Here is a 120316-nt window from a genome sequence, read left to right as displayed (position 1 = left end):
TCCCACAGCCCCTGTCACCGGGCCCTGTGGGCAGATGAACTGTCAGGCTGCTTCTTGTCTTTTAGGCGGTGAGATTCGTCTGCAGAGCCAGAGTCTGACCTGAAAGAATCACTGGAACCTGTCCATCTGATGGGGTGGGGCGGGGCTGTGGCCTGACCCCAAGATCTGGAGGCCTTGTCTGCTCCCAGCAGCTGGAGTGAGGACCCATGGTGGGGAAGGAGGCCATGGGCCGTGCCTCACTCCCCACTCCCCTGCCCCTCGCTGTCTCTGCACACGTTGGCTTGGCCCTGCGTGCCCCAGCTGAGAGAGATGGGGAGGAAGCCCTGCAGGGCCCCTCAGTAGAAGGGGCTGCTTCACCAAGGTCCTGTGGCCTGATCTGCTGCTGGGACCGGTCCTTAGCTGGTCTTGTGGGGACCAGATGGAGAAGGCCAGGCTTGACCCGGCCAGGGAGGGTGGGGCAACTGCACAGAAAATTGGGCTGGCCCCTGTCAGCCCTCCCCACCACACCACCCCATCCCAAGGGCTGGGCCCTTGCCCTGGCAGTCACTGGCAGATGGCTGGGCTATCGGACAGAAGGTGACTTTGCAGCCTCACCATGGACATACTACGGGACTTGGCTGGCCCTGGGGTCTTGTGCCTGGAAATAGCCTGAGGTGGCTCAGGAGCAGAGTAGAGGTGCCAGTTGTTTCTCTGGTGTGGAACCAGGGCCCCGAGGCCCTCCAGGAGTTGGAGGAGACCATGGAGAGATGTGGGGGGCAGCTACCCTGGAGGAGCCGGTGCTTTCTCTGAGACCCCCAGCTCTTCCCCCTGCACCGTTCTGTTGTTTTCCCATGGCTGCCATCCCAGCTACCAGTTCCTGCTTCTTCCAGAGAAATAAAGTTAGTTTCTATTTTACGCTACCGCCCTGTGCCCGCCTGTTTCTTTGCCTGTTGGTCAGCAGCTTGAGCGCCCAGGTTCTGTGAGGTCAGCCGGCCATGCAGCGCTCCCTGTGGGCAGAGGGAGGGAGTGCAGGCCGTGGGGCCAGAGGACTTGGTGCTCCTTTGTCTAGAAAATGGTGTCCTGGACTGCCCTGGGGTTGCTGCCTGGATTGCTATAAGGGAGAAACGGGCAGGAGGGAGCTGAGTCAGGAACTTCAGGGACAAGGAGGGCACCTGGGTGATATGGTCATGTGGTCCAGAATGCAGAAGGTGCTGCAGGGTGCGCGGCCAGGCGTGCTGTCAGCCGCCCCGTCCCGTCGTAGTTATCAGTGTCTCTTGCACATTCCCCGTTCGTTTTGTTTGGCGGGGTCCTCTCACTGGTCCTCAGTAACCAGTGAGTTAACCGTGGTGTGTCTAGCCAGGCTCCCTCTGGGGAAGGGATATTCTGATGGTTTCTAAGTCTTTGCAGTTGCTGAGATAAATCACGAATGTCAAATTTTAGCTCGACAGCAGCACTTCAGGGTCAGTGTGTAGGCCACTTCGCCCAGGAAGTGGCCCCTACTGTCACAGCAGCCGCGTGTCGGAGGCTTTCTCACTGTCATCAGGCTGTGGTGGGAAAGGCCGCTTCTGCAGTTTTAATCAGCAACTATTTCTCTGATGAATGGATATTCTCTGTTAAGATTTACTTTATTACTATTTGAAAGGCAGAGATGTCTTCCATCCATTGAGCTCCACAAAAGGGTCCTGATGGCCAAGGCTAGGCCAGGCCAAAGCCAGAAGCATGGAATTCCATCCAGGTTCCCTATGTGGGTAGCAGGGACCCAAACACTTGGGCCATCCTCTGCTGCTCTCCCAGGTGCAGTAGCAGGGAGCTGGCAGTGGCTTATCCTGCTTGGCCATAACACTGGCTACTTGATTTACTTAAAAAATTAAAGCCATTTGTATTTTCTTTTCTCTGCATTGCCTGTGAATCTGTTTGGCCAATGAAACAATCTTTAATTGCTTTCTTACTGGGATTACTAGGGCCAAGGACCGGTGCCAGCAGCAGGTCAGCCCTCAGATGTTTTTGGATAGCCCAGCGGCTTCCGGCTCTCCTCAGGCCCAGAGGACAGGTGAAGATGCTCTCTGCCCTGCACACCTCCAGGGATGGAGTCTGTTTCAGCACACACAGCCTGAGCCAGCAGCTCTGGGATTTTTCACTGATTAAGGACTCAGGGAATCAAACCTCGTGCTGCAATGCTGCACTTTGTCAGTAGGTGGTGCTACCAACGAGTCCAGCAGCAGCCCTGGTGGTCTGTGAGCACAGTTCTCCCTGCCAAGGGCTGCAGGATCAGCCAGGGGTTCCAACGCCCTCCCCACAACCCCCAAAGTGTCATGGGAGCCACCTCCAGCCCACTCCTTAAACCGCAAAGGACTGGGCTCCTTGAACCACAACCCGCTGCACCATGGGGCACCAGCCCAGCAGACGCCCCCCACCTGCCACTCACCACTCACCTTCCCCCTCCCAGCAGTGGGCTGTTCTTCCCAGATCAGTGCAGCCATGCCTCCCCTGCTTTCAGGGCGCCTGGGCCATTACCTGGAGAGCTCTTGCTTTCTTCTTGTGACTTCACAGCCCATCCATCCCCCAAAGCCCGCCTTGCCCTCACCCCAGGGGATACCCGTGGGCTGTCTTTTCAGCTTGTGTCCCCTCATCAGGAGACACAATAGAGAGGAGTCGGGAGCTCTGGCTGGGCGCAGGCCCATCAGCGTCTCCACCATTCTACCTTCAGGTCTGTCAAGAAACCAGGACAAAACGCTGGCAGGCTGTTCAGAAGCAAACAGCAGGGCCCAGCGCCATGGCATAGCATGTGGGACACCAGTTCCAGTCCCAGAGGCCCCATTTCCCATCCACAAAAGGGTGAGGATGACCCAAAGCCTTAGGACCCTGCAAGCACTGGGAGACCCGGAGGAAGCTCCTGGCTTTAGATGACCCCAGCTCCAGCTGTTGTAGCCATTTAGGGAGTAAACCAACAGATGGAAGCTCTCTTTGTCTCTCCTTCTCTCCGTAAATCTGCCTTTCAGATGAAGAGAAAATGGGTCAGGACTTTGGGCTTTTGGTACTTGGAATAGGAGCTGATGAGAGCCAGGTTTGTTAACACGAGCTGCTCCGTGTCCGTATGCTGGGCCTGTGAGGTTTGAAGCTACAGATCCTACCCTGCCCTGCGCACACACACTGTTTGCTGGAGCCTCAGTTAAAGTATTTTTAGCTACAATTTTATAAATTGATTTTACACACAGAGAGGTCTTCCACTGGTTCACCCCCCAAACAGCCACAATGACCAGAGCTGAGCCCATCAGAAGCTAGGAGCCAAGAGCCTAATCTGTGTCTCCACATGTGTGCAGGATCCCAAGAACTTGAGCCATTCTCTGCTGCTTTTCCCAGGTCACAAGCAGGGAGCTCAGAAGTGGAGCAGCTGGGACAGGATCCAGCACTTCCATGGGGTGCCAGAGCTACAGGACAGAAGATGTTTTGCAACCATCGTGGCTCCTTTTTGCTGCATTTTTTTTCTTAAGTTCACATTTAGTAACAGTAAACATCACTGTTAAGCCTAGAGTCCCTTCCTAGCCCCTTGTGTCTTGGAGAAGCTTCTTGGCCTTGCAAGTCCGCTGAGGGATGGGTTTGGGAAGGAGCAGCTCCTTCCCTCGGGGAGGCCCTTGAGCACTGAGACCGGGCTGAAGGGCTGAGGGCTACCCAGCGAGAGCCAGCGCTGTGGCTTCCTGCCCCTGCCCAGCAGCCGGGAGCTTCCATCACACCTCAGACACGCTTCGGGCATGAAACCGGGTTCCCTTTTCCCCTTAATGCCTTTTCTGATTCAGTTTGTTCTCTGGCTGCACACAGGCATCTATTTATAGATGGTCGGCATTTTGGACTTGGTTTGAAAAAACACGTCATTTTTGCATAAACATCGCAGTCTTGTGTGCCTTACCAGCAGCATGTAAGAATCTGCCACCCAGTTCAGGCGAGTTCAGTAAGATGTTTTGCCAGGCCTTGTGATGAGGAGACACTGAGGCGGTTAGCAATTTCCTGAAATCAGGACACTAAGTCCTCTGACCCTAGAGTTTCCTGCATTTTTTAAAGGTTTGTTTTACAGATTTACGGAGAGAAGAAGAGACAAAGAGAGCTTCCATCTGTTGGTTTACTCCCTAAATGGCTACAACAGCTGGAGCTGGGGTCATCTAAAGCCAGGAGCTTCCTCCGGGTCTCCCACGTGCTTGCAGGGTCCTAAGGCTTTGGGTCATCCTCACTCTTTTGTGGATGGGAAATGGGGCCTCTGGGACTGGAACTGGTGTCCCACATGCTATGCCATGGCGCTGGGCCCTGCTGTTTGCTTCTGAACAGCCTGCCAGCGTTTTGTCCTGGTTTCTTGACTAGACCTGAAGGTAGAATGGTGGAGACGCTGATGGGCCTGCGCCCAGCCAGAGCTCCCGACTCCTCTCCATTCTGTCTATTGTGTCTCCTGATGAGGGGACTCAAGCTGAAAAGACAGCCCACGGGTATCCCCTGGGGTGAGGGCAAGGCGGGCTTTGGGGGATAGATGGGCTGTGAAGTCACAAGAAGAAAGCAAGAGCTCTCCAGGTAATGGCCCAGGCGCCCTGAAAGCAGGGGAAGCATGGCTGCACTGATCTGGGAAGAACAGCCCACTGCTGGGAGGGGGAAGGTGAGTGGTGAGTGGCAGGTGGGGGGCGTCTGCTGGGCTGGTGCCCCATGGTGCAGCGGGTTGTGGTTCAAGGAGCCCAGTCCTTTGCGGTTTAAGGAGTGGGCTGGAGGTGGCTCCCACGACACTTTGGGGGTTGTGGGGAGGGCGTTGGAACCCCTGGCTGATCCTGCAGCCCTTGGCAGGGAGAACTGCTCACAGACCACCAGGGCTGCTGCTGGACTCGTTGGTAGCACCACCTACTGACAAAGTGCAGCATTGCAGCACGAGGTTTGATTCCCTGAGTCCTTAATCAGTGAAAAATCCCAGAGCTGCTGGCTCAGGCTGTGTGTGCTGAAACAGACTCCATCCCTGGAGGTGTGCAGGGCAGAGAGCATCTTCACCTGTCCTCTGGGCCTGAGGAGAGCCGGAAGCCGCTGGGCTATCCAAAAACATCTGAGGGCTGACCTGCCCATAGTCCTCCCTGCTGGCAAGACCAGTCCATTTAGTGTCTCCCTGCCAGAATGAAAGACTGGATTCTCTTCTTTAAAGATGTCTGTTTGAAAGAGTTACAGAGGGAGGAGGGAGTAGAGAGGGAGGTCCTCTGTGCACTGGTTCACAGCCCAAATGGCCACAGCAGCCAGAGGAGGGCCAGGCCTAAGGCAGGGGCTTCATCCTGGCGTCCAAAACCTAGGCCCTCTTTCACTGCCTTCCCAGACCATTAACAGGGAGCTGGATTGGAAATGGAGCAGCCGAAACTCGAACCCATAACCCTTTGGGATAATACAGGTGTCACAGATGGCAGATGAAGTCACTATCCCATAATTCTAGCCCCTGTCCTCAGGGATATTTCTTTTAGAAAAGAATATTATTATAGCAACTCTCGCATACAGAAAAATAGAATCTTTAGTTTATTCGTAGTTGTTAGGAATATTTGTTTATTCGGAAGGCAGCGTAACAGGATAGTTAGAGATTTCTCCACCCCCTGCCCTGCTTCCTAAATTATCACAATGATGAGGACTGCACCAGGCTGAAGCCAGGAGCCTGAAACTTCAGGTTCTCCCACGGGCAGGGGCCTGGGAGCTGGATTGGAGGTGGGAAAGCCTCATCTGGGACTGCTTCCCATGTCGGATGCCGGTGTGATGCAACAGCCACTGCACTGCTTCACCTGCACGTCACTCATACTTCCAGCTCTTGAATGCAGCCACTGTTGAACATCGCGGCAGTCCTATCCTTTTGTGCTTTTATCTGAAAAGCAGGCAGAGATCTTAGATCTACTGGTTCACACTCCAGATGCCTGGAACAGCTGCATCCTGACCAGCAGAAACCAGGAACCTAGGGCTCCATCTGGGTCTCTCTCGTGGATTGGCAGAGATCCGAGTCCTTGGGCCAGCACCTGCTGCCTCCTAGGGGGTGCATGAGTCAAAACTGAGACGGGAAACAGAGCCAGGGCTTGAACCCAGGCATTCCAACACAGGGTGCTGGCATTCAGACACACCTGCCCCTCGTGCCCCTCCTCTCCGCCTTGTTACAGGTGCAGAGGCATTGGGTGCAGATGCCACAGCATGCTTGGTCATCCCCTGTGACTAAACTCCCATTTGTCTTTTCTTGGAAAAATATATTTTTATTTGAAAGGCAGATTTTACAGAGAAGCAGAGGCAGAGAGAGGGATCTTTCCTCTGTTGGTTCACTTCTTAAATGGCTGCAATGGCCAGTGCTGAGCCGATCTGAAGCTAAGAGCCAAGAGCTTCTTTTTCTGGGTCTCCCATGTGGGTGCAGGGTCCCAAGGTTTTGGGCTGTCCTCTCAGGCCACAAGGAAGGAGCGAGCTAGAAGGGAAGTGGAACAGTGGGACCCTGCCATTGCCTGTAACTACAATGTCAGGGTACACTTAAATAGCAGAATGAAGGGCTTGTAACTGTTGAAGGACTTACAATAGAAAGCAATGGGGGATGGCCCAAAGCCTTGGGACCTTACACCCATGTTGGAGACCTGGAAGAAGTTCCTGGATCCTGACTTCAGGTTGGCACAACTCCAGCTGTTGCGGCCACTTGGGGAATGAACCAGTGAATGGTAGATCTTCCTCTCTTATCTCTCCTCCTCTCTGTATTTCTGACTTTGCAATAAAAATAAATAAATCTTTTAAAAATGGCTTAAATATGGAAAGATTAGGAAAACATGCATTTCTGCCGCTGGTTGTTTGACCTTAAACAAATCCCTTCCTGGGGCCTGGGGTTTTACCGACTGGGGACAAGGGTGAGTTTGGTCCAGCCCTACCAACCTTGTTATTTTGCGCCCCATGGAAGAGCAAAGTCTGATGGAGATGGTGATGTTGAGCTCTGCACGTCTCTCTCCTCTCTCCTGTCTGGTGGCCTTGGGCTCTAGGCACAGCATTTGGCTTGCATCCCAACTCTGTGTGGTCTCCAGCCAAGTGTTGACATCTCGTCGGAGAGTCAGTTTCCTCAACTTCAGTATTACGAGGGTGACAGCGTGCTTGCGTTGGTGCAGGTCAAGATCTCATGCCCTCTTCGTCCTGGCTTCATCCCTACTAGCCCAGGTAGAGGTGAGGCTGTGCCTTTTGCAGTGTGCAGAGTCCTAGGAAGAGAAAAGGAGAAAGACTGTCTCCCCTTCCTGCGGCTTACACCTGGATCGAGGCGCTCCCTAGCAGAGCCGTTAGAAAATGCACAGAGGTGGCAGCAGGGCTGAGTTAGCCAGACCTGGGCAGAGTGGGCATGTGTGGGCCCGGCATCACAGCATCAGGGCTTCTGAGACCCAGGTCTCATTCTGGAGTTTGTGCCCTTGCAGGAGCTTGCAGGGCTCTTTGTAGCCTATTCTGATCCTGTGCCCATCTGGGGAGGTTTTTTATTTTGCTTATTTTTTTTCCCAGTTCTACTATCTCCATTAGTTTGTTTTTCATATTTGGTTCCTCTGCGGAGATGGCCTTATTCACTTGGACAGAGTTTGTTCTTTGCTCGCAGTGCATGGCTGTCTTGCTCCCGATCCAGGCTCTGGTCTTAGGTACAGAAAGTTTCATGGAAATGTTTAGGTTTGTCTTAGCAGGTCAGTGTCTCAGGTTCAGGCGGTGGTTTCAAAGTCAGTTTAGTTTCCACCTTGGCATTGCTAAAATGAATCTTCAGAAAGTAGGTGGGAAATGTATATTATGTTAACAAAAATGATTGGGGGGCCCAGTGCAGTAGCTTAGTGGTTAAAGTCCTTGCCTTGCATTCACTGGGATCCCATATGGGTGCTGGTTCATGTCCTAGCTGCTCCACTTCCCATCCAGCTCCCTGCCTGTAATCTGGAAAAGCAGTCAAGGACTGCCCAAAGCCTTGGGACCTGCACCCACATGGGAGACCCAGAAGAAGCTCCAGGCTCCTGGCTTTGAATTGCGCTGGTCATTATGGTCATTTGGAAGATGGCCCAGGTTGATGGAAAATCTGTCTCTTTCTGTCTGCAAATCTGCCTTTCCAATAAAAATAAATAAATCTTTGAAAAATTTGTGCATGTACTTAAGAAATCAGCATCAAAATAATCCTTTGTTTACGTCTTTACAGATGCTTTTAAGGGGGAGGTGAAATAGTTTTATTTCACAGTTGTCTTTGGGACTGTAAATGCACATTAGTATAGGAATCTACCCTGTCTACAAAATGATTATATAGACCCTCTTAAACAAAAATGCACCCGTTATGGCTTCCTTGAGGTTGTTTGGAAAAAACTCACACGTGGGTTGATTCTAAAACGTAGCATCCTACCACTTTCATCTTTCTGTTCAGAGTATAGATTGCTGTCGTCAGCTCCCGTTCACGTTTCCTTAGAGATCTGACAACACAAACTGCCTTTTCACCCAGTGTCCCATTGGCTCATCAGCCTTTTCTGCAGGTTCATCAGGCTGAGCAGGCTGTGCCTTTCTCTGTGGTCTTTCTTCAAGACCTTCCGGGAATGGAGACACATCATCATCATCAATTGTGAACTCCAAGTCTTTGCCAACATTTCCGATGGAAACTTTCTTTGTAGTTAGGTCCTGCTCTGCAGGGAGTGTCTCTCTCAATGTGTGCAGGCCATATATAACCAGTTCATTTAAATTGCATTCCATAAACTCAGACTTATGTCTTTCCAAGTAAGTGCGAGCTGACTGAGAATGGGCTCCGGTGGACATAACTCTGCAGTCAAAGTAGTTAGCAGATGGACAGGTCTGGAAAACATGCGGTCCCGTATCATCATATCCAGCAATACGCAGCCCTGTGCCTTAGGGTCTCCAAATAACAAATCTGGAATCCAGACATTCCTGGCGCATAAAATTACGTAACAGTCGAGCATCAGCAGTAAGTCCCCCAGTTGAGATACCAACGTGGTTGTCAACACGCAGAATTCTTTTGTGATGAGCTGCAAGCTCTGTGCCCTCTTCAGTGCAACCAACACTGCATGGCTGTTTGATTTCGGACCAACTGTGGCTGAACCTTGTTTAACAGCTTCCATTGCATATTCAGTTTGATGAGTCTTGCCCTGAGGGCTCCGGACACTGACATCATTGTCACACTGGTTGCAAACACGGCTCCAAGCCCGCCTGGCTGCGGGACTCGGGTGAAGAAGGTGCGAACAAGGGAACAAGCACTGAAACTCTACAGACCTTTTTGGAGTATAGGTCTATTTGGGTCTCTCCCATGCGTGTGCCGCCTGGTGGCCAGCTTGAGAGCCAGGCAGTAGTAGTCTTTCCCTGGGTGGGTTATCACAACCTTTGGTGTGCGGGTGAGGGTGGGATTCGCGCATGTGCAGGTCACGGATGAGTATAGGAGTTTATGCAACACTTCGTAAGATTGAGGTCACGGGCCACCCTCTCCTCTTCAATCTCTTTGACCCACCGGTGCCCCTGCTCCACCTGCCCTTCCCTGTTTTGTGGAACACATCTTTCCCCTTGGCTGCTACTGGCTCTGGAGCCAAACGAAGAGAAATGCATAGAGAAAAAGGACCACCTTTGTACAGCAGGAGCCCCAGTTCCCTCAGCAGGAAGGAGGTCCCTCCTGTCCTCCGCTGGGGGGCAGTATTTGCTGTGAGATCCCCGTTGGCCTGGGGTGCATGCAAGCCGTGTGGAGGGGACAGGGGGCAAGTCTGAGCAGACAGCTGTGGTCACACTCTGGGACCCTGCCGCCTGCTGGGACGTTACCTCCACCGCGGGTGGGGGAGTGGATTTAGTCATCGATGTATCTGCCAGGTGCCTCGGACAGTGCCTGGTGCAAGGTGTGGCATTTGAGGAGTTTGGTGAACAAGTCTCCACTTTGTAAAATGTTCAGAGTTCTCAGTCTATCAAACTCAGTGCTCTCTTCCTGTGCCAAAACATTTTGAAATAATTCTCCTAGACTGAAATTATATAACAATCTGCACACACCTTAAAATGTTTTTTTGTTGTTGTTATTTTTGGGCCCGGCCCGATAGCGTAGTGGTTAAAGTCCTTGCCTTGAACTCACCAGGATCCCATATGGGTGCTGGTTCTAAATCTGGCGGCCCTGCTTCCCTTCCAGCTCCCTGCCTGTGGCCCGGGACAGCAGTGGAGGACGGCCCAAAGCCTTGGGACCCTGCACCCGCGTGGGAGACCTGGAGAGGCTGCTGGCTTTGGATCGGCTCAGCTCCAGCCGTTGCGGCTGCTTGGGGAGTGAATCATCAGACGAGGATCTTCCTCTCTGTCTCTCCTCCTCTCTCTATATCTGCCTTTCCAATAAAAATAAGTAAATCTTTTTAAAAATGATGTGCTACTAATAAAACTGTTAGCTGTATCTTGACGATAGGATACTGGACACTGCCATTGTCCATGCCCGCAGCGTGAACATGTGACTGCTTATGAAGATCTATGAGTAATAAATAGGCGAATTCGGTGGGTGGAGGGGATTTGAGGAGGAGGTAAGGGAAATCCCAGAGCCTATGGAACTGTATCATAGAATGATGATAATAATTTAAAAAGAAGTAAAATTATAATTTAAAAAACTGGCACCTATATGGCATCCTGGCGCATGCAAGGTGAGGACTTTAGCCACTAGGCTACCATGCCTTGCCCACTTTTTAAAAAGTTTTGTTTATTTAAAAGAGTGACAGGGAAGGAGAGAAAGAGAGACCTTCCAGCTGCTCATTCACTCCCCAAATGGTCATAATACCGTAATAGCCAGGATAGGGCCATGTCGAGCCAAAACTAGGGCCTGAGAACTGCACGCAGGTCTCCCACCTGGGTGCCAACATTTAGTACCTTTCCAACTGGAATAGCAGGAAACCGGATCAGAAGTGGAGCAACTGGGACATAGGTAACTCTGATATGGGATTCCCGCATTGCAGGCTATGGCTTAGCGTGCTGTGCCACAACACTCCCACCCCAATTGTCAAAACCAGAGTACTGCCTGGAGTGGATATTGGTGTGTAACAAATCCTTCCAGCCAGCACTGAACACTCCTTCTCCAGCTGCACAGCTCACAGCTGAGGCCAGAACTGAACCTGTATGCCTAGTGGCACTGCCATGCTTATCCAGTGACTTGTCACTGGCATGCCTCACTGCTTCAATCGGAGACATCTCAGAACAGCGGGTGCTGTGGCATAGTAAGCAAAGCAACAGCCTGTGATGTTGGCATTCCCATATAGGCACCTGTTGGATTCTTGGCTGCTTTAGTTTCAATGCAACTCCCTGCTATTGTGCCTGTCAAGCAGTGGAGGACGGCTCAAGTCCCTGGACTGCTGCACCCATGTGGGACACCTGGAAGAAGCTCCAGACTCTGGGCTTTGGCCTGGCACAGCCCCAGCCATGGAGGCCATCTGGAGGGTGAACCCTTAAACAGAAGACTGTCACAGCGCTTCACCTGCCTCTGCCCACGCTCACATCATCAGCTCACGGTGTGTCTAAGAGCAGGCCTCTCTCTCGTCCACCCCTTCTGGGGCGCTCCATCCAGCACCATGTCCTGTCCTGAGCGTCGCCTGCTCTCCAGGCCACTGGGTAGGGGGCCACTGTGCCTGAACCTCACACCTCCTGGGTGAGAAGCCACACTTGACAAGGTCTCTGGGGACCCAAGTACAAACCAAAGGGCAAGGAGCTGTCCCAGGTGGCAGATGCTCCACCCCAGGGGCTGACAGTCCCCTGGCCGCCGGAGCTCAGCAATGCTGTCCGTAATGACATTTTCCAAATCTGTGAGCAAGCCTTTGGGGAAGAGCCCAACAAGGCAGGCCGAAATGCCCATGATGTACACACTAGCTGAATTGCTGGAAAATTCCAGGCATCTTGAAATTGTGCAGGAGGCTGGCTCTTGGGCCTTACCGCTCAGTGGGTTTGCAGGAGGTCCTTGGGTCAGCTGCCTCCCGCCAAGATCCCAGAAGTTCCTACCTTGTCCGCTAGAGGTCAGCACCGCCCTTGCTAAGAGGAGCAAATGGCAGACTTCAAAAGTGAGTGCTCTCAGGGCCTCTTTATCTCAGAAAATCAGATTAGGAGATGTGAAGCAACCTGTCCAAGGTTACACAGCAAGCTTTGGGCCCAAGTGGCACCTCCTTCCTGTCGTTGCAACCCACGTTTGCCCTGGTGTGCTGCTGACAGGTGTCTGTGGTCTCTTGGAAGCTCCTGGTCAAGAACCGATAGCCGGTTTTGTTACTAACAGGAAAGGCTAAACTGTCTAGAACACAACACCCTGTTGAACTCAGGGCAACTATGGCAACTCGGGGCCTCCCTTGGAAGCCCCTGACTTAACTGTCCTGTGCCCTCAGAGCCTGGGTTAGCAGACAGAACCAGAGCCCCAGGCCACCCTTTCTCAAGAGGCACCCCCAAGTGACTGTCCACCCCCCCCCCCCAGAGACCCACAGTGAGGCCAGCAGACCCAGGCCTGGAGACGTGGGAGGGGACATGTCCCACGCACGAGGCTGGAATTGAGCTCCTGGCATCTGGCCAAGCCCTAGCTGTTGTGGACATATGAGAAGTTCATAGAAAATTCTGCCTTGTTGTCTTTCAAATACATATACACATAAATACTATTAAATCCCGAGACACAGAGTCCCTTTGCTGTGTGAGCCCCTAGGGCACAGAGGATGGGTCTAATGCCTCAGCACCCATCCATACCCACACCTTCAGTGCCACCCCCAGGTGTGATGCCCAGTGACCCCAGGACCGTGAGCCGAGATCTGCTCTGCAATGGACCTCAGTCAGCTCGCACCACCCACCGCAGGCTGAGGTCATTGCTGCATCTTTGAACGATGCTGAAGAGGCACTGCAATAGGCCCATTTGAAAGATGGGAAGCTGAGGTTGGGAGAATTGATGGTGACTTCCTAAGGCAGGCTTAGCAGTCGAGATCGGGCTCAGCTGAGTGGACCTGGGCTGCTTTCCCTGGTCCCAGTAGTTCCCAACCCTGGCGCCTGCTGCCTGGAACCACCTTTGGAGGTTCAAACAGCTCTCACACCTGGACCTCCCAGGTTCTGATTTAATTAGTCTGGGGCAAACATTTTATTAAAACAAACAAAAAACCCCTCTCCGTGTAGAGCGAAGGATGGAGGGAGGAAGAGAGTGTTATTATTATATTCGTAGAATTGTAACTACTAGTGTCAGTATTGTGGCCTAACAGGTTCAACTGCAGGTTGCAGTGCCCTTGTTGGTTCCGGTTCGAATCCTGATTCCTCCACTTCCAATCCACCTTCCTGATAATGCACCTGGAAAAGCCACAAAAGAGAGTTCAGGGTCCTGGGTTCTTGCACATGGGTGGGAATGCTGGAGAAGGTCCTTTGGTCTGGCCCAGCTCTGACCGTGTGGCCATTTGGGGAGTGAACCAGTGGGAGGAAGATCGCTCTCTTTCTCACTCTCTGCCTGCCCCTATAATTCTATCTTTCAAATAAATAAAATAAACTTAAAAAAAAGACTGTATCTATGGATTATATTGATTCTGCTAAAAGATAATTACAAATTTAAAGATATATTTAGGGAAAATTTTCTACTTACTATATACAGTCACATAAATTCATATATATCCATTGGTCTCCTTCCCTTTTAGACACCGCACACACCATACCTATTCTTTTTTCAATATTTATTTTTTTATTGGAAAGTCAGATTTACAGAGAGGAGATCTACAAATTTGCAGATTTACAGAGAGAAGGAGAGACAGAGAGGAGGAGAGACACAGAAAAGGATCTTACAGCTGCTGGTTCACTCCCCAAGTGGCCACAACAGCTGCAGCTGAGCTAATCTGAAGCCAGGAACTTCTTCCGGGTCTCCCACGTGGGTGCAGGGTCCCAAGGCTTTGGGCCGTCCTCGACTGCTTTCCCAGGCCACAAGCAGGGAGTTGGATGGGAAGTGGAGCTGCCGGGATTAGAACCAGCACCCATATGTGATCCCAGTGCATGCAAGGACTTTAGCCGCTAGGCCTCTGCATCAGGCCCCATACCTAGTCTTACAACAACTTTGTTTCTATAATACAGGAATATATCTATATTTGCATCTATCATCACTACTTCTTATTTATGATTCTCTCCAGTATTTTTGTAATTCTCCGAAGTTATTCTTTATTATCAAATCTGTTTTTGCTGTGCTAGGTCCTTTGCATTTCCATATAGATTTGAGTCAGTTTATCAGTGTCCACGCACACACACACACACACACACACACACACACACACAGCCAAACGCCTCACAGGTTTTTTTTTCATTGTAACTGCACTGAGCTTATAGATTAGTTTTGAGGACACTTGACCCATTTTCTTTTCCAAGCCATGAAACTATTTTGTCTTCACTTTTAATCTTTTAGTTCTTTCAGTAAGTTTTATAGTGCTAAGTGTACAGCTTTGCATTCATTTTATCATGTGTAGCCTTAATTCACATGCTGTTATTGTAAATAGTCTTGCTTTTTAGAATTCAGTGTGTGGGGGGCCCGGCGCGGTGGCGCAGTGGTTAAAGGTCCTCGCCTTGCACGCCCGGGATCCCATATGGGCACCGGTTCTGATCCCGGCAGCCCTGCTTCCCTTCCAGCTCCCTGCCTGTGGCCCGGGAAGGCAGTCAAGGATGGCCCAAAGCTTTGGGACCCTGCACCCGCGTGGGAGACCCGGAAGAGGCTCCTGGCTTCGGATGGGCTCAGCTCCAGCCGTTGCGGCCGCCTAGGGGGTGAATCATCAGACGGAAGATCTTTCTCTCTGTCTCTCCTCTCTGTATATCCGCCTTTCCAATAAAAATAAAATAAATCGTAAAAAAAAAAAAAAGAAGTCAGTGTATGACTACTCACTCATCCTGTATAGAAGCAGCTCATTTTGACCAAGTTTTCTGTAACGTTCATTGGCTTATTAGGTCTAGCAGTGTGATGAGATTTTTATAATATTATACATAGACAATTATCATGTCTAAAAGGTAGCTAACATTTTTCCTGTTTAATTTGTTGAAATGACTTTTGAAGTCGATTTTCAAAAATAATATTTCACTAGCAATCCAGCCTTGCATTTCCAAGATATGCCGGATTGGTCACGCTGTGTTGTCCTTTTCACAGAATTTCAGAATTTCATTCCCTTTGCTACACGTTTAAGGATATTTATATTTGTAATGCACATTGGTCTGTGGTTTTCTTCTGATTCCTTTGGTTTTGGCATTCGTGGTCTCAATGAAATGAGTCAGAAAATATTCCTTCCTCTTCAATATTCTCTATTTTTTTCAACAGTAAATGTTTTGTAAAGTTTATCAGTGAAACAAAAACACCCACACCCTTCCACGCTGTTTTAATGAGCAGCCAGGCTTGGGCACAATGCACTTGACTTTGTGTTAACTTGACATTGAGCAAGGCTTTGAAGGATAGCTCTGTGTGGCAGGTGTGGGAAGAGGAGTCAAGAGTCGGGGAGATAAGAGCCGAGGTGGGAGGCAGGTGAAGGTCTCTGCAAACCAAACCTGGCAGAGGTGGGCTCCGTGGGGCCAACTCCTGTGGGGTGGTAGTAGTGGATATGAGGGGAGCAGAGCCACGCAGTCCCGGGCTCCCAGGGGGCGGGCCAATGCCTCAATGCTTTTTTTAGGGGAGAGGCTTCCCCTTGCAAAGCCTGAGGGAAGGCAGCACCAGAATGCTGGGCCTGCCTGGGCACACCCGGGAGGCCTTAGATGCTCATGGCTAGGGGCCTCGAGTCCCTGCTGGTGGGCCTTGAACCACATCCACTGCATGTTCTCAGGGCTGCCAGCCCAGTGCTTATGAGGCCTGGGGTTTCCCCCGTGTGGGTTCCCTGCTGCAGGGACAGTGTCGACCTCGAGGCACTGGGGTGCTGAAAAGTGCAGAGGCGTTCCTAGCTACAGCTGTCTTGTGTGGAACAGTGGATAGATGACATAGTTGTGGACACCCAAGGGTCCACTGCAGAGGCCCACGCTACCTCACGGTTGGGGGCCAGGGAAAGAGGGTCCCTCTGCTCAAACGCTCCACTCCCTGCCCTCCCTTCTCCCTGTGGGGGCTTCAGGCTCTCCCACTTCTCTCACCCTAACCCATGGGACTTGGCTGTGTCCCAGTTGCCCCATTCCGAGAGCTGGGGAGACTCCTGGGGCAGTGGGAAGAGGGGCAGGCTCTGAAAGGAGCCACCACACATGCAGCTGCCTTCCTTTCTGGTGTCCCTGACAGCCACACTGCCTAAGGGGTGGGGGGAATACCGCATTATGCTAAGCATGTCTGCATTTCCTCCTGCTCCTCTGTTTACCTACAGTGGAGAATTTGGTGGAGTGAGTCCCCGTTGGTGGGGGATCAGTAGCAGAAATATCTGGGAGTGACCAATCTGGCAAGGTGTAGGCTGCAGGCAGCTTTAGGAGGCCGAAGGCGAGGAGTGGATGCTCCTTGTGCATACACAGGCGGCTCTGGAAGGCTGGGTTAGTGAGTGCTGTCTCTAGCTTGTTTGTATTGTCTCCTGCTACCTGCCTCCCAGGATGCATGCTGGCAGGAGTGGAACTGGCTCAAACCCAAGCCACTCTGGGCATCCTAGTGTCCCAACTCCTGCACCGAATGGCCACCCTCTACCTCCTCCCCTATATCTGCCACTCTGGCCTAGAGGCTGTGTCTTGTCCCCTGGGAAGCAACCCCATTTTCATTATGCTATGTGTGGCACCTGTCCTTGAGTTCTACATCCAAGTGTCTGCCTGTCACAATGGTTCTATGAGGGCTTGCTCTGAGCCTGTTCCCTGGTCCCACGGGCATCACATAACCTTGCTTCCACCCCCACGAAGCTTCCGGTCAATGACAAGCGCGTCCCCAGCCCCCCTGCACCCTCTCGCTCAGCCCACTCCCCTCCTGACCCTTGCTCCTCCCCCTTCCAGGACTTCACATCTGCGTCTCTGGCCACCTGCACTGTAGGACTGACGGATGGCTGCTCAGGTTCTCAACTATACCCCCTTGGGTCTCGGTTTCCGTTTTAGAGTTTGGCCCAGTTTCTGCTCACATGCGCGTGCACACACACACCCTGCCACCACTGCCCCAAATAGTATCTGGCTTGCATGTTGTCAGTTTCTACTACAAGGTTAGGCACAGAACCTACCCTTTCAAAATAATGATTATCAATCAAGCAATCATTTGGAAAAACAGGCGGGTGGTCCTTTGAGAAGTCAGAACAGGGTGAAGGGCAGGGTGTGTTCTTCAGGAGGGTTCCTGGGCTTGGGGTGCGCCACCAATGTCCCCCCTCTCCCCAGGGAGCATCCAGTGGGGAAAGGCAGCAGAGCCTATGGAACAAGTGTTCCTGGTTGCGTACTCCGCAGTCCTTTCTGGCCACGGGCCTCCTATTTGCAGCCATCCCAGGGGCCCCTGCAGTGTGATGGCTGGGAGCCACGAGTGGCTGTTGACACTTGAAATTTGTGCAGTAAGAAGACCGGCATTGTGGTGCAGTCACATCACCACCTGTGCCACCAGCAACCCGTGTGGCACTGGTAAGAGTCCTGTTTGCTCCATTTCTGATCCAAGTCCCTGCTAATGCTCCTGAGAAAGCAACAGAAGATGAGCCAGGTGCTGGGATCTCTGCCATCCTTGTTGGAGACCCTGATGGAATCCCAGGCTCCAGGCTTCATCTTGGCCTGGCCCTGGCGATCTTCTGGGGTGTGAACTCGCAGATGGAAAATTTCTCATTGTTTCTCTCCACCTCCCTCTCTAACTCTACCTTTCAACTAAATAAATCTTAAGATATATGTACAGTAAGTACAAAACACTCCTGCAGTTTAAAGCTTTGGACGAGAAAAGATGTGAAATATCTTACTCAGTTTTTTGGACTGATATGTCAAAAATGAAATGTGTTAAATGTATTGGGTTAAATAAACTTAGCAAAACCAATTTAATTCCACCTGTATCTTTTAGATTTTAGTTTTACCGTGGTTGATAGGGCATTTAAAGTTACACGCATGGTTTATACTTTATTTCTGCTAGAAAGAACAGCCCTGCCCTGTGCAGTTATGCACTTGCTATTTTTTTAAACTTAAAGTGGCCATGTTCCCCGTCAGTATGTGTGGCACTGTCTCACTCTCTTCAGTGGCTACATGGGATACAATTGCACAAAGATGCTGAGGTTCCAACCCAGTGCACTTGCTGTCATTCCAGAATCCAGTGTTGGGAGCAGGAAGACTTCTGGCTGGGACTCTAAGGGACCAGAAGCAATGTAAGCAGGTCCTTCCAGGCTGCAGGTCCTCGGGGACCTAGGGGCCAAGGTGTGGCTGGGTGAGCTGTGGCACAGGCCAGGCAGCTGTTGGCAGGAGTACATGTTAAATGCAGAGGGAACAAGCAAGGGAACGTTCCACAGTTGGGAGGGGGAGGAGGAAACAGGAAATCGACAAAGGGCTGGTCAGAAGTGATCGAAGAATCAGGAGAACGCAGGGCTGGAGGTCAAAAGATGAGGTTTACTGATGGAGGAGGAAGTCAAGGCCAGGCGGGCATCCATGGGATGGAGGCCTGTGACGTCAGCAGAGGCTCTTCAGATTTGTGAATTAAAAAAAAAAAAAATCAGGGTTGGTGCTGTGGCATTGCAAGTTAAGCACTGCACTGGTATCCCATCTGGACACCATCTAGTCCCAGCTGTTGCACCTGGGACTAGAGCAGAGGATGGCGCTTGTGCTTGGGCCCTGTCTCAACATGGGGAATCTGGAAGAGGCTCCCGGACAGGCTCAGCTACGCCATTGTGGCCATTTGGGTGCGGGGTGGACTGGCAAATGAAAGATCTTTCTTCTCTTTCTAACTCTGCTTTTCAAATAAATAAATATTTATGCAAAAGACTGCTCTTTTTCAAAGTTGTTAAGTAATTGGAAAATACTGTGTTTTGTTTTACACTAGATGTATGTGAGTCACTTGCCACACAGCTACTGAGTCCCTTCTATGTGCCAGCCCAGTCCTAGGGCTGGAGTGTAGAGGTCAACAGTGGGGTCCCAGATGCCACTCTTGGGGAGCTGTATTTTAGAGAAAGGAAATGGATATGAAGCACACAAATATGCCTGTAAGATTTTGGTGAGCTACAGATGCCAAAAATGAAATGTGGTGCAGTGGCGAGGGCAGGAAGTGATTTGGCATCAAGGGCAGCCTCTCTGTGCAGGTGACATTATGATGTTTGTGTGTGCAGACTTGGACAAGGAGCAAAGGGTAACCATGTCATTCCCACCCCCCAAGAGAGCATGCCACTACGTGTTTTAAGGAGCAGGGCATTCCTGGGGGCTCCAGGCCAGTCTGGACAGAGTTCAGTTCTCTGGAAGAGACCAAGAACTTCAGAGGGAAAACAGACCTGGTGGTGCGTACTGGGATGTGAGCTGGTTTGTCAATGAGAAGGGTCAGAGGCTGGTGTGTCCAGGGGGCTGCAGTGTGGAATGTAAGATGAGGGCTGGGATCCCAGACGATATGTGTCCTGTGGGGACTGATAAGCCCAGATGAGAATGGAAAACTCTGTCCCCCAGGAGACAGGCAGAACTCAGAGTTCTAAGGTGGATAGAGTGATGGGGGGGCAGGTCACTCTAACCACTACCCCAAAATGAGCTGCTTACCCACAGAGCCAACAGAGTGGCCCCTGCTCCCCGCTGTCCACTCCATTCAGGAGTCCTGCTGGCAGCATAAGATCTGTGCCCTGGCACCCCCTTCCCCACCCCGCCTGGCTCCCCAGGAAGAGAGCTGGGGAGAGCCAAGGCAAGCCCGGTGGTCATTCTTGCACAGCAGATTGACTATTTTCATGGGATGAGTGAGGGAGAAGCCGAGATGGAAGCGCCCCTCACTGACCGGTTTATAGCAACACAAAAAGCTAACAAAGGAGACCTGGTCCAGACTGCACAGCTTCCGGCCTGAGGGCAGTAAGGCCTGGGAAGTTTGGGATTTTTATTTTTCTTATTTTCATATTTAAACAATTAAAAAAAATTTATGGGAAAAACAAAACCAAACAAAAAAATTTTTGTGGGAAAGGCAGAGTTTCAAAGAGAAGGAAAGACAGAGACAAAAATCTTTGCTGGCTCACTCCACAAGTGGCTGCGACGGCCAGAGCTGAGCAACTGAGCCGAGCGATCTGCAGCCAGAAGCCAGGAGCCTCTTCTGGGTCTCCCAAGTGGATACAGGATCCCAAGGCTTTGGGCTGTCTTCCACTGCTCTCCCAGGCCACAAGCAGGGAGCTGGCTGGGAATTGGAGCAACCAGGACTTGAACAGGCACATATATGGGATCCTCGTGCATGCAAAGCAGAGGATTGTCCAATCCAGCCATTGCGCTGGGCCCAGGGAAGTCACTTGGCCTGGCTATGCCAAGGCAACTGTGGGCATAACTTGAAACTCAGCATATCCATAGCAGGCTTCCATTTCTGAGTTGATATTTTTGGATGGCGCCCAAAGGTGTTCTGTTAACATAATCTTCCCAGCTGTAGGCAACTATCTAGATTGCATTGTAGCTAGGCAAGTGTTACACTGCTGGGAAAAAAGCAGCCAATATTGGCAGGTATTCTGCACCTGGTTAATGTCAAATTTGTGTTAACTATACCAGTGTGCCAGCATAGTTGTCTATTCTGTTTTTTAAATTTTTAAAAAATATATATTGGGGAGCTGGTGTGACAGCGCAGTAGTTAAAGTTCTCGCTTTGAAAGTGCCGGGATCCCATATGGGCTCCAGTTTGTACCCTGGCAGCCCCGGTTCCCATCCGGCTCCCTGCTTGTGGCCTGGGAAAGCAGTCAAGGACAGCCCAAAGTCTTGGGACCCTGCACTCGCATGGGAGACTCGGAAGAGCTCTAGGTTCCTGGCTTCGGATCGGCTCAGCTCCAGCCATTGCGATCACTTAGAGAGAGTGAATCATCAGACGGAAGGTCTTCCTCTCTGTCTCTCCTCCTCTCTGTATGTCTGACTTTGCAATAAAAATAAAATAAAGTCTTAAAAAAGAAGAAGAAGAGGGAAACTAGAAGACATATCTGTGTCGGGCCAAGGCACCTGCCCTGTTGGGGACCTGGCCTGAGCTAAACAGCATTGCTCACTGCCTGCAGGCACACACAAAAGAGTCTGTCTCTCTTTCCCACTCTGTAACTTTGCCTTTCAAGTAAAATAGGATCTTTATTGAAAAAATGGAGGCAAAGAAATTGTACTTGCTGTTGTACTGCTGCTGTTAAGGTCATTTCCCATTGGGGATGAGGCTAACAGCTCTGCTAACCGGTACAAGGTTTTAACAGTTGACAGCTAAGTCCCTGGAGAGTGGGTCAGCCACTGTTGGAATGGAAGGCTACAGGCAAGCAAGCAGAGTAGGCTGGGCTGAACCATGTGGCAAAGCAGTAGCTTTATAGATATGAGCAGTATGAACTCTTGTTTAGCTTAATGTGTGAAGTGATGACTCCATGCAAATAATTTATAGATTCATGAGCATATGTATGAGTTAATCCACATGTAGGACAACACTTCCAAAAGCTCTTGGAAATATAATTATTTTTTTTAAAAGCACTTATTTTCAGTTGCAAGACAAAGAGATGAAAGATCGAGAGACACATAGAGATTTTCCATTTATTAGTAGGTTTCCGAATGCCTGCAACAGATGGAGTTATCATAGACTGAAGCCAGAAACTGGGGCCTCAGTCCAATCTCCCGCATGAATGGTAGCCAGCCAACCACTGAGTCATCTCTTGCAGCCTCCCAGGTTGTGCATTAGCAGGAAGCTGGATCAGCAATGGGGCCAGAACTGGGTGTCTTCACCATGGAGCCTAGGACTTGTCCCTGCATAATCTTTTTTTATTTTTCAAAGACTTACTTATTTTTACTGCAAAGTCAGATATACAGAGAAGAAGAGAGACAGAGAGGAAGATCTTCTGTCCAATGATTCACTCCCCAAGAGGCCGCAGTGACTGGAGTTGTTCTGATCCAAAGCCAGGAGCCTAGAGCTTCATCCAGGTCTCCCACACAGGTGCAGGGTCCCAAGGCTTTGGGCCGTCCTCCACTGCTTTCCCAGGCCACAGGTAGAGAGCTGGATCGGAAGTGAGGCCGCTGGGATTAAGGCTGTTTGGAGAAATGGCTAGTTATAAGGCTGGGACGGGTTGGAGTATCTTGTAGCAATGCAGAGAACAAGAAAATGTCCCCCCACCCCCCGATTTCTGTCAAAGGAACTGAAAGAATTCCCACTATCCGAAGATGGGACAGTTTTGCAACAACATAGTAGTATGGGCCACGTGCAGTAGCCTAATAGCTAAAGTCCTCACCTTGTATGCACCAGGATCCCATATGGACATCGGATCATGTCCCAGATGCTCTACTTCCCATCCAGCTCCCTGCTAGTGGCTTAGGAAAGCAGTCAAGGATGGCCCAAAGTCTTGGGACCCTGCACCCACAAGGGAGACCTGGAAGAATCTCCTGGCTCCTGGCTTCAGATCAGCTCAGCTCCAGCTGTTGCAGCCACTTTGGGAATGAACCAGCAGATGGAAGATCCTTCTCTCTGTCTCTCTTTCTCTGTGCAAATTTGAATTTCCAATAAAAATAAATAAAATTTTTTGAAAAGATATTAGTGTATTACAATCTAAAATGTATGATAAAATGCAGGATTTATCCTGATTTACATAACTGATTACATAAATACAAAACATGAAGGAGGGAAGGCAAATCCAGCAAGCCAAAACCCAGTTTTGTTTTGTTTTTGTTTGTTTTGTTTTTTAAAGAAAAACTTGTTTATTTTTTTAGTTGCAAAGTCAGATATACAGACAGGAGACTCTTCCATCCGATGATTCATTCCCTAAGAGGCCTCAACAGCTGGAGCTGAGCCAATCCAAAGCCAGGACCAGGAGCTTCTTCCGGGTCTCCCACTCGGGTATAGGGTCCCAAGGCTTTGGGCCGTATTTGACTGCTTCCCAGGCCACAAGCAGGACCGTGCCTGGCCCTCCCAATCAGTTTTTGTATGACACTTGCCTCCTGGCAAGGGATGCATAGTCCCCCGCCCCTCAGTGTGACCTGCACAGAGGAGTACACAGACCCAGGAGGAAAACAGAGCATGCGTGCAGCAGGGAGCCAGCCAGGTCATGTAGACGGCCTGCCACCAAGCTTGGCCACAACCCACAACTGCTGTCAGCCGAAGCAAATGCCAGGTCCCCAGTGGAGTGAGCAAACCCGGGCAGCATTCCCAGCCAGTGTCCCCCAGTCTGTCAAGGTCACCAGAAACAAGGGAGGTCTGAGAAACTGTCACAGCCAAGAGGAGGCTGGGGAACAGGACAGGTCAGTGCTGAGGTCTCAGAGCAGAAAAAGGGACATCAACGAAGGACACCTGAAGGAAGCAAAACTGAAGTGAACAAAGAAAACACCAGGTTGAGTTAGTAGTCATACATCGATACTGGTTCCCTAACGATGAAGAGGACGTGGCTACATGGACACCTGCAGACCCTCAGGTAGCTTCTTAGCAAAGCTAAAGAGGTTCTTACAATGATTTAAAAACCAATTACTGGTCCCGGCAGCAGGCGTGGCCTAGTGGCTAAAGTCCTCGCCTTGACCCCATATGGGCGCCGGTTCTAATCCTGGCAGCTCCACTTCCCATCCAGCTCCCTGCTTGTGGCCTGGGAAAGCAGTGGAGGACGGCCCAAAGCCTTGGGACCCTGCACCTGTGTGGGATACCTGGAAGAAGTTCCTGGCTCCTGGTTTTGGATCAGCACAGCACCAGCCGTTGTGGTCACTTGGGGAGTGAATCATTGGATGGAAGATCTTCCTCTCCATTTCTCCTCCTCTCTGTATATCTGACTTTCCAATAAATAAATCTTTAAAAAGAAACCAATTACTAAGAACATAAGGCTGAAGACATTTAAATTACTAACTCCAAAATTACCTAAAGATTTATCTATCCTTATTTGAAAGGCAGAGTTACACAAATAGAAGGAGAGAGATAGAGATTCTATCCACTGGTAACTCCCCAAATGGCTTCAATGGCCAGAGCTGAGCTGATCTGGAGCTAGAGCCAGGAAGTTTCCTCTGAATCTCCCACGGGGGTTTAGGGGCCCAAGGACTTGGTCATCCACTGCCCTCCAAGGTCATTAGCAGGGAGTTGCATCAGGAGTGGAGCAGATAACACTGCAACTGGCACTCCTATGGGATTCTGGCATCCCAGGCAACGGCTTTACCTGCTGTGCTGTAATGCCAGCAAATGACAGTGATTACTTAGTCTTTTATTTGTCAAATTATAGGGTGTAATTGCAGCTATTTTGTGTTTGTAGTCATACATACTTAATGGTTAGAATATTTATTTACACAAACATAAATTATAGTGTAAGCAGATATCCTCTCACTTTTTTTAAAAAAAGATTTATTTATTTTTATTGCAAAGGCAGATATACAGAGAGGAGGAGAGACAGAGAGGAAGATCTTCCGTCCGTTGATTCACTCCCCAAGCAGCTACAACAGCTGGAGCCGAGCTGATCAGGAACCAGGAGCCTCTCCCAGGTCTCCCATGCGGGTACAGGGTCCCAAGGCTTTTCCCATTGCTCAACTGCTTTCCCAGGCCACAAGCAGGGAGCTGGGTGGGAAGTGAGACGTCCAGGATTAGAACCGGTGCCCATATGGGATCTTGGCACATGCAAGGCAAGGATTTTAGCCACTAGGCTACCACGTGGGGCCCTCCATCTAGCTTTTAATTTATGTGATTGAAATTACAAAGAGCAGAGTTTGGCAAGTGCTTTCTGTGCAGCACCATGGGTCCCTGTCACAAGTACTTAGCTCTGCCTTTGTAGCTGCAAAGCAACCACAAATGAGACACCCAGCAGCAGGCAGTGTTCCAGCAGAACTCTGTGTATAAAATAAAGCAGCAAGCTTGGTGTTGTGGTGAGGCAGGTTAAGTTCCCATCCGTCTTGAGATAGCAACATCCATAGCCAAGTGTCTGATTTGTATCCCAGCTACACTGCTCCGAATCCAGCTTCCTGCTAATGCACCCTGGCACATAGCTCAAGTCCTTAGGTTCTTGCTACTCACACAGGAGACCCAGAAAAAGTGCCTGGCTCCTGGCTTTGGCCTGGCTGTTGTGGGAATTCTGGGAGTGAAACAGCAGATGGAAGATCTCTCTCTCTCCCTACCACTCTGCCTTTCAAATAAGTACATTCATATATTTTTTTCTTTTATAAGTATGTATATCTTAAAGCAAATTAGGAAGCAGTCAAATTTGACCCACGGGCTTCTCAAGTGTTCGTTAATAAGATCACTTAGGCCAGAACTTGGTGAAATGTCTCAGTTTTTCCCGGTTTAGTATCTTGGTTTTCAAAGAGCTGTTTCTGAAGGAGCCTACTTGAATTGTTTTTTCCATTGCGGATTGAAAAAAAAATTTTTTTCTTGTTTATAGTGGATATTTTTTAATGAGTCCTTAAGACAAAAAAAAAAAGCATTTTGAATCATACCATGAAGTGAAACAACCCAGCCCCCCGCCACAGACACACTGACTAAATACATAAAAGGTATTATTTCTTGGGGGTTCACGTAGGGTTTCATGTAGTGCTAGAGTTTTGCAATTTTCAACATTCTAATGAACTTTGTTGTTATTCTGTTGTATTAGCCTATTTGCCAGTTCTTGGGCTAGAACTACACTTCAAAGCATTCGTTTTCCATTTTGATGTTTTATACAAATGCTTTCGTTGTATTTATTGAATTAATCTTTATCACTTGTCTTAGCATTAATGGTTATTTTTCCACACAAACTTGATAATCCAGTTTTGAAGTTTCAAAAATAACCCTGACCTTCTTATTCTGATCACAGAGCTTAGCAGAGGGAGGATTAACTTTATCTTTATCCCATCATAACTTGTCATCTGGAAACATGACCTGCCTTTCCACTCACTTTAGGCTTTTTTTTTTTTAATTTGTAAGATTTATTTATTTTTATTGGAAAGTCAGATTTACAGAGAGGAGAGACAAAAAGATTTTCTGTCCACTGGTTCACTCCCCAAGTGGCTGCAACAGCTAGAGCTGAGCTGATCTGAAGCCAGGAGCTTCTTCCGAGTCTCCCATGTGGATATAGGGTCCCAAGGTTTTGAACCATCCTTAACTGCCTTCCCAAGCCACAAACAGGGAGTTAGACAGGAAGTGGAGCAGCTGGGATATGAACCAGGATATGGAATCCTGCAACATGCAAAGCGAGGACTTTAGTCACTAGGCTACCATACTGGGCCCTAAGTTTTTTTCTAAGTCTGTTATTAAGGGGTCAGTGCTATGGCATAGCAAGTTGAGCTATCACCTATAGTGCTGGCATCCCATGTAGGCACCGGTTTGAGTCCTGGCTAGCTGTTCTACATCCAACCCAGTTGCCTGGGAAAGCAGTAGAATCTGGCCTGAGTACTTGGTTCCCTGTACATATGTGGGAGCTCCAAATGAATTTCCTGGCTCCTAATTTCTGCCTGGTCCACCCTTGGCTACTGCGGCCACCTGGGAAGAAAATCAGCAGATGGAAGATCTCTCTCTCTCTCTGTAACTTTTTTCAAATAAAATAAACAAATCTATTATTAAAAGCTTAGACACTCTTCATTATGACTTCCCCCCCTGATCTTTTGATGTTTCTTTCACACCCAATGTTCACTGTCAGATGCAGGAGACATACAACAGCTCCAACAGACAGTGACAGAAGCTCCCAAACACTCTCTCAGTTCCTATATGGAGTTCACAGTATACCAGCTTGGAGCTGAGGCCTCCGTTCTGGCAAGCGCCAGCTCAGACCCCTGGAACCAAGGCCAGGATGCCCCTTCCTGCAGATGTCTTATGAGCAGGGGCCAAGCCAGGGGCTCCTGGAGGAGCCCCCAGTGCAACAATACAGAGGACAGAGTAACTTCTAGGCAGGCAGGTGCCTCAGCCCTGGGCAGCAGAGACCTCTCTTCTCTGTCCTGCCTCTCTGGGCCTAGTGGCTTCTCTCAGGGCTGCCCAGGGCTCCTCCAGTGTCCCTTCCCAGTCATGGCTGGACTCTCTCATGCTCTCTGATGGGTGATGGTCACTTCTTTTCAAAGAGCTCTGCTTTCTGTGGAAGGAATGTGTGTCCATCACTGTGACCTGTGACCGGCAGATCAATGGCTGAGCTCCAGCGCTGCTTCCTGACCTGTAGCCCGTGGAGCAATGAAGCTGGAACAGATAAGCAGCTCTCTCCCCCTTGCCCTAAATGCTCCCAGGCCCCACTGCTGGACGGGCTTCTCGGAACCTGCTCGGGCTTGCAGGGCTGCCCGGCTCATGCACTGTTTTTGGATTTGTTTTGTTTATATTAGGTAAGCTCCGTTAAGTTTAATGACGTGAAGATTTTTTCCTCCTTGACAAGCCTCACTTCCCTTGCAGCAGCCATGAGCGTTGGTCAGGCTAGCCTCTTCCTTGCACTTGAGGGTTGTGTCCTCATAGTTGGCCACCCAGGCCCAGGCCAGGCAGAAAGTGGAAAGAAGCACTTCCACTGTGCTGAGATGAGATCCCAGGACCTGTTGTGATCTGCATCACCTTCCAGAGGCCCATCAACATATAAGTTTGGTGGTTAAGTTATTTTCCCTCTTTAAGATTTATTTCTTTGAAAGGTAGAGTTGCAACAGAGAAAGGAGAGACAGAATCTTCCATCTGCTGGTTCACTCTCCAAACGCCCACAGCAGCCAGGGCTGGGCCAGGCCAAAGCAAGGAACCCAGAACCCTTTCTGGGTTTCTCCTGTGGGTGGCAGAGACCCATGTACCTGAGCCATCACCTGCTGGCCCCTGCATGCCCATCAGCAGGAAGCTGGATTGGAAGCGGACCCCACACTCCAACCATGGATTCGGTTACAGGTGGTGGGCACTCAGCAGTGTCTCAGTGTTGCACCAGCTGCTCATCCTCCTGCATATTTGGACATAACGGAAGCTGCCTTGTAGATAGTCTGTGGCTTTCCATTTTATTTAGTACATTTAGCATCTTCAGTATCAATTCATGGGTTACAGTATGATATTTCTTTTTTAATTATATTTTTTATAATGATTACATGGTTGATCAGGGTGGGAAGGATCAAGAATTAGGGAAAATTGGGTGAAGTCATTGCTTCCAAATTTGCTATTTCTTGTTGTTGTTCCTGGGATAAGGGGAGAGACAAAGGGGGAAACCACTCATGACTTTCCACACGTCCCAGTACCCAGGGATGAGGAACCACCACCTCATATCAACCCAGAGTCTCAATGTGTACATATTCCGAGGGTTCTGCCCAAGTGGTTTGGATAGTTCTGAAATGCTGCCGATTTCACCAATCCGAGGATGATGTCACCCTCCCAATGTCCATTGGCTCCATTCACTGAGATTTTTTTGTTGTCATCGTTTGTTTGGGGTAGTTGTCCAGTTTGTTCTGTTCTTCTGCTACAGCACCAAATGTGCTGCCATATTCTCCTTTTACAACAGGGCCTGTGTCCACTGCTCTGCCTTTTTCATTAAGTAGGACATGTTCTTGCAGGCGAGTCCAAGGACCCTAGCCAGGTGACCCAAATCCTGCCAGACCTCCCACCCCTGGGACTCATGAACCCAACACCTACCTCACCGGCAGGCCCCAGGACCCAGGCTAGGTGACCAGGGTCCCGCCAGATCCCCCCCACACCCAGGGCTCAAGAACCTGACACCCACCTAGAAAGCAGGACCCAGGATCTGGGCCAGGCAACCCAAGCCCCAAAAGTTCCCCCATCCCTGAGGCTCAGGAACCTGGCCCCCACCACACAAGCTACCTGACTGTCAGATCCCCCATCCCTGGAACTCACGTACCCGCCTCCCCCCCTGGGTCCAGGCTGGCATGACTTACCTCACCTCAGTGTCCACAATCTTCCACGCATGCCAGTTCACGTCCCAGCTGCTCCACTTCTGATCCAGCTCTTTGCATGTGGCCTGGGAAGGCAGCAGAGGATGGCCCACATATCTGGGTTCCTGTACCCACGTGGGGATCTAGAAGAAGCTCCTGACTCCTGGCTCCTGCTGTTGTGGCCATTCCATCTGATGGAAAATCTCTCTCATTCTGTGTCTCTCCTTCTCTCTGTATTTCTGCCTTTTTAATAAAAATAAATAAATCTTTAAAGAAAAAGAAAAGAGCTGAAGCTTCCTTCCATGCTGGCATGGACTGGGCATGCCAGGACATCAGACATATATCTCCCCAGCCGAGGCAAAGGAAGCTTAGCACATACTTGTGACTACAATAAAATCACCTGTTTGTGAGTCACTTGGCCTGTCCTCTCACTCCCAGGCCTAGGCCCTGTCCCCCTGTTCCTTACAAATGCTATCTATTAAAAGACAGCTGCCTTGAAGAGTTTTTGTTCCAGAGGAGTGGGGAGCCACTTGGTATAGGGACCGCCATGGGATGCACCATCCATCGTGCTTGATACAGGTGCACAATTGAGTGACCTCCAGCTGCTGCTCTGCCATGCCCACCACCACCTTTGCCCAGAGGCCATGCCTCCTTTGGACTGCTGCCAGCCAGGACCTGGGCCCATGAGGCCACTAAGCAGGTACCTTGCAGCCAAAAATGTGGATGACTATGGCTTGGGGGCATCCTATGGGACTGACGAACCCAGCTGTAGTCTCAACAGGGTTGTGGTTGTGGCCACTGCAGAAGATTCTTGTGTAACTTATGGTGCAGCCATTTTCCTCCTGTAGCCCTTGCTTTCTTCATGTCTGTCAGGAAGGACCTAACTCACTGGGGTCCCTTTTGTGGAGGGAACAAGCAGGAGAGGGAGGTGCCACTAGCATTCGGAGCGTTAGCCTAGGATGACCGAAGCTCACACAACACCGCTGGGATCAGAGGACAAACTGGATCTAACCCCATCCACCCCATCCTGCAGGGACCCCACCCCTTGCCTATCTCACAGATACCCTCTGCCTGGTCAAGTCCTGGGGATGCCCCCTCACGTGCTTCCCTCTATCAGGAGAACCTGGCAGCTGTGTCCACTTCCTCCTGGTGACCTGGCACATCACAGCTCTCTTCCCAGAAGACAGAGGCTGAGACAACACCTTCAGGCACCATCCCCTCCACCCAAGCCCCACCCCCTCCACTCCTTACACACCATTAAGGTGATGTCCCCTCCCAGAGTTCAGAGCAGCCCAGATTGAGATTGTTTGTGAAACACCTCCCCACTTCCTTGTTCCTCCTGGTACCAGGGTCATCTCGGCGCAGCCCCAGGTGTACCTGCTACCAGTGTCCTCCTGATGCAGAGCCCAGCCTGGCCACCACAGAATTTGAAAGTGTCCTGGATGGAAGGGACGGTAGATTCTGGTGGGCAAGTTGCTCTCCCAAAGGAGAGCCCCATGCAGCACCTGCCCGAGCCTCATGCTGTGACCCAACTCCAGGGGCCAACATGTACAACCTCCTTGGCCGTCCTCTGAAGGCCTCAGCGCCACCAACATGTTTCTCCTTCACACTGCTGTTCTGTGTTGAGCCTCAATGTGTCTAGCAGGAAAAGTGAAATGCCCCAAGGTCTCTCTTTGCTCACAGAGGCGTTGTGAGGCAGAAATGAGCCCAGGGGGCGGTTGCTGTCGGTAGTGGGGAGAGCAAAGCTGTAGCGTCCACTGACAGGGAGACAGGGGCCTTTGCCACAGCAGGGACTCTGTGGCTGCCTCGCCCCATGTCCCTGGGAGCACATGCAGATCCTGGCCTCACTGGTGCTGTTGCTGAGAATCCTGTTGGAATCCTGTTGGAGAGAGCGCCTACTGTGCCATCCTCCTTTGAGGAGAAAACAGGGTCATCTAGTTTGCAATCAGACAGAGCTGCATTCAAATCCTACAAATTCTCACCAACCTGCTGTCTGGCTTTGATCTCAGTGGCTTCTGAATCTCTAAGAAAAGTCCCACACCCTCCATATAGCCGCTCAGACCTGCGCCTGTCTCCCTCGCAATAGCCTCCTCTCTCACTGGCACAGAACAGACAGCAGCTTGTCTCTGTGCAGGGGAGCGGGGCAGCACCACAACTCCTGCAGGGTCTGGAACCTGGTAGCACCTGTCCCTCCCCACCATCCAGCTTCTTCTCCCTCAGCCTCCACCTCTTGCCCATCTCACAGACGCCCTCTGCCTGCTAACCCCTCTCCTTCCTACCCCATCAAAGTGGCTGCCTTGCCTCAGGTCATTTCTCTTGTTGCTTGATTTTCTATTGAATGTCTGCTTCCAGACCAGCATTCCAACCAACTTCCCATTGGCTGCCTACTGCTTTTGGCATCCTACCTGGCACAGACAGGTGCTTCATAGACATTGTTTGAGCAAGAGCAGAAACAACAACAACAACCAACTTTGCTGCTTAATTAGCTCATCTGTAAGTTAGGGTGATATCATCCACTTTAAAAATGCAATGATTTATTTATATATGTGTGTATATATAAGTATATGCATATATATAATATACATTTCAAAAGATATTTTTAAATTATTGAAAACTTAATTATTTTTTAATTCTAAAAAATTTATTTATTTGAAAGGCAAAGTGACAGTGGGAGAGTGAGACAGAGAGGATTCTTCCATTTGCTGGTTCACTCTCCAAATGGCCAAAATGACTGGAGCTGGGCCAGTTTGAAGCTTGAAACCAGTAACTTCTTCTAGGTATCTCATGTGAGTGGTGGGGGCCCAGGGAGTTGGGCCATCCTCCACTGCTTTCCCAGGTGTGTTACTAAGGAGCTGGATGGGAAGTGGAATTGCCGGGACAAGAACCAGCACTCAAATGGGATGCTGGTACTGTGGGTGGCAGTTTTACCCCCATGCCATGGTGCCAGACTTACCCAGCATCTTGTAATGATTCCTGTTCTCCTCTGTGTCCATAAGTTCAACTTTTTTAGAAGTGCATATAAGGGGCTGGGTGCTGTGGCATAGCAGGTAAAGCTTCCACCCTGGTTCTGGCATCAGTGCTAGTCGGAATCCTAGGTGATCCACTTCCCATCCAGCTCCCTGCTAGATGTGCCTTAAAAAGCAACAGAAAATGGGCCGAGTTCTCAGGTACCTTGACCCATGGTGGGAGACCTGGAAGACCCTGTTGGCTGTTAGCTTTCACCTGGTCATCCTGTCCAGTGTGGCCATTTAGGGAGTGAACCAGTGGATGGAAGATCTCTCTCTTTCTGTCTCTCTCTGCTGTCTGTAACTCTGCCTTTCAAATAAATAGAATGAATCTTTAAATAATCAATAAAAAGGTGCACAAATAAGGTCCTGTAGTGGTCATTGTCTTCCTGGCCTAGCTGGTTGCACTCAGCGTTGTGTCCTCCAGGCCATCTGTGTTGCTGAAAGTGGCAGGCTCTCTGTTTCAAGGCTGCAGAACCTTCCCGTGGGGTGTGGTAAAGCACACCTCACCCAGCCATGCACTCACAGTCACTCAGGCTGACTTCTTCATTGGCTGTTGAGATCTCACCCATCAGCACATTTCATATCCTTTCAGTTGTATCAGCAGCAGGTTGCCAGACGTATGGTGGTGCTGTTTTTAATGTTTTAAGAGAAGCTTCCAGGCTCTTTTCTGTGGTGGCTGCACTAATTGACTTTTCCATCTGTAGAGTACAAGAATTTTCTTTACTGTACATGCTCAGCAACTCCTTTGTCCTTTTTTTTTTTTAAAAGATTAATGGATTAATTTGATAGTTGGGGAAACACTGAAACATTACCATCTGCTGTCTCTTCCCAAATTGCTGCAACAGCCGGAGCTGAGGCAGGCTAAATCCAGGAAACAGGAATACCCTCTGGGTTTCTACACAGGTGACAGAAACCCAACACTGGAGTCAGCATCATTTACTGCTCGGCAGGTGCATGAGCAAGGACCTGGGATTGGAAACAGTAACTAGGATTCAAAAGGGTGTTTGGGGATGAGATCTGGGCATTCCAAGATCAGCTCAACCAGCTGTGCCACAATGCCTGTGCCTTTGTTTTTTGATAATACTTATTTTGACAGATCTGAGGTGGCACCTTATTGAGACTTTGTTATTAAATTTAAATAAATGTAATTGCTATGTAATGATTAATAACATAGGACTTTTTCACATATATGTGGCTTTTTGTCATCTTCTGAGAAATGTTTTTTCAGGTTATTTGCCTATTTTTAAAAGATTTATTTATTTGAAAGACAGAGTTAGAGAAAGAGAGAGGGAGAGACAGTGTGAAGTCTTCCATCTGCTGGTTCACTCCCTGGATGGCTGCAATGGCCAGAGCTGGGCCAAGTTGAAGCCAAGAGCCAGGAACTTCATCTGGGTATCCCACATATGTGCAGGGGCTCAAGCACTTGGTCCATCCTCCATTGCCTTCCGAGGCACATTAGCAGGGTTCCAAAAAATGCTCAAGGATGGCCTAAAGCCTTGGAGCCTCTAGAAATTTTATCGGCACATTATCAGGGGAACTAAATAGGAATTGGAGCAGCCGGGACATAAACCAGCACCCACATGAGATGCTGATGCTAAAGGCAGCAGCTTAAACCATTATATCACAGAGATAGACCCCTTAGCCCATGTATAATCAGGCTGTTTTAGAGCTATTGAGTTGAGTTCCTTATAAAGCTTGGATATTAACCCTTATCAGATGTGTGGCTTGAAAATATTTCCTTCCATCTCTCAAATTGCCTCTGCACTGTTGATTGTTGCCTCTGAGCAGAAACAGGTGAGATAAGCAGGTGCCTGTGCTTTTGCCGTCATAGCTAAACTCATTGCCCACACCCACGCTGTGCTGCTCTCCTGCCCTTTGCTTCTTGTGGTCTTACAGTCTCAGGATGGACATTTAAGCCTCTAGTCCATTCAAGTTGATTTTCTTAAAGATTCAGTTAGTATTTATTTGAAAATAAGAATTATACAGAGAGAGCAGGAGAGACAGAGAGAGAGAGAGAGTTCTTCCATCTTCTGCTTTATTCCCCAAAGCAGCTAGGACTGGGCCAGGCTTGAAGCCAGGGAGCCAGGAGCTTCATTTGGGTCTCCTGTGTGGATGCAGGGGCCCAGGACTTGGGCTACCCTCTAATGTGTTCCTGGGTTCATTAACAGGCAGTTGGATCAGAAGTGGAGCCATCAGGACACAAACAGTGCTCATATAGGGTACTGACAGTAAAGGTGGTGACTCTACCACCTGCAGTTGATTTTTCTCACGCAGTGAGAAAAAGGGTCTAGTTCATTCTTTTGCATGAGGGTGTCATGTTTCCCAGCAGCTTTTAATAAAGATTCTCCCCTCTACATTGTATGGTCCTGGCACCTCCTTTGAAAAATCAGCTGACTATAAAGGCATAGATTCATTTCTGGATTCTGTTCCATCGATTCATGTGTCTATTTTATGCCAATATCATGTTGTTTTGATTACTAAATAGCTTATAGTAGATTTTGAGAGACATAGTATATTAAAATACACATACAGTGGATGTTCAAACAATGGTGACTTATGTTTAAGAAGTGGGAAAACCAACAGGATGGGTGAGGAAGTTGGCTGGGATGCCTGCATCCTATGTTGGAATAGCTGGATTCAGGCTCCTGCTAATACGCACCATGGGAAGCGGCAGGTGGTGGTCTAAGCACTTGGGTCTCTGCCACCCATATGGAAAGTCTTGATTATGTTCCAGACTTCTGGTTTCAGCCTGGTACAGTCTTGGCTGTTATAGGCTTTTGGGAAACAAACTAGAAAATGAGAGATTTTTTGTCTCTCTATCTTCTAAATAACTTTTAAACATTAAAAGAAAAACAAACAAACAAAAAAGTGAGCTCAACGAAGTGTCGAGCATGCCAGGACCTGGCAGAGAGTGTATTACAATCTATTAGGGCATCTCAGACTCATCCCAAGTGGGAGGCCCCCTTTCATTCCATCACCTGTGCAGGAAGCAGAAGAGGTTACTGGTCTGCTGGAAGCTGCAGCAGCCCCTGAGTGAGGGTCCAGAGGAGGGGCAGAGTCTGTGTGGCCCTGGACTGCCTGCTGGGTGGGGAGGACTCAGGTTATTTAGAGCTTGCCCAGGGGATCTGGAGGGCAGTGGGACAGCAGCTGTCTTCTCTTTGCTTCAGCCTGGGTGTCAGTCAGTCCAGTGGCCTCAGCCAGTCCTCATGGGCACCATGGCTTCATCACAGCACAGATGGCCTGGGCCAGCTCGCCTCAACCCATGCAACTGGGGACTGCCCAAGGCAGGGGACTGGGCTTTCTTATTTTAGATGCCTCCCCTGCTCCCAACATGGTGCTGGGCCTCTGGCAGGTGTTTCAAAGACAACAGACATAGAAGATGTAACCTGAGGCAGATAGTCAGGGCCCGAGAGACTCAAGCCTGATGTGCAGAGGAATATGCCCAGGGCAGAACGTCTCTGTTACTCAAAAACAGGATCAAAGAAATGGGAATCAAAACAGGCTGCAGTCACGCCGGGCCCACCCACTCCTGGCAGAGACTCCCTTGCAATTCAATGATCATTGGTGACTAACTAGCGTGCTTACAAACCCTGTGCACATTTCCTCATAGCCAGCTATCCCTTGGCAGCCCCCCTGCTTGGGAACCCTTCCTGTGAGGGAGCATTCCCTTGGTTCCTCTGCTTGCCCGTCTCTGTCCACACTTCTCATTCTTTGTGGTCATGGGACATGAACAGCCACCGCTCCTGACTCCTGCCAACACCCTGGTGACCATGCAACAAGTCCGCTCAGGAGCACAAGCCCTGAGCAAGACTGCTTTGGTCCTAGGGTTGGCATGTGGGCATGGATGGCACATTTTAACAGCACAGATGGCTACAGGCAGGGTGTCTTCGGAACAGGTGCTAGAAGCTTAGTGCTTCCACTGACCAGGCCTGGGTTTGTGCTGGGCCTTGGGAGTTGGGGGACAATTTCTCACAGGTCTCTCTCTCTTTCCCCTTTTCTGCACATCTCACAGACACTGGCTTCCTTTGGTTCTGAAGTGTCCTTTTAAGGATGCTTCTACTGGGAGAGCCTTGGATGACAGGGACAGGGTCTCCCTTTTTGGGGAGGAGATTGACACTTCCTAAGCTTGGGGTTCCTGCGAGTGACACAAATTTACTGTGTCACACAGCACCCCCAGCCTTGGGCCTGCTTCTCTGTCATCCTGGGGGGCCTGGAGGATGTAGGAGGCCAATGTGAATGTCAAGGTCATACCTCTTTCCGCCCCCAACCCACCACGCCTACAGGAAGGCTGTGCTTTGTCTGAGGCCCAGGGTGTGCTGCCAGAATCCCCGACATTGGCAGGCTGACTGGGAGGCTAGCATGGAAGGCAGATCCCAGGCTCTCTACAGCTGGTAACACTGGTGTTCTGGCTCAGTGAGTGGGCTGTGCTCAGGCGAGGCCAGAAGGATCCATCAGGAGAGGCTGGGACTGGGCACTTGCAGACAGATACCCAGGCAGGAGAGCAGCTTGAGGAGCTAGGACTTGCTGAGGGTGAAGAGAACCTCAGCAGGTTCCTGCCGACCATGAGGAACTGTGCGGCCTAGCCAGGGGGCAGAGGTGATCAGAATGGGAAGCTGCAAGTCTCTCCCCTGTGGGGAGGAAATCCCAGCGGGGGAACATGAAGCTGGCCTGCTCCTCGGGAGTAGGCCTCTGGACTGGACAGCCAGAGAGCTTCCTGCTGGTGGGAAGGGAAGAGGATAGAAGGGGCAGTGGCCAGCGAAGAAGGACCTGGCACCTGAAAGAACCTGCTGGCATCAGAAGGAAGCTGGGGTTCCATGCCAAGGAGGCTCCTGGCACACGGCTTCTCTCTACAGACAACGACTGCCATCTTTTGGGTCCACCTGCCCACCAGGAACATGAGGTCCTTCGTCCCAGGCAGAAAACAGAGATGCCCAAGAAATCCCCAGACACAAGTGTCTCCTGCACAAAAACCCTGCACCTCACCCTCATTCTGGGCCTCCCTGCTGCCACCTCCTTCCTTTCTGATGGGACTACAACAGCACCTAGGGGGAGGCCCCTGCCCCAGCCAGGCACAGAGGAGCTCACCCACATTTGAGAGCACTGGCAGAGTCGGGGACCAGGATACAGTGGCGCATCGACAGGCGGCACTCCCTAAGTGGGCAGACACCTGCTGAGAGCTCTCATTGCCTTCCTTGTTCTTGTCAAGCTCTCTTCCATGGCGCCTACGTTGTAGCACAGCCAGTAAAGCTGCTGCTTCTGATGCACAGAGGGGCACCGGCTTGAGTCCTGGCTGCTCTGTTTCCGATCCAGCTCTCTGTTGATGTGCCTCGAAAGACAGCAGAAGATGACCCAAGTGCTTGGGCCTCTGTCACTCATGTGGGAGACCTGGATGGAGTTTTTGGTTCCTGGCTGCACCCTGGTTCAAGCCTAGCCATTGTGACTCATTTGGGAAGTGAATTAATGGATGGGCAATTTATCTGTGTCTCTTGCTCTCTGTCACTTGACCTTTCAAATAAATAAATACATTTATTTTTTAAAAAGCACTCCTTTCACAGCTCATCTGGGTGCATTTTAACCTTGCCTCTCTCTCAGTCCTGTCAAGGGCTGGTAGGGAAGGAAGTGGAGGCTCTAACCCAAGATTATGCCTTTGGGTTTCATATTGCTGATCCTCAAGGCCAAATCTAATGCTCTTGACTTCCTGGCTCCTGGCTTCAGCTCAGCTCAGCTCCAGCCATTACAGAAGCTGGAAGTGGGTGTCCTGCTATTGACCATGGTTCCCAGGAAGCCAAGGCCTCATGGGAAGAAGGCCAACATCTTGTTCCTGTGCAGCACAACCCGCAGGCAGCCCTACGGTAGAGTGAGCTGGGCGTGGGCTTGCTGCTTGGCAGAGGGGCAGGTCTGGTGGTCTCAGGATGACCAGGGGGCTTGAGGCTTGGCTGCCTATGTCCATGAAGGTGGACCTGACATTTAGGGACTCCCTAGGAAATACAAGCTCATGAGATCTTTTAAAGAATTTTGATTTTTGAAAGAAAGATATATTTATTTATTGGAAAGGCAGAGTTACTGAGAAAGAGAGAGAAAGGGAGATTAAAAAAAAAAGATTTATTTTATTTTTATTACAAAGTCAGATATACAGAAAGGAGGAAAGACAGAGAAGAAGATCTTCCGTCCGATGATTTACTTCCTAAGTGACCGCAACAGCTGGAGCTGAGCCAATCCAAAGCCAAAGCCAGGAGCTTCTTCCAGGTCTCCCACGCAGGTACAGGGTCCCAAGACTTTGGGCTGTCCTCAACTGCTTTCCCAGGCCACAAGCAGGGAGCTGGATGGGAAGCAGGGCTGCTGGGGTTAGAATCAGCGCCTATATGGGATCCCAGTGCATTCAAGACTAGACCTTAGAGAGAAAGAGAGAGATATCTTACTGGTTTACCCCTCAAATGGCCACAGCGGTTGGGGTTGGGCCAGGCTGAAACTAGGAGCCAGGAGCTCCATCCATGTCTCCCATGTGGACTGCAGGGTTGACAACTCCTATTGGCATCAGTTCGAATCCCAGCTATTCCACTTCTGACCCAGTTCCTTGGTAATACACATGGGAAAGCAGCAAAGGATGTTCCAACTGCTTAGGTCCTTACCACCCAAATGTAAGCATTTTGAGGCCCATGCATACAGAAGCATTCACAAAGTTCAGCAAAAAAAAACATATATATATATAAGTGACTGCAACAGCCGGAGCTGAGCCAATCCAAAGCCAAAGCCAGGAGCTTCTTCCAGGTCTCCCACGCAGGTGCAGGGTCCCAAGGCTTTGGGTCATCCTCTACTGCTTTCCCAGGCCACAGGCAGGGAGCTGGATGGGAAGTGGAGCAGTTGGGAATGAACTGGCACTCGTATGAGATCCTAGCTATTGCAAGGTGAAGATTTAGCCACTAGGCTACTGTGCTGGGCCCAAACTCCCAAGTTTTTGCTTAACCCCCCTCCCGCAGCCTGCCTTTTAGGGCTCAATTGCAGCTCCTCAGACTCCCCCTCCTGTCCAGGCTAGTCACCTCCTGGACTTTCTCAGGTCCTGGACAGCTCACGCTGTGCCTTGGGCCTAGAGTTCCAGTTTGCTTCGGGAGCTGTTTTCAATGCAAACTTCATGTTGCAAGTAGAGCATCCATTTATCCATCAGAGCCCTCTGGCCTCCTTGTCGCGCTCCAGGGAGTGTGTGCGTGTGTGTGCGTGTGTGTGTGTGTGTGGAGGGGGAGCACCAGGGGCTGAGAAGCAAGACCATTCCTAGTATGCCTGATGAAGCAGTTTGAAAGGGGCGGGACCCAGCTAGAAGTCACTTTTTCCCCTAAAGGGAGAGGCAGCCATTGTCCAGGCTCCACAGAAAATGGGTTCAGCTCCTCTCCCACAGAGCAGCTGGGGTGTGTGTGTGTGTAGCTGGTGTGTGTGTGTGTGTGTGTGTGTGTGTGTGTGCAGCTGGGTGTGTGTGTGTGTGTGTGTGTGTGTGTGTGTGTGCAGCTGGTGTGTGTGTGTGTGTGTGCAGCTGGGGTGTGTGTGTAGCTGGTGTGTGTGTGTGTGTGTGTGTGCAGCTGGGGTGTGTGTGTGTGTGTGTGTGTGTGTGCAGCTGGTGTGTGTGTGTGGGGGGGTGTTTTGCACGGGAGGGGAAGGGGTGCGGAGGGGGTTAGCTGCTCCCAGCTGTGGAATGCTTGAGGACTGGGCGGGGTAGATAGATTTTTAAATAAACTGTCCTTGGCCTTTCCCTTCTCCCCTCTCCCACACTTGCTCACTCTCTGGGGCCCCAGGCTGACAAGGAAGTGTGATAATTTTCACTCAACTGGAGCAAATTCATTTTTAAGAAAGAAGGGCTGACGTCACCAGGGCTGGGGACGGCATGGCCAGTGCGACCCAGTCCCTACCTGTCTGTGGCCAGCTGTTCCCTGCAGGAGTCTCAGTGGAGGAGGTGGTCCCAGCATGGATCCCATGAGGGTTCAGCCAGTAGCAGGGAGAGGGGGTGCAGCTCCCGAGTCTGTCTGGCCAGTTTCACACCCTGGCGGTGGTGGCGGGGAATTTTGATCAAAGAATGCATACATCTGTTTCCTGGATCACGCAGGCTGGCTCTGACTCAGTCATGATGTGACAGGAGGGGTCTGCGGGATCCCCAGGGGCCAGCCTAGGGTGGTATGGGCTCACCTGCTGGGCTTCTCATACCCCCGACTCCCAATCCAAGCATCGATACTTGGGGCAACCTGCACATGTCTTCTTCCTTCCATCCTTTGCCAAGGAAGTAGTATTGGGTGTGGTGAGGGTCTCTCCAAAACATACATCACCCAGAATCTGAGAACGCGAGTGCATCAGAATGTCCTGGTGCTGCTAGGTGTGGTCCTGTGAGGGCGGGGGCTGTGTCTTCCCGGGTCTGGGTTCTCTGCCTCCTCCACCGCTCATTAGCAGGAGGAGGGGTAGGCGTGCAAGGATGCTGGGCTGTCCCCTTTCCTTTCCAGCTTTAGCAAGGGGCAGTGGGGAAACGGGAAGCCTCGATGGGCAGCTAGGCTGTGCTCCAGTTCCCCTTTCTCCTGCTAAGCCCCTCTGCACTTTTTCTCTTTCTAATCTCTCCTGGATCACTTTCTCTAGAATATCCACCTGGGTTCAGGATCAAAGCCCAGATATTCAAATGAGATGCCTGGCAGCTGGTCCAAGTTCCTGGTGAGCTCACCCAGCTAGGAGCTCCAGGGGCCTTTTCCTGTTTACCAGCCCACCTGCAGAGCCCTTAACCTACCTCGAACTCCGATCTTGGGTTTGCTCCCATCATTAGACTGTGGAGGAACACACTGACCGGACCTCCGGTGTCTAAGAATAGTCGCACCTGGACTTGGCTGGTTTCTGCTTGCGACTTCCTGCTGCAGGGACAGGGAAGGGCAGAGCTGCTGAGCCAACCAGGCTTGATTCTGATTAAACAGCAAGATTGTCATCTCTGTGTGACTTGGAACAGGGATGACTGAGAACAACTCAAGTGTCCAGCTTGGTGAAAGTTATGCTGATAAGCAGTGAGAAATATTAGGTGGTCTTTAAAAAGACGTGAACAAGTTTATATGATGTCAGGGTTAGTGTATAGGCTTAAGAGACCCAGGTTGGGCCCGATGTGGTAGCCTAGTAGCTAAAATCCTTGCCTTGCATGCTTTGGGATCCCTTATGGGTTCTGGTTTTGATCCCAGCAGCCCCACTTCCCATCCAGCCGCCTGCTTGTGGCCTGGGAAAGCAGTCGAGGACAGCCCAAAGCCTTGGGACCCTGCACTCACATGGGAGACCCAGAGGAAACTCCTGGCTCCTAGTTTTTGATGCGCTCAGCTCTGGCCGTTGCTGCCACTTGGGGAGGGGGTTAGTGGACAGAAGATCTTCCTATCTGTTTCTCCTCCTCTCTCTGTGTCTGACTTTGCAATAAAAAATAAATAAATCTTAAAAGAGAGAGAGAGAGAGAGACCTGGGTTGAGTTCTGGGCTCCTGACTTTAGCCTGGCCCAGTCAGTCTTGGCTGTTGCAAGTGTTTGGGGAGTGAACCAGTGGATGAAAGATCTCTCAACCCTATCTATTGGCCCCACTTCTGTCTCTGTCTATCTTTCAAATTAATTAATTAATTAATCAATTTAAAAGTTTTTTTTTAGTAAAATAGAAATATAAATTGTAACTGTGATACCATAGATTAAAACTCGATTTATGAGCTACTCACAGGGAGGAGGCCCCAAATATATCAGATTATAATTGTTCATGGATGATGAGACACTGAAGGTGTCTTTCTTCTCCCTACTTTTAAGCATTTTTCAATATTTCATAGTGAGCATGTATAACCATTCCAATGGAAGGAACAAAAGTAAGCTTAAAAGTAAACTAGGCATTGGATTTCAAAATGTTTGAAAAGCTTTATTTACTTATTTATGCAAAAGGCAGAGTGACACAAAGAAATGAAAGGTGGAAAGAGAGAGAGAGAGAGAGAGATCTTCCCTCTGCTGGTTTGCTTCTGAGATGCCCACCACAGCTGGGGCTGAGTCAGGTCCACGTCAAGAGCTGGGAACTCCATCCAGTCCTCCCCCATGAGTGGCAGGACCCAAACCCTGGGACCTGCTGCCTTCCCACGTGCACTAGGAGGGAGCGGGCCTGAAAGCAGAGCAGCCAGAATTGGTGCTTGGACAAGGGGCGCTGGCACTGCAGGTGGTATCACTGGCTGTGCTGCAATGCCAGGCCTGAACTTTATTTTCAAAGACAGTTCTGGGCCTGGGTTGGGCAGTCTGTCAAAGCCAGCGCTGGAGAGCTCTGTGTGCCCACCGTGCCCAAGAGCAGACTCCTTTGTTGCTCTGGTTCAAACATCCCCCTCCAAAACCCATGCTGAAATATAAGGGAATTAGAACAAAAGCGCATCAGCTTCCTGCAGCACCTTGCTCATCACAGCAGCAGACAATCCTCACTTGGTTCTCGTCAGGGCCGTGTTCACAGAGTGCTCATGTGGCAGGGGTGTAGGCGAGGAGCCAGGGCTCTGACTCGGCACTGGGAGGATGCATGTGGAGCAGGAAGAACACTGGGGCTCTGGGTCAAAGCTAGGATGTCCCTTTCCCAGGTGGGTGAACTTGCACACAGCCTTCTCTCAGTACCTGCCCCTTGTCCCTGGCAGAATGAGGGGTTTGGGCTACACGGTGTCCAGGGTCTTTTCTGTTCTTTTGTTTCTGCAGACTTCAAAAAGGAAAGTTCAGGAGCCAGTGTCGTGGTGTAGGCTAAGCCTCTGCCTGCATTGCCAGCATCCTCTATGGGCACCAGTTTGAATCTTGACCTCTTTACTTCCTAACCAGCTCTCTACTAATGTGCTTGGGAAAACACCAGATGACTCAGGTGCACCAGATACACCAGATGACTCACCCACATGGGAGACCCAGAAGAAGCTCCTGGCTCTTGGCTTTGGCTTGGCTCAGTCCTGGCTGTTGTGGCCATTTGGGGAGTGAAGCAGCGATGGAAGATTCTCTCTCTCCTTCCCTCTCTCTGTGTGAGACTTCACCTTTTAAATAAATAACATAAATGTTTAAGCAAAAAGAGGGAAGGGGGAAGTTCAACTGTAGGACACAGGTGGCAAATCCTGCTGCTGAGCTCCCGTCTTAGAGCTGTCGCTCACTTCCTGGTCTAAGTTCTCTCCCCTTTAAACTTGAATGGATGGAGTACATTTAGACTCCTGGGCTCCCAGCCAGCATTGCCCATGCACACCCACCTGGGCATGCATGATGACCCCTGCTTTGTGGGGACACTGCGGCATAAGTCATTAACCCCTACCCAATCCCCCCACTCAAAGGTAAAATGAGGAGGAAAATGAGCTCCTTGGTATGAAAATGCTCTGTGCTTTTGGAGAAAGAAGCCCGGCTGTATGAGGGAGGATGACGGTGGGCCTTGTAAGGCCCAGATGCCAGCGCCCCTCCTTCGCATAGCACGGGGTTAAGGCCCTTTGTCTTGGCATCTCCCTCCTTTACAGCAGCATCAACCCTAGCAATTTTAAGGGATACCCCAAGAGCCAAAGGCAACCGCTTAGGGCATAACTTGGAACTCTCCCGTAAAGATCCTCATGGGGCTATCCAGAGTCTGGGAAGGAGGTACCATGGTGCAGGGGGACGTGGCATAGATGACACCACCCAGTCCCTGCACTATGGAGTACTCTGGCACACAGACTGGAGAGTCTTCGCAGGTGGAATGGCCCTGTCCTTGTATTACTACCTTCTCAGTCACTGGCCAGAGGCAGGTGCACAGAAGAGCCTGATGCCAGCCACAAGGCCGAAGCCTAGGCCGGCAGGACCATCAGGCGGAGTAGGGACTCTTGCGATGGGGAGGCCCTTCACAAAGGCAGCCTTGGAGTCAGCCATGCACACATACCACTTAGTTGAGCACAGGACAAGCACCCGGCTCTAGTTAATCCCCTTCTGTGGCTTTGGGTCTGGGCTCAAATTCCAGCCTAACACATGAGCTGGCACAAGTGGAATCAGGAAGCAGCTTTCTGTAGTTTTGTTTGATCGCTAACTTGGCTCATGACTCAGTGATAATGGGAGTACAAATTCATTTCCCAGAAGTTTGGCTTTTGTCACATGTGAGGTAGGCAAAGTGGTTCATACCTCACAGGGCCTTGGGGACACATGCAGGGCCTGGTACTCTGCTTTAACAAGATTTAATAAATACACTGTAGTTCATATCCAATTTCCTGCCCTATATTTATTTATTATTTATTTTTATTTTTTTTTAAAAAAAACATTTATTTTGTGAAAAGCAGCATTTACAGAAAGAAAGAAAGAAGGGAGAGAAGAAAGAGAGAGAGATTTTACATCCATCGATTCATACTCCAAATGACCACAATGGCCAGAGCTAGGCCAACCTAAAGCCAGGAGTCTGAACTTCTACATGAGTGGAGGGGCATCAGCACTTGAACCAGCCTCTACAGCTTTCCCAGGCACATTAGCAGAGAGCTGGATCAGAAGTGAAGCAGCCAGGACTGAAAGTGGTACCCATAAGAGATGCTGGCTTTTACCCACCTCATCACCAGGCTGGCCCCTCTGCCCTTTCTCAATATAGGTATCTTCAGTTTGACCAGAAGTTACTCTGGAATGAGGTTCTACGAAAGCCTAAACCATATCATTGTAACCAATTTTAGGGCCCCCCCCAAATCAGAGGCTCCCTTTGAAGTAGCTTAGAGTTGTTTATTATTATTATTATTATTATTATTATTATTTTGTAGATTCTGGAGTTTGCTGCCTAGCACCAGTTCTATGTTCCAATTGAGTCTATTTCCCTCCTATATGAAAAGCTCATTCCAACTCATTTGTCCCCTAAGATGAAACATAAGCCTTTTGCCATTCCTGGAACATTAACTTGAACTTTACTTCAGATTCCTGGCCTTGGGCAAAGCCTAGCCATCCACAGGCCCAGGAGGTCTCCAGCAGACAGAACATAGAGTCCACTCATTTCCTCCGCTTCTTGCTCACCCATCTATCCCCCATCAGATGCCTTGGGAAGGAAGAAGGAAGGACAACATGTGTCCGAGAACCCTTTTTCAAGCATTTATCACATAGTCCTGTAAGCATTCAAAACATAAAAGTGGAGAAGGAGCTGGGTTCAGAGGGGCCTTGGAGTGGGTGGAGAGAAGACGAATCCAAATTGCACCTGTTTCCTGATCCACGCTGTCAGGTGCTTCATCCAAATGTGGTAAAGATCTGAGTGGACACTAGGCACAGTGGTTAGCTCATTGTCTGGATGCCAGCATCCTGTCTCAGAGCACCTAGGTCTGAGCCCCAGCTCCATCCTCAATTCCAGCTTCCTGGAGGTAATAGGTGATGGCTCATGTCTCTGGGTCCCTGCCACTCAAGTGGGAGACTGGATAAGTTCCTGGTTCTTCATCTTCGCCTGGGTCCCACTGTGGCGGGCAATTTGGAGAGTGAGCCAGTGGGTGGGAATGTTCCTTTCTGCCTATGAGTCTGTTTTCTTTTCAAAATAAATAGAAAGAAAGAAGGAAAGAAAGAAGGAAAGAAAGAAAGAAAGAAAGAAAGAAAGAAAGAAAGAAAGAAAGAAAGAAAGAAAGAAAGAAAGAAAGAAAGAAAGAAAGAAAGAAAGAAAGAAAGAAAGAAAGAAAGAAAGAAAGAAAGAAAGAAAGAAAGAAGAAAAGAAAAAAGGAAGGAAGAAAGGAAGAAAACAAGAATCAAATAACCTATGTTGAAAACCCAAAGGTAACACAGGGAAGACTGGGTTGGACAATTATCTCCGGGCTCTGCCCCCTCCACTGGGTTTCCATTTTAATATTTCCCCCCTTGCCAATGTCAGGATGCAGTTAGGGGACAGGTGTCCTCTGCTGGTGTCTTCACTTTTGTGCACCACTTTAATGTCTTCTCTCTTGTTGCAGCCTCACCACCTTGGGGTTGGCGTGAGGGTTTCCATCTATAACTAGCCTGGGTGAGGCTGTGATGTGTCTTGTGTGGCAGAGCTGGCCTCAAACTCAAATCCCATAAAGTCCCCTTGGATTCCTGGCTCCAGGTCAGCCCTTTGAGAACATGCTGTGTCTCTGGCCTTGTTTGCCCTGGGAAGTGGAAGCTTAGCTATGCTAGGTTGACAAGATGGCCAGCTCTTGCTTTGGCATAACCTGGGATGCTTTGGTGGGAAACTGATTCAGAGGAAAGTCATTAAACACACACATACACACACACATTACCTGTAGGGAGATGTGATGAGTAAGAACTGACATGAAAAACGACCCAGAAGGCCAAGTTGGACCATGATGTCCATGCATGCTGTCCTTTGTGAAAAGAGTCTTTTGCTGCTCTGTCCAGATTCCCAGTGCCTCCACGGACCCCCTCACCCACACAGAGGGGTGTCACATCACACCCTAGCACATGTGCATTCTAGCAGTGAGGGCCTACCTACAGGCTTGGGCTGTAATTGGACTTTTCACTTTGGAAGGCAACTGGTCACCAGGGTGGCAGGACCTCTAGTGCTCCGACCAATGTCCCCTGCTCCTTCTGGGACAAGGCTGGCTCTGGATGGGCACCTGGAAATGCTGAGTTCTCATCCTGGATGGGCCATGGAGCCTGGTAACCTGAGCTCAGCTCACGCTCAGGGAATGGAGTGTTGCAGCATCAGATGCAGTGGTCCGCTCTGGGGGCACAAAAGATCATGGAAGTTGCCATTGCTTTCCTCTGTGCAGCCACTCCAGCCACCCGCCTCCCACTTTCCTGCGGGGCACACCCTGTGAAAAGCCCCTGTCTCTTCTGGCTTGTGTCTGTATATTCCAGGAGGTCAAATGGTATGCCCTGAGCTAGGGACTAGGGAAGAAGGGTGGGCAGGGGCCAGGGATTCAATCCAAGTCTGGGACAGGGTGCTAGGCAACATCCAGCCACTTGAGCCATCAGTACTGCCTCCCAGGCTGTGCACTGGCAGTAAGCTGGAGCCCAGAGCAGAAGCAGGCAAGGAGCCTAGGCATTCTAACAAGCATCTGAGTATCTTAGCACCTGCACCTCAGTGACTCACTTCTCCCCCATGAACTGCCCTGGTGCCCTGCAACCCCACCTCTCATGCCACATTTCAACAGATGCTTTCTCAATGGCTTCGGGCTCCCCATCACTGACTCCGGAGCAGGCTCTGTCCCAGAAGGAATCTGCTGTGGGGCAGCGAGGGGCTACTGAGCTGCCATCAAAGCCCACCACCCCTTCCCAAGAGAGGCCTACAGTATCTTCTAGTTCTCACCTTCACCCCACACAGTACTCCCTTCTACTCCCCATTCACGTGGCCTCCAACTCGCTCCTTCTTGACCTCTCCTTCCTCTGAAATGACCAAGTGGCTCCTTCGGAAACCATTCAAGGGGTCTGGTGGGGCAGGGGCAGCAGGGCTGGGAAACCACACAGGCCCACTCGTTTCTGGGCTGTCTCTCCACTCCCGACGCCTCTGCTCACCTTCTGCCCCTTCCCCTCCCTCAACTACCTTCCCCCTGGGTTCAGGTAAGGAGGAGCAGGGCAATAGGTGTATCAGCATTCTCTTTCCTGGTGGGGAGAGGAGGGGTGGGAACTGAGGAACACTGGAGCAGAATGATTGGCACTGGGCCCCGCCTTCTTTTGTCCTCCTCCCCCAGCAGGTACTCACCCTGGCCCCTGTAGGGAAGCACACCTGTTGCTGGCCAGCAGCCGGAGGCAGCAGTGGGGCAGGACTCACCTCTGCCACTCGCTCGGCCGGCCGTGTCTGTGCTCTGCGCTGGGGAGCCATGACCGAGGCCCGCTGGCCCGGGGCCCCTGCGGTGCTCCTGAGCTGCTTGTGCACCTGCCTCCTTTGCACAACAGTCCTGGGTAAGTGATGGCCCTGGGCAGCATGGTGGGGGCAACAGGACACTGGCTTCCAGAGGCCCTCTGGAAAGCTGGGGCCTGAGAGAGAGAGAGGAGGGAATGGGCAGAATCAGGACAAGTGTGTATGGGGGGAGAATGAGGGAGAACTCTAGAAAGAAGAGAGCAGGCAGAGGTGCCCTGATTTAAACGAGCCCCCAGAACGGGGGTCCCCAGAATGGGGGCTGCCAAAGACGGGGCTTATTGTATGAAAAGAGAGGAGAGACGGGTAGGTAGAGCTGCTGGATGGTGAGAGAGCAGAGGATGGAGACTAGGAGGGAAAGATAAGAAAGGTGACAGGAATGGAAGAAAACCTGTAGAAACATGGAGGTAGAAGGACAAGGCAGGTGCGACGCCACTGAATCCAAGCCAAATGAACGGGCCACCGGGGTGGATGGCAGAAACAAGCAGTGGGAAAGCAGGGGCCCACGCAGGCGCGAGGCAGGCTGGCTTGGAGAGCCGTGGGGACAAGTGGACAGTGGACAGCAGCTTCAGTGCCCTGCGGGGTGGACTTCCTGTCCCTGGCTTTGGGCTGCAGTGTCCTCTCAGACAAATGCCATGAGGCAGGCCTCGTGGCTCAGGTGTTAGCCTCGGCCAGCAGTATGCTCAGAGCCAGAGTCAGGCTGGGAGACACAGGCCAGGCCTCTTCCTGCTGCCTCCCAGCTTTCCTTCTGGCTCAGGGCAGGTTTTGCATATCCCTGGAGGGCGGCGTCTGCGTCCTCTGGGAGGGTCTGGAGGACCTGGGGAGCATAGAGCACCCAGGAGCCCAAAGCAAAGTAAGAATAGTGGCTTCCCCTCCTCACCTCCGTGCATAGGGTGGCCAGGTGGTGTCACAGCCCAGGGATGGTCAGCTGGAACACAGGCCCCTCCAGGTGCTAAGCACTAAACTCAGAGCAACCAACGGTGAATGCCCCCTGCAGCCAACCCTTCCTGCCACACCCTGAGGGAGCAAAGGCAGGCAGACCTGGGCTGGCCAGTCTGTCCCGAGAAGGTGGAGGAAGAAACCTCTGTGGCAGTTAGGACTCCTGGGCTGCCATGAGCAGGCAGCTGGGATTCAGGAGTCAGCCAGGATTGGCCCTGGTACACCTCATCCTATTCGTCCTTTTGCAGGCTGGACTCCCCTGTGTTCAAAGCCAGGCAGCGAATGACTCCGAATTCTGACTTCTTAGGTTTCATCCTTTTGTGCATTAAAGTCAAGCCCCAAAGTATTAGAGGTCTCGAGCCTCTGTGCCAGGGCCATGGCACTCAAGAGGAGCTAGGAAGGGGGCAGCTGTGGCACCAGAGGGTGTGGTCTTGAGAGGCAGAGGAGGACCGAGGCCCAGGGAGAACCTGACGGAGTGCGAGTGTGGGTGAGGGGAGATAGGCAGGGCACGGGAGCTGAGAAACCTGGGCCATCTTGGAGGGGAAAAATATCTCCAGGATGGACAGGCAGTCCCACCCACCCAGGGCGGCCTCAGAGGCCTGCAGGCTACTCTGTGCCCCACAACACGGCTCTCTCTGGTGCCATGCCCGTATTTGTTTCACACTTGGCTGGCAGGACTCTTGCCCAGGCCTGGGTCACTGGCATCATAGCCTCCTCGGCCCTAAGCCAGAGGGAACAATCCCTGGGGCCTGGCCCCCACAGCAATTGCAGTGGCAAAGACTTCCTACTGTAAAAGAATGAATGGGATAGAGCAGGGGTAGTGGTGCAGTAGGGGCAGACTGGACCAAGGAGCCAATAGAAGCTTGCTGGTCCTGGTGGTTCCCAGAAGTGTGACTCAGAGTGTAAAACCTGGCAAACCTACTTCCATGCCCATGGTGGAGAAACCGGGTCGGAATAAGTCTTTGTGTCCTATAGCATTCATGGCTCACTAACCCAGGTCTCCCCCCCTCCCCATCCCACCCCCGACTCTGGCAGTGACCAGGAAGTTACGATAAGTGCAGAATGGGAGTAGGGAGTGGAGGAGGAGTCCCCCAGCCCCAGGGGACCCTAGTCTGCTGGACTAGGAGGGGCCTCCTCCACTTCACCCCACTCCCAGCAAGCCCCATCCCCAGGCCCACTTTGCTCATCAGGAACATGCAGAAGCAGAGGCTCCCAGGACAAGGGCACCTGCCAACATAATCGGCTGCCTTCATGAAGGCAGTGGCTCCATGGGCAGTTGGGTGCAGAGCCAGAGCATCAGATCTAAAGGCCTGGGTCCGGGTTGCCACCTGCCAGCCCAGGGGACAAGGGTGAAGGCCCATCAACTGTGAAGTCATGGGGTCTTACCTGGCAAAGTGGGCCAAATGGAAATGGGGTTTCTGCACAGGCTTGTCATGGGGGAGATCACTTGACACATGACCCTTGCTTGAGGGGGGACTGCCAGGGAGGCTGGGGAGAGGTGTGTTGCATGGTGAAGGGACCAGACTGAGATGGGATCTTCTGTTGGCATAAGGGTAGGTGTATTCAGTCAAGGATTGGCATGCTTTAAGAAGCCGCTCACATCCTTCCCACAGGTGAATGCATGCCCCACTTGGTTTACACAGAGCATGGCTGATGACAGGAACTGCCCTCCTCCACCATGTAGCCAGTGTCCATCGTGGGGCAGCAAGGGACGCTGCAGCTGACAGCTCTGTATCACGGTGGTTCCTGGCCAGGCAGTCTGGGCTTTGCTCCAAGGCACTGTGCGTGATCTGTTAGTGTTTGGCGTGCAAATGATTTGTGTTTTGGTCGCCAGTCAAGACGCCGATGGCCTTTTGTGCATTGATGCTGTGGCTTTCTGGCCGCAGTCTCTGGTTTCATGGCTCCTTGGAGTGACTCACACAGATGTTTCATGCAGCTCCTGAAACCATTTCTCTCAGGGCCAGGACCGGGACTCTACAGCCATCTCTTTTGCTACTTGTTCCCTAGTGTGGTCACTGATGACTCAGTCTCTGTCCCTGCCGCCAAGCAAAATAATGGGGATGAGGTCTTAGGGGGAGGGTAAGAGAACATTTTATCAGAGAGCGAAGTAAACTTATGGGGCACAAAGACTATCGGTTTGCTGGATGAGAGGGTACGGAGTCTTGTTAGGGGGCTACAAGGAAGAGGGTGTTGGTATGGCAGACTTCACAAAGAAGTTGCTGGGCTCTGGTGTCAGGCACCATTTCTCGTCATCAGATGGATGACAGTGGATTCCTCTTCTGATCGGTCAGTGATCTGAGAGGAGGCACTTATTTGCTGAGTTTCCAGGGCAGCACACAGCCTTCTACCAGCAAACTTGCAAATCAGTGTGGCTTCTGCTGCGGCAGCCTTTCACTCATTCACTTGCTAGTTAAACCCCATACTACATCTGGTATTCTTTAGGTTCACACTACGTGTACGTGTAGGAGAACCAGAGGTGGCCTGGTCTTCCAGAGCCACGATGTGCCCATCAGCTAACAAATTACTATTATAACTGCAGAGGTGTTCCTACTCCCCAAGGCAGTGAGTGCAGGATGTTATGAACTGGGGTGTGAGGCGGGGGCTTCCTTTAGGTTTGTGAACTCAGAAGGGAAGTGCTGCCCACATGCCCCAAGGCCCGCAGGCTGAAGAGGAGCCAGGGACAGGACATTCCAGTTAGGAAAAGGCGAAGTAAGAGCAGGTATGGGACGGAAGAGCGTGGCCTTAAGAAGATGCCTGATAGGCAGAGGTGCTTGGTCAGGCAAGGCCTTGCGCACTGTACGTGGGCTACGGATGTGAAATAACTGAAGTAGGCCCACAGCGAGGAGGGTTTAACTGCAGGAGTGATGTGATCATACCAGGTCTTGGGCAGGATTGTCCTGGAGGCTGTAAGGAAAATGGATCGGTAGGGGAGCAGGCTGTGTGTGGGCAGGTGAGTGAAGAGCCAGTGGCAGGCATGCAGGCGGCAGGTGCTTGTGGCTGGGTCTGGGGGCAGTGGCAGTGATGTGGGAAGGTAGAAAACTGCAAGCTGTGGGTCAGCTCTGAGGAGGAACTCGGACCCAGGCACAGCTGCCTCGTTGCCTTGGCCTGTGTCTCAGGACTGTAGATGAAGGCTAAGGGAACGGGGCGGGCAGAGTGACATCTGTCGGGTTAGGATTCTGAGCCGAGTGCTGCTCTTCCATGAGGGTATTGGAAATGTTATGTGTCATTATCCTAATTTACAGCCTCAGAGAGGAAATGAATTGGGGTCACACAGCACATGGTGTTCAGTCTGCAGCCCATGCTCTTACCCACGCCAGGGCCCCACCATAGCCTCTTGCTTCTTTCCCATGTCAGGTTCACAAAGAACCTAGTTAGGGCGTGTCAACAGCACTATGTCTGTCTGGCAGGAGTGGCAGCAAAAACAAACCAAGTCACTGTAATGCCCACAAAATCACTTTCCTACTTCCTTTTCTTCTTCCTCAAGCCACGGATGTCAGCTCAGTAATTGGGCTGATCTCAAAAAAGCCTAGATCTGTGACACCAGGGGGAATCATTTCGAGTCTGCCCATAATGGCTGGCTCTGAGACACAAGTTTATGTGTTCTTTATGTCTCAAATTGCACCAAGCAAAGCCTCTCAGTCAGGCATTTCTTCACCCTGGGCCTTGCCACGGGTCACCTGACCCCATTTCCTCTAGTGTCTAATGCGACAGGACCTGGATTATCCAGGTGATGGCCCCAGAAGCTTCCAGAACCAAGCCAAGAGATGCCAAACCCAGCCTTGGCCACAGTGCACCAGCCAAGCTCCAATGTTTGTGTTCCCTGACAACTTCCCCTCCTCAGAGGACATCTGATCCCCAACCTCCACCAATTCAGTTTTGGAGCCCGTCTCTCCTTGCTCCCACTTGAAGTAGGCAGACCCTCCAGATGCTGCCTTGTGGGAGCTCAGCTGCTGGTCAGGCTGTAGATGGCATGCTGGTCTCTCACCTCCTGGTCTGGGGACCCACTCAGTTAAAGGGGAAACCAGTGCCAGCTCAACCCCCAACCCCAGTTGAAGGCACCAGAGATCAAGAAATGAAAGACATGTGAGTTCATTCGCACAACAGATGATTATGCAGTGATGTGCCAAGTGCATGCCAGGTGCTGCAGCTGTCACATGATCAGTTGTTCCTAGGGCATGTGGACTGAGTGTCTCTCCTCATTCTGAATTCTGAGAATGAGAAGAAAAATGCCCAGGGGGACACCCCACTTAAGATGGCACCCAGTGTACGGGCAGGACCTACTGGCTCTCTACATACAGTGGCAAGACTGCAAGTCAGTACCCGCCCCTGCTCCTCCACCCTGCAACTTCTCCCGGTATCAACACAGCTGCTGGCCAAGTGAAAGTTATTTTTCTCCTTTAGACTATTCTCACAGACCTGGGCTCCACACTGCCCTTGGCCAACCTGGCAAAGAGAAATAACAGCATAAAAATGAACCCTGGAGGTGACAGGCTTCCTTACCTCCAGTTCCAGGAAAAACTCAAGACAAACAGAGCAGATGTTAAGAGTAAGTCCCCCCTCCCCTTGGGCCCAGCGTCATGGCCTAGTGGCTAAAGTTTTCGTCTTGAATGCGCTGAGATCCTATTTGGGTGCTGCTTCTAATCCCAGCAGCTCCACTTCCCATCCAACTCCTTGCTTGTAGCCTGGGAAAGCAATCGAGGACGGACCAAAGCCTTGGGACCCTGCACCCACATGGGAGACCTGGAAAAAGCTCCTGGCTCCTGGCTTCAGATTAGCGCAGCACTTGTGGTCACTTGGGGAGTGAATCATTGGGCGGAAGATCTTCCTCTCTGTATATTTGACTTTGCAATAAATAAAAAAAATTTTTTAAAAGAAAAAAAGAGTAAGTCCCCAGCCCTAAGGCACACAGGCGCAGGCTCTGTTCTCCCTGTGGAACATGACCTCACACTGCTGCAATATCATCATCATTACCATCTGCTGTCACCAACTCTTTCTCCCAAGTCAGCAGCACCCTGCCCACCTGGGATCTCACACCCCCTGAAAGATGAAAGGCAAGTCCTGGACACTGGCCACCTGAGAAGGGTCCAGCAGAGACAAGCGAGCACGTTGCTGGGCACTCTCTGGCTGGCACAGTAGTGGACGGTTGATGAATGGGGAAGATGGGATTCACTTCTGGGTCTGCATGAGGCCTGCTCTTTGGAGAGAACTTCTACAACATGACCATTTATGTTAGACAAAACCACATTTGTATCTTTGGAAAGGGGTTTAATCACCACATCAGATCAAGAGCCATCATAAGCCATTCTGATAGCTTTATGGACAGCAGGCCACTAGGAAAACTGACAGAAATATCCCTGTGGCATATCATTTGTCCCTGACAATGTGCCAGGCCTGCCCCCAGGCTCAGACCCTTCTGTATGTGGCAGGCCAAGAACTGGGGCAGCCAGGGACCATTTCTCCCATCCTACTTCAGCTCCTTATCCACCTGGTGACACTTTTGGAGCTGGGGAGAGCTCCCCTTTCCCAAAGAACCTTAGCTCTTGCCTGTTGAGCCTCCTGTCCTACTACTTACGAGGTACGAGATAGGTCACTCAACTTTCTCAATTCCCAGTTTCCTCCTTATTGAACCAGGGCCAATACAAACAGGATAAGCTATAAAACATCATACAAACACAAAGAATTAACATATTTATTAATTTATCGATTGTAGAGCAAAGTGTGTCTACTGAGAGAAGTACACAGGATGTATGTGCCAGTTAGAGAAGCCACGTGAGAACTCAAAGTGAAGACGTTGTCTCTTGCAGAAACCACGTAGAGTGTAGCAATGTTTTGGCAATGGCGCCTGCTGACAGGAGTCACCTTGCAGTGCAGATAGACCCTAGAAGGGCTCTTGGAAACTGTGCTTGGCCACAGTCAGAGGACAATCACTGTCATCGATCCTTGTCACAGAGGAAGGAGGGGGAATGAGAATGACAGTACCAATTCAGTCAACAGTCTCCATGACTCCTATAGCACAACATGATCCATGCCCTCAAGACCCAAACAGCTGCCTCTTAGGATCATTTTCCAAGGGGATCGTTGCTGAGGAGTTGATGGGGAAACTTTTCTTCTTGGTTGCTAGTGGTGCAGTGGAGGTTTGGAGTAGAGTGGGAGGCCTGGAATCACAATGGACTGTTAGCAAAGCAGTGAGGAAACCCAAGGGACCCTGGAGGGCATGCTGGGAGAAGCAAGCTCCAGGAATAAGAGTTGGTGCCAAACTATGACCGGGAGGATAAGGAAGAGGAAGGGGCTGAAGAGGATTCTGGGTTGTGGCCCTAGCATCAGGGTGGGTGGGCATTGTTACAATTAGTGGAATACAGGAAGGTGGAAGAAATGGTTCCAGGAAAGTTCACTTTGGACAGGTGACACTGGTCAAGCTGGGCAGAGGGTGCTGGATAGGTGAGAAGCCAGGAACAATTACAGATCTATAAAGTATGGCCTAAGATATGGTTCTATAGATGCATAGAAAGTGTGTGTGGCAGAGGGGGAAAGGGCTGGAGATGGCACCCAGAGAAGCAGTTCTAGTTGGGGGCTCGAGGGGAACAAGAGAAGCCATGCAGGGGATAGAGGACCTGGGAACTAGGGGAGGCATGAGATCAAGAACCGCTCTGGGATGCTAGCCAAGGAGCAATGGTGAAGGCTGATACATGATGAATATGTATTAAACAAATAAAGTGGCAGGTGGGAAATTTTACAGAGAACAAGATCTGGGAAGAAACTCATTAAAGGCCTAGGAAGGAGATTCTGAGATTGAGCCTCTTCCAACATGCTCCAGGATGGAACAAAAGACAGGGACAAGGAGGCCACGAATAGGTGGAAGGATTTTATTCTAAAATAGAGATACACCCTGCGTGCTGGCAGCCAAGGAGTGGCTGTGCACAAAGAGGCCCTGGGACAGATATGAAATAGAGACAAGGGCTGCAGGGTGTTGGGGTAGAGGGAGCTGGGGAGGTGCCCAGTCACTCAAGGCAGACTTGCGGAGGACAGAGTTCTCTCCTGAAGACCATGAAACATAAACGTTCATTGGTGCTGGTCTTGACAGTGACACCGAGGCTGGAGAACTCCAGGGGAGAGGGCAGCTTGCTTCTCTCCCACCTCAGTTCCTCACGCCCCGGGGCCAGCTCTTGGCTCTGCAAACACTGGGTGTCTGATGGAGCGCATGGGACCGACTTGAACTCTGGTAAAGGTCAAGGCTGGTTTGTTTTGGCAATGCCAGAACAGCAAGCACCAGGTTGGGCTGTTATGAGGAACAAAGCATGGTTGGGACTCCATGTTTCTGTGCCTTGCAGCTTCAGGAAGGGATTAGCTTACCTCTATATGCACACATTTATAAGAGCAGCTGTTATCTGTAAGGACAGTGCTTCTTAAAATGTGGCCCATAGACCACCTGTGTCACAGTCCCCCAGAGCCCCCTAATACTGCAAGCAGGGACGCAGACTCTAGCCAAGGGCCCAGGAATACAATGGTGAAAGGTACCCCCACCCTTGGGACTCAGAGGTGCGTTATTTGAGGACCATTTCCCATGATAAAGGACTTTTCTGGGATCTTTTCCCCCAGAAGGATACCTTCTGCTGCCATTGAAACAGCAAGTCTTTTCCTAAACAGCTGAACAATCTTGAGGGGAGAGGCCTAAAATTTATTGTTTCAAGGTGGCGGCATTGGTGGATAAAGACAAACACAGTCTCCTTGTCACTGCTGTAATTAAGGCTAATCTCTTCCTTCTGGCCACAAGCCCAGCAAACCTGGAGGCTTTGTGACTGCCCACCAAGACAAGGAAACTACAGCATCACCAACAAGAGGCTCCCCTGCTTTCCTCTGCACAGCAGCAGCAGGAAGCTCTAATCAATCAACCACGATTAGCAAGGTTCTTTCAACCAGTATTTCAAAGGAAGGCTGCTGGGGTGCGTCCCTCTTTGGCAAGAGCTCAAGTATTGTAGAGCAAGGTCTTTTTCTAAGGGAGTGGAAATTAGAAAACAGGTGGCTGTCCTGTACGCTGCCAGTGGAAGTGCGAGTTGGCAAAGAAATGCGGCAGGACGTGGGAACACTATGGACATTTTTCTAACTGCATTTACCAGTAATTCCACTAACAGACATCTGTGTAAGGAAATGTGCTCAAATAAATGAAAGTAAAACAGCGCCATTAGGCACAAAGGCAGGCATAAGAACTTTCGTGATAGCCATCTCGTAGAGACAGCATGGATGTTGACCAGTGAAGGGACGGCGGGCTCTTCCTAGGAGGTGACATTATTTACTGTTGAAATGTCAGGTGGTTCCCAGAGTCTACTGGGGCATGGACGGACACACTCATGTTGAGTGTCACACACACACCTAACAGCAGTGTATGGGGGTCACATAAAGCCAGGCCTGTTCAAGCAGAGAAGCAGCAGAGCACTCATGACCAGGGCGTGGGGTGCAACTGGACACAGCACAGGATGTGCCCAGGGGTGAAGTGGGGGTGCTCTCTCCCTGTGCTGCTGCTCCTGTGGGTAGGCAGGCCTCCAGCTGGGAGGTGGTTAGGAAAGGGAGGCCTCCAGGGCTCGGGGAAAGAGGGGATTCTCATGCAACATACAAGATGCTGGTGTTGACCTAAACTGCCCAGTCCTCCTCAGCCAGCACTTCCTGGACTCGGAAAGGGACAGGGAAAGAACTGCCCCGTAAGACACAGCGGCTTTCTCCATGAGCGCACTTGTACAAGCACGGTAATGGGAAGAAACGCTTGCACTACGTCGGGTTAAGTTAGCAAAACAGCATACCCTAGGCAAATGCTCTTAACGTTTTTTTCTTTTAATTTTTTCGTTCTTGTCTCTCTCTTTTCTTTATTATTATTTTTGAAAGGTAGCATTACAGAGAAAGGAAAAGACAGAGAGCCATCTTCCACCTGCTGGTTCACCCCTCAAATGGCCACAACAGCCAGGGCTGGGTCAGGCTGAAGCCAGGAGCCAGGTGCTTCTTTGGGTCTCCCATATGGGTGCAGGGAGCCACAGATGTGGGTAATCTGCTGCTTTCCCAGGCACACTAGCAGGGAGACAGATGGGAAATGGAGCAGCTGGGACTCAAACTGGCATCCATATGGGCGCCAGCACTGTGGGTGGCAGCTTGACTCACTATGCCATAATACCTGCCCCACACAGTTTTTAAAGCATGGGGGAAAGTCCTGAAAGGAAGTTCAATAATGTGTCTATCTGAGTAATGAGATTATAGATTTTTGGCTTTTCAGCTATAAATAATTATTTCCCAAAATGTGAATAATGAGATGTCTTTTTAAATTTCAATGATGTTGTATTTCTTTATCCACCAGGATGAAGTACTTCTGTTAAATTTATTCTTAAGTACTTTCTATTTCTGTCACTATCATAAATATAATTTTAAAATATTTTTTCGGGCCCAGCGCAACAGCATAGTGGTTAAAGTCCTCGCCTTGCACTTGCCGGGATCCCATATGGTAGCCGGTTCTAATCCTGGCCGGCCTGCTTCCCATCCAGCTCCCTGTGGCCTGGGAAAGCAATCAAGGATGGTCCAAGGCCTTGGGACCCTGTACCCGCATGGGAGATCCGGAAGAGCTCCTAGCTCCTGACTTTGGATTGGCTCAGCTCCAGCCATTGTGGTCACTTGGGGAATGAACCACCAGACAGAAGATCTTCTTCTCTGTTTCTCCTGCTCTCTGTATATCCACCTTTCGAATAGAAAAATAAAATCTTTAAAAAAATTTTTTTCACTGATACATAGGATGTAGTAATTTTTAAACTTATGATCATAAAGTGGAACTTTGCTGATAACGGATACACGAGGGAGGATTTCTGTGGAAATAACTGTATTACTTACAAATAATCACTGATTTTTCTCTCATGTTTTCCATATTAAACAAAATTTCTCTTCCCTCATGGCTTTTACTTATTTTTCTTGTTTCATTGCACTGGTGAAGGACTCCAACCTAACACTGAATAGAAGCAGTGGTTGCCAACATCATAGTTTTATTCCCAATTTTAAAGGAACTATTTGCTCTAGGGATTATGCTTGCTATAGGTTTTTAGTCGATACTGCTTATAAATGTAAGGGAGCGAATTACTTTTCCCTTGCTAGGAGTGAGAGTTGACTTTTATCAAAAACTCCTGTAGATGAGATGATCATGTTTTCCCTGCTATTTTTAGGATGATTTATATTAATAAAGTTTTACATTTCTGCCTTAATCTTAATCCAAAACTGGATTTGAATTGCTGACACTTTTTTTTGGTAGTGTATCCATTTATATTACTTATGAAATGTATTAATGTATCTTTTTCCTTTCTTTAGACTGTCTTTGGGCTTGGCATTGAAATTATAGATAGCAACCCTATAAGCTGTAGAGCAATCCTTTTTCTTTAAGATTTATTTATTTTTATTTGATAGGCAGATCTACAGAGAAAAAGAGAGACATACAAAGATCTTCCACTCACTGATTCACTCCCCAAGTGGCCAAAACAGTCAGAGCGGAGCCAGTCTAAAGCCAGGAGCCAGGGGCTTCTTCTAGGTCTTCCATAATGGTGCAGGGTCCCAAGGCTTTGGGCCATCCTCAACTGCTTTCCCAGGTCACAAGCAGGGAGCTGGATGGGAAGTGGAGCAGCTGGGACATGAACTGGCACTCATATGGGATCCTAGCACGTGCAAGGCAAGGATTTAATTACTAAGCCATTGCATCAGGCCCAATTGTTCTTCTAAACTCTAGAAGAGTTTGTATAAAATTAAAATTACTTATTTGAATATCTGATAAAATTTCCTAGAAAATCATCTTTGTCTACCTTTTACGGTGAGAGGATAGTTTTTTATTTAAACTGCTGACTTAATTTAAAAGTTCAAATTCAGGCTTTTTATTTTTGTTTCCCCTCACTTAATCTGAATAGCTTATATTTTAAGGAATTGCCCAACTCATTTAAATTTTTACATTTTGACAAAAAAGTATTAGAGTGTTATCTCTTAAATTTTTCTTTATGTTCTTTTTCATTTCTACTAAGCTTTTCTTTTTCTTCCTTTCTTCTTCCTTCCTTCTTCACTTCCTCCTTCTCTATTTCTCTTTCTTAATACTTCCAGGCATTTGCCTATTTTACCTTCCAACAATCAACTTTTGGCTTTGTGCATTCTATTTATAATTGTTTCTATTTGCATGTTTTGTCCCATTGCTATTCTATCCTATATTGGTTTTTTAAAAAATATTTACTTAAAAGAGTTACAGAGAGATCTTCTGTCCGTTGGTTCTTACTAGTCTTCCATGTGGGCGCAGGGTCCCAAAGCCTTGGGCTGTCCTTGACTGCTTTCCCGGGCCACAAACAGGGAGCTGGAAGGGAAATGGGATACAAAATGGGATACAGTAGCCACTAGGTTACTGTGCTGGGCCCCCTAGCCACTTTCATTCTCTTTCTTGTTTGTTTCTTTTTAAATGAACTTTTACTACCAAGAATTTCAGCTTTATGCAAAGGCAACTCAGTTCACAGTATCTTGATCTCGATGCTTTCTTTGTCTTTCAAAACTTAAACCCATAACACAGTCTCAGAAATCAGCAGATTCCCTGACTTACTAGTTTTTAGCTTTTTCACTCAGTGCTTTCCTCTCTTTCACTACATCTCTGCTCTGCATGGTAAATATTTATAACACATTAATTATCTGGCATTTGCAAATGATTTTTCTCTCCTTCTGTATCATTGACGTTACTTAAAAAAATTGGTCTGTGCTATCAAGAAAGCTTTCCCACCAATACTGAGTTTAGCAGAAATGACGAAGGCATCTCAAAAGATGTTAACTGCAGAGCAACTACAAGTTCAGAAAGTTGGTATGTACGTAGCTTTGTCTAGTGATTCAAAATAACGAGTGAGCAATGCTTTTGGTGATGGTCTTAGGAAAACGAATAAAGTTAATAAGAATCACCCAGAAGATACTTTTTAAACTAAACCAGATCTTACAGCTTTATTGAGGGGAGAGCAGATGAGGGGTTGGGAATTGTAAAAGTAAATTTAATAATTATGAATAAAGGAATTTGCCTTTTAAGGTGGAAACACAGGCATTTTGGACAGGACCTTCTAGGACACAGCTCTGGGGTTTAAGCCATGCCTTTGTTCTCATCAGTGTAGAGGTGTGTCATCAGGAAGTTGCTCTTATTAAAGTGTGGAAGGCTGCAACTGGGAGCCACTTCTCTTTTAATAAATTACAGCTCACTTAGAATCACCCGTCAGTCACCTGAAAGTCTAAACTGCTCTCTGAAGAACAGGAAGTGGTGAAATGAATCAACTCCAGGAACACCAATCTAAGTGCTTCCCTAGGAGTTTGTCTCACTGTAAATGTTTTTCCCCTGAGGTTAAAAAGAGAGACAGACAGCACACACACACACACACACAGATATTTGAGAACAGCTAGAAATCTAGTGAAAACCCAAAGGGGTGAAAAAAGTTTCTAAGAAAGACTCTCAAGTTTTCTTGGTTTGTTCTTTTTTATTATTATTATTATTAATTAGATTGTATTATGTGACACAGTTTCATAGGCACTGGGATTCCCCCAACTTGATTTGTTCTTGATTTTAAAGATCTGGAGACCTCTGAGACCAAGTTCAACAGGTCTCTCAATAGGAAAGTATGCAGCTAGAATAGGTGCAGTCAAATATTTTGAACAAATGAGTTGCCATTTAAACACTGTGCCTGAGAACTGAATAGAAGAAAGAAAACCAATCATAACATCCTATTAGGATGTTACAGGGCCAGAGCATGTGCTTTAATTCTTGGGTTTCTGGTACATTGGGCCAAATACTGAAAATGAAAAAGAAACTAGAACTCTAACTTACTTCCAAAATAAGTAATGCTTTGGTCAAGTAGACTCTGCAAATACTAAATGCAAAATTCTTGAAAGGAAGCATTTAGAGGTTTACATAATTTATGTTCAAGTATACTATTATAATTGTCATTTTCTGTTAGTTAACTGCTGTCAGTATCTTACTGGGGCTAATTTACATGTTAAACTTGATCATAAACATGTATGTATAGGAAAACTCCCAGCAGTCCACTGCGGGTAATTTAGGCTGGAAGACTTAACACAGCTTTGGGTAAGAACATTGACCCTGCTCATGATGGAGTTTAAGGTTTCCCTTCACCTTTCTAGTCTGCCCTTGGCTTTTTATGCCCCAGCACGATGTTTGAGTTGATTTCTGTGATCCTGAGGTCTCTTATTTTAAACAATTTGAAGCAGACCTGACCAGGCTCTGTCCTCTGGGGGAATCCTGTCCCTCGGCCTCTTATTCTTCACCATAGAATGGTTCTTTAATCCTTCCCCAGGTACTCTTTTACCGCAATGAGGGAGCTGCCTCAAGCTTTGTGTTTCCCTCAGGCCTGTCTAAGGCAAGGAATATTTGGTAATGTTAGCCAAAAAAGATTGGTCATTTCAAATCACATCAGATATGTTGACATTTGATTTTATTTCTGAATTCCTTGGGGGAAATAATGAATGACATTTTTTCATTTGAAAAGGACATTCACAGTGCAAGGTTTTTGAAAGAGCTCATTTCTGTAGTTGACTAATTTGGAGGTCCCAGATGCTTCAGATCCCTCCATTCCCCAGCCACTGAGTAGCAGCCATGCTGATGCTCTGTGCTTTGATGGAAGCAGGATTTTAAATCTAGCCTATGGTGTCACCTAGGAGAAAACAGCTCCAGTCGAAGGAGCAAATGTCTTGGTCTTCCTATTCTTAAATCTTAAGAAGACAATCCCTTGTAATAAGTGGAGAAATATTTTCAATAAAGAATCAAATACATCAGATTTATTTTTAATTGGGCTTATGGTGACAACTCATTGACCATATGAGGAAAAGCATCAACATAAAGACTAAATCAAAAGAAGAACTTATTTTTAAAAATACTAATTTTACTTGTTGGACACTAAAAAGTTTTTGTTTTGGGGAAAATAACCAATACAAGCTGCCCAATATAATATAAAACATGAAATGCAATTAAATCATTATCACTGAGTTTTAGGACAGCTGGTTACGTCACTGCTTAGGATACCTATACTCCAAATCCGATTTCTGGATTGAGTCCTGACTCCTCTACTTCCCATTCAGCTTCCTGCTAATGCACCCAGAGAGTGGCAGGCATTAACTCCTGGCACAGACTTGGATGTAGTTCCTGGCTTCAGCCTGGATGAGCTGCGGATTTTATGTGTATTTGGGAAATGGACCAGTGGATGGAAGGGCTCTATGTCTGTCTATCTGTCATTCTGCTTTTCAAATAAATAAATGTTTTAAAAGAAAGAGCTTATTCAGTTCAAAAAATCTCAAATCCAGGCATTAAATATTATGAAAGAAGTATGTATATATTTTTAAAGCTTTTTGCACCAAAATAAACTATTTGGTGATTCCATTTTAACTATTCCCATTTTGCTGAATGCCTCCTGATTGCTTTATGCTGGATAAACACAGCTATTTACACCATTGTTAAGGTATTCATGTAAGGAAGGTACTCAAATCCACAGTCATGTGCTGCTTACTTGTGGGGACATTTTGAGCAATTCATTGTCAGGTGACCTTGTCATTGTGCAAACAGCATGGTGACTTACACAAAGGCAGGCAGACAGTCTCCAGAGACCACCGGAGACCCACTGTTGACCAAAATTGTATTACACAGCACAGGACTGCACAAGTACACAACATTTATAATGTCTCAGTGCTCCAAAGGAGGCCTGGGCTTCCAGCTAACTGCCAGAGAATATTCAGGGTGAAGACAGGATATTAAGCTCATCGCTGTAGTGAGAGATTTTCTTAGCGCCAGGAGATGAGTTGAGGGAAAAAAACACACAGGAGTCAGCAGTCGGGGAAGAAGAATGAAAGGGGGCTAATGGTTTATTGGTGCTGCTTGAAAACTGTCTGTGAAAGATTTGGGTAATTAAAATTTTTTCCACATTACGAAACATGGGTGTGTGTTAATTGAACAATGCTTTGAGACTAAGGAAGATGGATTTTGAATTTTCACTTGCCTAGAGAAAATACTAGGTACTATAGCAATTATTCCGATTCCATCAACAACATCTATATTAAGCCGCATGGCGACATATGTTACCTACCATATTTTAATATAATCAGTAACCTGTCTATAGTTCAGACTTATTATCATTCACTAAATGAATAAACTCATGCAGCAGTGATCTTGTTGATGCGGGCATATAATGCTACATGTACAAAACAATGAGTCATAAAACATAAGCTTCAAAAAATATGCTTAAATCCTATAACTCTTCTTTCTTATTTCTAAGGAAACATTACAACAGCCTCAACACTTTCTCAATTATCTACTCTGAAAAACACAGGAGACATATCATCATATAAACCTGAGACTCACTCTACCACCAACGCGACAAAGAACTCAACAGAAACAACTAAAGGAAACTCAAATGGGGAAAAAACAGCAGTTACTGAAAATACACAGACTCAGAGTACAGAGAGTAGCAAACAGCTACCAAGCACCCACACGGAGGTGACCACATCAGGCCCTCCATCTTCCTCAAGTGGATACTCCCAAACAGAGACACACTCTGAGGCAACATCCACTCCAGCTGGAACATCTCCACCATCTACATTCAACAAGATCCTCCCAACAACATCAAAGTTGATCACAATGTCAACTTCTTCAGCCTCAACTCTGGCAACCACAGGAGACACAACATCAGTGACAACTGGGAGTCTTCTTCCAACAAGAGCAAGGACAATGAAAGAAAGCTCAACAGCAACTTCTGTAGGGACCTCCACTCAGGAAACGTCAGCAACTTCAGAAAACCCTCAGATTCAGAGTACAAAGACCAGCAGACACTCTCCAAGTACCCACATGGACGTGACCACATCAAGTCCTCAATCTTCATCAAGTGGACACACTGGGACAGAGACACACTCTGAGGCAACATCCTCTCCAGCTGGAACATCTCCATCATCTTTGACATTCAGTAAGGCAAACGAAATAGCACCAGAGTTGGTCACTATGTCAACTTCATCAGCCTCAACTCTGGCAACCACAAGAAACACAATATCACTGACAACTGGGAGTCTTCCTCAAAACACTGAAAGCAAACAAAATTTAGTATCCACTTCTACAATGGCCACCACCCAGGAAACAACTGCAACTTTGGAAAATGCTCAGACTCAGAGTACAGAGACCAGCAGACAATCCCCAACAAGTACCCACATGGACATAGGCACATCAAGCCCTCCATCTTCATCAAGTGGATACTCCCAAACAGAGACACACTTTGAGGCAACATCCACTCCAGCTGGAACATCTCCACCATCTACATTCAACAAGATCCTCCCAACAGCATCAAAGTTGATCACTATGTCAACTTCATCAGCCTCAACTCTGGCAACCACAGGAGACACAACATCAGTGACAACTGGGAGTCTTCTTCCAACAAGAGCAAAGACAATGAAAGAAAGCTCAACGGCAACTTCTGTAGGGACCTCCATTCAGGAAACATCAGCAACTTCAGAAAACCCTCAGATTCAGAGTACAGAGACCAGCAGACAATCCCCAACAGGTACCCACAAGGAAGTGAGCACATCAGGCCCTCCATCTTCCTCAAGTGGACACACCGGGACAGAGACACACTCTGAGGCAACATCCTCTCCAGCTGGAATATCTCCATCATCTTTGACATTCAGTAAGGCAAACGAAATAGCACCAGAGTTGGTCACTATGTCAACTTCATCAGCCTCAACTCTGGCAACCACAGGAGACACAACATCATTGACAACTGGGAGTCTTCCTCAAAACACTGAAAGCAAACAAAATTTAGTATCCACTTCTACAATGGCCACCACCCAGGAAACAACTGCAACTTTGGAAAATGCTCAGACTCAGAGTACAGAGACCAGCAAACAGTCTCCAACAAGTACCCACATGGACATAGGCACATCAATTCCTCCATCTTCCTCAAGTGGATACTCCCAAACAGAGACACATTTTGAGGCAACATCCACTCCAGCTGGAACATCTCCACCATCTACATTCAACAAGATCCTCCCAACAGCATCAAAGTTGATCACTATGTCAACTTCATCAGCCTCAACTCTGGCAACCACAGGAGACACAACATCAGTGACAACTGGGAGTCTTCTTCCAACAAGAGCAAGGACAATGAAAGAAAGCTCAACGGCAACTTCTGTAGGGACCTCCACTCAGGAAACATCAGCAACTTCAGAAAACCCTCAGATTCAGAGTACAGAGACCAGCAGACAATCCCCAACAGGTACCCACAAGGAAGTGAGCACATCAGGCCCTCAATCTTCCTCAAGTGGACACACCAGGACAAAGACACACTCTGAGGCAACATCCTCTCCAGCTGGAACATCTCCATCATCTTTGACATTCAGTAAGGCAAACGAAATAGCACCAGAGTTGGTCACTATGTCAACTTCATCAGCCTCAACTCTGGCAACCACAAGAAACACAATATCACTGACAACTGGGAGTCTTCCTCAAAACACTGAAAGCAAACAAAATTTAGTATCCACTTCTACAATGTCTTCCACTCAGGAAACAACTGCAACTTTGGAAAATGCTCAGACTCAGAGTACAGAGACCAGCAAACAGTCTCCAACAAGTACCCACATGGACATAGGCACATCAATTCCTCCATCTTCCTCAAGTGGATACTCCCGAACAGAGACACACTTTGAGGCAACATCCTCTCCTTCTGGAACATCTCCATCATCTACACTCCACAAGATCTTCCCAACAACATCAAAGTTGATCACAATGTCAACTTCTTCAGCCTCAACTCTGGCAACCACAGGAGACACAACATCAGTGACAACTAGGAGTCTTCTTCCAACAAGAGCAAGGACAATGAAAGAAAGCTCAACGGCAACTTCTGTAGGGACCTCCACTCAGGAAACATCAGCAACTTCAGAAAACCCTCAGATTCAGAGTACAAAGACCAGCAGACACTCTCCAAGTACCCACATGGACGAGACCACATCAAGTCCTCAATCTTCATCAAGTGGACACACCGGGACAGAGACACACTCTGAGGCAACATCCACTCCAGCTGGAACATCTCCATCATCTTTGACATTCAGTAAGGCAAATGAAATAGCACCAGAGTTGGTCACTATGTCAACTTCATCAGCCTCAACTCTGGCAACCACAAGAAACACAATATCACTGACAACTGGGAGTCTTCCTCAAAACACTGAAAGCAAACAAAATTTAGTATCCACTTCTACAATGTCTTCCACTCAGGAAACAACAGCAACTTCAGAAAACGCTCTGACTCAGAGTATAGAGACCAGCAGACAATCCCCAACAAGTACCCACATGGAGGTGACCACATCAGGCCCTTCATCTTCAGCAAGTGGATACTCCCAAACAGAGACACACTTTGAGGCAACATCCACTCCAGCTGGAACATCTCCACCATCTACATTCAACAAGATCCTCCCAACAGCATCAAAGTTGATCACTATGTCAACTTCATCAGCCTCAACTCTGGCAACCACAGGAGACACAACATCAGTGACAACTGGGAGTCTTCTTCCAACAAGAGCAAAGACAATGAAAGAAAGCTCAACGGCAACTTCTGTAGGGACCTCCATTCAGGAAACATCAGCAACTTCAGAAAACCCTCAGATTCAGAGTACAGAGACCAGCACACAATCCCCAACAGGTACCCACATGGATGTGAGCACATCAGGCCCTCCATCTTCCTCAAGTGGACACACCAGGACAAAGACACACTCTGAGGCAACATCCTCTCCAGCTGGAACATCTCCATCATCTTTGACATTCAGTAAGGCAAACGAAATAGCACCAGAGTTGGTCACTATGTCAACTTCATCAGCCTCAACTCTGGCAACCACAAGAAACACAATATCACTGACAACTGGGAGTCTTCCTCAAAACACTGAAAGCAAACAAAATTTAGTATCCACTTCTACAATGTCTTCCACTCAGGAAACAACTGCAACTTTGGAAAATGCTCAGACTCAGAGTACAGAGACCAGCAAACAGTCTCCAACAAGTACCCACATGGACATAGGCACATCAAGCCCTCCATCTTCATCAAGTGGATACTCCCAAACAGAGACACACTCTGAGGCAACATCCTCTCCAGCTGGAACATCTCCATCATCTACATTCAACAAGATCCTCCCAACAGCATCAAAGTTGATCACTCTGTCATCTTCTGCAGCCTCAACTCTGGCAACCACAGGAGACACAACATCAGTGACAACTGGGAGTCTTCTTCCAACAAGAGCAAGAACAATGAAAGAAAGCTCAACAGCAACTTCTGTAGGGACCTCCACTCAGGAAACATCAGCAACTTCAGAAAACCCTCAGATTCAGAGTACAAAGACCAGCAGACACACTCCAAGTACCCATATGGACGTGACCACATCAAGCCCTCAATCTTCATCAAGTGGACACACTGGGACAAAGACACACTCTGAGGCAACATCCACTCCAGCTGGAACATCTCCATCATCTTTGACATTCAGTAAGGCAAATGAAATAGCACCAGAGTTGGTCACTATGTCAACTTCATCAGCCTCAACTCTGGCAACCACAAGAAACACAATATCACTGACAACTGGGAGTCTTCCTCAAAACACTGAAAGCAAACAAAATTTAGTATCCACTTCTACAATGTCTTCCACTCAGGAAACAACAGCAACTTCAGAAAACGCTCTGACTCAGAGTATAGAGACCAGCAGACAATCCCCAACAAGTACCCACATGGAGGTGACCACATCAGGCCCTTCATCTTCAGCAAGTGGACACAACTGGTCAGAGACACACTTTGAGGCAACATCATCTACCACATTCCATAGTGCAAACGAAATAACATCTGATTTAGTCATAATGTCAACTTCTTCATCTTCAACCCAGGCAACCACAAGAGGCTCAACATCTCTGGCATCTGGGAGTCTTTTTCTAACCAGTGCTATAACAATGAAAGAAAGCTCAACGGTAACTTCTATAGGGACCTCCACCCAGGAAGCAACTGCAACTTTAGAAAATGCTCAGACTCAGAGTACGGAGACCAGAAAACAGTCTCCAACAAGTACCCACATGGACATAGGCACATCAATTCCTCCATCTTCATCAAGTGGATACTCCCAAACAGAGATACACTTTGAGGCAACATCCACTCCAGCTGGAACATCTCCATCATCTACATTCAACAAGATCCTCCCAACAGCATCAGAATTGGTCACTATGTCAACTTCATCAGCCTCAACTCTGGCAACCACAGGAGACACAACATCAGTGACAACTGGGAGTCTTCTTCCAACAAGTGCAAGGACAATGAAAGAAAGCTCAATGACAAGTTCTATAGGCACTTCCACTCAGGAAACGTCAGCAACTTCAGAAAACCCTCAGACTCAGATTATGGAGACTAGCAGTCAGTCTCCCACCAATCTCCCCGTTAATACTACCACATCATTCCCTACACCTTCTCCAAGTGGACACACTTATACAGAAACAGTCTCTCACACAACATCCGGTATCAGAGATACTGCCACATCTCTTTCCGCATTTAGCAATATAACATATGATGTGTTCTTAAGGAACACCTCCTCACATTCGACTCTGGCAACCACAAGAGACATGTCATCATCTACTTCTGGGAATGTTCCAGTAGAGTCATTAGCATTCTCCACTACCACTGATAGGAAAGAAAACTCAATAGTGTACTCTACCCCATCATCTAGTCAGGATACCTCATGGAGCTCTTCCTTGACACTCTCTGTGCCAGGTGAGTCAACTGTCTCTTTCCCTTCCAGCGTCAGGAGCATCCACCAAGCGATATTAGGAATGGTCACCAGGCCAACCTTTACAGATCATACTCCACAAAACACAGCAGATGCCTTACTCAATGTATCTACAAGCCGTATTCCTGGGACAATAGTACTATCATTGCCAACTACATCAGCAGGACCAACAACAGCAACTTCTAGGACTCTTGTGCAGGAGACATCAGAGTTTTCTCAGAATCCCCAGTCTTTGAATGTGGAGGTTACCAAAGCATTGCACACCAATGCCTCCACTGAGGTGACCACATCAACTCCTGCGGCATTTCCGAGTGGGCACACTTTGACACCGATCATTTCTCAGAAAACAGCTCTTTCAACTGAAAGAACCACTGTACCTCCTTCTACTGTCAGAAACACATCCCCAACAACAACAAAGATGCTCAAAGTGCCAACATCCACTGATTCCACTGTAGCAAATATAGGGAACACAGCACCACCTATGACTGCAAGCATGCCTGCATTCACTTCTAAAGTGTCACCACCACCCCTTTCAATTACTTCTTCAACTTTCAAAATATCAACAAGTGCTACCACCAACAAGAGTCAAACCTCAGAAACCCCAGGACAGTCTCATGACAGCAGCCTGGTCTCTACAAGTATGTCTCAGAAAGCATTCATTCCAGAGAAAATGACAATGTTAACTTCCCCAGTCTCTACTGATAGCAACACAACTCCATTTCCAAAAGAACTGTTGTCCTTGCCAACAGGAGTTACACGTATCCTTGGCACAGTAAGTGCAACTCCTTCAACAGCTGGTGCTATAGTTTGGGTGACACCTGAAGTCTCAACAACAGGGGAACTAAAAGAGTCAAACACACAGCCAGATGTGAGCACCTCTACTCAAAAAACCATAGTAGCACTTTCCCAGACACAATGGCCACAAATTTCAGGGACTGCTGGTGAGAATGAAGTCAGGACTCCAAGCTCTGATATGACTTGGGACATGGAAATGGTGACATCCCCATCTCCTTCATTTGCAACAGACAGACATACATCCCAAGAAACACCTACAGCATGGTCAAAAACTGAGTTATCATGGTTTACCAGTGCATCTGCACAGGAATATCTACCTAGCTCCCAGACAGATCAAGCCAAACAATCCACAAGAGAATTCCAAATGATGACTTCAGTATTTCCCATGACAGAAAAAGTCCATGTAGTAACAACTACACCTTCTTCATCCCTGCCAAACAGACATTCACCTGCAGAAAGCATGTCTCCAGAAGCATACACCACAGGTGAAGTTGTAACCTATGACCCAGTATCTTCCAAGGACAGTCACACAAACACAGAAGCAAGGGTATCATCAATCAGCCCTGACACCACCTTGAGGACCTCAGAACAAGCATCATTTAGAACAAGCACCAGTCCCCACACCATGTCTGTAATCTCCACAACAGGGAGCCTTAAAGAACAGGTGACACTGCCCTCTACATATACCTCACCTGACTCAGCCCCAGCCATTTCCCAAACCCACCAGACCCAAAGCACTGAAACCAGCAGAAAAGTAGACACCAACACTCTCACTTCCTTGGTCTCAGACTTCACCTCAGCAGGCACAGCTGCCACATCCTCCCCAATGGCAGGAAGCACAGCACCAGGAAATGCTGTTGTGGAAGCATCCACTTCAGGTAAGATCACCAGCTTCTCAACAACTCCCTCCAGTGACAACAACACCACTCCATCAACTACTCAGCTGCTGTTGACTGCAGCCAGTCATGGCATGGCCTCTGGGATCACAGGAATGAGCTCTGTTGCAGGATCCAGCACTTCTCTTCCCACCATCTCTCATGGCTCAACCGACTGGACAACCTCTTCCAACACCTCTCCTCAAGAAAATCCAACTGGTTCCCAGATGGCTCACACTCAAAGAACAGGAACCACTGGAGGATCAGAAGTTAGCATCTTGGTATCCCACGTCACTGATGCCTTCTCAACAGTCACAACAACACCTCCCACACCCTCAGCCAGCAGGCACACATCTTCACACACTGAGGCTCACACTGCAGCACCTTCAGGCAGCAGCACAATCTCTATCTCAACATCAGTCAACTATAGCCATGAGACCCCAACATCAATGCCAACTTGGTCTTCAGGGACAACAGCAGGACCATCTGTGGTAGATCCCGCCATCCTGAGTGATGCAGCCTCTAGTTCTCCTCCCTCCATTTTGACCACAAGCAAAGAAGCTCAGACAACAGTTCCTAGGTCAGTGTTCCATGAGAACACAACCGCGGTGGGCACTCCATCTGTGCATGCCCACGTCTCCTTCACACAAGCCACACAAGTCCCTACCTCCTCAGTGGGCATCCCTGGTACACCCCCCAGTGATCATCCTGCGGCTATTACAACAACAGCATCTACTACCACTCCCAGGAAAATATCACACTCCATGAACTCTACACACAGCCCTAGGAATCCTGGCAGCTCCATAGTTACTGAAGCAGACAAGTCTACCTCCCACCCAGTAATCAATGCCTCCATTCACATGCCTACCTCTACAGTGTCTCTACCCATTGATGCTGAACTGTGGTCTAGCCCTGTCACCAGCCAGGTGACCCCAGGAGATGTCTCAGCCATGGCTACAAGGAACACGGCCTTTGATGTTTCTACACCAGCAGGCCTAGCGGGACAGTCATCATCACGTTCTACCACTCATGCTGCTGAGAAACTGTTTTTGAATTCCCAGACAGTTCACACTCACGCCACAGAGACCACACAAAAATACCAAAGCATGAATTCAGGCCCCTATGTGGCTGGTTCAGTAAACGTAGTAACAACTACAGCTTCCTCATCAACATCAAGTAAATATTCACCCGAAGAAAGTGATTCTGAAGAGGAACCTCCCAAGGACAGTGACAACCCAGGATCCTCTGAGGACAGTCACACAAACACAGAAGCAAGGGTATCATCAATCAGCCCTGACATCACCTTGAGGACCTCACGAGGTAGGTTACCTTTTAGAACAAGCACCAGTCTCCACACCATGTCTGTAATCTCCACAACAGGGAGCCTTAAAGAACAGGTGACACTGCCCTCTTCATATACTTCACCCGACTCAGCCCCAGCCATTTCCCAAACCCACCAGACCTCTCCTCAAGAAAATCCAACTGGTTTCCAGATGGCTCACACTCAAAGAACAGGAACCACTGGAGGATCAGAAGTTAGCATCTTGGTATCCCACGTCACTGATGCCTTCTCAACAGTCACAACAACACCTCCCACACCCTCAGCCAGCAGGCACACATCTTTACACACTGAGGCTCACACTGCAGCACCTTCAGGCAGCAGCACAATCTCTATCTCAACATCAGTCAACTATAGCCATGAGACCCCAACATCAATGCCAACTTGGTCTTCAGGGACAACAGCAGGACCATCTGTGGTAGATCCCGCCATCCTGAGTGATGCAGCCTCTAGTTCTCCTCCCTCCATTTTGACCACAAGCAAAGAAGCTCAGACAACAGTTCCTAGGTCAGTGTTCCATGAGAACACAACCGCGGTGGGCACTCCATCTGTGCATGCCCACGTCTCCTTCACACAAGCCACACAAGTCCCTACCTCCTCAGTGGGCATCCCTGGTACACCCCCCAGTGATCATCCTGCGGCTATTACAACAACAGCATCTACTACCACTCCCAGGAAAATATCACACTCCATGAACTCTACACACAGCCCTAGGAATCCTGGCAGCTCCATAGTTACTGAAGCAGACAAGTCTACCTCCCACCCAGTAATCAATGCCTCCATTCACATGCCTACCTCTACAGTGTCTCTACCCATTGATGCTGAACTGTGGTCTAGCCCTGTCACCAGCCAGGTGACCCCAGGAGATGTTTCAGCCATGGCTACAAGGAACACGGCCTTTGATGTTTCTACACCAGCAGGCCTAGCGGGACAGTCATCATCACGTTCTACCACTCATGCTGCTGAGAAACTGTTTTTGAATTCCCAGACAGTTCACACTCACGCCACAGAAACCACACAAAAATACCAAAGCATGAATTCAGGCCCCTATGTGGCTGGTTCAGTAAACGTAGTAACAACTACAGCTTCCTCATCAACATCAAGTAAATATTCACCCGAAGAAAGTGATTCTGAAGAGGAACCTCCCAAGGACAGTGACAACCCAGTATCCTCTGAGGACAGTCACACAAACACAGAAGCAAGGGTATCATCAATCAGCCCTGACATCACCTTGAGGACCTCACGAGGTAGGTTACCTTTTAGAACAAGCACCAGTCTCCACACCATGTCTGTAATCTCCACAACAGGGAGCCTTAAAGAACAGGTGACACTGCCCTCTACATATACCTCACCCAACTCAGCCCCAGCCATTTCCCAAACCCACCAGACCCAAAGCACTGAAACCAGCAGAAAAGTAGACACCAACACTCTCACTTCCTTGGTCTCAGACATCACCTCAGCAGGCACAGCTGCCACATCCTCCCCAATGGCAGGAAGCACAGCACCAGGAAATGCTGTTGTGGAAGCATCCACTTCAGGTAAGATCACCAGCTTCTCAACAACTCCCTCCAGTGACAACAACACCACTCCATCAACTACTCAGCTGCTGTTGACTGCAGCCAGTCATGGCATGGCCTCTGGGATCACAGGAATGAGCTCTGTTGCAGGATCCAGCACTTCTCTTCCCACCATCTCTCATGGCTCAACCGACTGGACAACCTCTTCCAACACCTCTCCTCAAGAAAATCCAACTGGTTCCCAGATGGCTCACACTCAAAGAACAGGAACCACTGGAGGATCAGAAGTTAGCATCTTGGTATCCCACGTCACTGATGCCTTCTCAACAGTCACAACAACACCTCCCACACCCTCAGCCAGCAGGCACACATCTTTACACACTGAGGCTCACACTGCAGCACCTTCAGGCAGCAGCACAATCTCTATCTCAACATCAGTCAACTATAGCCATGAGACCCCAACATCAATGCCAACTTGGTCTTCAGGGACAACAACAGGACCATCTGTGGTAGATCCCGCCATCCTGAGTGATGCAGCCTCTAGTTCTCCTCCCTCCATTTTGACCACAAGCAAAGAAGCTCAGACAACAGTTCCTAGGTCAGTGTTCCATGAGAACACAACCGCGGTGGGCACTCCATCTGTGCATGCCCACGTCTCCTTCACACAAGCCACACAAGTCCCCACCTCCTCAGTGGGCATCCCTGGTACACCCCCCAGTGATCATCCTGCGGCTGTTCCAACAACAGCATCTACTACCACCCCCAGGCAACAAATCCCAAGCAATTGAGTCCTACAGCATTTTATATTCTACACTGACATTATCATTTCCACCTTCAGTCAAGACCATGCCTGATTCATCCACAGTATCTCACTCACCTGCTCTCCAGTCTTTCAGAGTGCCGTTCCTCAATGTCTACTCCCTTTAGTAGCTCTGTTACAACTCAGACCATACCTTGTTTTCAGTCTTCTCCTAGTAATTTTTAATTGTCCCAAACAGTTCCTGTTCTTCCTGTTACTGTAAACCCCTCCTCTCTATTCCCAGGTCATACCATATCCTTGCCAGCTGACAGCACTTCCTCCTCATCCACAGCTTCTTCAGGCTCCACAACGAATTCCAAAGCACCAAGTTGGTGGGGACTCCAATGTCTTCTAATGGTCCATTGGCTCAATTCACCCTAGAGGAAGTACTAGATAATGTGGATAAACCAGCATTTTAGGGTAGGGCCAAGATCAAACCAACCAGCAGAAGGAGTGAGCAGCAGGTGTGGTGGGTCACCATAACTTTGGCCACAGTGGAAAACTTCTCATGTGAGCAGTGGTTTGGGTATGACAGAAGGCAGGCCAAGAAGGCTTCTAGCTGTCTTTTTCAGCTCCAGTTCTCTGTGAATCCCTTCGACTCTGCTATGCTCTGACTATAACACTCATTCCTGTCTTCTCTTCCTCCATATCCAGGAATCGTCACAACCTTACTGTGGACAAATGATGGGAGAAGCAGAACACTGTCACCGTCCCCAGCAACCTCCCTGACTCGTACAACCTCCACACCCACTACATCCACTGTTCAGCAGGGGAAAAGTGAGTGATGTTGTGGAGGTGGGTCCTCTCCACCCTGCCACCAACCCAGATGTAGATGTTATAGTTGTAGTAGTTGAATGGCAGCTACCATTGAAGACCCAGTCGTCCAGGTATCTCCACAGCCTCATCTGGATCATGGCAAGTGCATCTGCTCCATGTATTCCTACAGAGAGGTGATACAACCAAAATCTGGTTTGCTCACAGTTTCTGCTTTGTCAAGTCAAAAGGGCCTTACAGAGAACAGTAAGGCAGCACAAGAGTGAAGTGCTAGCTTTGTGCATGGCACTAGGATGGGAGCTAATGACAGAGAAATGACCAAGATGCCATTTAGCAGGAGACAGATCTGCCCTGGTAAGTGCTGTTAAAGGAATTAGCCCAGAGTATCAAGTACCCTCCATCAACAGTTCCTATGGCACATGGGCATGGCTTCCAGGGGGATGAGAGGCTTCCTGGCGAGAGTGGGAGCAACAGGAAGAGGAGCATCCTGAATGGATAGGAGAGGTTTGAGCAGCTGTAACCAAGATACGGGGGTGAGCACCTTCCCAGGGTTGCATAGATTTCCAAAGCACTGGGGATTGCTGAAAGCAAGGAAAGGAGTGATAAGAGGTGAGTTGGGTGTGTGTGTGTGTGTGTGTGTGTGAGAGAGAGAGAGAGAGAGAGAGAGAGAGAGAGGCAAGGAGAACAACAAAGAGACCACTGCAGGATTCCCAGCAAGGGCAACCGAGGGCACCAAGCAATGGCTGGCACCCCTACAGAAGGGAGGAGACCCTTCTGGGAAATATTTAGGACCAGGCTCCTCAACCTAAGAAGGCTTATCTGGAGAAATCCCAACTCAAGAAGCAGCTCTGTCGTTGGTGAAAAGACAGCCTTTGCATGACTAATGCTCACTGCACAGGAGTCTGGCCTTTGGACGTTAAAGGAGTCATGGCTGCCATGACAGAGGTGGTGCAGGCTGTTGACAGGAATCAATTTCCTCTCTCAGTGGGTCAGGCTGGGACTAGGTGCGGTGTGGTAAACACGAAGGAGAGTGAGGGGTAGAGTGCTTGAAGGTTCGCAGTCCACTCTCCCCGCCTGCAAAAAGAGCGAGCAGGGATGAGGCAAGTATCCCTCTGAGCCTGGCTTGAGGTCAAGGCACACGAGAACTCTCCTACCCTTCCCTCCCTGCTCCAGGCATCCCTCTCCTTACTTACGGCCCAATCGTTGGAGACACTCAGTTCGTCAGGAGAACTGTGGACTTCACCTCGCACCTCTTCAAGCTTCACATTGGCTTCCCTCTGGGCTCCTCTCTGAGAGATTTCCTTTACGTGAGTTCCCCTGCTGCGCCCAAGATCCTGGGTCCGTGATGCACAGCAGGGGATCATGAACAGGGGGCAGGGCGAAAGGCAGCCGTGTACGTCAGTGCGTGCATGCGTGCGTGCGTGCCTACGTAAGAAGGCACATGCACGCAAATTCCCAGTCAGGGCTCCCGCTGAAGTGGACGGGGAGTGAGGCATGGCCTTAGCCCGGGAGACAACCCTGAGCTCAGGCAGTTCCCTGTGGCTTTCAGAAGACCTGGCTCCCAATCGAAGGCGACCCTGCAGAATCTGGCTGGTTCCTGCAGTTGCCATTTTCTGTAATGACTTCCTGGTTCTCTGCCGCATGTCCCCCTGTGTGGAGCTGGAATGGCAGGGACCATGAGACATTATGAGAGACACTATGAGAGGGTAGCACAGCGTTGAAGGAGGAGTCTCATGTGCCCCCAGCCTCAGGACAAGGCTGAGGGGTACCGACAGGGCGTCTCCCACTGAGGCAAGATAAACACAAACCCTGTTGCCTTAGGATAGGAGACCAGTTGTTGGGAGAGGGTACTTGTGTGAAATCACTGTGTGCAGGGCTTCCACAGACAGCAAGGGAGGGATGAGGCGCCCTCCCGGGGGCTGTTGACAGCTCGAACCATCTGCCCTAAACTGTCCTTGGACATCCTATTTCTGAGGAGCTGACCTGAGGCAGGCACTGTCCCCTGCCTGCACACAACCCTCCCTGATGGTAACCCTGCAACTGTGTGCTCAGTTCACAGACAATGGCCAGATCATTTTCCCGGACTCAGACAACCAGATCTTCTCCTATCCCAATCCGCCTAGCCGAGGCTTCACAGCCTGGGATACCATGGCTGTGGTGGCTCCCTTCTGGGATGATGCTGACTTCTCCAGCCACCGGGGAACCATATTTTATCAGGTGGGACCCAGCCCGGGAGACAAATGGCCACAGAGAGGGTATTGCTAGGGCTCCTTCTACCCACCCTTGGACTGACAGGGGCAAGTGATGGGGTGGCTTAGATAAGGGAGTGGGGAAGTAAGCTCATCTGGAGCACTCAGGTTCAAGAATGTTTCCTGCCAACTGCGAGGAGACCTGCAAGTGCCAGAGGTGAGGGCTGGAATTCAGTGTGAGTTTAGAATAGGGCTGCGGGGAGGGGTGTGGGGAGCTTGTCTTCATCAAGCGGGAGTCCTCCTGAGCTCCTGGTGTGTGTTAAGAATTCCAACAGGTGCGAGCATAGGATGAAAGCTACTGCAGCAAATGAGTCCAGTAGCCCTGCCATGCAGAGATTGCTGCAGAGGCTCCAAAGAGGAGGAGATATGTGTTGGTCCCCCCAAAGCCACTAAACATGGGGAAGTAAAATTGGGGACGAGTAGCTATACTCTCTGAGCTGGTTGGAGCTAAGGGTTGTGAGTTCAGTTATAGGAGACTTGGATTTCTGGGCCAGGACCTTCCATCCCACACACCCAGGCTTCTGTGCAGTCCACATTGCCATTGATCTCAGGGTCAGAAAAGCTCATTGCAAAAATCCAGGGCTGGGATAGAGAAGGATCAGGAAGTAGGAGGTCTCAGGTGAGTAGGATCCCCAAGCAGAGAAAGTGTGTGGGGGGTGGGAGGTGGCAGGGGAGTCTCTCAAGAAACGTCATGTCTGCTGATTTTTTTTTTATTCCTATCTCCCCTCCTTTTGCAGGAATATGAGACATTCTATGACCAATATAACCCACTAGTCAGGCAGGTGGAGTCTTGGATTAGAAGGTTCACAAACTCCTGGAGCTACAAAGCCAAGTGGACCTTAAAGATCACCTGGGTCGATGCCCCTGCCTATCCTGCCCAGTGGACCTCTGGGGTGAGTGGACCTCTGGGGTTTGTGGACCCAGGGCAGCTCCCTGTGAGCCATCTCCTTCCAGTCATCCTGGAATCCTAGGCAGGAGCTTCTCTCTGACTCAGGGAAGCAGCCCCGACTCTAGCAGCCCCAGCCACGCCCTCCATAGCTGGGCACTCATTGTGAGCTGGGCCTGCCCTGGGCCTTTACACAGGGAAGTAGAATTAAAAGGTATGTTGATTTTGTTGCAAAAGAAAAAAAAAGTTGAAATCCATGCCTATGAAAAAAGTGTGTATTATTAAAAAAAGCATGCATGGATTTAAAAAATCCTTGACACCAAAGTAAATATACCTTTTAATTCCATTTGTCTACATTTTTTTAAGTTCCCTGAACTTGCATGATCTCAAAACTACCCCCCAAAAACCAGATATTGTGAGATTGGAACTGGGAATGGCATTTTGTGTGTCAGACTGTTGGCAGTTACACGTGGCTCAACCCCATGTGCTTATTTACATTCAGGATGAGGAAGACAATTGTTAGAGAAAGAAGCAACTTGTTTAAGGTCACCTAGCCATGAAGTGAGGTCTTCAGTTAACCCACTGATTCATTCACTCAGTGAAGTCAGTAGCTACTTTACAAAGGCCTGTGTCTTTAGAAAACCAACCCTCCCCCAAACCCCTGCCTGGTTGCAGCTCTCCACATTGTTCAGGCGCAGAAAATAAGTACTCAGTGTCCTTAAATATTCCTTTGGAAGTTAATTAAGTCTCCCCCAGTGCTCTGATATCCGGTTTAATATCCCAGGATTATGTAGCTTTGCTCATAAACCATCTTCTAACTATACTCTAACCCATACTCCTTTATCTCCCCTCCCAGCTAGCAAGTCTCAGCAGGCCAATCTTTCAAGGTTAAGTGCTTGATTCTCATCAAAAAGCTGCCCTAACCAATCCTGCATTTGCCAACATTTTGAGCCCATGTCATTGCCCTGATGTGTGTGTGTCAGGGCAAGGATGGGGGAATTAGGGAGGAGACCTCATCTCTCACATGGAATTCCTTCTGTTTGCCTCCCACCAACAACAGACGAGCACCTACCAGGCCGTTCTCTCCACCGATGGGAGCAGGTCCTATGCCCTGTTTCTTTACCAGAGTGGTGGGATGCAATGGGATGTGGCCCAGCGCCCAGGCAACTCGGTCCTCATGGGCTTCTCCAGGTAAGATGGGAGTGATTGGCTGTGCTGAGCTGGTGACCCAGAGGGTGCAGAGCGGGGTTTGCTCTACCAACATTCTCATGTCTAGGACAGGGCAAGGCTCCTCCTTGCTGATGCTTCGGACACATGCTGACTCCAATTCTGGTGGAGCCTCATACCCGACTTTTTCCAATTCAAAAATTTCCACCTGTCCTTTCACTGTCTTCCCAGAGATTTGATTTTCCTGATTTCCACTGACATTGGCTAGCCTGTCTTGATTTCTCAAGTATTGGAATAGTAACAAACGATAGTAACAGTAGACACCATTTACTACCCTACTCTACAGATAAGCGAGTTGGACTACAAATGATCAGTCACTTGCCTAAGGTCATAGAGGAAGTGGCAAAGCAAGGATTTGGACTGAGACATAGGAGGCTGGAGTCTGCCTTTCTGACCTGGGAATTCTTCACCTAGTCAGAGCACGTGACAGGAGGCAGGAACTGTGGATGGTTGAATGGGGATTCTTGCACATGAGGCATCTTAGTGTCTGACAGTTGTGATGGTCACATGTCATTTGCTGTTGGTAATTGGTACACATTGTTTCTGCTTGTCCTGGCAGACATGCAGGTTATCATTCCAATTATAGTGCTTTTACTTGTTTCTGGATGTGCCAGATGAAAAAGAAAGGAGTGGAATTACCCAATCAGCTGGAAATTTTACACCAACATGAGCATGCCCAAGGGAGGCATAATGCATGTTGGGTGCCATCTAGCCTGTGTCAGACAGGAGACCAGGAACCTCTGCTCTGTGGACCCAAGCTAGAGGCGATCACTCCCTGCTGTCCTCCTGCAGCCAACACTGAGGATGGTGGTGGTGGCTGTGCAGGTGGAGGTGTCTGTGCCCTTGTTTCCAGTCTTCACTCCATGCTGACAGATTTGCAAATGTTACTGCAACTGAATTCTTTCAGTGTTGTGAGATGGATGCTAATGCAATTCCTTTTAGGGGAAAAAATTTTAGATATTTGAAAGACAAATGAGACAAGGAGAGAGGGAGAAAGAGAGAGAGAGAATCCATCCATTGGTTCACTCCCCAAGAACCCAGAGCAGTCAGGGTTGGAACAGGTCAAAGCCAGGAGCCCAGCAACTCCACCCAGGTCTCCCACATGAGTGGCAGGAACCCATGTGCTGTCATCCACTGCCTCCTATGGTGCTCATTAGCAGGAAGGTGGCTCACAAGCAGGGTGGGAACTCTAATCCAGGCACTCTGATTTGGGATGCAAGTGTCCCACATGGTGCCTTAGCCATTGTGCAAACACCTGCCCTAATTGTAATCCCTCTGACACTTGTGCAAACACAAAGAGCCAGAGAGCATAAGCAACTTGCCTGTGGTCACCAAATTTACAACAGCTGGAATCCACAGGTGCAAGCGTTGCTGGCTCAGAGCAGAGATGCTCCCCACCCTCATAGTGTACCATCCACTCTGCTGTATCTCACTCCATTTCCTGGGTTGATGGAAACAAACAAGAAGGAACCCTGTTTTCATGCCCCTCTCATGGCCAAGTGGGCCTGCCAGTTCCCTGCAGTCCTGCTCAGAGAACACATTGGGTGGTTCAGGTTGAACGACTGACCTGTTGACTGGCCAGCGGCTGACCAGCCAGGCATGTGAGGGTTGATGGGCTGATTAACCAGCTAAGTGAACAAATGAACTTCTCACTGAGAGTTTGCTCTCGGGCCTGTGTATGCCGACTTCTGAGAGCCCCTCCTTTGCCTGCAGTGGAGACGGGTATTTTGCCAACAGTCCACTGACATTCCGGCCAGTGTGGGAGAGGTATCGTCCGGACCAGTTGCTGAATTCCAGATTAGGTAAGGGCATTCCCTGATGGTACTTCTCCCTGGGGCTCCCTTCCCTCTACTCTGCACACCACGGCAGTCCTGAGGGCAGCTTGCTACCCACTCTCCACGCCCCCTGCGCCTCGTAGGCTCTGGCCTCCTACATTTATACTTGTGGGGAGCAGATGGGACCTTCCATGCATTAGACACAGGAGGGTCTCCAGGAGGCTCTGTGCCCTTCTTTGGATGAGCCAAGTCCTGGAGCACTCAGTGGAGACTCTGATCCCATAAGTGAGAGCAGGGTATTGTGGGAGGTGGGGTTAGGAACAGGCTGTTGGGACAACACTCTGGTGTCCTGTCCTACAGCTGGAAAGAGGACCCAGAGTCCTCAAAGGAATAACCCCTAAGAGGTATTCCAGAGGTCTAATACTCATCCAGTCATCACCAACTGAGCCCCTGTTGTATGCTGAACACTGTGCTCGCAGCGAGAAACAATGAGAAATAGAAGAAAGTCAACTGCACGTGCTCTCAAAAAGCTTTTGGTCTTGGAAAAAGGCAAATTGTGGTAGCTTATCCATGACACAGCATAATGTCTGGAGACCCTAACGGGGAAAGAATTATAATTTTCAAAGTGTGAAAGAAGAAAGGGCATGTGGGCTTGGACATCAGCCATTGAATTGTGTTGCACAAATGAGGTTCTGTTTGCTTTGCGACAGAAGTTCTTGGTAACAGAAGCATGAGCTAAGTCAGAGCATGGTGCCAGCTTACAGAGGACAGCCTCCTGTCAGACCAGAGTCCTTCTCCCCAGATGCATCTCCTTGTGACTAGGGAGGTGCACCACGAGAGTGTGTGGGCATGCGTTTTGTGGGTGCCTGCATGTGTTTACCTAAGCGTGTGCATATGCATGTGTTGAGGAAGAATATCTGATGTATATCTGATCTTCTGACACCAGGCCATAAGCAGATGATCATAAACAATGATTATTCTGGAAATCTTAAATCTGAAGTTGTGGCTATAGTGCTCAGGTCTTCATTTATATGAGGTTAGAGTCAAAATGTTCTGTATGTCTCATGTCTTCTCAGGCTCTTAAGCCCCACTCACACCCATGCAGCTGGGATGGGCAGTGTGGCACTCACCAGGAGTTAGTCTCACAGTCAACACTCATCAGGCTTTCTCCTCCCAGTTACTCTGCTTCTCCAGAGGCTGGGCACAGAGTGGGTTCCTTGGCTTTGTGGCATTAGAATAGGCCGCTGCACCAACTTCTCTGCACTAGGGGAAGGGAGAGCAGGGCCCAGTATCTGACCATGTGACTGGACGGGAGCTGGTGTCCCTAACTGAGACTCGAGATGCATAAGGAGATGATTGGGGGAACTGGAAGGTGTCTGGTGGGCCAGAATCAGAGTTGGTTCTTAGGGGTGAGTCCTCACTGCCCAGTTCTTGTCCATCGGTTTTGCCCTAAAATCTCAGGTTTGAAGGCTCAGGGGCTCACATCACAGGGGCTTGGAGGAGGAATCATTGCCAGTTCCACCTTGGAGCTGTCCAGAGAGGTGAGGCGTGGCATGTGGCAGATACATCTAGAATTTGTGGTTAGCTCTAAAGCTAAAGCAGACCTGAGGCCCCAGGCTCTGGGACAATCCCTTCTTTTGCTCCCCGCAGGCCTCAGGGGACTGCAGATTTACAGGCTCCATAGGGAGCCGATACCCAACAACCGTCTCAAGTGCCAGCAGTGGCTGGAGAGCCAGCCTCAGTGGCCAAGTTGGAACTGGAACCAGATCGCCTGCCCTTGTACCTGGCAGCAGGGACGATGGGACTTACGATTCCGGCCTGTGAGCTCAGGTGACACTTTCCTGTCCCCTTCAAGCCTACCTACCAACCCTTCTGCCCATGTTTCACCTGTCCTTTCTGAGGCAACCCCAGCCTCTCTCCCAGAAACACCCCCTCTGTCCCACCCCAGGCATTCCACAGCCTGGACATGATTCAGGGTCTGGCTTTGTTGCAGACTGGTGGGACCTTGGTGGCAGCAGGAAATTGTGCCGCTTCTCTTCCTGGCAAGGAGGTGTTTGCTGCAGCTATGGGTCGTGGGGAGAGCTTCGTGAAGGCTGGAGAGTGCACAGCCCTTCGCACTTGGGTATGTGTGTCCATAAAGAGGTACCATAACCCCCTGCTCATGAACTCAAGGCTCTGCCCAGCCCAGCCCAGCCCACCTCACCATGGGGCCCCAGCAAAGCCTCATTTCTTCATTGCTCCGTGGCTCCCATCCCTGATTTTAAAATTAGGAAACTCCCAGCATTCCAACCTGCTGGCCTCTAGGGTTTGATGCTAAGGGGCTCTTGCCTCCTCTCTTCTTGATCCTATAGCCCCAGTCTGGATTCTCTCCTTCTGGGTAAGGAGAGAACCTAGTCTGGTCCAGCCCTCTGGTTCCATATTGACAGGCTGTGTGGGGCAATGTTGTAAGGCAGCCACCCACAGAAACCCTCCATGGGAATGAGCTAAAGAACCCAGGGATTAGAGGGTTAGGGGCAAAGGTCTGGGTTCTCCCACACTTGCTGTCATGTCTTTGCCATTCTCCATGATCCTTGGCCATCAGCCAGGCCCTCCCACAGTGTGCCCTAACTCACAATGACCCCCAACATGCCTGCAAGCAGCAGAGTCCCCAGACCAGCTGTCGTGGAAGCTCATTGAGCAGGGTGGGATTGTGACAACTTTGGGCAGGTGCCACAGCCATGCTCCCCTGCTCCTGTTCCCCCTCCCAACACCTCCTCCTAGAGACTTGCATCCCTCAACATGTTGCACTTCTCCACAGAGCAAGAGCTGGAGCCGCAGAACTGGTGCTGCCACTGGAATGACAAGCCCTTCTTCTGCTCTATGTACCAGCAAAGGCGGCCCCCAGTCAGCTGTGCCGGATACAGGCCCCCACGGCCTGGTGAGGCTCAGGGCTAAGGTGGAGCTTCCCAGGGCAGGATTTGCCTCTGTCCTCATGGTCACTAAGCCTGGGCCAGGAGGACCCAGTTTCCTACAAGCCACGAGAGACCTCGGGGATGATTCTGTGTGGGGCTGTGCGGCTTTGCACATGGCATTGGGAGATAGGGGGAAGATGGGAATCCCCAAGGGCAAGGAATTCTCTGCTCCCAGTCCTTCCCCAGACTCAAATCTTCCTGGGCAGATGCCCTGCCTGGGAACCTGGGCAAGCTCAGGCCCTATTCCCAGCTTGCTCATGGGATGCCACTTTTTTCTCAGGTTGGATGTTTGGGGACCCCCACATCACCACCTTGGATGGTGCCAATTACACCTTCAACGGGCTGGGGGACTTCCTGCTGCTGCGCGCCTGGGACGGGAATTCCTCCTTTGAGCTGCAGGGCCGCACTGCCCAGACTGGCTCAGTCCCGGCCACCAACTTCATCGCCTTTGCAGCTCAGTACAACTCCAGTAGCCTGGCCCCCATCACGGTGAGGGAAGGGTGCCCAGGTACCCCTGTGTTCTACCCCCATCTCCCAGCATGCCCTTCATTCAGGGACCTCCAGCTGCAAACAGACACCCATGAGGGAGAGCTCAGAAAGGAAGGCAGGAGGACAGGAGAACAGGAGGACACAGCCAGGCAGGAGAGTGGTCCCAGAGTCAATCTCAGGGCCTGGCTGCTCCATTCACCCTATATGGACTCCTAAGGCACTGCTTGGTGAAGTAGGGAGAGTAGCTCCACCACACCTCTCCCCCATGGCTGCCATGAGATCATCCAGGAGATGTGCCCAGCATCCAGGGCACTTCACAGAGCCCTCGGCAGATGTCAGCAGGCACAACCTCACTGCCAACCTTCCTCTGCCTCCACGGCTGAGGTGTCAGTCCAAAGAAGCTCTCTGGAGCCTCCTTCCTTGCTCTCTGCTTCCCTCTGTTGGTCAGCATGGGACTCCTCCTGTTTCCTTCCAGGTTCAGTGGTTCCTGGGGCCCAATGACACAATCCGAGTTCTACACAATAACCAGACTGTGACTTTTGAGACCCAAGATGCAGAAGGTAGGCTGGAGAGAGCCACCAGCCGGTCTCTCCTCCTTTCCCCGGTCAGAGCTCGCGGGGTGCCCTGTGCTCCAGGAGCAGTGTGGGGACACGGAGGCAACGCCATGCAGCAAAGCAGATCACCACCCCTTTGGGTTCAAAAGGCTGGGCCTGCCACAGGAACACCGCTTCCTTCCTTCATCCAGTGCAAGGGCCCTCTGTTTTTTTTAACTTCCAGCTCCATCCCCAGGGAGAAGAAAGTGGTTTGTGGGATTGGTAGACGGGAGGGCCTCTCAGGACATTCCAGGGCTACCCTTGGTGTCTCCTCTGTGCCTCCTGAGGATGGCAGCAGTAGGGCCTGGTGGCCACAGGGTGCTGACCCGGCTGCTTCCTCACCTGCCTGCCCTTCCACAGGCCGGGAGACTTACAACAGCAGTGGGCTGCTGCTGACCCGCAATGGCACCCAGGTCTCAGCCAGCTTCGATGGCACAGTGGCCATCACAGTAATGGCCCTCTCCCAAATCCTACATGCCTCCTCCAGCCTCCCTGAGGAGTACCAGGGCCTCACAGAGGGCCTCCTAGGTAAGCAATAGGGGCTGCATGGAGTTAGGGTGGGGGAGTAGGGGGCTTCTTCAGTCACCTCTGAGGTTCACTTCCTGTCCTTCCCCTGCCGTGCTAAGGACGAGCTCTGGGCCAGCTACCTCACCCTCCTTTCCCCTCCCTTTCTTCCATCCCTCCTGTCTTCCTGCATTCCCTTCTTCCTTTCCTTCTCCTCCCTTGCCAGAGCTGGAGTGTACAGTGTGGTCCCCTCCCCTATCCCAGAGGCCTGAACCCTAAAGAGAGGCACCTGCTGTGCACGCCACTCCATGGGCTGTCAGCCTCATCTGTGTCCTGCAGGACTCTGGAACAACAACCCCAATGATGACTTCAGGATGCCCAATGGCTCCTTCCTGGCGAGCGGGAGCACCGAGGAGGAGCTATTCCATTTCGGGATGACCTGTGAGTCCAGGCTGTGGGGCATGGGAGCCAGGTGCAGTGCTCCCTCCTTTGTCCAGGCCAGGCTGAAGGCCAGAAAGAGACATGGGATGCAAACGCCCCCCTTCCATTTGTCCACTCTATGCCCTCCCACCTGGAAGTGGACCGGGCAGCAGGTGGCCCTCACACCAAGGTCCGAGATGTTCAGACCTTCTGTCCTGCCACATTGCCCTCCCTAGCCCCGAACCACAGAAAAATGAGGGTGAGGTGGGTGGGGGTAGGTGGAGACACAGCAGAAATCAGCTGGAAGTTCAACTCCTGCTTTTGCACTCCCCGGCTGTTACAGGGAAACTAAACGGGACAGACCTCCTTGGTGAGAGGGACGACCAGTTGCCCCCCTCCTTCACCCCCATCTTCTTCTCACAACTGCTGGCGAACAGCTCTGGTGATGGGGCTTTGATCTCTGGGTGCAATGGAGACAGACAATGCATGTATGATGCCTTGGCCATGCAAGATGCCAGCGCCGGACTCCATACCAGGACGCTCTTTAGAACATACCAGGAGATGAATGCCACCCAAAGTGAGTGCTAAGGCCGAGGAGGCCTTCCCAGGGGCAGGGTGTGCACATGAGCCCATGTTCCCTGTCCCCCAGTGACTCCTTGGCTCATTCCCACCTGCTTCCTCCTGCGACCTCTCTGGCTTCTCCGTGTAATTTTCATACATGTGGTGGGTGGCCTTACTCCCAGCTCCCACATTTTGCACATTCCGTTCCCTCACCTGGAATACCCTCTCCCCCAATCAGCCACAGCTCCTTCACCTGCTTTTCTCCAATGCTACCTCTCAGTGAGTCCTCTTTTACCTTTAAACTAACTCCAAGTTTCACTTAATTGAAAGATTGAGAGGCAACAGAGAAGGAGCCACAGAGACAGAGAGATATAGAGCAAGAGGTCTTCCGTGTGCTGCTTACTCCACAAATGCTTACAACAATCGGGGCTAGGCCAGGCTGAAGCTGGAGTCAGGAGGAACTCGATTTGTGTCTTCGTGTGGGTGGCAGGGGTTCCAGGTGCTTGGACCAGCACCCGCTATGTCTCAGGGCGCACATTCGGGGAATGCTCAATCAGTAGCACCTTGAATGCAGGCTCTGTGATATGGGACGCAGGCTTCATATGTGGGGTCTTTACTGCCCTCCCAGAGGACCACCCTGTGTAAAACTTCACATCCACCCACACTTCCTGTTTACCGTTCTGGCTCTGTCACATTTTGTCATTTTCACACATACAGTTTTTATTGCCTATTCTTTGCTGTGTCTTACAATGGTGCCAGGCACTTATTCAGGGCTCAGTAAATCCTTTTGAAATCACTGACCGGCTGAATGGATGAAGGAATAATGAGATGCAAATAGCAGGAGCTCCCTTAATCAGAGGCCCTTGATTGGTTCTACCTGCTCACTCTTTTCAGGTAGAAGCAAGGTCCATTTGGATAGTAGCCCTTTCCCCAAAGGTAGAGCTTTGTGATGGTCTGCCAGTTTCTGTTCTCTGTGTCAGTTCATGCCACATCCACCTAGCACGCCTGTTCGGAAGAGAACTAGGAAGGAGCCCTGTAAGAACAGGAGGTAGAGAGAGGCTCAGATTTTGGCTGGGGGAACAGCACAGTCCCACTCTGCAGGTCTGAGAGCAGGTGCACGGGGTACTTCCTGCTTCCAAAGGCGGGGCGGGGGGTGGGGAACACAAGTTGTGGTTGACGGAGAGAGAGGAGGTTGAAAAGGCAGCAGTGTGGCCAGCCCTCTTTGCCTTTCAGATCAGTTCCCACCCTCCATCAAGAGTAATCACACGATTGAAGCCTACAAGGGAAAGACCACGTGGATTCAGTACACCAGTGACTCAGAGAATGTCACCTTCTCTCTCAGAAGCAACTGCACCGACTTCCAGCTCTTTGGTCAGAACCTATGGCAGCTGGGGGCGGGGTAGGGTGAGTGGGTGAGTATTGGTAGAGATTGAGGCCAGAGTCAAGTTTTAGGTGATTTTGTTTCTCTACACCCTGCACAACTTCCTGGCACTTGTTCGCTTGCCTACCCAGGATCCTCATTTCTAGCAATGACCTTCTGTCTTTCATAGAGGCGTCCCCCAGTGGATGAGGGAATGCACCTGATGAGCTAAGCAAGGTGGGGGTGTGGGATGCCAGGATAGCTCTGCTCCCTCCCCCACCCCAGCAGAGGCGTTTCGCTCATCTCCTTCCATCCCATCCCACCCCACCCCTGGGCAGAGAATGGGACACTGCAGTGGACACCCAAGACGCTGGAACCTTTCACTCTGGAGATCCTAGCACGAAGCTCCTCCACAGGCCTGTCATCTTCCCTCCAGCCTAAGACCGTGGTTTGCGTGTGCAGTGCAGAGAGCCAGTGTCTGTACAACCAGACCACTTGGGTGGGCAATTCCTCCCTGCAGGTAAGACTGAGCGCATGGGGGGTGGGGTGTAGACATCCGAGGCATGCTGTAGTTCACCCCAGTGAGCCACCTGCTGGGAGGTGAGGGAGCAAGTAGCATTCTCAGGCTGTGAAATCACGTGGCAGGAAACAGAACATTCTTCTTTGTTTCATTCAATTGAACTTTTACATCCCACCTCCCATTCTGCCAGGCTGGCAGTAGCTAACTGTTCCAGCCCTTCTCACAGCTCTCCAGGACTTCCCCAGTTGCCACACATGGAGTGAACTCAGTGAAGAGCATGAGCTGGGGGGTGGGAAGGTGTCTGTGCGGTTCCTGGGCGTGAGTCTGCTCAAGTTCCCATCACAGCTCCAACCACCATCAGCCCTGGGAGACTCCAGGCTGCTCCTGGTCTCAGCTCAGCCCCAGCAGTGGCTTGTGCTGCTGACAGCCAGAGCGTGTGTAACCTTTTCTCTTTGGGCTTCATCATCACAGTGTTGGAAAGAGGCATGGGTCCCTCTGTCCTGCGGTCCTAGGACTCCTTTGCGTTCCTCCTTGCTTTCTCTGTCTCCAGTTCAGAAAAATGCCTTCAGCATTCAGGTTTCTGACCAAAATACTTGGTCTACCTCTTGCCTCCTCTGCACTTTTCTCTCCCTCTCTGCCTCCTACAGTTTCTCCCTTTCCCCTTCTTACCTTCTCTTCCTGTCTTACTCTAGGAAGGACTTTGGGCAAGCAGATACCACAAAAGAGGGAAGAAGCTGAACCCCAGTGCAGGGACAGGCAGGGGTCAGGATAGAGCACATGCCAGGGAAGAATAGAAAATGACCTGCCAGCTTCCAGGTCTGACAAGGTGATGCCAAACAGATGCTGGCAGAACTAAGACAGAGACTCAGGGTCCATGGGTTCTCCAACCAGAGACATTGATACAGAAACACCCGGGAGCCCCTAATGGTTCACCTCTGGGCTGCCCAGTGATTGGCACCTCATCGTCCCAGGTGGCTGACTGCAGGTGTGATGGAGACACCTTTGGCACCTCCTGTGAACGCACTGGGGATCCCTGCATGGAGCCATGTTTCCCCGGTGTGAGCTGCATTTCTGGAAAGGGCTGCGAGGCCTGTCCTGTGAACATGACTGGGGACGGGCGGCACTGCGCAGGTGAGCTGGAAACAGGGTTCCCAGCGGGAGCAGGTGCTGGCACCGTGGACAGCCAAAGGCAAACCTGTTCTCCCCCTTTTCCAAAAAGTGGGGAGATGGGGAGAGGCTGCCCAGCATGGGGGAGGGGACAGGACAGTGCAGCCCCAAGGCATTAATGGGAAAAACCTCAGGGCAAGAGGTTGATGAGTGTTGGAAGTGGCCAGGGGACCAAGTGACAAGCTGGGGCCCTTGAGCTCCTGGGGGCCTTCCAAGACAAAAGGGCCAGGGTCCCTCTGCTCCTGCCAGGTATGGCCTTAGAGCTCCAAGAAGCCCTGGCAGCAGAGACACCTCCTTTTCCCCTTCTAGCTCTCCCCTGGCCCTTTAGCCTCTCCACTATGACCCACTACAGTCCCAGAGACAGGGCAGCTGTCACATATAAAATCAGGAGAATGCTTTTGCCTTTTGAGCAGGGCCACAGCGGGTCAAGGTACCGCCTGGCAGAGACAGAAAGGAGAGGGGAAGGAGGAGGGACTGGAGGATCGAAAGAGGGGAGCAAATCAGTGTGGACACTTTTCCACTCCCTCTGCAGATGGGAATGGGCAGCTTCCCTCCCCCCGAAGAGGGAAAGGGTTGCCTGGCAGGGAAATGCCTGGAATAGGTGAGAGGGTAGTTTAGGATTCAGAGTGGCCCACCAGCAGAATAGAGACTGAGGAGGCACTAAGAGAAGGGTCCCAAGCCCATCTCAGGAGCAGCTTGCCCCGCTGGCTACAGTGTGGGTATGGTGCTGCTAACCACACTGCCCCCTCTGCAGCCCTGGAGAACTCTGACCTCTGCCAGAACCACTCCTGCCCTGTAAACTACTGCCACAACCAGGGCCACTGCCATATCACCCTGAGTTGCCAGCCAGCCTGCACCTGTCCCCCAGCCTTCACCGACTCCCGCTGCTTCCTGGCTGGGAACAGTTTTACTCCAAGTACCCTTCAAGGTATGACATAGCCATCCCCGCCTCCATGCTGCTCTCACCTTTGGGGGAGACTCCGGGATCCAGGACTAAAGCTGCTCCAAACCCATGTGGGCAGAACCCCACACTTCATCCAGGTGGGGGTAATTCACAGGCTGGAGGGATGGGGCAGGGCAATTGTCACAGCATGAACCACAGGCCTGAGCAGTTGGCTGAGGTATAACTGAAGTAGGGGCCTCATGGCTCAGTGCAAATAGAATCACAGAAGCCCTAACCATTATGGGATGAGCACCAGGGTAAGACCCTGCAAGCCCTCCAGTGGCCAGTCTCACTGTGGAAGGGAGCAGGTGCATGGGCTGGCAGGTAAGGCTAGGTGAGCCATGAAGGATGATGGTTTTACTTCTCCTGTCCACAGAGCTTCCCTTAAGAGTCATCCAGCTTTCACTCATGGAAGACGAAAATGCCTCCATCTCAGAGGTCAACGCCTCGGTCAGTGCAGCACTCGCTGGGCTCTGGATGGAGACAGATCTGGGCAGGTTCCAATGAGGGCTGGGCCATCACTCGTATGTCCCACATGGCCAGAGGTGCCTGGAAAGTTAGGAAGCCAGGAAGGCCAAGGCCCCCATCCTCTCCCTCTGAGCATCTTCAACCCTAGACCTCAACCTCTGGAGTGTGAAATGGAAGAAACAACCTTCCCAGAAGAAATGGGCTCCCTCATCTTACCCCCATGTAACTTGTCCATCCCGCAGTCAGATACAGTTTCTGAGCAGTTGAGGCTCTATAATGCTGTACACAGCAGTATCCAAATTCCTGCCTTACCACCTATGAGAACAGGTATATTTGACAAAGTACTTAGCAGCTCATTGGTTTAAAAAAAAAATAGACACAGGTATTGTTATTATCCCTGTGAAGGTTTAAATGATAACATCCATAAAAGCCCTAAGCACGCACCTGAAATACAGCCTGTGCCCCAAAGCTGTTCTCACGTGATCACTGCTGTCACTCCAGCACTCTGCATGCCCCATAGTAGAATCTGCTGGCATCTGTCTACAGAACAAGACTCTGAGCTCTGCCAGTACAGTCCTGTCCTGACTAACTGCTGGCAAGCACACCATTCCCAACACTGTTCTCAACACTTGTCCGTCCTCTTGGTCCATCAACATGAACCTTCCTCTTAGGGAGGGATCAGAGGCCAGGCAGGGGCTGTAACACGAGGCAGAGGAGTGGGGGATACTACAGTCTTCACTTACTCACAGATATTAACCAAGGACCAGAACCTGTCAGTGAGCTACATTGGGGTGCCAGGGTGTAGAGGGCATGTGAGCAATGTTCTGGAGGAATCTGGAGCCCAAAACTCAAAGGCAAAGACAGACAGGAATGGACACATGAATTGAAGTGGGAGAGGCTCCTCTTGTGGGTGGGAGCTCACTACCCTTCCACCCTCCCATCATCCCTCATGGTCCCCTGCAGGTGGCGTACAGACTAGGGATGCTGGAGGTACGGGCCTTCCTCTGGAACAGCCTTGTGGAACCAGTGTAAGCTAGACTGCCCCCCACCTGTCCCACTGCCAGGGCCCTTCTCCCCCACACGCCCTCAGCCCCCTGGCTATCCTCTCACCCACAGCTCTGGCCCAGGAGTTGGCTCAGGCAGCCGGGTTCAGCACTGGAAGGTCATCTCACAGTTCCAGTACCACGTACGGGGACCGGTCATCGACTTCCTCAACCACCAGCTGCAGGATGCTGTGGTGCAGGCCTTCCTCCCCCAGCTCCAGAGGGGGCGGTGGAAGCGGAACACGGGGCCCAGGAATAACGTGGTCTTCTACCCCATTTCAAGGGGAGACGTGCAAGATATCACAGCATGTGAGTCCCCCTCAACTGTAGTTTACTGTAGTGGGGGACATTGGAGCAGAGGAAGAGGCATCTGAATCCGGTTGCAGATCTCACAGTGAGGTCAGCATTATCACTCCTTTCCTTTCTTTTAAAATAAGTAAACTTGAGCCAGGACTATGGTTCAATTGGCTAATTCTCCTCCGGTAAGTAGCAGTACCTTATATGGGCATTAGTGTCCTGGCTGCTCTAATTCCCACCCAGCTTCTTGCTTGTGGCCTGGGAGAGTCTTGGGACCCTGTGCCCATGTAGAAGACTTGGAGGAGGCTCCTGGCTCCTGGATTCAACTCAGCTCTTGCCTGTGCAGTCATTTGGGGTGTGAACCAGCAAATGGAAGGCTCCTCTATCTCTGCTTTTCTCTGTAAATCTACCTTTCCGATAAAATAAATAAACAAATAAGCTAAGGCTGGGAGGGGGCAGACATTTCTCCTAGACCACACTCATTAGAAGTAGTAGTTTGAATTTCAATACCACTCTGGCCAGCTTCAATACATGATATTCACCTGTACATTTTCTATCCCATCAGAACTGGTCTAGCTTGGGTAAGAGTGTCCCAGTAACTTGCCTAACTCCCATTGTACCTTATGTCTCAAGTTAACACCTGGAGTGGAGCTCTTGATGGAAAAGGTATTGAGTTAGCGTTAATCAATGACTCTCCACGTCAACCTGTGCTCTACCCTTGACAGTGAACGTGAGCACACTGGAGACCTACCTCCGATGCAGCGGCTACCAGGGCTATCGCCTTGCCTACACACCCCAGAGCGGCTTCACCTGTGTGTCCCCGTGCACTGAGGGCTACTGTGATCATGGAGGCCGATGCCAGCACCTGCCGGATGGGCCCCGCTGCAGGTAGCCTCTGGCTGCCCCGAGAGCGGGGAGGGGAATAGAAGATGGGGCTGGGGAAATCCAAGCCAAGCAAGACGGGAAGGGAAGGATATGGGAATGCGAGGAGGACTCCTGGATATGGGACTCCTGACTAAGTGGAGGGAACTGGGCTCAGAGAAGGAGGGACCATGGAAGAGAAAGGTGAGTGTCTGCTGGATTAACCCAGAAACCCAAGAGCCTTAAGGAGCTGTTAGGACCACTCAGAACTTGAGGACCCTGCCGCTTTTGCAGATGCCAGTAAGTTACCAGCAGGCTCTGATTTCCAAATCACTATAGCACCCGGCTTGGCTTCTGCAAAAATGTACATGGAGGAAGGCAATCCCCAATGCAGAGCCATTGCTGGCTGCTCCGCCATGAGAGAACTCAGTAGAGGAAGCCCCCTGGAGTCCGTGAACCATCCCAGGGGCTCTGGTAGGGAGTCTCAACACCACCTCAGCTTCCCGCCACCCTTTGTGTGCGCCCTGCGCCCACAACTGCACTTGCAGGGCCCGGACGGAGGGGAAATGGGAGGAGCCTGAGCAGAGCCCAGCCTAGGGAGGGTTGGGACAAAGTCAGGGCCCAGGCAGCGCCTGCCCACCCGAAGCCTGTCCAGACTGCATCGCTGTGGTTCCCGGAGGGAATTGACGCCAAGTGCACAGGCGCACGGGCGTTTGAAAAGCCTGCACCTGCAGTGCGATCTGGAGGAGGACCAGGGAGACCGTGTCCCTGTCTCATTGCTCCTGACCCTACGCTTTTTCTCTCGCCCTCCTGTGTTCCCAGCTGTGTGCCCTTCTCCATCTACTCGCCCTGGGGTGAGCGCTGTGAGCACCTGAGCATCCGACTAGGCGCTTTCTTCGGGATCCTGTTTGGGGCCCTGGGCGCGGTCCTGCTGCTGGCAGCCGGGACGTTTGTGGTCGTGCGCTTCTGTGCCTGCCCGAGGGTTAAGTCCTCCTACCCTCTGGGCATACTAAGTTGAAGTCTCCTGCCTCCTATGGATACCTCAGACCCACTCCGGCCCTCGCCTCGCACTTTCGGAGCCCTGGCTCCGGGGACATCCGGAGACGGAGAAATGACAGATGCTGATTCAGGATCCTCTGAGGAGAATGGACCTTGCCCAGAGTCCGCAGCGCTAGGAAGAGGTGGATGCGAGCTGATGCCAGCTCCCGCAGACATCCTCCGAGCACAGCACCATGGCCCGCGCAGGGCTGGCAGCTCTAAGTGAACCAACACGCTTTTGCACACAAAACACCCTTGTTTACCTTTGATTAAAGTCTGTTTAGAAAAAGTCTCTGGCGTGTGTGTGTGTGTGTGTGTGTGTGTGTGTGTGAGCAACATGGACTCCATTCCTGATTTTCTGGTAAATGCTGGGGTAGATGTGGAGCACGGAGATCCCGTCCTATAGCTGAGTTACTGTTGAGAAGTCCAGCGACTGCGACCTGCCCCGAGCCCGGGCTTCTGTTACATGTCCTGGTTTGTTTGCCGAGGGCTTGCTCCTGCATGAGACAGGAAGTAAAAGCCATGTAGGAATGAGAGCAGAATTTATTGAGAGATATGCCAGAATTGTGGCACAGCATGTTAAGCCATTGCCCATGATGTAGGGACCCCATATGAACCCTGGTTGAAACCCCAGCTGCACTACTTCTCATCCAGCTTCCTACTAATGTGCCTGGAAAAGCCATAGATGATAGATAGCTCAGTTACTTGGGTACCTGCCCCCCATCAGGCTCCTGGCTTCAACCTGGCCTACACTGGACCCTTGCAACCCTTGCAACCTGGTCTACACTGGACCCTTACACTGGACCATTTTGGGGAGTGACCAGCAGATAGATTTATCTTAACCAGTCCCATCCATACCACCATCACTCTGGGGATAGCCAGGGTTTCCCAGGCCCTGGCTACCACACCAAGCTTCAATTTCTCTCTCTCTCTCCTTTCATACGCACACACATACATACATGCACACACATGTGATCCTAAGGCTGGAATGGAGGTTGCGTGATACAAACCACACGCTCAGGCTCACTGTGATGGGTAAGTAATGGCAACAGAAATACACAGACAAGCATCTTTAATCAGAACAGAGACTCTACTATCCACTTTACATAGAGAACAATGTCTCCCAGCCAGCCCCAGACACTGCCTAATGGACAAGCCTAGGACCTCACCTTGGTAGGTCCCAAGACTGCACTTAAAGGCATAGTCAGGGGCCGGTGTTATGGAATAGTGGGTGAAGCGGCTGCCTTTGGTGCCGGCATCCCACATGGGTGTGTATTCCAGTCCCTGCTGCTCTTAGCTTCCCATGTGGGTCCCTGCTTTTCTCTCCCTCTAATGCCTTTGTTTTTAGCAGTTGGGTGATGCCAATGAACAAATTAGCAAGGTTCCTTCTGCTTTTACTGTCTGGAGGAAAAAAAAAAACTGTGGAGAATTAGTATTTCTCCCTTACCTATTTGATGAAATTCATCAGGATTGTGTTCTTAACTCTTGATAAATGCTGTGGCTACAGTTTTGCTTTTTTAAATATTTAATTGAAGATTTATTCATCTGAAAGGTAGAGATATAGAAAGGGAAGAGAGAGAAAGAAAGATCCATTGGTTCCCTCCCTATATGGCTGAAACCTGGAGTTTTTTCTAGGTCTCCCTTGAGAGTGCAGAGGCCCACACACTTGGGCCGTCCTCTGCTCCCTCCCCAGGGCATCAGCAGAGCACTGGATCAGAAGCAGAGCAGCTGAGACATTCAAACCCTCCCTCCGACTTGGTGTCACAGCCTCCTAAGCAGCAGCCCACCCTTCTGCACCTCCACACAGGCCTATCCTGCAGCTACCTAAACTCTGATGTCACTGGCACCACCGCTCAACAAGCTACTCCTCCAACTTTAAGTGCTGGCATCACATATTGGCTCCAGTTTGAGTCCCAGCTGCTCTGCCTCCAATCCAGCTCTCTGCTAATGGCCTGAGAAATCAGCAGCAGATGGTCCAAGTCCTTGGTCCCCTTGTCGCCCAAGCGGGAGAACCGGATAAGGCTCCTGGCTCCAGGATTTAGCTTGGCTCAGCCCTAGCTCTTGCAGCCATCTGGGGAATGAACCAGCATATGGAAGAATTCACATTCTCTCTCTACCTCTTCCTCTCTCTTTGTGTAACTCTGAGTTTTACATAAATAAATACATACAAACAGGGCCCGGCGGCGTGGCCTAGCGGCTAAAGTCCTCGCCTTGAACGCCCCGGGATCCCATATGGATGCCAGTTCTAATCCTGGCAGCTCCACTTCCCATCCAGCTCCCTGCTTGTGGCCTGGGAAAGCAGTCGAGGACGGCCCAAAGCCTTGGGACCCTGCACCCCTGTGGGATACCCGGAAGAAGTTCCTGGATCCTGGCTTTGGATTGGCATAGCATCGGCCGTTGCGCTCACTTGGGGAGTGAATCATTGGAAGGAAGATCTTTCTTTCTGTCTCTCCTCCTCTCTGTACATCTGACTTTCCAATAAATAAATAAATCTTTAAGATAAATAAGTAAATACAAACAAATAAATATTTTTGAAAAAAGACTCCAGGAGTGGGTGCATGACATTAAACTTTTGTTAAATATCGAATGCTAACAGCAAGCGGGAACTCTAATGAAAACTGGACTTTGGATGGAGATAGTTTATGTCCATGCTGCATTGTGACATATGTAGTACCATGGTGCAGGATGATGGTAGGGGAGGGTGTGTTGAGTGTGTTGAGTGTGTGTTGCATGTGTGTAGGCAGTAAGACAGTTAATTATCATCATGTGTGTCTGTTCTTAAACATTTGTAACTATGATTGCATGAACCACTGTTTGGAGACATGCAAACACAGAGGTGTCATTGTCCTCCCACACACTGCTCTGCCTTCATCACGCCTAATCACAGGCAGCTTCGCCATGTCAACAACAAAATTGTCAAAGCTGCATTTCATCCACTGGATACTGGATGCCAATTTCCCAGGGTGCCCCTCCTACCACAGTCACTCAGTAAGAGCCTGTATACCCTCATGTGTGCGTGCTGTGCTAGGTTCTGTCTCCCAAGTGCTTGTGCCAACGCACACACACGCAACCCACTTATAAACAGAGTCAAATCCAGCACATGAACTGCTGGAACAGAAACGGAAGTCAGATGACTGAAGAATACAGCCCCACCCCAGGAGTGCCACAGGCACAAAGAGGGACCTTCTGGCCTTCTAGCAAAGCAGAAGCAAGAATGACAGGGAGGAAGGGGAGACAGAAACGTTAATAGAGGGGACCGTGCTATGCTGTCGCTCAGAGCAAACAGTGTCATGAGGGAATAAGACTCTCTTGTGGAAGGGACACAGCAGATGGCCCATGGAGTCCAGAGCTGAGCAAGTTGGCCAAGCCGATGTCCTGAAGACCCCTGGATATCAGCTCATCAGGGCTTTTTTCCCTATAGGTAGAAGCAGTACTACCTTTGATTTTTAAAAGGAAAACTGCAAATCTGGCTTTCCAATAAAAATAAATCTTCAAAAAAGTTCTTTTTTTTCCCCACTAGAAACACACAGAGGAGAGACAAAAAGATCTTCCATCTGTTGGTTCATTCCTCAAATGGCTGCAGTGGCCAGAGCTGAGCTGATCCAATGCCAGGAGCCAGGAATAGGACTCCCAAGGACTTTAGCCATCCTCTGCTGCTTTCTCAGACCACAAGCTGGGAGCTGGAAGGGAAGTAGAGCATCCAGGACAATAACTGCTGCTGATACAGGACATGAGCACTTGGAGGTGGAGGATTAGCCAATTGAACTCTTGCGTCAACTCCCAGATATAAAATTTTTTATATATGTTTGCCTTTTTGATACACAGTAAATAATATCTCACTGTATAAAGTATTGTTTACTGTGTAGTTCTAACTTTTCTTTTCCATGAAGGGGACATTTTCATTCCCTCTCCTGTCCTTGCCATTTGTTCATTTTCCTGCTAGTACTCAGTGATGTTATAATGGTTTCTAAGAGCTCTCGATAGGGTGGGATGCTCTGTTTTGGCTATCTCTGGCACAAATGAGCACTGCTTGTTAACTTCTGTAGCTATCAAATGTTGCTCGTTAACTTTAACCCTTTAGTCACTGGCTACACCGAATGTGCACATTGTCTGTCTGGTGAATCGAGCATGTCCTCCCAAAATTCATGTGTTGGAATCTCAATCCCCAGATTCCTGTGTGAATGGATTCAGAGGTCAGACCCTGCGGGGGTGGCTGATCTTAGATGAAATCATGGGAAGCCACTGGTGTTTATAAAAAAGAGGAGGGGGCAGATGATGATGTGGCATAGTTGATTAAGCCTATACCTGCAGTGCCAGCATCCCATATGGGTACAGGTTGGAGTCCCGGCCATTTCACTTCTGAACCAGCTCCCTGCTTGTGGCCTGGAAAAGCAGGGGAGGATGGCCCAAAGCCTTGGGACCCTGAACCTGCTGCTCCTGGCTTCAGATTCCATTGTGGCCATTTGGGGAATGCACTAGTGGATAAAGACATTCTCTCACTCTCTCTTTGTCTTTCTCTCAGTTTACTACCCAGCAGCTACCCAGAAAGGACAGGGGAATTCTGGCGTACTCCTAAGGCTGTGAAGCACTGTTGCACCAATAAGGGGCACAAACCTATATCCCCCACCAAATAAGGATCGAAGTGACCCCCATTTGGCTTCTGTGTCAAGGGGAGTTTAAAAACCCCTGCACGTCTCCTCCTGGCTTTCTCCTTCCTGGGCAGCTTATCCTGCTGCAAGGGGAAGTGAATCCCGTGACCGCAGTTCCCAGAAACAAAGCCATTTAAATTCTTATTTGGCTGATATATTCTTTCCTTGGTGGTCAATGAATCTAACACAAATATCATATATTTTTTTCTCATATGCAGCAACTAATATAGAATATTCCTCAAAATGCGTAGGAATGAAATTGTCACTTTGAGATGTGATTGGTTTAGTCCATGGTTACACTCTAATGGAACTGGAACTGTGGTCTTTTTACCTTTTACTTGTTGAATATTCTGATGAGTGGCGAATTAAGCCTATGAAAATAGAGCGGGTTAAAATTATGTCTGATGGTGAGAAGGGAGCGAGTGAGGCATGAACAGCAGGGAAATGAGGGAAGTATGTTTGTGTTCTTGGAATTGCATGGAAAGCACCAAATTTGCAAATTAATAAAAATTCCTTAAAGAAAAAAATGGACGAAGATATTCTTTCTTCCATGTTTGTGCAACAACCAGGCCAGGATAAATGGGGGGACGATCGTTGATCGACCTGCTTCAGGAGACTTTGGAATGAAAACGGGATGGCAGGGCACACACGCTCCCCTTGCACCCAGTATCAATCACACTCTCTCTCGTGTGTGGGGGGGAGGACACAGGGTATAAACAAGAAAAATCAATCAAGTACAAGTGAAATGAGCGTATTGTTGGTGCTATGAAGAAAATCCAAGCAGAGGTAGGAGGGGCTGGCCAGAGTAAACCTCTCTGGAAAAGAACACGGAGGTGGAGGAGTCAGCTCCATGGATAACAGGGGAAGCCTTCTAAAGCGAGGCTGAGCAAGACATGTAAAGCTCCTGGGGCAGAAACGGGCCTGAGACATTCAGGGAAATGCATCCCAGTGAATGTGATCCCCGAGCAGTGAGCAAGTTAAAAAGGAGAGGAGAGGGGGATGCCAATGGCCAATCATGCATAGCTTGGCAGACCATTGCTCCTTAAAAGAGACAGGAGGTGGGCCCGGTGGTGTGGCCTAGTGGCTAAGGTCCTCGCCTTGAATGCACCAGGATCCCATATGGTCGCCGGTTCTAATCCCGGCAGCTCCACTTCCTCTCTATCTCTCCTCCTCTCTGTATATCTGACTTTGTAATAAAAATAAAATAAATCTTAAAAAAAAAGAGAGAGACAGGAGGGGCAGAGTGGGCACTGTCATATAAGTTGTAATAGCAGGTCTCTGGCTGGCATGCAGGAACCAGGTTGGGGAATACATGACAGTGAAATCAGGAATACCTGTGGTCCTCCAGGGATTGCGGAGATAAAGGTGTAGGGCAGTGGCATCTTGGACCACCTTGGTGATGGCAGCAGAGATGCTGAGAAGGATTTAGACTAAGCCATAGTTTGCCAGCCTGGAAGCCAATAGGGTTGGCTAGTAACTGGAGTCAGGGAAAGAGAAAAAGAGGGAATGGCCCACATGTGTGAGGCGTGGGGCTCTGCGGGATGTAACTGAGATGAACTGAGATGGAGCTTGTGCGGGCAGAGCAGGTTCGGGGGTAAAGGGGAGGACCAGGACCTCAGTTTGGGAAGCATTGTCTGTAAGGAGTCCTTTCCCCAGGGGTGGGGCTGGGGGAGCCACTGAGCTCAGACAGAGACCTCAGCTGCAGAGGAGAGAAGGATGCTACCACCATTTTTCTTTATTTTCCCCTTTTTCATTTCATATTTCTTTATTTTCCCCTTTTTCATTTCATATTTGCTTAGTCTTTCGGAACTCTTTAAATTTGCTAATTAGGAGCCATTTTGGTGGTATCACAGACTTAAACAAAACAGTTCACTGGGTTGAATTTTTGTAGACAGAATCACACAGGTTGTGAGCTATGAGAGGTATACAATCACCTGCCACTTAATGACAGAGAAACCTTCCCAGAAACCCCGTTAGCATGTTTCCTGGTTGTGTAGCCCTCACAGAATGCTCTCCCACATGCCAAGGCTGCTGTGACATCATCAGATGACAAACGGGACAGTGTGTGTGCTCTGGCATGGTCCAAACATCGTTAGCCAGCACAGGGCTACAGCTCCCTGGGGCAGACTTTCTTGCCAAGCTGACGCCAAGTCAATCCAACCGGCATGCTCTGTGATCTAGTTGTGAGGGCTAGGGGAGGCAGAGAGGGACGATGGGGACCCTTCTCTGGAAGGCACTTACTTGCCAACCACGCCCCAGGCCAACTCAGTAAGTGTTGTAATCAAGGCCCCAAAGAGCACTGTCTAGGGATGCCAGGAGCAGTGTGGATACATCCAATCTCCATGTAAGGAAAATGTACGCAGGCCAGACACAACCCTCAAGCCATACCGAGCATCATTGCAGTCCAGGAGAGAAGCACAGATGGGTTACCAGGTCTCTTTTTACTGAAACACAACACATGCACCAAGCAAATTTCAAGAACACTTCTGGGGACAGGGGGAGCCCCTACCCCAGACACGCAGAACCTACGCATGGGGTGTAGAGCACCAGCCGGCAAACTTCTCTAGAAACTTCCAGGCACCTTTCAGTTCCATAAGTGTGTGTCCTTCTGTGAGGGATCCAGGACCCTCCTGGCTACATATTCCTTAGGTCCTCGTGATGCGCAGCAAGGAGACCCGAATGGCAGGTGTGTGGCTGGGCAGTTCACTGCAGAGCTAGAGGGTGAAAGAGAGCCAAGGGGTGCTTCCAGCACATCCAGCCCATGGGTTGATCATGGGTGGAGGACAGGAAGAGAGAATGGGAGGGGATACTCAAAATGGATGGTAACACCTCCTGAGCCCCCAGCCCCTTGGGGGCTGGACACAGGCCAGGCTCTTCATGTCCTCAACAGAATAAGGTAACTTACAGAGCCAGCAGTGCTTTGCTCCTTCTAGAAGAGGTAACATTTACCTAGAATATCCTGTTCAAGGTCACATAGAAGTCACACAGATGTCCATTGCTCCCCAAGAAGCACTGATACCCAACACCCACATGGCCTGGCTCCTGCCCCACTCGGCTCCCTAGCCTGCTTCTATCTGCCTGCCTCCAACTCCTGCTAAGTAATTTCCAGTCTGGGAACTCAGATCTGACACTCAGCCCCTGCTTCCCTCCTCAAACAGGATTCCTGTTGGCTGCTATGACCATCACATGCATGGGGCTTTGTTCCTTCCTGGGCAGCCCAACAACCAACTCTCAAGCCAGGTTTAAGAGATGATGAGCCCACGAGGACTCCAGGACCCAACTATCTTTTCTGCCCATCCCATCATCCCCTCTGCCTGTTCCCCAGCACTGAGATATGTGTTCAAGAGCAACGCATGGCCTGTTGGGTATCAACATGCTGGTTGCTAGCAGCCGCAGCAGGAGTGACAAAGTCCTAGGCAGGACAGTCCCACTGCCCAGTCCCAAGATGCTCCACAGCCCAGGCACTCCTGTCTGGCTTTGAACCCAGTTCCTCTGACAGCCCTTTGATCCTGTGCCCGTGGAGCTGGCCATCCAAGCTACCATCACTTAGGACATGCAGAGATTTTCTTTTGTGGATACAATAGACACCCTACGCATCCACCTGCCAAGGCTCCTGCCCATCTCTGTGCAGTCCAGCTTTGGGATCCTCCTACTGGCCGAAGACCTCCAGCCGGCACCTCTGCCAGATGTGTCCTTACACACATGGAGGCATCAAGCCTGAGTCCCTGATGTGTGACCTTCACTGATGATGTCTGGTGCTAGCAACAAGTCGGATGCTCGGGCAGGGACAAACTGCAGCCAGCCTGTTTCTGCCAGGGCACATGTATGTACACAACTTAGCCACTCTCACTACATGATGTTTCACCTGTTCTGTAGAGCAGGACAGCCACACCTCAGAGAACCTGGACTGGTGAGACAGGTGCTGAACCTTCTCAGTCTAACTGTGCAGGAGTCACGCTATCCCCAAAAGCCCCGACCTCGAATTCCACCACTGGAGACCTTGTCCAACGACACGAATTTGATGAGAATTCAACTATATGAATACTGCCTAAGTTTGTACCTTATCTAGTCTATATTGCTATGAGTTTGCTCTGTCTCAAAGCCCCATGTCCTCTGGGTCTACTGGGGCTGTCTGTGACAGTGACTGCTGTCGGTCGACAAAACCAGTCCTTCCCTGGGTGATGGATACATGTAGGGAGGGACAGGCGCCATGTGAAACTAAGGTGGTCATCACCACCTTTCCAGATACAGGGAGAAAAACTGCAGGTGTAAGGATGCAGCGGTAGAAGAGGGGGACAAAGGGGAACCTCCATGATTACTTCTGAGCTGCTGAATTCAGCCGTGACCGAAGCTGGCAGAGCAACGTCTGGGTTTCCCCACCCTTGTGTTTTCCATGTGAACAACGATGACCTGAGCTTCTGCCACTTGCCACCCATCATCCTGCCCACTCATGCCTTACTTAGCATCATGGACCTCCTGGGAGGCCCAGGACATGAAGAAATTAAGGCCAGGTTGGGGGAAGAATGAGTTTATGTTTCAGGGGGGGAAAATAAAAGAAAGAATGAGAAAGTCAGACAGGCAAGGCTGGATCTTCGGATGCAGAGCCCTCCCACGGGGGCACTCTCTCTCTCTGTCCTGCGATTCATCCCTGCGAATGTCTCCCTTTCCTCTACCGTCCCTGGTTCCCCAGCAAGTGCCCACTCACCTGCTGAATCAGCCTCTCCACCAGCCTGGGGTCCGTGAGGTCATCGGAGGAGGTCACGGTCAGTCGCAGGAGGAGGAAGCCACCACCTGCTGGTGGAGAACAGAAGGGAGGTGAGGACACAGGGGATTCCATTGGAAGCTCTAAGAGGTGCTTCCTGCCGGGGGCTGTGGCCAATCCGTGTGTACACATGGCCGTGCTCACAAAACTTCTTACCACAGCACACAGAAAGAAAAGGACATCCTAAGTAGGATGCTTCATCCACCGTGGTGACCTCCTGACATGATCGGAAAAAAATAATCGTGGCTTGGAGGCACCAGCGACATTTAAAGGAGTCAAAAAGTGGAGAGTGAAAAAAGAGACATGGAAGCAGATCTAAATGCTCTCAGATCCTAAGTGGGTACAGGCCCAACCGGAGACAGTGCCAGAGAAAGGCCAGCTCTCAGAGAGGGGGCCCAGGCAGCCAGTTCTTACAGCTCTAAGTTGCTGGAGGGTGACCAAGTCTTCCAACCCAGTGGCTTGGCAGGAAACTCTCTCTTACTGAATCCTCAACTCCCGGCCTCACCTGCCCCCCTTGGAGTCCTTTCTCTCATCCCAGCACCTGTTAGAGCTGATTATCTCACAGAAAGCAACATGTGTGGCAGAAACATGCTATTTCCTACATGGTCTCTGATTATGACAAAATAGTGGACACAACCTAAGTGTCTCTTTCTCAGAGTACTGGTTACATTGGTAATGGGAAAACCAAAGAGGATGCTGGGCAACCACTAAAAGAGTCAGTTCCTTAGGGGAAGGGTGGGGGGGATTGCCAGCCACCAAGATGACGCATTCGCTTGAGCCACCTGCTGTCCAGTGTACTGCCTGTCTAGAGTGTGTGCAGGTCTGTATCAAGGGAACACTCTTACCATAACGATTTGTAAAGCCAAGCTGGGATACAAACCAGTACCCATAGGCAATCCTGGCATGTGCAAGGTGAGGCCATTAGCCACTAGGCTAGCCCACCAGGCCCATAAACACATCTTTTAAAATAATAGCAAGGTGATTAAAAATCTTTCCTATCCCTCCTCCCCCTTGAGATAACTTTATCTCAGGGATATGAATTTACCATCCATTTCCCTTGCATAGAAAAGGAGGATGGGGCCTAGTTCAGTGGCTAATCCTCCCCCTTCAAGCGTCAGGATCCCATATTGGCACCAATTCATATCCCGGATGCTCCACTTCCCATCCAGGTCCCTCCTTGCGACCTGGGAAAGCAGTTGAGGGTGGTCCAAAGTCTTGGGATCCTGCACCTATGTGGGAGACCTGGAAGAAGCTCCTGGCTTCAGATGGATTCAGCTCTGGCTGTGTGGCTACTTGGGGAGTTACCAGTGGATGGAAGATCTTTGCTTCTCCGTCTCTCTGTAAATCTGCCTTTCCAATGAAAAAATAAATGCATTTAAAAGGATGAAAGAGGGAGATGGAGCAAGCGCTGCACACTTCTTATACAGAAGATGACTCATGGGAGGCAATCCCAAGAACTGTGTGAGTGAGAATGGGATAGCCAGGGAATGGTCATTAGTGAAAGGCATCTTGGGGTGGACTGCTCTGTCCCTTTTGAATGTATTATTTGTTTGTTTTGCTTTGTATTAGACTTTCAGAGATGGAAGGAGAGCGCACTCTGGCTTACTTTCCAAACGTCTGGCCAGGGTGGCAGCTAGCAGCCAAGACCTCAATCTGAGTCTCTCCCAAGGGTGGCAGAAATCCAGTTATTTGAGGTATCATCTTCTACCCCCAGGGTCGGCAGTGACAAGAGACTCAAGAGCCAGAGCCAGGAACTGAACCCAAGGAACTCTGATGTGGGAAGCAGGCATCTTAAGCATTAGATAAATGCTTGTCTCCCCTTTGTACTTTACATCATGTAAATGCATTATCTAGTGAACAATTTATAAAGATAGGCAGCTTAGAATTAAACACACACACACAAAAAAACAGTGCATTAGCATCGTGATGTAGTGGGTTAAACTGCTGCTAGTAATGCCAGCATCCCATATGAGGGCTAGTTCAAGTCGCTGTTGCTCCACTTCTGATCCAGCAGAAGACAGCCCAAGTGCCTGGGACCCTGCCACCCACATGGGAGACCTGGAAGACACTCCTGGCTCTTGGCTTCAGTTTTCCCAGTCCTGGCAATTGTATTAGAAGAGATAACATACAAAGCTCAAAGGACCCTGCCTGGTATCAGTTGGTGCCAAGGCTTATGGATTGTGAAATATTCTGTAATCCCCTTGCCAAGAATATAAAAGATATTCAGCAGAGCATCTGTAACTAACATTTTCTGTTTCACCTCCCGGAAAGGTGGGGAAGACTGAGGGTGTCCAGGAATGAGGATGGGTTCAAGGTGAGTGTGACAGGAAGTGGAGGTGCAATTTACCAGGAGGACCGGCAGCTGGACAGACCCAGTGATCTCTGACATGAGACTTACCAAAAACTACCTGTTATCTCAGAGATATAGCTTTGAACTTTAATACCCCCACTAGACTGATTAATTGAAGGTCATTCTCAATGGTATACACCCCAGCAGGTGCATCTCATGAGCTTCACCTTCCTGGAGACTCAGCCACTCAGCCTAGGCCAGGGACTGGTGTGGCTATGACTAGAATTGGGACTCCCTAGCATGTGGCCCTGCCTTTTTTTTTTTTAAGATTTATTTATTTATTGGAAAGTCAGATATACAGAGAGGAGGAGAGACAGAGAGGAAGATCTTCTGTCCAATGATTCACTCCCCAAGTGAGCGCAATGACCGATGCTATGCCAATCCAAAGCCAGGATCCAGGAACTTCTTCCAGGTATCCAACACGGGTACAGGGTCCCAAGGCTTTGGGCTGTCCTCGACTGCTTTCCCAGGCCAGAAGCAGGGAGCTGGATGGGAAGTGGAGCTGCCAGGATTAGAACCAGTGCCCATATGGGATCCTGGGCGTTTGAGGCGAGGATTTTAGCCGCTAGGCCACGCCACCGGGCCCAGGCCCTGCCTTTTGAATAAAACTGGGCGCCCTGCCTGATACAAAGCATTGGTTACTGACCACCTCCCTTGGCAGCAGGTCAGAGCTGGCAGGACCTTCAGTGTTCACCTGATACCACCCCTCTGAGACCCAGCGAGGGTCTCCCAGAGCCAAGACCTCAAATCAACTCTCCAAACTACTTCTGTTCTCATTCCCTGCAGCCCACCCACCGTCCCATACTACTGTCTCGGGACAGCATCACGAGAAGGTCCCTGAATCTTCCTTTCTTCCCATGGTGACATCCTGCAGGCTCCAAATCCCCAAGCCCCAATAATCTCACATGCAGTGGTGGGAGGTGGGGAGGGCAGGTGAGGATGGATCATTTACCTGGGTCATCTTTTGTAGTCCTGCTTGTCTGAGTGAAGGGCATTGCTTTTGTAGTCTTGCTTGTCTGAGTGAAGGGCATAGCCGCGGGCCGCCTAGAGGTCCTGGGTGGGGGTGTGGTCTTGGTTGAGGGGGTGGGTGTCTCTGGGCCGCTGCAGGTCGTGATCAGCTGGGGAGAGATGGGCGGGTGGCTGTGGGTGGGAGAGAGCCCGATGCTTGTACTGTTGGAGGTAAAGGTCTGAGAAGGTATAGTGCTGCTGATGATGATTGCTTCCGAGAAGCTCTGGGCTACAGTTGAAGACCCAGCAGAAGAAGAAATCACGGAGACTGGGGTCCCAGCAGAGGTTGAGGCGTCAGCAGTGTGTGACACAGCTGTAGTGGAGGCAGACAAAGTGGTGGTTCCAAAGGTGGACAAGACCTCCCCTCCTGGGCTGCGGAGGTCTGCATCTGAGGCCCTAGAGGTGGCGGTAGCTGTTTCTACCTGCATCAGGCTGTAGTTGGTAACCTCAGCATGGGCAGTGGCGTGGGGAACTAAGGCCTTCATGGGACTTGTGAGGTCAGGTGGAGGGGCTTGGGAGGTGGCGAGGACTGAGCCTGTGTCAAAAGAAGAGGAGCTGCTGCCTGGGGAGAGGCCCTCGGTCTCCGGGGAGGTGTGAGCCAAGGTCCACATGTCGGTTGTAATCCTCCTGGCCTCTTCTGGGCTGTGCTCAGTGCAAATGGTGACTAGGGTGGCATCTGTCGGAGCACTGCCTGGGTGGGCCCTGGTGGTGGGCAGCACAGGGTTTATGCCAGTTATTACTGATGTCTCCAGAGGGGTAGGAGTGGTGATCCCAGCTGTGAACGTGGAAGGCACTGCCTCGGAGAAGGTTCTGGCCTGTGACACAGGCAAAGTGGTCTTTGTTTCCCTCATCTCTGCTTCTGACACTGACCTGCCTGGGACAGGGGTGTTGGCAGAGGTCTCTGCACTCAGGGTGTGAGTTTCCAAGGCCATGTAGGCCGCTGCTGAGATCTCGGCAGGGCCTCTGGTCTGCAAGGCTCCCTCTGGCCTGGTCCTGAACTCTGGAGTCCCGGCAGGTGCTTGTGTGGTTTCTGTTGTCGCCAAAGGGGCTGTTGCACCAGTGTTGAGGCCTGTGTAGAGTAAGACTGACTGTGAGCCATGAGTCTCGATGCACTGTCCTCACCCAGCCCTGGACACTGTTGGCAGGAGGAGTGTTAGCTTGTTTTTTGGAAAGTTGTAATGTATTTATTTGTTCATTTATTTATTTATTTATTGGAAGCCAGAGACCCAGAGAGAGAGAGACAGGCAAGTGTCCCATCTTCTGGTTCATTTTCCAGATGCTCACAGTAGCCCGGGCTGAATCAGGTCAATGCCGGGAAGGAGATGGGAACTCAACAGGTGTGACTCATGTGGGTAGCAAGGACACAACCACCCGAACCATCACCTGCTGCTTCACAAGGTACACATCAGCAGGAAACTGGACATGGCAGTGAAGGTGGGCCATGAAGCCAGGCACTCCGACCCAGGCTGCAGGTGTCTTAGCAGCAACATTGTACTGAACCACCCCTCCCCCCACTTGTCACCCATAAGAGGACACTTCAAAAAAATTCATGGAGGAGTGGGCACTGTGGTATAGTCATTGGGGATGCCTACATCCTATATTGGAATGCTAATGCAGATCTTGGCTGTTCTGCTTGCTCTCCAGCTCCCTGCTAATGCATGTGAGAAGCAGCCAACAATGGCCTCCACATGGATTCTCAGCTCCTGGCTTCAGTTTGGCCTAGGCTTGGCTGTAGAAGCCATCTGGGGAGTGAGCCAGCTGATGGAAGAAGTCATCTCTGTCTCCCTCTTTCTGTCACTCTACCTTTCAAATACACAAATAATTTTTTCGTTTAAGCCACGAAGACCCCCTATATGCCCAAGGAAGACAGAGGCAGTATGAGGAAGCCCTGTCACATGCAGCAGCCACAGAGCTGGGGTGGCCTTGACAAATGTCCTCGGAGGCCCCAACATATGAAGCCCGCAAGTCCCAGGGTCCTTGCTGATGGCTGGTCTGTAGCCAGCTCAGGGAGCGGGTAACCTCCAAGACTGAGCAAAGCAGGTTCAAGTCCCAAGTAAGCCAAGAACCAATATCCTTGGAACTTCCTGAATGAATCAGTGTCACTTTCCTATAGAGTTTTCTTTTTTGTTTTTTATTTAAGTTTTATTCATTTTTATTTGAAAGTCAGATTTACAGAGAGAAGGAGAGACAGAGAAATCTTCCATCCACTGGTTCACTCCCTAAATGAACCCAACTACTGAAGCTGGGTTGATTCAACCAGGAGCCAGTAGTGTCTTCTGGGTCTCCCACATAAGTACAAGCCATCAGCAGAGAGCTGGATCAGAAGTGGAGCAGTTGGAACATGAACCAGCTCTCACATGCTTGCAGATGGAGGATTAGCCATAGCACCATCCTCCCTCCATCCCCTACAGACTTTTCTCATCCAGCAAGTGTCTCCCCCAAAAATGCTTTTCTTAAAACCACAAAGAAGGCCTGTAGTTTTCTTGAGAGGTAATGAGGTACACAGGGGGTGAGAGGAGCCTTCAGAGTGAGCCTCGGGGATACTGCTGGGAAAGCCAGGGAGCATGTGGAGAGTCCTTATGGGGCTCAAGCAAGGGAAGGAGAGTGGCCCAGCCCAGCCTCCAGCGTGGGCTCGAAAACTATGAGGAGGGACCGGGGTGCTGAGGAGAGGATGCCTAGGCCTTGTCCACATGCAGTGAGGAGCCTGGCCTTGTGGAGAGGCTGCTTGCAGCTCTCCAGCGAGCAGGACACTGCGCTGAGATAAGCCCTGGAGCCGCAGCAGCCGAAGGCCAGAGGGAACTCCGTGCTCTCCACCACACCCGGAACAGGCTACATCAGCAGGCTGGTCTCCTCTGTCCACACTGGGGTGGGGAACTCTCTTTTCCCATGGATCAAGTGAAGGGTGGCCAGATTTCATAAATAATAACAAATGACATCAGTTAAATTTTTGAATTTCAAATAAACAGTGAGGAATTTTTCAATATGAGTCTTTTTAGTGCAGTCTTTACAACATATCTAGACTTAAGCTAAAAAGAAACGCACTGGGGCTGGGGGTGCCACCTTCTCCCAACTGGAGGCTCTCTCAACCCCCCACCCAGTCTGGGAATGCATCAGGACTCTTCCCCCTATACCACTCCCCTGGCCTGGCTCTCATCCAGCCGAGATAGCAGTGCTGTGGTTGGTCTGCTTGCTCTGCTATTTACTCTCTGCCCCCGGTGTCATTCCCTTGGGCCCTTTACAACAACAACCTGTGGAGAGCCTCACCAAGACCCTAGGATGGCCTGCTCATACCACTAGGGAGCACCACTCCAGGACCCACCTTCCACCGCCCCCGCCCCTCCCCGCCCCCAGCCCGCAGAGCTCCACTTCCTTACCTGCGGTGCTGTTAGCCACCCCAATCCGGAAGCAGAAGAGAAGCAGCAAAACAGGGACCCAGAGAGAGCCCATGCTGGCTAGGGGCGCCACTGGCCAGCCTTCCCTCACTGCCCCCTGCCTCCTCCTACCGCCTTTTCCTGCTTCCTGCACCCCAGGAGGAGGAGCAGGAGCAGCTGCCCGGCCAGGTGTGGCTGGGGAGTTTCCAGGACTCAGCCAGACAACTACACATGTGCAGGCGCAGAGCAGGCAGGTCAGGGTGTCAGTGGCTTCCCCTGCCCCCTGTGCTTGCTGTGAAGTGGGCTGTCAGTCACGTTCACCGTGGTCCTTCGGTTCTGCTGTGGAGGAGGCCGTGGGAGCCACCTGTGTTCCACTGTTGCACCTGCCCCTTGCCCAGAGCCCTCAGGCTTCACAGACAGTAACCTTGATGTTTGTGTCTGATCCTTTATTGGCTCAATGATCCTATTAGAGAAAGGTAGAGAAACTTGCAGAACCTCAACATCCTAACCCTTAAGAAGGGCCCACTGCTGGCCATATTTGTCTCCTGAGATAGTACAAGTCTTCCTCAGTACTTGCTGCCTAATGGGAGTTCTTCAAAAAGGTACACTGAGTAGGTGCTCAATTAAATGAGCTGGAGCCCTGGCATCCACCCAGATGCCCAAGCCTTAGAGAGACGGACGGTCCTCTGAGGTTTCACAGGAACCAGCTCCCCAGGGTAGGTGGGGAGAACTCTGATCTCCCTCATTTAACATCCTGCTGTTCTGCTCTCAATGCCCCTCTCTGGAGAGGTGAGGCAGGGAGAGCGGCCGGCTAGAGGAAGGGAGAGGGTGATTGTGCTAATTGGAGCTAGGTGTAGGGAAAGTGTAAGGTGATGACCTAGTGACCACTAGGGGATTGGACCAGAACCAGAGTGAGGCTGCAGGATATTAGCCTTCAAAGAATGGCCAACATTGACATGAGCTTTGGAACCATCGCCAGCAGACACACAGGGCCCATCATCAGGGCCAGAGCCATATTACAGTGGGAATAGCTCTGGGTAGAGAACTGGTGGCTGTGTGATTTTGCTAAGTTATTTACCTTCTCTGACCCTCCATCAACAGGTTGCTGTGAGGTCTTGCTGGGCCAGCAAGTGTGAGGTTCTACAATGTGATGTTACGGGGTAAAGGGCTGGGCTGCCCTGAAGGAGCTGGGAGCTGTCCCAGGAGAGGCAGAGGGATCCCAGCACTCGGGTTGGAGATGTTGGACCCTTTGGTTCACTAGGTCATTCAATCACAGCTCTGCCTTTTGTAAACAGAGATTGGAGGCCCCCAGGTAGGTGTCTAGTGGGGAGAGAAATCTAGGACTGTGCTGTCAGCTGAAGCTCAGACCCTGTCTTGTAGCATGAGTCTCACCCCAAACAGAGCTGAAGTGGAACCCCAGCAGGAATGCAGCCCTGCCCCAGCGGGGAAGGGGCTTCCTCATTCCAGTGCCAGGTGGGTCTGAGCTTAATCTCCCGCAGGTATTCAGGGTGCCAGTCGGTCTTGCCCCAACCAGGGACTCCCCCACTCTTTTCCTTTGCTCTTTATCATCTGAACCATCTGCCCAATGAGGAAGTGAGAAAGCCTACCTCCTCCAGGGCAATGCTGGTTCTTGCCCGCACCAGCTTCCTCTGCTTCTGGGAGAATTTATAAGTCTAAGTGCATGGCTGCTCAGAACCACAATAGCCTCAGCCAGAAATTTCTGGGCTCCCAGGGGCAGGCATTGTGGCACAGCAAGTTAACCCACTGTTCTCCATGCCAGTAACTCATATCAGAGGTCCACTTTGAATACCAGCTGCTCACTTTCCAAACAAGCTCCCTGCTAACATATCTGGGAAGCAAATCTCCTCAGAAGTCAAATGGTGCTGAGTTTGGGTCAGATTTGGTACTGGGTAATGTTTTGAAGGCTCAGTCTCAGGCAGCAGTGTTTATCCTGGCAACACCTGGTCCTCCTGTCCCCAGTCAGAACCCTCCCAACCCCTTTAAACATGAAGAAAACAATATGGAAAAAATAATAGTCTTACCCACTTTCCTGTAGCCCTTGAACCTTTTTACCCTAATTAACTATGTAAAGATTGTCAAAATAATAAAAAAATAAATTAAAAAAAAAAGAACCCTCCCAGGCATTACAGCTTTCTTAATGACACAGGTACCAATGGCTCATCTGCTTTGCCTGTGGTCTGGTAGAAGTAGAGGAAAAAGTTTGTGGTTTGGTGTCAATCTCTTTTTACCAGAGGTATCATTATACCATTTATATCACAAGCCACAAAACAAAAGCTACAGCCTCAGCATAATGGCTCAGTAGCTAATTCCTTGCCCTGCAAGTATCGGATCCCATATTGGCGCTGGCTCATGACCCAGCTGCTCTACTTCCCTTCCAGTTCCCTGCTTATGGCCTAGCAAAGCAGTCAAGGACAGGCCAAAGCCTTGGGTATGAAGTTAAAGCAAAAACAAAAAGAAGAAATAAACACAGCACTGTGGAGTCGAAAACACATGCCACTGAATCACCAATGCACGGGTGATGAAAACAAAAAGATCTCTTGGGTAAAATTATGCCACCATGCAATCCATGAGCCAGTGATGAATTCAACAAGAGAAAAGAAAGTATTTGGAAGAAATGAAAATAAAACAAAAAACATCAAAACACATAGGATGCAGCAAAAACAGTATGGAAAGGGTTATTGAACTTATAATTTGCATGATGGTTTCCTTATATTAGAGAGAACATATGGCATTTTACCTTTTGGGATTGACTTCTACTAAATATTTCAAGAAAAATTTACCCCCATTCCCCACAAGCTTTTCCAAGCAATAGAAAGCCAATACTTCCAAACTCTTCCTATGAAAGCAATATCACCTTAATATAAAACTCAGAGAGACACAACAGAAAAAGAGAACTACAGACTGATATCCCTGATGAACATAGACACAAAGATCCTCAACAAAATACTAGCCAACAGAATCCAATAGTACATCAAGCAGATCATTCACCCAGACCAGATGGGATTTATTTTTGGCATGTAGGGATGGTTCAACATTCACAAATCAATAAATGTGATTCACCATATCAACAAATTGAAAAATAAAGACCAGCCCTGCTCATCACTGGTGGAACTCCTATTTTCCAATGAGTGAGAGCAAGTCCTTCATCTTCTCAATCACAGTTGGGTTGAGGTGCGTGTGGTCATCTACACACTTGGTCACATGCCCCACCCCACTCCCCGCCCCAGCTGCCGCTCTCCAAGAAGCTCCTTATCCTCTGTGTCTGCTACACTTTGGCTTTGTCACAAAATGCATGGTGCATCAGGCCAGGTGGGCCTGGGACTTCTCCAGCTTGCTGGTCATCAAGGCTAGGGACCACAGCTGCATAGCAGCATACTCTATCTGCTGCATGGATGCAAGGCTGTCCTCCCAGCAGCCAGTGCTGTACTGGAACCCGAGGCCCTGCATCATGCAATGAGTCCCCTCTCCAGATTCTTTACCATGGGTCCCACCACCTCCTGCACCCGGGACTACTATAGCTCTGCCAAGGTGAACTGCACTGTGCCACCCCAGTACCCACATGGATTCTGTGCATGGCAAAGGTGGGCAATGCTGTGCATTGGGCTAAGCCACCACCTGTAATACTCCAATCTCCTATCGGATTGCCAGTTTGAGTCTTAGCTGCTCTGCTTTCAATCCAGCTTTCTATTAACATGTCTAAAACTCAGCATGGATGGATCAAGTGCCTGGATCCCTGTTACCCATATGGGAGACCCGAATGGGTCCCGACTTGGATCTGATACAGCTCTAGCTATTGTGGCCATGTGGGGAATGAACCAGTGGATAGAAGATTTCTCTCCCTCTGCCCACTCCTCAACTGTCTTTCAAATAAATACATCTTAAAAAAAAAAATCTGAGGTTTGTGATCTGGGGCTGAGCCTGAGGAAACCATTCATGGAAACTGGAGCCAAGCAATCTGGGAGGAATGAGGGTGAGCTCATCAAGGCCCTTGGAATTCTACACAGGAGCAGACCCCAGGAGGCCAGTCTCAGTCCCCACCCCACCCCCCGGTAAGGCCCCCGCCTCTCCCCTGCAAAGAAGGAAGGGAGTGAGCACGAGGCCTGAGCTAGAGGATCTGACCAGGATTTCTTCCAGACTTGCAGAGCATGATATGGAGCCCAGGCTGGTGGGAGAGACGACACAGGGCTTAGTAGCATGGTGCTAGATTTTACTTTCTGTGTGACCATCACAAAACAAGGAAGAAGAAAAACACCAGGAGCCAAGTTCATGTCTCATACTTTGTATGGCTGATTCTGTGAACTTTCAGATGGGTTTCCAAGAATCGCAGGTTTCCATCTTCCTCCAGCTAAACCACTGCGGAAGTACACAGATGGCGGCAAAGAGACAAGCGCTGGCCAAGGTGGGGGCAAGAGGGGCCCTCTGCTCCATGATCTCTGATGACCCAGGGTGCGGGGAGCCTCTGGAGGAGTCAGGCTCGCTTTCTGATTCCCTTCACGGCAATGGCAAGCGGTCTTCCAGAAAGGTTGACATGGAAAAGCTGCTGGACCTAAGGAAGCAATGAGCCAAAGTCTGTCCACTGTCTGACTTCTGGGCATGCTTCCAAGGACCAGGCATTCCTTGTACACCCACTGAGACCTACATCCATTGAGACCTATGCCTTTGCCAGGCTGGATCTCGATGAATTCCCACCACAGTCCCACAAGGCTAGCTCTAAGATACAGATGGAAAAACTGAAGTGCTTGGGCCCCCAGGTAGTAAGTGGTGGAGCTAGGACTTGAAGCCAAGTCCATCTGCTGCCAGAGCCTATACTCTCTACTGCAGCACTCCGCTGCCTTTCTTTCTGCCCAGTGCTGTCACAGGCTAGGACAGGAGCTGAGGCCTCTCCTTCAGGGCTGGAACCAGGACACAGAAGGAAAGAAGAGAATGGAAAAGGAGTTAGGGCACAGGCTGGCCAGTTTCAGTCCAGTTCAGTGGACCTTTGTAGCCCACTACTGACACCCTTATAGGATCCCTGCTAGGTATCCCACCAGACCCTAGCTCTGCTTCTAATTTCAGCTTCCTGTCAGTGCTTTTCCTGGGAAGTAGCAGGTAATGGTTCAAGTTGTTAGGTTCCTAACACCCACATGGAAGATGAGAACAGGTGTCTGGCTTTAATTCATCCCAGCCCTGGCTGATGCGTGTATTTGGGGAGTAAACCAGAGGATGAAACCTCTCTCTTCCAACTCCCTTCAAATAAAATGAATGAATAAACAAATAAATAAATACTGGGGGAAATTAAAAGATTGCATGATATATAAAAAGTATATAAAATTCAAATGTCTGTGGGCAGAAATCCTAGCTCCTATGTCTAAATTCATCGCTGCAATGGACCTCTACCTAGTTTAGGCTCTGCTTCCACCTTTGGCACCTGCTCCCAGACTGTGGGGACTAGAGACCCGGGAGGAAGGGACAGATGGTCCTCCACTCCTCCCAGGAGACCTTCAAGGACACTCACCAGATTCTGTAGCCAGTCTAGATTGCCCCCTGCAGTCTGTGGCGGCTTCTCCATCCTCAGCATCACCTGCAGCACAATCCTGCTGGCCCAAGAAGCTGAAAGAAACACAGGGAGAGAGCTCCTGTCCCCGTTGCCGCCCTCCCCGCCACACACACTGCTGCCACAAACACTACCAGCACCCCTGTGCAAATTCCAGCTGACTTGCAGAAATCTACATGAATTGGTCAGAGGCACCCACTAAAAGAGTGTGCAAAAAGAAAGTGTTCTGTGTGCAAAAATGTGGTATCCAACCACCCCATCACCTATCATGACTTTCCAAGATCACTTAAGGTGGACTCAAAGTGACTCAAAGCAAAGCAACAAGTGCAAGAATAATTGAGAAACCAAGCTGCAATAAACATGCTTTAGCACAAGCTGGATAGAAGGCCAAAGCCTCGGGGCTGCAGGCACCCAACAACCTATACAGTAAACTCCAGGCAACGGACTTGCCTCTTTCAATCCCAGCTTTCGGCTTGACTGTGGGTGGAGATGAATCTGTGTGCGAATTCCCAGGCTTGCAGAAGGTACTGTGGTCTGGGCAGCAGTCTGGTACCATGTGGCAGAACTCATCACAGTAGCAATTTCCCCTCTTGCAGTGGTAATCTGTGCCAAGGCAGCAGAGGGGCTGGGGCTGGGAGCAGCTGCCTGTGGTAAAGGGATAGAGTTCACACACAATGCAGAAACACCTGAATAACTATATGCAGAAGAGGGAACTAGGAACCCCTACCTCACACTGTATGCAAGAATCAATAGAACCAGAACACAAACATAACTTATTACAGTTATAAAGCCAAAATTCTAAAACTGAATAAAATATAGATGGAAATCTTTATGGTCTTGAATTAAGCAAAGATTTCTCAGACATGACATCAAAAGCATAAAGTAGCAAAACAAAACAAAAAACAGACAAATGGGACTTGATGAAAATGAAACCTTAGACCAGCACGGTGGCTCAACAGGTTAACCTTCTGCCTGGGGGCACTGGGATCCCATATGGACAGTAGTTCTTGTCCTGGCTGCTCTACTTCTGATCCACCTCCCAGCTTATGGCCTGGTAAACAGTAGTCAGTGACCCAAATCCTTGGACCCCTGTACTCATGTCAGAGACCTGAAAGAATCCCATAGCTCTTGTCTTTTGATCAGCTCAGTCCCAATGATTGCGGCCATTTGGCGAATGACCAGCAAGTAGAACATCTGTGTGTGTGTGTGTGTGTGTCTCCTCTCTGTAAATATGCCTTTCAAATAAAAATTTCAAAATCCTCTTTTTAAAAAAGTAAACCTTTTGTGCCCTTGAGAATACTATCAGGAAAGTTACAAGTGGGGCTGGTGTTGTGGCATTTCATGTAAGCCTCTGCCTGTGGCACCAGTATCCTGTACAGGTACAGGTTCAAGTCCCGGCTGCTGCACTTCTAATCAAGCTCCCTGATAAGAACCTGAGAAATTAGCAGAAAATGGCCCAAGTACGTGAGCTCCCACACCTAAATGGGAGACCCAGAAGTTCCTGATTCCTGCCTTTGGATCAGCTCAGCTCTGACGATTAGAAGTGGCCATTTAAAAGTGAGCCAGCAGGTACAAAATCTGTCTCTCCTCTCGGCAACTCTACCTTTCAAATAAAAACAAATAAGTTTTTTTTGAAAAGTGACAACTAAGTCATAGAGTGGGAGAATACACTTTCAAATCGTGTTCAAATCAAGCAGGTAACATGATTACTTTAACCAGAATATATTAACTCTCAAAATCAATTTTAATTATTATTATACATTTAATTTATTTATTAATTTTTAATAATTAGAGCCAGCATTGTGGCATAACAGATAAAGCAGTTGCCTGTGGCACTAGCATCCTATATGGGTGCCGGTTCATGTCCTGACTGTTCTGCTTCTGATCCAGTTCCCTGCTAACAGTCTGGGAAAAACAGTGGAATATGGTTTCATTCCCTACTCTTTTCTACGTTGCCCAACTGAACAGTTATCTAGACATTACCCATTCACCACCGATGGAGGGGACACATCTTTTTTTTTTAAAGATTTATTTTTATTATTTTTTCATTGGAAAAAGGCGGATATACAGAGAGGAGAGACAGAGAGGAAGATCTTCCGTCCGATGATTCACTCCCCAATATCGATCCAAAGCCAGGAGCCTCTTCCGGGTCTCCCACGCGGGTGCAGGTTCCCAAGGCTTTGGGCCGTCCTTGACTGCTTTCCCAGGCCACAGGCAGGGAGCTGGAAGGGAAGCGGGGCTGCCGGGATTAGAACCGGCGCCCATATGGGATCCAGGGCGTGCAAGGCGAGGACCTTTAATCACTTGCGCCACCGCGCCGGGCCCGAGGGGCCACATCTTTAAGGGCTTAGAAAGCAAGATGTGGGCAGACAGAGCCCCTGACAGTCTGTCTTGGGGAGGACAGCCAGGTGTTCTTGCTCCTAGGACTATTGTCCTTCAACTCTACCTGACCTTCCCGCCTTCCTCCAGGTAGCACCTGCCTAGGGCTTTGTTTAGTGATAAACTGGAGGGTCTTGGAAGGGGACAGGATCAACAGTGAGCAGGTTCCAGAGAGGATGTGGAGCTGGGTGTGGCTGATTCTATCTGTTGTGTCAACAGGAGCCAGGGGGTGCCTTGTGAACGGAGAGCAGCAATCCCATGTTCAGCCCAGGAGTAAGCCTTCCACAAAGGATCAGTTTCCCCTCTAGGATCACCCTCTTTCCTCTTCCAGCATGAGACTGTCACCAAAGAGCTCCACGGATCACTCCAACTAGCCTGCTGCTGAACCACAGGTCACTTCAGTGGTCGTGGCCTGCATATATTTTAGTAGTGTGAGATGGACTGGAGTAGAACAAAACGATTGACTTCACCAACATGTTAAATTAAATTATTTTGAGTTCTTTTGAAATGTTTTGCTTGTTTTTATATCAGTATGTGGATGTGACAGGCCACATCCTAAACTGTATTTATGGTTGTAAACTAGGACCAGAGATCTGTAAAGCCTCTGATCCGGAGGGAAGCTCTCGGCCGATGGGTAAGTGAGGAACTATTGCCCAAGATGCTGCTTGAGGTGGGAACAGACATGGGGTAGAACCCAGTCCTGACTACCCCTTTGTCCTCACCATTCCGCACCCAGGGCTCTTACAAAGTCTTTTGTCACATTTCTGAGATTTGCTGTACATCCTGAATGCTCCTCTCTATCTCAGGGCCAAAGTTGTTTCTCCTGCTTGGACAACCCTTTCCTCCCACATCAATCAGAAGAGGACATTCCTATAGATCAAGGCCACGGTTAAAGTTTTATCTCCCGCTGGATGGTCTGACATTGTTTGTACCAGCAATGTTGGGGCACACTTAAATAACAGACTGATGGAATCATGACTCCTTATGAAGGACTATACTATTGTAGCAACATGGGGAAAATCAGTCAGGGGGTGGGATTTGGGGTGGGGAGAGAGTCCCAGTCTCTCTGAAATTGTACCATAAAATTCAAAACTTAAAGCTAAAAATGTTTTAAAAGCTTCATCTCCCCAGGATTGCTAAGGAGCTATTTCATTATGATGAAGATAAATGCTCAGCAAAGAGCATATCTCAGCCTTTCCATACAAATCCAATCAGGGCTTCCTGTTAGCTAAGCCTCCACCTCCAGCATTGGTATATATGAATGCCAGTTTAAGTCCCACAGCTCCACTTTCTATCTAGGTCCCTGCTAAGGCACCTGGGAAAGTAGCAGATGATGGCCCAAGGGTCCCTGAACCCACGTGGGTGACTAGAAGAAACTTGCTCCTGCCTTCCGCCTGGCCCAGCCCTGGCCGTTGTAGCCATCTGGGGAGTGAATCAGCGGATGGAAGATTCTCTCTCTGCTCTTCACTCTACAACTCTTCCTTTCAAACAAATCTGAGTTGAAGTTGGGCTCACATCTGAGCTCCTGCAGTGTCTG

General features: G+C 49.9%; 2 protein-coding genes and 1 pseudogene across 2 annotated transcripts; 1 reads left to right on the top strand and 2 right to left on the bottom strand.

Moving 5' to 3' along the window:
* Positions 1–8400: 8400 nt before the first annotated feature.
* Positions 8401–11797, bottom strand: LOC121167270 (annotated as a pseudogene).
* Positions 11798–47459: 35662 nt separating this feature from the next.
* On the top strand, positions 47460–94968 carry LOC121167269 (mucin-4-like). The gene is made up of 33 exons (XM_040996696.1): positions 47460–47552; positions 63744–64658; positions 64784–65015; positions 65463–65726; positions 66882–67145; positions 67593–67867; positions 68369–68543; positions 68637–68838; positions 71987–72245; positions 73068–73511; positions 75235–75357; positions 76528–76661; positions 77407–77571; positions 78341–78496; positions 79550–79680; positions 81430–81518; positions 83142–83321; positions 83485–83613; positions 84289–84408; positions 84723–84931; positions 85407–85491; positions 85885–86052; positions 86368–86469; positions 86792–87025; positions 88243–88380; positions 88708–88889; positions 89861–90020; positions 90811–90984; positions 91376–91449; positions 92431–92495; positions 92584–92819; positions 93533–93695; positions 94491–94968. The coding sequence occupies exons 1-33, from the start codon at positions 47471–47473 to the stop codon at positions 94684–94686; spliced, it is 6525 nt and encodes a 2174-aa protein (XP_040852630.1). The 5' UTR covers positions 47460–47470; the 3' UTR covers positions 94687–94968.
* A 6974-nt stretch (positions 94969–101942) lies between these two features.
* On the bottom strand, positions 101943–110922 carry MUC20 (mucin 20, cell surface associated). The gene is made up of 4 exons (XM_040996695.1): positions 110795–110922; positions 107420–108345; positions 104061–104146; positions 101943–102069 (listed from the first exon to the last, which is right to left on the bottom strand). The coding sequence occupies exons 1-4, from the start codon at positions 110920–110922 to the stop codon at positions 102001–102003; spliced, it is 1209 nt and encodes a 402-aa protein (XP_040852629.1). The 3' UTR covers positions 101943–102000.
* Between the last annotated feature and the right edge of the window lie 9394 nt (positions 110923–120316).

Source organism: Ochotona curzoniae, unplaced genomic scaffold (genome assembly GCF_017591425.1).
Source record: "Ochotona curzoniae isolate NIBS_2020 unplaced genomic scaffold, NIBS_Ocur_1.0 patch356, whole genome shotgun sequence".
In the NCBI taxonomy this organism is placed as follows: Eukaryota; Metazoa; Chordata; class Mammalia; order Lagomorpha; family Ochotonidae; genus Ochotona; species Ochotona curzoniae.
Note: the sequence above shows the minus strand (reverse complement) of the source record. Positions and strands in the feature narration are given on the sequence as shown.

What these genes read in the sequence shown, in the direction of transcription:
- LOC121167269 (XM_040996696.1), top strand. Translation starts at nt 47,471, where the DNA reads ATGACCGAGGCCCGCTGGCCCGGGGCCCCTGCGGTGCTCCTGAGCTGC. An exon ending in ATTCCGGCCTGTGAGCTCAG is followed by an intron (nt 83,322 to 83,484) that starts GTGACACTTTCC and finishes GCTTTGTTGCAG; the next exon opens with ACTGGTGGGACCTTGGTGGC. An exon ending in ATTCCATTTCGGGATGACCT is followed by an intron (nt 86,470 to 86,791) that starts GTGAGTCCAGGC and finishes CGGCTGTTACAG; the next exon opens with GGAAACTAAACGGGACAGAC.
- MUC20 (XM_040996695.1), bottom strand. Translation starts at nt 110,922, where the DNA reads ATGGGCTCTCTCTGGGTCCCTGTTTTGCTGCTTCTCTTCTGCTTCCGG. An exon ending in AGGGGCGGGGGCGGTGGAAG is followed by an intron (nt 108,346 to 110,794) that starts GTGGGTCCTGGA and finishes TGTCCCAGGCAG; the next exon opens with GTCAGTGTCAGAAGCAGAGA. An exon ending in GACTACAAAAGATGACCCAG is followed by an intron (nt 104,147 to 107,419) that starts GTAAATGATCCA and finishes CTCCACCAGCAG; the next exon opens with GTGGTGGCTTCCTCCTCCTG.